At 48.7% G+C, this 121,896-nt stretch overlaps 1 protein-coding gene and 1 long non-coding RNA gene across 3 annotated transcripts; one reads left to right on the plus strand and one right to left on the minus strand.

Annotated features, from left to right (window-relative positions):
- Positions 1-63,931: 63,931 nt before the first annotated feature.
- LOC121144297 lies at positions 63,932-73,020 on the minus strand. 2 transcript variants are annotated; one of them, XR_005881622.1, is made up of 4 exons: positions 72,787-73,020; positions 72,121-72,449; positions 64,933-65,079; positions 63,932-64,324 (listed from the first exon to the last, which is right to left on the minus strand). It is a non-coding gene; the product is annotated as an uncharacterized LOC121144297 (long non-coding RNA). The 2 variants fall into 2 exon arrangements; XR_005881621.1 differs by lacking the exon at positions 63,932-64,324 and having other exon boundaries at positions 64,811-65,079; positions 72,787-73,019.
- Positions 73,021-73,077: 57 nt separating this feature from the next.
- On the plus strand, positions 73,078-121,428 carry Lpcat1 (lysophosphatidylcholine acyltransferase 1). The gene is made up of 14 exons (XM_040757734.1): positions 73,078-73,322; positions 91,492-91,634; positions 96,637-96,851; positions 103,436-103,548; positions 104,598-104,658; positions 107,215-107,273; positions 109,279-109,313; positions 110,526-110,580; positions 112,704-112,786; positions 116,945-117,070; positions 117,463-117,616; positions 117,913-118,011; positions 120,339-120,480; positions 120,993-121,428. Exons 1-14 carry the CDS (start codon positions 73,188-73,190, stop codon positions 121,175-121,177), a joined length of 1,605 nt encoding a protein of 534 aa, XP_040613668.1. The 5' UTR covers positions 73,078-73,187; the 3' UTR covers positions 121,178-121,428.
- The last annotated feature ends 468 nt before the right edge of the window (positions 121,429-121,896 follow it).

Below are 121,896 nucleotides of genomic sequence, written 5' to 3' on the forward strand. Positions count from 1 at the left end.
GAGGGAGTGAGCCAGTCTCGCTGAGAGGCTCACAAGCAATAAAGACATCAGATAGTGTAAGGCAAACTGGGAAAACAGGTTCCACTCCCCCTACAAAGGGATACATCTGGAACAGGATGATGCTCAGGGAATGAACCCACCTAGCCTTGCACACAAACTGAACTTCCAGCCACACTGAAACTGGGCCGGCACTTGAAAACCAGATCTCAGGCTCTTTCTGACCTCCTTTGACATCCAGAATGCTTGTGTGGAAATTGAAGGATTCCCCACATTTTCCCAGCTGCTACTAGGCTTAACTAGGCCCTCTGTCTCCCCACACTTTCATTATACAGCCCCTCTCCAAAGGTACTGACAGGATGTTAGATCAAAGAAGTCTGGAGTCAGGGGGCTCATGGTCCAGCCTCTGACAGGGACTCAGCACCAGGTGCCTCGGGCAGAGCATCCTTGGGCTCTGCAGCTGGGCTAGTCACCCACCTTCTACCACTGTCACATAGATGGAGCTGCCACTGCAGGGGTTCTGGAATGACTCCAGACTGCTTTCGGCTGCTTCAGGACTCAGGAAGCTTCCTGGATGTCCAGCATCGCCCGTAGCAGATGCTGTTCCTCAAGTCCATTTCAAATTAATAAGATTGTCCCTTCTGCTTTTCGTCCACAGAGTGGCTTCCTTTACATATTCATTGAATGTTAAATTGATGGATTAAATTATACCAGGCTCAAAGTCAATCCTGCACATATTCATTAAAATTGACGAAATCTGCCCCCTCCCCATGGGAACAGAGCACAGAAAATGCATTTAGGGACACTGATAAGTCCGGGCCCATTATATGTCATTTTAAACAAAGAGCAAAACCAGCCTTTTGGAGACGCTCTATCAGCTATTAAGCAGAGATGCTACATGCCCAGGGAGATTGATGGCTCTTCCTGGACAGATAACAAGGAAATGGCCCCTCTGCATTGCTGTCGAGTTCACAGGCAAACCAGCGCCTCCTTGGGAGCTTCTCCCTTTGTCTCTCCCAGGTGCCCCTGGGGTACCACCCTGGAGCAGACCGTCCACTCCACACCAGCTCAGCTGGAGATGACAGCATCAGCATCCATCTTCCCTTTCCCTGACTCATCTCAACGGTGGTGTGTGGGCCACACCTGAGCATAGGAGATGGGCTTCTAGCTAGAAACGGTAAAGCCAGTGCCACACTGCAGGTCATAGCCATAAGGCTGAGAGCCCATGCTGGTTCTCTTTGGAAACAAATTCTGAGTCAAGAACCCAGTAGGATGTTTCAGAGAGGCCTTCATAATGCCCCATTTCCCAGTCAATGAGCCTTCACAATACCCTGTTTCCAGCCAATGAGCCTTCACAATACCCCGTTTCCAGCCAATGAGTCTTCATAATGCCCTGTTTCCAGCCAATGAACTAGTCTTCCTGATTGGAGCCCACCCCCCACACACACTCCAAGGCAGCCTGCACTCACAACTGTAGGTGTTCAAAGAGAACCAGGAAATGTCCTAGGATGGGGTTGATTGGGGTGTTGTGGAGAGGCCATTCAATAGCCTACAGTTTCAGAGTACATTTCTAAAGTTTTCTATTAGGCAGAAGGAAGGGTAGGTGCCCTGAACTGTTTCTCTCTTAACACCATGTGCTTGCTGAGTGTCCCCCATTATGCTCCAATGCCAACTCTACTCAAGGGACATTTCTCATAATAAAGGTGCAGTCCTAACAATCAGTGGGACTTTTATTTCTAAGTAAGATGTTACAGATATTAACAAAGGATACCTCACTGTACAATCATGGGAAACAGTGTAACAGATTACAAAATCTATGCTTCCCACAACTATAGAGAGCAGCAAAAGCAATGCAAATAAGATGACCTAAAACCTCAGGGCTGAGTCAAAGCAGAAACAAAGCATCTCGTAATGACATGACACCTAAGGGGAGAGCCTGTGCAGCAATTATCAAGGAGAGGCCTGAAGAAATTTGGGTGGCATAGGCAGTCAACAGAAAGCTGAGAGGCAGTCAGAGGCATCCAGCACTCCTGTCAACTAAAACTGATTCCAGAGTCTAAGACTGCATGAATGGTTCTCATTAAAATCCCAGAGGGGTCGTGTCCAAGGAACAGTGATGACCCAACTGTAACAACCTGCTTAATTCCCAGCTGACATGGTGTGGAGAGAGGATGAGCTGATTAGCATCACCAGACTTGGAGGCTCTGACTCACATCCAGCACATGCTATGATTTTGCAAGAAATGTAAAGAAAGAAAGATTTTTAAAAATTAACAGTAAAATTAGATAATAGAAATAAAGTAGAAACAGATCCACATATCATATGGATTAAATGAGAACTTTAAAAATAACCCCCTTAAATATAATAAAGAAATTACAAAAAAGTTATAATAAAGATAATTTCAATAGAGAATGAGAAACTATAGGAAAGATCCCAGGAGACATGACACAAATAAGAACCTACTTGAATTTAATAATCCACTGGGTGAGTCCACCAATGAAGTAAATATATGTGAAAATAAGATTAGCTAAAAGGTTAATAAAAAATGCCCTAACAGGGTCTCAGAAGAAACAGAGATGAAGAAATTCAGATAGAGTATAAGTAGGGAGAATCCTCAAAAAGGCCAAATCCTGTACAACCCATCCCACAGGAGACAGGGTCAGAGAAGAGTGATGCTTGGGGGAAGAATGGCTAGGGTTCTTTTCCAAGACCTTCATGGTATCAACACACAGATTCAAGAAAACCAATAAACAGGGCATGGTGGCACACACCTTTAATCCCAGCCTCTAGAAGATGCAGAGGCAGGCAGATCTTTGTGAGTTCCAGGCCAGACTTGTCTACAGAAATGAGTGAGCTCCGGGACAGCTAGAGCTATGCAGAAAGATCCTATAAGAAAGGTAGAGAGAAAGAAAGAAAGAAAGAAAGAAAGAAAGAAAGAAAGAAAGAAAGAAAGAAAGAAAGAAAGAAAGGGAGAGGGGGGAAGGGTAGAATGAAGGAAGGAAAGAAGGGTGGATGGGAGGGAAGGAGGGGTGAGGGAAGGAAGGAGAGAGGGAGGACATCAATAAACACAAGTAGGATAAGACAAAGAGAATCTTGACATTAGTCAGAGAAAAATCACAGGTGGCCTTCAAAGGATACGAGGACAAAAAAAAATGATGAATGACTTTCAACAAAAACTATGGGGGTCATAGGACAACAGAAGGCTGCCCTTAAATAATGAAGAAGAAAAAGAAAGCCTCTAGCCTGGAACCCATAGCTGACAAGATGTTACGTCCATGGAGGCACCATGAAAATAGACAAAGACCTGAGCAAATTCATCTCAGCACTATGAAGCACATACATACATTTCAGTGTATGAAGACGCTATGGTAGGCACGTTGGCTATGGAAAACTAGTGGGAAGGAGGAAGCTATACAGGTCGGTGGGGACCTGTGGGAAAGGGGACCTCCAGGGCTGGCTTGGGATATTGGCTGCTTAGAATGATCTTGAGATAGCTCTACAGTGGTAGAAGTAAGAAAAATATCAGGAAGATGTTAGAAAGCAAAAAGGGGCTATATACGGCAAAACCTCTTATGGGATTTTTCAATCACTACGAAAGTGGTAAAAGTCCTAAATTAAGGTCCATGTTTTATAATTTTTTTAGTTGCCTGCTCCAAACCATAGAGAAAACAAAAACAGAACCTATAAAGATGGACATAATGATACTGAAGGACTCTCTAACAGGCCAAGGCATCGCAGAGAGGATTTGCCTTTTCCTCTTCCCTCTCCCTCGAAAAATGTTAGATTGCATTCCTAAAGTTAGCTCTCAGGTTCTGTTCATTTGTTTGGCCATTGACTCATTCCTGTGACGGAACACCAAGGTCCAACTACCGTAATACCAAAACACCAACAGCAATCAAAATTCATTTGACTACACTGACTAACCCGTTCAGTCAGGTTTTACCAGCTCACCTTAGCACAGATTTCCCCCCTTTTCGGCTTAAGAACCCACTCCTGCAGAAAACACATGCTGCTTGATGTGTACCTTTGCATGATCTAAAGGCATTTCCACTTACAATGACATCAAAAATATTAAATACCAAGTGTTAGTATCCAGGCATTTGTCCTGTCCTGTCCTTGGGGTCTTAACAGGATACACCCTCAGCTGCAGCCACTAAGAGCACCACCTGTGCACATTCACTAGGTTCCCTTTTAAAAGGGTTCTGCCCACCTCCCATTCCCACCCCTGCCTGCCCCTCTTTCCCACTGCTCCTGTCCCTGGAGGCCTATCTTCCCCCTCCTCTTTTCCCATCCTATGATTCCTTTCCCTAATAAAAAACCCTCTGCCTGTTACATGGCGTCTTTCTCTTGCGCACTGCGTTTCTTAAACTACAACAGCAGGAGTACATTTTCTGCAGGTAAGATTTCTACATTTAAAACTCTAAAACATTTTGAGACATTAAGGGCTTGAATAGATAAGGAGACACAACCCACTCAGTATTGGAAAATTCAACATAAATAAGATGTCAGTTCTCCCTAAATGTGCCAATGTTGTTGATACCTCCTCTAAACTCCTTTGGCTTTCTGATGTGAAAACTAATAGTTTTTGTTTATAAAGCAAAGGGTCAAAGCAGCCAAAGCCACCCTGGAATGAACACTGCTGAATGCCAGCACTGAGTTAAGACACAGCCAGCATCCATGGGCTAGGGAGGTTGGAGCTGTGTAGACCCCAGCAACTCAACCAGAATAAAAGAGGGTGCAGCAGTGAATCCACCCATGTGCACACATTTGATTTTCGGCAAAGAGCTGAAACAATGCACCAGCCCAATAACCCAACCCCAACCTCAAAATACATACAAAAGTGTGTCTGAGACAGACCTTAGACATAAATGAAAAAACTAAAACTACAGTACTTCTAGAGCAAAGGGCAGGAAAAGAACACAATTTCCTGAGACAGCACAGGAAGCAATAATCATTCTAAACTGACTGCTAGGCAGCATCCAAATGAAAACCTCGTGCATTTTCTTTTTGGTGCAAGGGATTGAACCCAGGGTCTCATTTAGATGAATGCTAAATAAACACTCTCCTATCTAGCTATAATAAGTTTAACTGAATACTCAAATCATATTGAGGGAGACAATAATTTTTGAAAGTTATTTGGCAAAGAATTAATATTCAAAACATATAAAAGGTAAATTTCTGTGACTTAATAATAGCAAAGTAAAGACCTCAAAATGGGTTGGAGTTTAGCTCATTGGCACAGTGACTGAGTTTGATTCTTAGTACTAAAACAAGGAAGGTCCTGATATCTCACAGTTGAGTGTATATTTTAGTAAAGAACGTGGCAGTGGATGCCAAGCATATGAAACTCTTCTACTGTTATTCTCCATGGAAATTTAAACCAGAATTGTAGCATCACACTACAGGATAGCTAAACGAATATGGCCGTCAACACAGACTGTTCCTGATAAAGAACAGTGATGAAAATGGGTGGTTTAGATGATCCCATGTCAGAATTCTCATATTTATCTTATGGAAACGAGCACACAACTCCCTTAATATAGGCATTCCCATCTACACAGTTCGCTGAGCAAAGGCAGTGAATTTTCAAAGGAAGGTGTGACCAAGAAACTCATTCTTAATAAAAAGAAAGAAAAGAAAAAGAAACTCATTTTTTAAAGAATATAATTATTGATAACAAGAATTTAAGGATCCTTGATGAATCGATAAGGAAATTAGCAGCTCAGATAATGAAAACTCACCTTAAACAGAAAGGAATAAATTACCGATAAACTAAAGGAGAGCTCCCAAAACCACTCCACAGAGTGGGTGCAGCCACGCCCAGGAGGCTGTGAGATGCTACAACACTACTTAGCTGAGAGTTAGAGAAAGCTGTGGAGGAAACAAAGCAGGGCATTTGCCACCTAGAACCGGAACCTTGCAATCAATCCCCTGACTGTTGATGGTGTTCTCATTACACAGATAATATGTTCACCAAAATGTTACAAATGGTGCACATAAGATTTGTACATTTAAGGGCTGGAGAATAGCTCAGTTGGTAAAGGGTTTAATCAGCAAGCACAAAGACCTGAGTTCAATCCCCAGAATCCACATTAAAAAGCCAGGCATGGTGCTCTGGCTTCCCAGCAATGGGAAGACAAAAACAGGAGGACCCCCGGGGTTTGTTGGCCAGCCATCCTAGTCCAGTTGGTGAGCAACCCTGTCTCAAGAAAAAAAAAAAGGTGGATTGTACCTGAGGAACAACATCCAAGGTTGCCCTCCAGTCTCCACACACCTGTGCACACATATGCATACTCAGCTGCACACACATGCACACACAGAGAAAGGTTTATGTGTTTTTATTAAAACTGAGATAGACGCACATCAACTCTCAACTTGCTAGTGGTACATAAACTTAAGTGGTTAAAGGTCAGGTAAACTGGTGTCGACTCGCTTTGAATGAGGTGTGGATATACCCAGGACAGGTTGGGTGTAAAGATTCACCTTGACGTACAGTCTTCCTGTGATTGAATATTTTCACTATGGACACTATGGAATGCTGGGAGTATAAACCAAATGTTCTCGTGTGGACAAACCTCAGATAGAAAGCCATAATCTTCTCAACAGATGAACAGAGGTAAAACCCAATAACAGCTCACGTTTGAAACGTCAGGAAACTAGGAATAGACAGAATGGTGGCTAGAGTCAGAATTAATAGTGAAATACCAAATTTCTTTCCCCAGGTCAGAACAAGACAAAGTTGTTTGCTTTCTCCGTGTCCACTAAAACTTATTCTGCAGGGCCTGTCCAGGATAAAATACAAATTTAAATAAATCGATATGTAAATAATGTAAAGCTGGAAAGTAAGCAAAACTGCCATTATTTTCGTGTAACTTATTAACAAAAAGTCTAAAAGTCTTTAAAATTTTTTAATTTAACAAATTTACAAAGCCAGTGTACTTTGTTAAATTGATATTTCTCTTTGCAAGCAATGAAATAATTGGAAAGTGAAATTAAAACAATACCAATAACATCAAGGCATACGGCACACGTGCAAAGCCCACACATTTCAAATAACAAGCACTGCTGAGGGATATTAAAGACCTATCGGATGAAGCCATGTAACACATTTGTGGATTGGAAATGCAGAGAAGTTAAGATGTTGATTTTCCTCTAAATCTCTGTATAGATTTAATGACATTTCAATCACTCGGCAGAGACTGACATCCTGGCTCTGTAATCTAGGTGGCAAAGCAGAGCAACTGGAAACCGCAATGGCCGAAGTGCTGGGTGTTTGAACTGCACAGTCTAGAGGGTTGGTATGCACCCCTGGGGACTAATTCATCATGGGGCTTTCACAAACATGTGTGAGGGCCCCAACAAAGCATGGAGAATTCTAAAGCAGTTGTCTGTAGTGGCCCCTCACTGCCCTGACAATCTCTGTAATGCCTGTTGTGGTGTCACTTGGCTAGGTGTGTCTTATTGCCTCACTTGGTTTGCCCAAATGTGGAGAGCCAGAGTAGACTTTATTGGTCATGGGGTTAATGAGCATGGTTCCTGAAGTCACCACACAAACAAACAAACATCACAGCTCCTAATGCAATGGCACTTGGGATCCCAAGCCAGGTCAGAGTTTCATTTTGCTTTCTCTGACTAGCAAATATAGAAGAAGAAGGAGGAGGAGGAGGAGGAGGAGGAGGAGGAGGAGGAGGAGGAGGAGGAGGAGGAGGAGGAGGAGGAGAAGAAGAGACCTTGAGGCTCCTTTCCAAAAAGCTAACAATGAGGCGAATTCCAAGAGGCCTTCCAGGATACTGGCAAACAGATTAGCTGCTGCGGCTCTTCTGAAGAGGGTGAGAAGTGAGTTCAGTGTGACAGAGAAGCTGACTGCATTTCAGCACAGCGCTGGGCTGTGGATGTGGCCAGCCACAGCACCACCTGGAGACCCTGAAAGGGTGTGGGTCCCAGGTTGCCCAGCCATGGTATCCAGGACCTGGACCAGGGAAGGCTTCCTGCTGCTGTCGAAGTGTCAGTGTCCCCTGCTTTCCCTTCCCAGCTGGGCTGGGGTGCTGAAGCAGAAGCAAAGGCTGTGGATTATTTATAAGATGCTGCTTCGTGTCAGAATGGTGGGAGAATGCCATCCTCAGTGAAGGGCTCCCCCGAGGAAAGTGCAGACTGGAGATGCTCACTCCATTGTGGCATCCCACATATGCTACACGGCTCTCAGACATGGCAAATGCCCTCCCTGTGTATTGACCATTTAGAGTGCTCTGAGGCCAGGGGAGGCCTAGAAGTGAGTTCAGGGGGTTGACAGAGTATGGGCTCACCCCTCCATGGCCTTGACAGCACGATCAGCTGAACCTCGCCATTACCCCACCTTAACTCAAACGGTAGTCACCAGCCCTGTAGTGCTCCATCTTAACCAGGCAAAGTAGCCCTAAGACTCCCTTCCCAGTGGGAACATCTTTGGGCATGATGTGAGGCTCACAGTCCTTGTCCCAGGACAGCTTCCCTGAAGAGGATGTCGACTCCGTCCTCACACACCTTCCACCTGAGTGGACACACCCCAAGGCTCTCTCCAGCCCAGGGATCCCACATGGTTCTTGCTGAGTTCTACCTGTCCCCCAGCAGATGGACAGGGTGGCTGTCACAGCCCCTGGCAGCTTTCCTAGGGCTTGGCTGCTTATATTTGCCAGTGCTATACAAGTATCCCTCAGCAGAGCAGGGAAAGACCCAGGCTTCTGCTGGTCAGTGAGTTTTGTTCTCAGAGCACAGCCATTGTTTGCTCTTCTTCATGGCATGAAACAGCAGAAGGGATTAGTCATCCATGCATGCCATAGGCCAGTGAGACGGCACCTTCCAAAACTGGGCAAGCCCCAAGATGTTACAAAAAGAGACATCATGTGCATTCATATGCCTTTCCACAGAGCGTACCTCAACGTCATTGAAAAGTTTCTATACCCTGATAAGCCTCTCTGCCGATGCAGTAATCCAAATCAGACCAAAATTTAAAAGCCCACATTTAACAGATACAGTGTTCCTAGATGGCCTTTCAGTACCCCAGAGAGGAGACATGAAAGGGAGACCAGAAAAACCACCAGTCTGTTTTCTAGGGGGGGGGTAGTTTAAATACCCTATGGAAGTGGTCTTGAGTATCTCTAGGGGAGGGAGGCCACCATTTGGTGGGCTTTCTGAGACACAGCAGGGGATTAGAGGGAGATGGGGGAAGGGGGCTTGGGTGGAACTTCCTCCATAACATCCCAGACTCCTTGGGTGTATGGATGCCAGGGGCTGGGTGAAGCTTCCACCTTAACAGTCACCAGCAAAGTTTGGAAACTGGGCTGCTTGGGTGGTGAGAGGACTGAAGCATGATGATTGTGACATTCCATAATGAGCCTTCCACCAATGTGGTGTATTTGATGTTTATCATGATTTTTCCCCTGATGGAGAAAATTTACTTTAAATGCCTATTCTTATTTGTGCACTGAAACTTAGCTATATGTGTATATCACACCCATAGGTGTGTGCACGCACACATGATGGCTCACACAGATACTCTGAGACTGCTAGAGCTGAGCATATCCTGAGAAAATATTCTATTAGTTGCAGCACATCTTACTTCCGGTTGGAAATTTCCTTAGTTGCTTTTGTACAGTACTTCAAGAAAGCAGAACTTTTGGGGACCTGAAGGGCTGTGGCACAGGGCTGGCCCCAGAAAAGCTTGTCAGGGAAGCTCCCCTCCCTCCCCCCAACTCAGGTTCAAGGGAGGCAAATCTAATTAAGACTGACAGGTCTACCTTCCTGTGGATGGCCCAGGCAGTCCCCTAAGAGGGTGCTGTGCAAACACACTGTCCCCAAGTGAGCTGCCACTGCAGCGCTACCCCTCTTAGTGCTCACAAAAACAAGAGAAAACACCTTTGCAAGAAGAAGAAAGGAAGAAAGTGTAAAGTGAAACCCGAGGACAAGGCGCCTGTCCCAAGGCCCTCACCTGCAGTTGTGAAAGGAATGGTCTCTGCCAGGGGCACTGGGGAACTCTTTATTGCATTTGCTTCCACAGGATGGCTGTTACCTGCAAAGGTGGACTGTATCATCTGCTTTCAACGGTCTCGTCAAGGCCGGGGGGGGGGGGGGCTTTCAATGGTCTCATCAAGGGCGGGGGGGGGGCGCTATCACTCTTGCTCGTCCCCCCTACTCACCCCACCCCATCTTTCAGACTGTAAGAAGAACTATGGCAGGTGAATCACCAGGAGAACAGGGCTCCTCGGCCATTGTCCTAGCTGTCCCAAGCAGCCTGGTGCTCTCTGCTGGAGAGCCCCCAGGAGTCTGGCTGTTAGGACCGCATGCTGGTTATTTTGGCTCACCCAGACCTTGTTCAAAGTTAACTTTTGAGATTACTGATATCGGGAACTTGGAAAAGAGGGAGAACTTTTATTAAATCTTGTGGGAGAGCCTCCAGCTGACAGGTTCAAGTGAATTTAATTGAGGATTATATTGAGCAAACAGAGGATCTTAGCTATAAATCAAGGTTCAGACAAATGAGGAAAACTCGCATGAGACAGCTTGCATCTGATTTTAAATAAGAAAGTTACAAGAGGGTGCTAATTCCTGTAGCGGCATGCAGGAAGGGAGCAAAAATCATAGGTAGCAATAAAAAACCTTACAGAGCACACATGGGATAGGTTTCGCTTTTGCTTTTTAGTGCTGGGAAGGAGACCTGAGTCCTCACACACAGGGGGCCAGGGCTCGACCACTGAGCTACATCCCAGCCTCCCTTTTGTTCATCTTAAAAGCCATATGTGTGCTTGAAGTTTCTGGTTGTCCCTTTGACAGCTTTGGTAATTAGTGATTTGGGAATGAATTTGTTTGTCTTATGTAAGTCATAGAATTTACTGCCATAGTTTTTCAACCTATTATCATCACATAAATGCTGTAATTTCCATAATGATGTCCTCTCTCTCTGTCCTGGGATCCGTAATGATTTTTTCCCCACCTTTTCCTTGATCAGTTTAACTGTATTGACTTATTTCCAGTGATTATTTGTTCTTTGTTGTTGTATTTAAAATGTTTACTTTTTTTATCCCTGGCATACAAGTGAACTTTGAGTGCCCATCCCACATGGAGGGATGCTCTCTCAGCCTGGACACGTGGAGGAGGGCCTAGGCCCTGCCCTGGATGAAATGACAGACTCTGGAGATCCCCCATGGAGGGCCTCACCCTCCCTAGGGAGCAGAATAGGGATTGAGTGGGGAGCTGGGGGGTTGGTGGAGGGCCAGGGGAGGAGGGGAGGGAGAAGGATCTGGGATTGACATGTGAAGCAAGCTTGTTTCTAATTTAAATTAAAACATGTTTATCTTTTGTTATGGTTTGGACAGGAAATGTCTTCCCAAAGAGCATATGTGTAAAGCCTTGACCCCAAGTCAATAGAGTGGGGGGTCTTTGGAAAGTGACCTGATCATAAGGGCTGTGACATCATCAGTAGACTATCCAACCCAATTTAAAATATTTCCCAGTGTCCCTTGTTATTTCTCCATGAAAACAATTACTTAGAAATGTGGTGTTTGAATTTCAAATAATTTTGGATTTCCCCATGTCTACTTGTGGACAAATTCTAGTTTAATTCTTTTGCAGTCAGACATGTACAGGACAATCCCAACCCATTCAAATGCATGTGTCTTAGTTAAAGTTTCTGTTGCTGTGGTAAATCACCAAGGCCAAAGACAACTCAGGGAGGAAAGTGTACTTACTACTTGTAGTTTATCAACTAGGAAAGTCAAGACAGGAAATCAAGGCAGGAACCTGGGGGAAGGAACTGATGCAGAGGCCGTCGAGGAGTACTGCCTCTGGCTCGCTCCCCCATGGCTTACTCAGCCTGCTTTCTTCTACACCTAGAACCACCTGCCCAGAGGTGGCACCACACGTAATGTGCTGGGCCCTCCCACATCAATCACTGACTAAATATTAAGCGGTAGACATGTTGAGGTGACAGCATCACAGGAATTAAACACCCTCACAACGGCCAGACTCAGGAAGCTTTTCTTTCCCTACCTCCATGTTCTCCTATGTGAGAACAATGCTCATCTCAAGCTCACAGAGCCACATAGAAGGCAGAGAACAACCTTCCCTGGGCATTGACTCTTTCATATCCTTGATCTTGGACTCAACCCCTTGAACTGTGAGAAGTGAGTTTCTGCTCTTTGTCTGACTCTGGGTTTTTATTACTTCCACCAATCAAGAACTCCATTTACAATCAACCGTGTTCTCACCCTGCTATTTTATACTATGTGTTTAAGCGCTCTTGCTTCTGTTCCTGTGAGTGTTTTCTATCAAAGTGTGCCTGTACAGACTTGAATAGTCTCACCTAACAGAGAATCATGACAGTGAACACAAGAGTCACTTCTGTCTCTGGCTCCAAAGTACTGCAGAGGAATTAAATTTCTAAACAGTTTTTTGTAGTCTAAAATGACAAAGACCCACCCCTAGTTAAGCAGTTACTAGCAATTGGGAGGTACTGAAAGAGAAAGAACCAGTTTTCTTAAAAAAGTGAAGTCCTTTGGGGGCTGGAGAGATGGCTCAGCAGTTTAAAACATTGGCTATTCCTCCAGAAGCCCTGGGTTCAATTCCCAGAAACCACGTGGCAGCTCTCAATTGCCTGTAACTCCAGTTCCAGGGTACCTGACATCCTCATACAGATATATAAAGGCAAACGCCAATGCACGTAATAAAAATTTTTTAAAGTGCAGTCCCTGGTAGATTAAAGCACACACAGCCAAGAGCACATGGGCAGCACCAACTATATTTAATGTGTATATAAATAAATAAAGAGCAAAATGTTTGGTGGGTAGGGAAAAGAGGCTTGATTTGGGGAACATAGGGGAGTGAATATAATAAAAATGCATCATGCAAATTTCTCAAAGAACTAATACAAATGAGAAAAAAATCAAAATATTAATTAGCATCTATATTGCAGGTTTTACATCTATATAATCATTTTAAAACTTTCAATTCCCATAAAGCACCACACAAGTTAAAGAGTGCTCACTCCTAGATGAGGGAACAGATTTGAACTTGGCACTAAATTCTTACAATAGGAAGAAGCAAGGACACCCAACAGCAGCTTTTTCACTAACTTTGCTTTGTGTGATGTCTAGAAGCATTACTGAAAGTCAGGTAAGAGAGGCATCCAGAGAGATGGAGAAAAGAAGTTGGAGTAGCCATGAGGAGAGAACTCACAGCTACTTGTCCCCTCCTAACCATGCACTGGGGAAACTCTGGGTAATGCAATAAAAGTAACTTTGGTTCATCACACCAAAGCCAGAACTCTCCTGGACCATTGCAAGCTAGGATGTGAACCAAAGATAGTCATTTTCCCAGTTCCCTCCATCTCTTGGGAATCAGTCTACCGACCAAGAAAACACTGTCACCACAAGGCCTCATGGGACACACTCAACAGTCCTCTACAGACATGGCAGGAACCCCTACAGAACGCTGCTGTCTTTTCTAAATAGACCAGGTGAAGCTGCTCATCCCTCAGTTAACAATCTCCTTATTAATTAACTATGCAATTACAGCAATGGATATGGAAACATAGAGATGACTGTCATGAATGTTCCAACCACTGCACTGTTTGAGCTTCATCAGCTCTCAGAGGATCCGTCGTCACCTGTGTCTATTGTTCTGACAAAAGGAACTTGGTTGGAGACTGAACTCTGAGTGTTCACCTTGCCCTGGTTGGCATCCGAATTCCTCTGTTTAGAGGCAGCTGTAGCAGCTAAGGCCAGCTGCCTTCACCCTCTCCTGCTTCTCTTTCTCCTGTGCTTGGACCCTGCTGCAAGCTCTCCCGTGTCTGTTCAGACAGGGTTGTGCTAATAGAATTCCCAAGCAGACCTCCACCCTTTTCCTTTTCTGACTGTTGTTTGTTCCTTTTGAGACAAGGTCATACTATGTAGTCCTGGCCAGCATGCAACTCACTTATGTAGACCAGGCTATTGAGCCTGTAGCCATCTTCCTGACTCTGTCTCTGGAGCGGTGGGATTATAGATACATGCCACCACACTTAGTTGTCCTTTGGGTTTTCCACATGACTCTAGTCCAGAGGGAAGGTCGCCCTTGTTTTCAATGACTAGAAACCAGATGGAGATTTCTCCAGTCTCTTTCCACGCAGGTCTTCTTCTGGTCTGGTTAATCACAGGTCCCTCAGCCTCTGCCCCAGGCCATGCAACATCACACAGAGGGATGGTCCTATTCCAGTGCCAACTTTGATGATCAGGTCAGGGAGGACGCCTGTAAGACCTCAGTACGCAAGGCAAAAGAAGTCCAGGACCAGGGCACAGTCAAGCCCTTAGTTAGAGCCACCTCTGCCAGCTCACCAGCCCTCGGTGGCAGGGTCCCAGTGAACCTACTGTGGCCTGGGTTTCAGCTGTGCTGCTGAGTGGGAGGGCCTTGCCTGCAGGGCCCAGGTGTATACAGATGCAAAAATGCAAGGCAGGTGGTCATTCTTGGACCCAGGTTAGAGCCTGGGCATCTTTACCGCAAAGTTTGTAGGTAAGTGGCTCTCAGCCTTCTCAATACTGAGACCCTTTAATGTAGTTCCTCATGTTGTGATGACCCTCACCCATAAAATTACTTTTATTGCTACTTCATAAATGTAACTGTGCTACTATTATGAATCGTAATGTGTGTGTGTGTGTGTGTGGCCCCCAGGGGGGTCGCGACCCACAGGTTGAGAACTGCTGCTGTAGGTCCGAATGGCTGAGAGTGGAGGAGAGGCTTTCATAATGGTCTGCCTACTGGAAGCCCCCAGTTACTTGCACACTCCAGTAAGAAGCTGTCCTGGGATATGGGTTGGATTCTGTTTTACCCATTTCCAGGTCTTCAGTGAGGCTGAGAAAGGGAAGGAATAGCAAAATTTAGCCTGTGGGAAGTGACCAGGTTCCCTTTGACAGGTACCCTGACCAGCCTCTGAGAAGCGGCTCTTCATGCCACTGAAAAACTCCCTATATCCTTGGCTGCAGACCTCCAGATTCCTGCTGCCTAACACCTAGGGTCGTCCCAGGACTGGAGCCAGAGCCACAGGGTTCCGTGTTCCCAGCGCAATGGCGCCACCACTGGGCAGGCGAGGGAAGGGCAGCCGGTAGGCAGCTAGAGGGGAAGCAGCATGTGTAGTGAGCATGCTGGCGAACAGAGGAGGAGACTGTCTCGGAATCCCTTGCAGGGGTGAGTACATCAAGTCGCGACCACAGAGAACAGGCGGAAGTCCTGCCACTGTCTGCCAGGAAGGAGAGGAGCACTGTGGGCGGGATGTGGGCCAGAGGTTTCAGAACCTGCATGGAGCAGAGCGAGGTCTCCGCTAACTTCCAATCCTTGGCTCCATCGCTTGAGGACATCAGCCAGGTGGACGTGGTCCCTCAGTTCCCTATCTGGGCTGCTAAAAGACTATGGAACAGAAAGGCTTCCCTGCCTGAACTTCAGAGAGTCCGCAAGTCTCCCAAGGTTTCTGTTGTCCCACGCCTCATGCCTCCTGGTTCTCCACTCCACCTGTTTGGGTCCCAGCCTGCCCTGGGCACAAGCCTCTGGCCTGCAGTGCGTGTCCTGTGACTGCTCATGGTTTGGACCCTCAGGACCCAGCTGCTGTGACCCATCGTCCTCGCACCTCCCTCTCTCTGGGCATCCTGGGGCTCCCCTGTCCCCCTTCTGCCTGGGGTCACCACCTCTTCTCTCCTGTCTTCCTCTCGGAACCCTAAGAGGCCCCCATTTGCTGGCTGTTGGTAGATGTTGCTTTCCTCCCAGGTCTAACCAGAATGCTAAACCGCTCTCAGCTTTCCACTTCCTCCTAAAACTACTGCTGACCCTTTCTTATGCCCCAGACCTCTCAGGCTCTGAGCTCTGTCCCTACAGCAGCCAGGTAGCCACAAGCATACCAGCAGAAGTTTTGCTTTAGAACCAGCAGGCTCCCAGGCCTTTCTATGGACACTGTCTCAGGACTGACTGACTGAATGAATGAATGAATGAATGAGCTAAGGAATAAATAAGCATCTTTTCTCCCTGGCTCTGTCACTGAGCTTTCAGTCAGTCCAGTTTGGGGGAGGACTGGACTGAGCTTATCTGAGTTTGATCACAATTGTCTATTAGACTCAGGCACACCCCCTGCTGGTCTATAACATCCAGAAATGAAGCAGAGTTTAAGAACCTGTTGTATCTGAAAGTGAGAAAACTCTTACAGAGTCCTTTGTATCCCTTTCTGAAATCCCCGGATGGGTATTTGGCTCCACACCAAGCTCCTTGCCTTCCAGCAAGGCAGAAGTCCCTCAGGAAAGGTTAGTCGGCAGCTGGCCACTGTAGGTGACCACTGGTCTTCACCCTGGCCCTGCAATGCTGCAGACACCAGGCATCCGTGTACTCAGTGACAGCAAGGACTGCCCAGAGCTGCAGGGCCAGCAGGGTTAGGGTAATGAGAGTGCATAAACGCCCATGGTTGTCCTCCACCTCAGAAGACACTGGTCTGAGCACATCCCCCAAAAGTCCATCGGGCACCATGGCACACACATATAAGCCCAGGATTCAAGAGGCTGAAGCAGAATACTTGAGAATTCAAGGCCAGGCCAGGCTATACACATTATCAAAATTTAAATTCCGTCAACAAAAGGCAGAGGATCTGATAGTGAAGCCGAAGATCCTTCATCAATCGTTGACATACTTCCCCTCCCTGGCTCCCCACACTCTCTCCTTTGTCCCTCAGACCTCGCAGCTCACCCCAGTCAAAGCTGGGCTAGACAAAATGCCAGTCTGGAGGGAGCATGCAAAACTACATCCATTCATCTGCTCCCCGTCAAATGTCTCAGCATCCCTCACCTAATGGGAATTAGGCAAACCTCTGTAGGCAGTACAACACCAGTAAGCTAAGAAAAAGAAGCCCCTGACTTGGGGACTTTTAGCATAACTACTGCCAAGGACCTGTGGTAAGGCAGCATGGTGTGGTGGCCCTGGGGTCATTCTCTTAGGTCAGTCTGACAGATGATACTCCTTTAGTCATCACAATGGCTAATTAAGGCCAAATGAGGCATGTTCTCCAGCCTCTGTCTCTCTTGTGTAGGGGTGACCTCACTACTTACTGGTTGAGTACAAAGTTCAGAAAATACATATCTTTTGAGGATGGTGAAAATAACACCACTCTATTACATGACTCTGTCTTGGAAAATGTCTGTTATAGATTCAGTTGTCTCTCAGAATAGTGACCATGTCCTTTGAACCCAGCTGTGGAACAGAGGGGCTTATTGTCACATTGAAGTCATCCTCTTTAGTCTATATAGTAAGATATCAGTGTAGGCCTGGGCCCCACAAATAGGAGGGGTATTCGGGGGGGATCTGTGGAAGAGGAAATGACCCCAGATCTTCTGGGAGATAGTGAGAGCCCAGTGTCAGAGTCAGGGTCTCTATCAATAGTTACATATCTGCTTTCCTTGGAGAAATAAGACCCTGCAAGTCAGCTTGAAATGATGCTTCAAGATCGGTCACAAAAGCTCATAATTTTTCAAGTCTTACCATCTTGGAGGCTATCTCAGTGTAACTTTGTATCCCAGCCTATCAGCAGAGCAAGGGGACATAACAGTAGATAGGACTGATGGAAAAGAAGATGGAACTTAGCCTAGTAAAATGCGGGGGGGGGGGGGGGGGCACAGAACAGCTGACTAGCACACTATAGCAAAGGTGTTACAGCTTGGGCGGTTCTGAGCAACAAAACAATTTCTTGAGAGTGAAGGTGGCTATATCTGCTTCCCAGAAGTTCTGAGGACTGCTGTCTCCTGATAACAGACTGAGGGGACCTGTCTGTACACATGTAGAATGTAGATTTAGACTGGGTGAGGACAGGTCAGCAAACTATATCCAGGGTAGAATTTTTCTCTCCCCCAACCTGTCTATTACATCTTCATTTTTTCTCCAGGATCCTGGGCACTGCTGAGGTAGAGCCAAACTGTCTCCTTTATGGGGATACTGGTCTCCAACAGAGCCTGGAACATTCTCTTATACTCCTCTCCTGGACCAGAAATACTGACTGTGAACTTCTGGCCTCAAAAACTATGGACATGTCTTTCCAGATGTTTGGATAACTTGCCGCTTCTTTTATTTACAATGTTTCATGTCTCCATTTTGTCAAAAAACTGAAGAAAGGGAATAGGCAATGATTATGGGACCATAGGAGCCTCTGGAATACATGGACAAACCCAGGTCCTACTGTACTTCCTTTGGTAGGAAAGAGGTTTGTTTCCCAGAAAGTCGAGCCACAGCTATTCAAGAGGGGTTGAAGGAGGCAATACAGAGAGCCTCTTGCTGAGTAAAGAGTAAGTGTTCAGGGGGTCTATGGACAGGAGTGTATATGAATTACTTAGATGGGAGCTGGCACAGGGAGAGGTGGGAGGCAGCATTGTGACGTCTCTGTGTTGAATGTAGAGGAGGACCTGGGGGCCTATAAAACAAGAGCCATCCAAAGTCTGCTAGAAGGCACTCAGTAAGAAGGGAGTCCATGAAGGGACTTAGGAACAATGCAATCAGCATTAAGTTAAGATGGGGCTCTGTGGGCCTGGAGCGTCCTTAGACCTCACAGGGCTGTAGCATCATTCTGGATCACCAGAAACTAGGGCAGACAAATGTCAGTGTGTCCCCACCTGCCTCTGTCCCTTCTGTCTCAACTAATGCAAGCAACTTGGGTATGGGGATATGGAAGAGAACGTTCCAAGAGAGAAAAGAACCCCATGAAAACCCTCCCTGCGGCCTCAGCTCTACAGTGGTAATATCCATCCAATGTGAGACAAACTTCTTCACTGCTGGGCATTTTGATTACTGATGACAGGGGAGAGACCAGCCAAATGGCAGGCCTTCCCAAGATGCCAGCAACAGTCAAGAGAGACTGTCCTTTGTGCCAGAAAACTGTGAGGGTTGGAGAGGAACCAGAGACTCCTTCTGGGCCTAGAAGCCATGCAGAACTGCTCTCCCTAACCTGGTATTTTGTCATAGGAATGAGAAAAGCACTCAACACTTTAAATAAACCTCCTTGGTGGTGTTATGAAAAGTAAAGTGTGGACAGAAGTTTCTTTCCTGCAGTCATTTAGCCCCAAATAAACACACAGAGGCGTATATTAATTATAAACTGTTTGGCCTATTGCTCGGGCTTCTTGTTGGCTATATCTCCCTTTATTGTTAACAATGTCTTTTAATCTGTGTATCTTCACATGGTGTTGGTTTACCAGAGAACACCTAGGCATCCTACCCTCCTGGCAGCTACATGGAATCTCCTTGACTCTGCCTACTGCCTTTTTCTATCCCTGTTAGGATTTCCTGCCTGGCTAAACCCTGCCTGTCCATTGGCTGAAACAGCTAAATTCATCAACCAATAAGAGAAATAAATATTAACAGCATTCAGAAGTACATCCCCCATCAGTAAAGGAAATAAAAGCTGAAGTATGTAGTGTGGGGTTATAAGAACTAAAAAATCTCTGATATTCCCACAAGGTCATTGTGTCAGTAACGATATATATGTATGTGGTGTACAGACAGAGGCAGACAGAAAGAGAGGAGGGGCAGATACAGAGAGAAGGGGACAAACAGAGAGAATGCAGACAGACACAGAGAAAGGGACAAGGAGAGACAGAGTGAAGAGAGACACAGATGAGCTGAGAGGACCAAGGTCATCTCCGGACAATCAGGTTGCAGGTGATTTTCATTTCCTCGACTATTTTCTAACTCTCTACAGAGACCAGACACAAGTGACCAGAAAAAGTAAATCAGATGACAGGCAAATTGCAAGCAAGCAACTGAATAAGCAAGCCGGAGAAGAATCTCTCAATACATTATAGCCAAAATGACGAAACTATGAAACAAAGAAACAATATTAAAAGCTGAAGGAAAAATTAAAAATCCACTCATAAAGTGTTTCCATCACAGTAACATCTGACCTCTAATAATAAACCCTAAAAGCCAGGATCTATGAGATGATAAGTGTGAGGATCTGAAGGTAAATAAATGCCCATTAAGATTGCTAAATCCAGCAAAGATATCTTCTGAAATTGATAGGTAAGACGGACATATCAAGACAAACACAAACCAAAGCAATCCATGACACACAAGAATCCTACACAGAGAGAAGAAAGTCCCAATCATGACAGCACAGGAATGAATGAATTTCATGAGATGAATAAATCCACGTAGGAACCCTGGGAACATATAAATCATCTCCAACTCTATAAAGCAGCAAACCCTTATATGAATATTGCAGAAAGAGACAAAATTACAGACAACCCGCTCTCACAAACTACATGGAGTGTATAATAAATAGTCTTGACTCTGCAACTTATAAAAGAGGGGAGGGGTGGGAGAGACAGCTCAGCAGTTAAGAGGACAGTCCTTGTAGGGGACTGGAGGTCAGTCCCCAACATCTACATCAAAAAGTTCATATCTGTGTGTAACCCTAGCTCCAGGGGATCTGCCTTCCTGCTCTTTGTGGGCACCTACACACAATTCAAGACACAGACATGCCCATTCATGAAAACAAAATAGATCTATAAATAAATAAATAAACAGGAGTAGTCGACTGGACTAAAAGCAAGATCTAACCATCCATTGTCTATAAGAAATGCACCTCATTGGCTAAAACAGAGATTGAAAGTTAATATACCACGCAAGTAGAAGCTAAAAAAAAAACGAGCAGAAGTAGCTATGCTTACATTTTATAAAATATATCAAAACAAGCTAATTAGAAGAGATAAAGAATGTGGCCCCAGACATGAGACATGAACAGTACTCAGCTCACTAATATGCATGCCTATGGCCTGAGTGTCCAGGTGTTGAAGGGCCTAGAACACTCTTGACTGGCCCCTATGGCCTGAGGTTCAGGTGTTGAAAGACCTAGAACACTCCTGACTTGGCCCCTAAGCCCATAGTATCTACAGTTCTCTTGACATGAATTTATTACCTACTGTAAATTCACACATGTGAGTAGATACATTAAAAACACAGCAGCTTTGTTTGTAAGCCAACTTCTATAAAACACACAGCACCTTCCATGTGCTTCTATCCTGTTTCCCACATTGTTTTGTCATTTCAACTGAGAACAGGTACCCATTTGGGCTGAGAGTCCTGCACAGAGGACATGGAGTTTGTTGACATCTTTGGGATGGCTTGTGATTATTAGTCTTCCATGATTATTAGCCTTCCATAATTGGTTGGCTCTTTTTCAAAGTAAGTATTACCCCTATATTTTTTGAAAAGATGTTTTAACTATCCCTGAAAAGCAGTGTTGAGCCTGTGGAAACAGAACCACAGGGAAGATAGATGAATGGCTCTTGTTCTGGGGTTCTTCATCCACTGTTGACGCAGGACTGACCCAAATACAAGTCCCATTGCTGACAGCCTCCCTGGGACTTTCCATCCAGGGCCTGCCACCCTGAGCTTCCTGGAGTCCCTGGATAATGGCAGGTGAGCTGGTCACTGCTATGTCTCATTTGCCAACTTATGTGCATCTGGGCCCTGTCATTAATCTATATTGCAGAGAGCACTTGGGGAAATTTCACACCTTAAAAGTTCTAGCAGGGTGAGCCAACTTTTTGGAGCCCATTCCCTATGATGGTATGCCTTGCAGGTGTGAGGGGCTTGGTTGTGCCTCAGCCTAATGTGTTAGTCTTTATTGACTCTCCATGGGAGGCCTTACCCAACTGAAAAGTGGATGGAGGTGTGTTGAAAAGAAGTGGGGGAGAGAAAGGAGGAGAAACCGTGGTTGGTATATAAATGAATAAAAAATTTAAAAGAAAAAAAGAAGCTCTTGCAGGACTATGGTCCATGAAGACAGAGAACAACCTTAATGTAAGAGTTTTTAAGAACAACACTGGAAGCTGGGCATTGGTGGCTCACAGCTTTAATCCCAACACTCAGGAGGCAGAGGCATGTGGATCTCTGTGAGTTTGAGGCCTGTCTGGTCTACAGAGTGAGTTCCAGGACAGGCTCCAAAGCTACAGAGAAATCCTGTCTCAGAAAAAAGGGAAGGAAGAAAGGAAGGCAGGCAGAAAGAAAGAGAGAAAGAAAGAAAGAAAGAAAGAAAGAAAGAAAGAAAGAAAGAAAGAAAGAAAGAAGGAAAAAAACAAAACCAGCACCAGAAGCCTTGATGAAGTCTCACCCTGTCCACAGCTTTCCTCATGGTGGGTCCTTGGAAGCAAGGAGCTCAGAGGAGCAAGGTCTGAAAATGCAGGTACCACAGAGCCCAGAAAGGGCCCAGTCCTTTGCTTCTGTCACTCCCCTGCCTTCTCTTCAGGGTGCCACCCTCAATGCCAGCCTGCTTTATCTGTGCCTTCTGGAGGGTGGGTCCAGGGAGGGAGACGTCCAGCAGACCAGTGTTCTCAGACCCAGCTCTGCCACAGCAGAGAGAGGGCCACTATGAACGGATCTCTAGTTTCAAGGGCCATTTTCAGTGCTGAGCAGTCTAAACAGCACCTGCTGCACCACAGCACAGGGACCTTACTGTCAAATCTCAGCTCTCAGGCTGGCAGTCAGACTGTTCTTCCTAAACTCCTTTGTCAACATGAGGACAGTAAGAGCAGGTCACCTCGATACCACCCAGGTCTGCCTCTTTCTCTAGGAGATGGGGATGATGACTTGTATGTAGTAAGTGCTACATAGCAAAGCAAATTCTTACTCTGTATGGCCCTGGCCCCAACCTAAAATATGCCAGTTGCTACAGGAAGGTACTGAGCCCACACTTCCACCAGAGGCAAAGAATGTGCTGGCTATCCTCTCTGAAGTGGGTGGAGACTGCTCTGGGCTGCGACAGTGCCCCCTCAGAAGGCCTATGCTGAGACGCTAGTGGGATGGGGACTTAGGAGATACCCATGTTAGCTCAAGTCAAGAGAGAGACCCTCAGGAAAGACTTCAAGCTTTCTTCCTGCCTCTTCCCTCTACAGACACTGGGAGAAAGCACCATCTACAAGTGAGGACTTGACCATACCAGGGCCAGTCAGAGGGAGATGGTCCTCCGTAGGATGCTATGATCCGCCTCACCTCTTTGCTGGAACAGGAACATTTCATTGGCCCAGGCGGTTTGTGGGCCCCAAAGGAGAAACTAAGCAGAACTGAGGAAGAAATGGGAGAAGAGCCACGGCGAGCTATCCACAGACTCTCACATGCTCTGCAGTCACTGGCAGTCACGCAAGAAGGGCCTGCCCGGAGCCCAGAGGCCTCATGGTGCCGGCTACTGCCCCATACAGGGAAATGTCCTTCCCACAGACCTCAGTAAAATGTGGCTGTTTGTGACCTTCTGTAGCTCTGATGGGGGCTCAGCTATACTTCCTTCCACCAAGAGAGAAGCCAAAACCTTCTATTGCTGGACAGTTCTCCAATGACCAAGTCAGCGCCTCCTGCCCAGAAACAATCGAACATATCTTTCGATTAAAATAAACTTCAAAGACAAAAGTCACCTGCAATTCCAAACAAAACAGCAAGCTGAGATTCCTGAGGAAAAAGCGTGGTTCGTGCTTTCCTGAGAATCTCTAAAGTTAAAGATAATTCTCTTTGTTCCTACGATTCCAGGATGTCAGAGAGATTTCGTTTTTTAAGTGTGTTGCCTTTGTGATGATCACTACAGATCCATTGTTAAAATGCACTGCCCTTGAGCAATAGAGAAAATTAGACACCCTCCTTTACGTGGACGACGGAAGGAAGAGAGCAGGTGGCTGGCTTTGTGTTGGTAAATTGCATTTCTCTTCTTAAAAAATTCCACTGTTGTGATGTGCCCTGATTAGATGGGGCTTGCCATTAACCTGCCGCCCTGGGGCCTGAGCCTTCCGTGCCCGCGTGCCTCCCCACCTGCCGGTCTGGCCGGCTGCAAGCCCCACACAGTTATCTCCGTCTAAATTAAAATTGTAAGTCTCCCGCTCCCAGTTACACAAAGCCTCAGCTTTGACACATGCAATTACTATGGACATTGGGCAACAGGATTGCTAAGGGCCCAGAAAAAGGCTTTAATCAGAAAACATGGTCCTGTTCCGGCCCATTTATAATTTCACTACTTGCTATTCCTTTATGTTCTTATGTGTTCCGATAATTAGATACACTAGTTCTTGTTTCCCAAGAGGCCAGAAAGGGCAAAATTCCTATTCTTTTTACATTAAAAAGATTAAATTATAATATAGAAAATCTGTAACGTGGGGTAGAAATGACAAATTCACACTACATTAATTTCAGTGCTTACAAAATGTTACAAATAATTTGTCCATTTTTCCCCCTCTCTTGTAGGCTTGTGTGAATTAATTACCTATCCAATTTCAACATCTTTCAAGTCAGCTTGCCACAGACAACTCTGAAATTAAAAGAAAATAAGGTCTGATTTCCATTCACAGAGTATATTTGCTTTGGATGTTTAACCATTTAAGCCTTCGTCCATGTACATAAGTCCACGGACATTAATGGACATGTTCACTATGCAAACATCATGTGAGACAACACAGTCCGCAGGACGGTAATTATGGAGCAAAGGGGGTAAATCTCAGTGTAGGGACATCACATAGAGGACAAGCTGCCACTGTGTACAAGCTAGCTTTGCATCCCAGGTCAGGGATTTGGATTCATTTATGGCAGGGCTCAAACAGCAGTGGACAGAGGCCCCGCCACAACAAGGCAAGCAGAGTGGACAGGAAGGTCTGGGCCGCCATGTGGCACAGAGAGAGCCCCCTTGGACAAAGCCGCTGACTCAGCGGCCTTCAGGTAGGACAGGCGCTATGCTGAGAAAACAAGCAAGACAATGATGGTGAGCAGTGGCACTGGGGTGAAGAGCGCCAGGGAGCCTCACACTGTATCTCTTCTTGGAATGGCCTTTGAAGGTGAGATCGAGTCATAGTGACGTCACCTGGGGCAGTAGAGCTGACACCTAGTCCGGGAACTCAACTGGACACCGGAAGCCTGAGGAAGCAAGGGATCCCCACCCAGAGCCTGCAGCAGGGGCCAGTCAGTTGTCTAGCCCATGGGCTCCGACTACGGTTTCCAGGACTGCAAACAGGTAAATTCCTGCTGCTCTGTGGAAATGGCCAATCGGTGCTCTGTGACAGGAAGCTGCCACAGCCGATGCCTGATGAGAAGAAGTAGAGGCAGACAGACAGATGAGTATGGGGAAGATGGCGTAGGAGATGCAGGGAAAATGCCTCAACGAAACCCATTACTCCACAGACAAATGTAAAAATAGTTAAGAAAATTAAAGTTAAAAAAAAGTGCGGGATTGTGGAAGCACAGGGAAGTGGAAAGGGCAGCCCTGAGGAGGAGCAGAGATAGGAGGATGCCCAACCACAGGACTAGGAGCCACACAGGTCAACAGCACCACATCCTGGAGGACGGCAGAGCATCAGCAAGGGGGGGGGCATATGTTCCTGTCACTGAGGAGAATGACCTCCACTCTTCCACTCTCTGCACCTTCAAGGGAAGATCCTGGTATTGTCCTGGGAGACTGGACCACACTTGCCTGCGTTTAGATATATGACTAGTCATATAATATGTCTTCAGCAAGGGCACACCTGCTTTTACCCCAGGTGCATGCCAGAAAATCCTATTCAGAAACATCGGCACTCTGATCACCAAGGTGGAGGCCACCCAAGGGCTGTCAGGTAGATTGTTTTCTCCTGCCTCGGCTCTGCCTGCCCAGGTTTACATGGCCAAGTGGAACCAGAATCAGGTGGCCCTCGGCTTGTGCTTCCCAGGTAGGGATCATGGCTCCTTATTTATCCTGTCGGGAAAGGGGGGCTAGTGGATATTTACAGAGACCCTGGGAAAATAGCTCCATGCTAACCCTGTGGGTGAAGGGCACCTCTTCAGTTATTTACAGGGGCTCTAAAGATATCACTGATTCCCTGCTGTGATTCTCTGAGGGATGTAGATCACTAGGGAGCTGCCTGGGCCCATGAATGATATCTTCTGGGGGCACGTGGTCCAGAAGCTGAACCCGTGGCACCTTCCAGATAGGTTGTACATGGATGCCTTGCTAGCATTTGGGGATAACCATGGAGGTCCAGGAAAGGGAGAAGAGTGGGCCTACTACTGGCCTTCCCTTCCTCCCCTTCCTCCATTCTTTCATCCATCCTTCCCCTCCATCCTTCCCTCCCTCCTTCCATCCCTCCATCCATCCCTCCCTCCCTTCCATCCATCCCTGTCTCCATCCATTCCTCCCTCCCTCCATCCCTCCCTTCTATCCATCCAGCCATCCCTTCCATCAATCCCCTCCTCCTTCCCTCCCTCCATTCCTCCATCTATCCCTCCCTTCATCCCCCCTTCTTCCATCCCTCCCTCCCTCCATCCATCCATCCCTCTTTGTCTCTTCTGTGTTCTACCCTCTGTGTTGAGATGTGTTGAAACCAGTCTTGTGCTGGGTGGCAGTGTTCCGTAATCGCTCCTGTCCTTAGATGGGAACCTGAAGAAACCCACAGGGAGCCTGACCTCCATCCTGAGTTGCTTCTTCCCACCTGAAAAGGCTGAAGGGGCAGGAGGAGGCTGTGGTAAGCACAGCCCATGGTCCCTGCACTGAGCGAGAGCACCCATCACTGAAGGTATGGTGAGGCATAACTAACAGCCCTGTGGTCAGGGTGGATGCCTATCCCAGCCATCAGCTAACTGACAGTGAATGGTCCAGGAACAGCCTCCAGCCTCTCCATGGTGTTGCTGAACACCTTCAAGCCACAAAGGAATTTCTTCACTAAAAAAACCATCTGTGGGTTATCCACTGACATATGGAATAATCTGCTTTCTGTCAGGTGCTTGCTCAGTGAGACATAACCTCTGCCCTCCACGGGCCACCATGGAAAGAAGACAAAATGGAGAGAGAACAGGAGGGAAGTACACTCTGCCTGGGGCACAAGAACGTATAGGAGCTGCAAGCCATACATCACCCTCCAACACCAACATGTAATATGAACACATTTACACACACACACACACACACACACACACGTGAGCACAGATGAACACACACATTTGCACACATACACAAACAAATGCGCAGGTTATTGCACCTAAGTGGGAAGATTTTTAAATACCAGGACCAGGTGCATATTTGTCACGAAAGAAAGATCTGGAAAGGAGAAAAGCTCTCCAGTATTAATGCCCATCGCAAAGAATTGCTTCCATTGCATTTTTGCAAATTGAACAAGTGGCATAGACACATCACAGCCCACCAGCCCATTCCAGAGCAGTACACAAGGACAACGTTTCCTTCCCATGCGAGGGGTCCAGGTTAATGACCCACAGGTATCTGCAACCTGTGTCTCCAGATCGTTGCAATACACACAAGAACATGTAAGGGGCAGCATCCTCAAATCTGGCCTCCCTTCTTCCCCATGCCACATCCAGGGGAACACAGACTCCAGCTTCTCACGGGGGTGTGTCTAAGGCAGAGAGAACAGAGTCTAGCCCAGAAGCCAGTGGAGTTGAGCAGAGCCCAGACTGGCCACCAGGCTTTGTGCAGCCTGGCATAACTAATTGAGTGGAATTCTTTAAACACGTGTCTGAATTTGATCTTCTATAATTTTGTTAAGGTTTATTGGATCAATATTCAGATCCATATTCATATTGACCCAGGGTCATGTTCAAATAAATGTCTCACTTGACATCGGACACTTTATAAGACCTGAAGCCCCAGATCACACCTGTACATGAAAGAGAACAGGCGAGACACTTTGTCTTTGCCTAATGCTCTCTACCACCCCACCAAGTCCTCTTAGGAAGAGTTAACAAAAGCAAATGCATTGGACTGATGCTAATTTGGAAAAAAGAAAAAGCAGCAATGCACAGTCCTGCATGTGTCACCCTAGTCCCAGTGTCACCTGCCCGCCTGTATTTACAGGTGGTGAAATAATCCATTTTTTACTTCATTCATTCTTTCGTCTTTTACATCATGTATCTTAATCTCATTCATTTCCCTGACCCTTCACATCTGTCTTCTGGCCCTGCAAACATCCCCCCAAAAAAAACAAAATTTAAGTGAAAAGGGGGAAATTTTTAAGTCTCATCATAGAAGCAGTAGTGTGGCACAGTGAGCCACACAGAGTAAACCCCTTTGTCCGTATATCTTTACTTGCCAGTGTTCTCTGAAGAGTCTTTGATCTGGTTCGAGACCTCTGGTTTCTACCACACTATTGATTCTGGGCCCTCACTCGGACTCTTTTTTGTTATCCTGTTGTTGCCTGTGTTGCTTTGCGTCTGCAGGTTCCTTCACGAACTCCAGCAGATTGTAGATGGGGTGGACGTTGGGGTAGGTCATCATAACCCTGGCTCTGGGCCTGGGAAGCTATAGGGTTGGTCAGTCAATCAGTTCTTACCTGTCCTCACCACCAGGCTGAGCTCCCCAGCATTGCCCAGGTTAATTCACCTATTGCAGCAATGAGCTAGCAAGAGTCATGGCTTGTTCTCCTGTTTTCACCCCTCAGAGTCAGCTCTTCCACTCCTACATCAGGGACAACTCCAAAGTGTTGCCCAGGAGAGGCACAGAGGCCACTCTTCTGAGTGCTGCAGCCGGGGATGGATAGGGACAGCCCGCCTGCTCTTATGACTCTAGGGCCAACTCCTCCACCTGTCTCAGGCATGGCATTGATGGGTGGGAGGTGGGGTCGGGGAGGGCATCTCTCCTCTGTCCTTGCTATGGTAGTAGAATTTTTATTTTCTTCTATCCACCTTGACCAAGTGCTGATTCCCATGGAGCTCATTTCTTAATTTTATGGCTAGGACAGGAAAATAAAGTAGTATAACTTAATTTCAAGGTCTTAGAAGAAAGTCATCTGGCCCCCGAGTCATTTGCTCCCAAGTCATCTGGCCCTCAAGCCATTTGAACCCCAAGTTATCTGGACCCCCAGGTATCTGAACCCCAAGCCATCTGGACCCCCAAGTCATCTGAACCCCAAGTCATCTGGCCTGGGCCAAATAGAGTCTGGAGCCCTTGGGGGTCTCAAGGACCAGGGTGAGACCAGGCTCTGAGCAGTGACACAGTCAAGGTTAGCTTCACCCTAACTGCCTTCTCTTCATTCCTTAGACATGAGCAATCCCATCTGTACACTCAGGGTCTAAACTGCCCACTCCCAATGTCCTGGTATGGGCCACCTACCAGACCCAGGACAACCCAATCCTCCCAGTTCTACCAGACCCAGCCCCACCCACCCTCCTTAGCCCCTGGCACCCTTCAGCTCTTCATTAAGCCAAAGACCTTAGAACCACTCTTCTCCCTCCACACCCGAATTTCCCCAGCACTCTCCATGTGGCATCAAAGCTGCTAGAGTCTCGGAGGCCACGTAGATTTTCCTGCAGGTACTGTGGGAAATGCCACATAATTCATACCTTAAGGTATTTTCCTAATCTCTAAGAGAAAATTAGAACAAATCTGTGTATAAGCTGATTTTTCTTGCTTGGCAATAGGGGCCTCACAGCCTTTTCTAAGTTCAACTGAAAGACTGTATTTGTTTTTTTTTAATTATTTATTTATTGTGCATACAGTCTTCTGCCTGCAGGCCAGCGGAGGGCACCCGATCTCATTCAAGGTGGTTGTGAGCCACCATGTGGTTGCCAGGAATTGAACTCAGGACCTCTGGAAGAACAGTCAGCGCTCTTAACCTTTGAGCCATCTCTCCAGCCCCCGAAATACTGTATTCTTATGCCATCAGTTGTTTCAGGACTTGGATTTGCCAGTTTGCTAAACTACCCGATGTCCAAAAGGCAGACATTCCTTGCTTTTATTTTGACCAGTGTAGAATGTGCTACCAGAAGCTTGTCTGGGATGCTGCTGCTACTGCTGAGCTTGCTTTTCCTTGTAGGCTGTTGATCGGCAGGCTGTGTGTAGAGAGCCCAATAGAGCCATCATGCTGTGAGGCCACACATGGACCCATTAAACTCTCCTTTGTCTGTATTTTTAGAACTTTAAAAAGTCCAACCACTGAGGCTGAAGAAATGACTTGGTGACTAAGAACATTTCCTGGTCTTCTAGATGATCCAGATTCAGTATCCTACATGGGATATCTCACAACCTCCTGTAATTACAGTTGCAGGGGTCCCAACACCTCTTCTGGCTCCCAAAGTCACCCACATACATGTATCCGTAAATTTAAAAAGAATAGCAAAGTATTTTTAATGTTCAGCCTCCTGATCTTGGGTTCCGTCAGCCTCTTTGGTGATCCCATGTATACTGTTGTTGTTGAGGAGGAGGAGGAGGAGGAGGAGGAGCTTGACACGAGTAGGGTCATCTGGGAAGAAGGAATCTGAGTTGATAGGTAAGGAACTGCTACTTTTGATCATGGTGGTTCATCACAGCAATAGAATGCAAATTACGGCAAGTACATGCAGGTGGATTTTTCTACACAAAAGTTATACAAATCTGTGCTGTCCCTCGCCGTCTCAGAAATATTTACTGACATGAATGACTATTTTTAAATGGGTCGAGTCCAACTTGTGCCTCGTGTCTCCATCGTCTGGAAGACCTTTGCATACTGACATGTATGCATGCCCCTCTATCTGTCTTCACCGTGGATGCTGCAACAGTGAACTGTAGTATCCTTAACGATTCGTCTTTGTAATCAAACATTAGTTTCCTCCTTATTTTCCTTCAAGCAGGGGTGTCAGTCATGCCTCAAAAACCCCCAGTTCTGTCCCTTGGGTGTACTCTAGGCATGTGGCTGAAGGATCTGAGCTGCTGCAGAATTCTGAAGAGAACAGAAGCTCTCCTGGCTCTGCAGTGCACAGGGTCCATGGTAAAGACAAACCCGGAGATCTGCCTGTTTCACTACGGACTTTGTTACTAGCCTGCCGGTCTGCTTGGCAGTTGTTTCGCCAGGCAGGCTGTAGCTAGACTATTGAGGAGTGGACCTCACAAGGCTATGGGATAGCAAGGAGGGGTTTGAACACCCACCCCTTGGGCCACTCAAGCTAGCATAGCAGATGCTAGGAAATGTAACCATCTATCTCAGAGATTGTCTTATCTTCATCCAAAGAGAATGGGACACAGCGAAATGAACTCAGGTGTACTTCTGACCCCCACTTTCATTGTGGTTGAGTTTGGCCAAGGACTGGTTGCTAACCCGTTGATAAGTTCTTCTTGCAGGCCATTTCTTACTATTTCTTTAGCTTTCTAGGATTTTTCTCACACTTCTAGACCCCTTCCTTCTACATGTGCTAGCTCTCACAGCTGAAGGCCTGAACTGGCTGGCGGAACTATCGAAAGACACGGCCAGGGAGGCTACAGGCCACAGGACAGGTTGTCAGAGCTTGCTTGCAAGGGCCGAGCTCTTCGCAACTAAGCATGAAAAAGAAGCCTCAGATCTGCCACAGTGAGGAAGTGAACTCCTGTTAGGAAGGGGCCTGGCTCAGTTGCGGTGAGAGGCAGTGACTGCTAAAAAGCTAGTCCCCTCTGCTCTGGCTGTGAACCTTGCCTGCTTTCCATCTTGACCTCATGGCCACACGGTGGCGCTGTGAGCAGGGTTTTCCCTGATGTTGCGTGAAAGTTAATTCATGAGCTTTATTTATTCCCCCGGAGATTTCAAACTGCAGTCAGTTAGCACACACCAAACCCAGCCAAGAAGACATGGGAGATAAAAGAGCGAGGGTCAGTAAATCACCTGTTTAAATCCCAAACTTCTTCCTAACTCCACATATACACAGGGAAACGGTTTGCCGTGTGTATATGGAGCAGCACAGAAAGGTTCTGTGATACCTCAGCAGGGCAAAATGGATAATGATTAAACAGCAAAATGACCAGGAAACACACACACAGTACCTACTAGTGCTCCTGAGTGGGAGAATATGAATTTACTGATTTTTGCATATATACATATATAGTCAGTGTATACATACATATTTGAGTGTATATGTATATGTATGTATATATATATATTCAATTTTAACAAAACCAATATCCCCTGACCATCATGTAGGCAGATAGGACTCCAAAGAGAAGCTGATCTTTGGCAAAGAGGTCTGTGTGGGCATGAGGATGTGGGGAGGTAGGGAGACCTCTCCAGAAGCTCATATTAGAGACTTTAAAGGAAAGTGTTTTATCACAACTCTGGACCCTCTGCCTGAGATAGCCAGATAACCTGGCCTCTTGTTCCCGAGGAGTGTTTCTGCATTCTTGAACTTGGAGCAGGCAGGCTTCCCCAGCGGGCCCCCTGTACCTACTGAGTTAGAATCCCCACTCCAGGTCTAACTGAAGCCTGATGGTGACCCACGTGGAGTCTGAGAAGGGAGCACCTCCAGGGGTGTCCAAGGGATACCTCCTGTCACTGTGAGCTGAAGATAGTGCTGTCTTGGCTACAGGGCCTGTGCAGACGGACCTAACCCCCCACCCGTCATCTGCAGCACCAAAAGGAGCTGTTAATTATCTATTTTTTGTAACAGAGCAAACCTATTCACAACCACCTGATCATTCTTTCTACTAGGTAAATATTCTTGTTTCTTCAAAGATCCTGTTATGTCCCAGGCCTTCAGGCCACTGAGGAGAACCTGTCTGTTGGGTTGTCCCTCTAAGCATGGTGGACCTGCCCTCAGAAGGCGTGGACTCAGGCCTATGGGAAGGACAAGGAAGGCAGTTCCTAGGGATTTGAGAAGAATTCACTGTGGGCTTCAGAAGACAATGTCCTCTAGCATCTGTAACAGCAGCCTCTGTTGGAGACAGTCCTGACCTCTGCAAAGGAAACTGTGTGGAACTCTACCTACCTAGAATGATGGCTTCCCAAGCCCTCCATCCCTCCACACAGACCTCCATGATCTCCCAGAGGCCCTGTTTCATCAAGACCTGGATTATGGTGAGTGACAGCCTCCAGAGTCCTTACCGCGTGTGTCTGTGAAGGGATGGAGTCTTAGAAAAGAAACCATTTAAAATGAAAATTTTGGGGGTAACCCTGATCCAATGTTGCTGTCCTTTTAGCAAGGGGAGTTTTGGGAGCAGACATACAGACGGAGAAAAAAGAGAGTAAACACGGAGCCTACTCACATTGAGTCATCATCCCAGGAGGGCAGGCAGACCCTCCCTCATCCTCAAAAGGAGTGATGTCCATCCTGACCTCAGACTCCAGTAGAGTTCTAGAGAAAGTGGAGTCTTCCTGTGTCAGTCGCCAAGGTGGTGGACACAGGAAACCCTGCTGGGCAGAGCAATGCAGGCTGACTCCAGAAAGATCATCATGGGTGGAAAAACGCACTTTGCCTTAGCTATTTCAGACCAACTGACCCCTGCTGATCATCCCATAAAAGGATTTATTTATATAAACCCTTGAGAGTCCTAAAATTAGTAAAAGCATCTAGATTAGAAGAATAGTGACTACAGAAGTCAACGCCTTTAAACTAAAATATGCTGTGCAAATGGGAAAGGACACTCACGAGACCAATGCCTGAGGTAGGCCATCTTCAGATGAGTTGCTGGCCAGGGAGAACCTCCAGGCTCCACAAAGCATAAAGCTATTGTCACTGCTGTTGGTTGCATGCCAGAACTAGACTGTAAGACCTCATTGCCGAAGACACTACAAGCTTTGACTGTAGGACTTGTTGAAATCCATCTAGGACTGAGCTGGAAACCCCATCTCTACTGGCTTGCCTGCACAATGATAGAATGTTGCTATTGTGGAATATTACTTTAACTACTGGAAGGTGTGTTACATTTGCTTATGCTACCTTTGTTTAATTATGTAAAAAATGTGCAGCATTTGTTTCACCTTGCCTGATGAAAGGCACCTAATTGGTCTAATAAAAAGCTGAACCACCAGTAGCTAGGTAGCAGAGGGACAGTCAGGACTGGCAGGCAGAGACAATAAGTAGGAGGAGAAATCTAGGCTCAAGAGAGAAGAGAACAAGGGAAAATGCCAGGCTGGGGAGAACAAGGTGTGTACGGGCAGCACTAGCCTTTGTAGGAGCCTCCTGGTTGGCATCCTCCTGATAGAAGGAAAAGAAGGCAATAGACCTGAATGCATTGGCACAGGAGACAACTTCCTGAACAGAACACTAATAGCACCAGCACTGAGATCAAAAATTAATGCATGGGACCTCCTGAAACTGAAAAGCTTCTGTAAGGCAAAGGACACCGTCAACAGAACAAAACAGTAGTCCCACAGATGGGGAAAGATCTTCGCCAACCCCGTGTTTGACAGAGGGCTAATTTCCAAAATATATAGAGAACTCAAGAAACTAGACATCAAAAAACCCCAAATAACCCAATTTAAAAATGGGGTACAGATCCAAACAGAGAATTCTCAACAAAAGGAATCTCAAATGACCAAGAAACATTTAAAGAAATGTTCAACATCCTTAGCCGCCAGGGAAATGCAAATCAAACAACTCTGAAATTCCATCTTTCACCTGTCAGAATGACTAAGATCAAAACCACAAATGATAGCTCATTCTGGCAAGGATGTGGAGAAAGGGGAACACTCCTCCATTGCTGATAGAAGTGCATTCTTGTACAGCCACTTTGGAAATTAATATGACTGTTTCTCAGAAAACTTGGAATTGATCTACCTCAAGACTCAGTTATACCACTCCTGGGGATACCCCCAACGGATGTTCCATCATACCACAAGGACACTTGCTCGACTATGCTCATGGCAGCTTTATTCATAATAACCAAAAATTGCAAACAGCGTGGAGGTCCCTAAACCAAATGGCAGATAAAGAAAATGAGGTCCATTTACACAATGGAGTATTACTCAGCTGTTAAAAACATCAAGAAATTTGAAGGCAAATAGCTGGAACTATAAAAAATCATCTTGAGTGAGGTAACCCAGACCCAGAAAGACAAACATGGTCTGTACTCGCTCATAAGTATGTATTAGCCAAAAAGCAGAAGATAGTCACGCTACAATCCACAGATCCAGAGAAGCTAAGAAACAAGGTTTATGTGGGGGAATGCATGAATCTCCCTGGGAAGGAGAAATACAATAGATTTCACCAGTGACTTTTAAAAAATAACAGGTTTTATAAAGTGAGAAAGAAAAATAATCTGACTCCATGTGAATAATTGTAAAACAGCATGGCAAGAAGGAACAAAAATCAAAATTAAAGACGGGCAAAAGTCCCAGAGATGGCGCTTATACCGCGGTGGAAGGGATGGTGCTAACACTGTCTATTTTTAAATCTCCTACAAATCCATAAAACATGACAAGCCCAGGCAGGGTGTGAATAAATAATTCAAGGAACAGAGATATGAGTGACTAATAACAATGCTTATTAATCCAAGGAAAAGCCCAGAATGCTGCAGTAGTCAGGTGGGCAGGTAGGACTGACAGCTCCTGAGTGCATCGTGGCTACTGCAGGCACGGCGTGCACCTCTCTCCTGGGCTCCTTGGAGAATGGAGTCCACACACCAAATTTGTCACGGCGGGCACCACCCATCATGAGATATACCAGGATGGAAAGGCTGAGGAAGCCACAGAACCTCCACTCAGGCCTGAACAGGAGTCAGGTTTCCCTATTCCCCAACTAAGTCACTGGCCATGCGGGCTCCATGTGCCCTGGGAGAAGTGAGTCACAGACCACTCTGCACATGGCAGTTCTTGGGAAGAAACCTCGGGCTAGCTCCCAATCACACCCCCACCCCAGGCTTCCCTCCCCTACCCCAATCAGGAGTCCCTCCTGAGACATCAGTTCTGCCAGCATCTTGGCCCCGGACCACAAGCCTCCAGGACTACAAAGTGGATGCTGTTCACAAGCTAGCCAGTCCTGTGGGGCTGAGCAGGCTGGGGCAGGTTTCCACACACAGATTCCTTCATACGGAAGGGACACGACTCAGCCCACAGGCTGCCTCCCCAGCGTTACCCCTCTATACTCTTCTGTGATTCACTCAGGACATTTCCTTATGACTTCTGTTCTGACTAATTCTTTTTCCAGTCACATCTAAACTACTGTGAAATCCATGCGCTGAGTTTTAAGTATTTGCTTATTGAGCCTTTTAACCAGGACAACCTCTGTGCTGTATTTACAAAGACACAGGCACATGAGAAGATGCACCATCTGAGCCATGGAATCTTCACACAAGTATCGCATTCTTTGTCGTTTTCGCCATTTTTATTCATGCGGTTTCTCTCTATGGAACCTTACTATTGTGTATTTTATGGCCCATATTCTCTCTCTCTCTCTCTCTCTCTCTCTCTCTCTCTCTCTCTCTCTCTCTCTCTCTCTCTCTCTCTCTCTCTCTCTCTCTCTCTCTCTCTCTCTCTCTCTTTCTCTGTCTCTCTCTCTCTCTCTCTCCCCCTCCCTCCCTCCCTCTTTCTTTCTCTCTTTCTTTCTTGTGTATGTGTGTGTGTGTGTGTGTCACGTGTACCTGTGGATGTATGCATGTGCATGTAGGTATTCATGCGTTTGTGTGCATGCATACATACCTGTGGAAACGAGAGATCAACATCAGGTGTCATTCCTCAACCCCCTCCATCTCTCTCTTTTTTTTTTTTGAGACAGAGTCCCTCACTAATGAGGAATTCATCATTTAGCAGTCTAGCCAGTTAGCTTCGAGTGTCCACCTGTCTCTGCCCTATACCGAGCACTGGGTTTACAGATGCTCACCACCACACCCAGCCTTTTACATGAGTCTGGAGGCCCGAGCTCAGGTCCTCATGCTTGCACAACAAATGCTTGACCAACTGAACCATTTCTCCACCTTATGCCCCACAGTCTAGTTTCAATATTTTTAAAGAGAAATCTAAGGTCATAGTGATGTCTCACTCCTCCAGACAGGAGATGCCGGTAGCTGTAAAGCACAGAGCAGGTGATGGCATGTGTTCATTGCTGATGCAACCTTTCCATGCTGAAGCCGTTGTAGTTATACTGCTCTGCTGGCCTCAGAAGACAGTGCTGCAACCATGTCTGTGTTTAAAGGCCACCTGTGGACCTCAGATCGCAGAGTAGGAGGTGCAAATAGAATCCACAGTTGCAGATGGCCTGTTCTCCCTAGTTCTTACATCCTAAGGAGATTCTTCAAGACACCTTCCAAAGACAGAGGTTCCGGAATCTCCAGCATCTTGTCCATTCACTCTTCTGAAGAACACTCCTCAACAAGCACTCATGGGCCCTCATGGCACCTTGGAACTCTCACAGGCATCCTGGGGCTCTCACAAACACCCTAAGACCTTCATAGGCACCCTGGGGCTCTCACAGGCACCCTGGACTGAAAACCTCAGAATCCACAACTCTGCTGAGACACAAAAGACTTTCAGATGAGATTTTACTGTGCAAAATGTTTCAGGATACGAGAGCCTCCCTTACTCAATACAGACTGTAATTCATAAGAAGTGCTTCCAAAGTCCCCTGATACGTCATCCTCTTCAGTTTTATCTTAGGAATCAATGTGAAATGCCTCAGTGATTCACATGGCACAATGCTCACTGCATAGCTCACTGTACCACAGAAAGCTAAATCACTCCCACAGTTGGCATGCCAAGTACCAACTGCAGCACTGCAGTCAGAGGCACACAGTGAAATATCACAGTTCAGTGCTTACTAAACTTCACGGGCCCCTTAAAAAGCACCATAAACAATTTATGAAGAAGTTGCTTTGTTTTATGCAGTTGGTCATAATTAAAGAGTGTGAGTAATTGAAACAGTCAGCAGTTGAGAATCTTCTTGAGGGCTGGAGAGATGGCTCAAAGTTTAAGAGCACTGGTTGATCTTCCAGAGGTACTGAGTTCAATTCCCAGCAACCACATGGTGGCTCACAACCATCTGTAATGAGATCTGGCCTGCGGGCATACATGTGGACAGAACACTGTATACTAAATAAATAAATCTTATTTAACAAGGAAAAAAAAGAATCTTCTTGACTGTCACACAGATCACCACCAGCAGGCCAGGCTTCCTAGCTTCTGAGACAGGTCTGTCCTCATGCCACCCATTAATGGGAATGTTGTGTATTGCTCTCAGCCACTTCCAGAAACAAGTAAAACCAAGATCTAAGTCTCTTGTTCTCAACAGGGTCACCACATGTTTTCTTAGCTGCCATGGCATTCCCAATCCATGGGAAGAGGGTTGGGGTTGTCAGAGCCATCTTATGACTACACCTTGAGGGCCTCATGGAGACTGAACCCTGTCACACCCATACTATCCTTCTTTAGCACTTGCAGAGTTTCCAAAGCTACAGGTGAACTCTGCGTCACCTCCGTGTCCTTGTAGGATGGTTGGCCTGAAGATCCTAGAGCCTCCATGCATAAAATTCCATGCTTTACTTTAGTCTTCCTAATGCTAGCAGTTCATCAACCCAGCAGTCCATTGTCCCTACAGCATCTCTCTCAGGAACTCACATCTGGAAGCCCACAGGATCACTTTCAGACTTAAGTGCAGCAAGAGCCCTGTCTTAGGGTTTCTATTGCTGTGAAGAGACGAGACACCATGACCACAGCAACTCTTATAAAGGAAGCCATTTAGTTGGGGTGGCAGCTTACAGTTCAGAGGTTCAGTCCATTATCATCATGGGGGGACATGGTCCTGGAGAAGTAGCTGAGAGTCCTACATGTTGCAGGCAACAGGAAATGGTCTGAGATAGTGACTTAAGCCTATATGAGACCTCAAAGCCCACCTCCACAGTGACAGACTTCCTCCAATAAGGCCATACCTATTCCAACAAAGTCACACTTCCTAACAGTGCCACTCCCTTTGGGAGCCATGTTCTTTCAAACCACTACAAGTCCTTTCTCAGAGCATCTGTGGCCAGAGAGGTCAACACCCAACAGCATCAGCAGCCTCCAACGTCCTCCCCAGGGCAGCCCTGCCCTCACACACCTGCCCTGCAGAGGGAGCAGCAGGAGTGAATACACTATAAACCTGCACAGGAGAGGAAACAGCCATGCCCCCGTGCCTTTGTTCAAAGGACCTTAGTGGACTTCCCTCCACACCAAAGGGAGTTAGAACAAAGATGCCCCCACTCTGCCGCCACTGTCCTCCCAAGTTCCTGTGCTCAGGGGAGTCACAGATCTCCAAGAAAACAGTCTCTGGATCTCTGGAGGCTTCTGACAGTATCCACTTTGGAAAAAAGATTTTGGGAGCTTCTTGCAGAACTACATGGATGATCTCTGACTCAGCAAGTCTACTCAGGTTTTGTCCCAAGAGGACAGAAAACTGGGTCTTACATAGACCTGGAGAGCAAATGTTAGTGACACCATGACACCCAATGCTGAAAAGGATCCACTAGAGAGGCAGAGGCTGGAGAAAGACATGTGCTTACACTACAAAAGTGCACAGCCATTCTGTGCAGAGCTGTCGACACTCCCAGACAGGTCTTGGGAGTTTTCACTGTTACTCAGCCAATTGCCCCAAGGCTTAGACTTAAAACAATAGCACATACCTGTGGTCAGCACAGTATCTGGGGCCTGGGAATTCGGGATAGGCTTAAAGGGTGGACTCCAGTTTGCTGTGCTCAGGAGGTTGTAAATGGGGCTAGAGGTGTGGTGCCCACCATGCCCTAGGCAGGAGGTCTGGGCTCCTGTTCTCAGGGCTGCTGGATTATGCTCAGGAAGGGTCAGTGACTCATGGTGATTCAATAAAAAGCAAAGAGAAAGCCACATCCCTTTTAGGAACGGATATCTACCTGTATCTCATGACAAAGCTGTGTGTAGCTGGGGCTCTGATCCTTCCAGGCTGCTTAGGACACTCACAGCCCTTTCCACCTTTCCCAGCAGCCCTGGGGTATCTGCTTGTGTAAGCCTGCACAAAATTGTTGGTATTCTTTCCAGCAGACACGCAATTCTGATTGGGGTCACAGTGACCCAGGGCTACAACCCCAAACTGCCTGTCAACTGAAATTTACCTCACAGCTGAGGCTGCATAGTACATCCGGTGGGGGAAGGAGAAGAGAAGGGCTTCGACTGTTTTTCTTTTTGAGGAACTCTAATTGCCTTTGTGTTCTGTATAAAATGAGTGCAAAAATGAAAAGGGTTGAAGAATGTTACTGCAGACAGCATACTAACTGGTGGTCGCTGCTTGGGCTAGCCTTACCTCGACCTTCCCTGCTCACACGGTGAGTTGAGAGGACACCTGTGAGGAACACGCACCGTCGGCCTTTGTGCATTGGCAGTACTGTAACAGCATATGTCTGAAGGTTCTCACCAGTCTTCCCCAGACATACAGGAAGCTCCTCTAGACAAAGGCGAACCATGATTCAGAGCCTACTGAACATGCCAGTCACCAGCCTTACAATCATTGAGGAGTCTTCAAAGGGCAGGGATTTAAAAATGCTGGCTGGTTTTAGCTGTCATGAGTGAATTTAGGTGGGTCTGTTTTTATAGCATTACTATGTTTTAAGAAAATTGTTTCTTCCAGAGGTCTCGGGCTCAATTCCCAGCACCCACAAGGCAGCTCACAACTGTGTGTTATCCAGCTCCAAGTGATTTGACAACCTCACACAGTAAGTGATACATGCAGGCAAAACACCAAAATAAGAAATAAAAATAAATAAATCACTATAAATCATTTTAAAATTGTTTTTAATGAAGAAAACTGTTTATACCCGCAGCACACACTCCTGTTTTATGGACACAGATGTAGAACCAGCACTGAAACACGAACAAGGCGCTATGAGATCCTATGGATGAGTCTCCATCTAAGCAACTCAGTGTGCCAAGTGCCTCAGCTCAGCCTTGGCGGAATGCGGCTCCATCAAGCCCCACCACCTCCTCCAGCTGCTGTTGCAGAGATCCTGGGCACTTGGAATTGCCTTTTGTCAAGCTCAGCTGGCCTGAGCTGATTGTAACTATGGGTTTTTCACCTGCGCTAATGGAGGCACAGAGACCTGGCAGAGTTGATGACTGTTTATAATGCTGCCCAGAAAGTGGTTTCAACTTTTAAAGTACCTGTTTGGAGTGAATACTTTAAGACAGACGATCAACTTCTATTCAGGAGAAGCCACGTTGTGGGACTTTTTGGAAACTCTTGGTCACCATCTGCCCTTTACTGTAATGAAACTGGCCTTTGTCTCTTCAGAGGGACTCTCCAACCCAGACTCTTTGGTGGTTCCCAGAAATCCTCAGAGAAGGAATCTCAGAGTGACCTGGAGCGACCCCACAAGCAGTGGGTGACCCGCATCTATCCCTGTCTCTCTCTCTCTGCTTGTCCAGCATGTGCCCTGTCCTCCGCCTAGCGCCACATCCTACACCAGCAAGTGGTCTGTGTCTCCGTGACAAGGCAGCCAGCAAGGGAGTAAAGTACTCAGAGCAAACGGGATGAGTACGCAGGGGCTGCAGAGTCGTGAGCAAGAGAGCAGGGAGGGCAGTTGGGGGTGTGCTAACACCACAGAACGGTGACTGCATTTGCTCCGGCACCCGTGTGTTAGCCACAGACTGACCAGGACCGCACACACGTGCTGCCTCATCCAGGACTGTGTGTGCTGGGAAAAAGTGTGCCCGTAGTCCACCTTCAGAATCTTCTCTCCCTGTCACAGAAGAAAGGGAGCCAGAGAGAGAGAGGCAGCGTGACTCCCTGAAAGGAACTCTTGGCCTCTTGATGGGCAGCGCCTTCTGGGTGGGGTGCTTGGTGTGCCCACACCAGTGTGAGTGACTGGGTGACACTGGGACTGTTGTCTGGCTTCTTGTCTCCACCCCACTAGCGGCAAGACACAAGAAGCCGCGGGCTGTGGCCGTGTTTGGTTCGCCCCCGCCTCTGATTTCTCACCCATCTAACGTGCGAACCGCTACAGCGGCTGTGATCCACGGGTCCAAAGTCATCTGCCCTCTGTTTTGAGTGCAAGTTCTTTCGAGTGAGCTGAGGAAGCCAGTGCTGGGCGAATGCTGGCCACAGGCTGGGAGGCCAGTGTGACACACAGAGGACACGAAGCGAGGGGAGGGGCTCTGGCAGATAAGCCAGCAGCTCTGAGGGTGTCTAGAAATAAGGAGTATGGCTTCCTGCCTGAAGTTCTCTAGTGTTGGGGCACTCAGGGTCTTCCCCCAGCATCTAAAGACTGCGTGCAGGCCTGACCTGTGATTCCCACAGACCCCTTGCAGCTGGGTCCAGTCCATGGTTGCTCTGCCCAGGCAGAGTGATAACCACAGTGAGGGCCTGATCACCCAGTGCTAACCAAAGTGGAGATCAGAGAGGCTCTGCTGACAGAGCACTTGGGTGAATTCTGCTTCCTCACTTGTGACTATACTGACCAGGATCATCTACTGGGCCATGGGTGACCTCTTCCTGGTACAAACAGGGATCCTCCCATCTATGCTCTGTTTGCTGAGGACTTGTAGCATTGACAAACTTCTTAGTGTGTCCATCCTGCCGTGTGACTCTGAAGGACATAGCACTCTGTGTGTCCCCTGGACTCTGGACAGACAAACTCCTGGTGGCATTGCCATCTATCTGAACTCCTTTGCAGGTGGGCCTTCAGAGTGGCATACAGTAGTGTAGGAGTGAACCCCACAAAGCTATCCGCCCATTAGGGCGGGGGCAAGGTAGAGATAAAAGGAAGTGAAAGGAAAAGGGGCTTCCCTTTTCTCCTGGAAGCCAGCCACGCTTTTAAGTCCTGGTCTGTGCGACTCTCTCTCTCTCTCTCTCTCTCTCTCTCTCTCTCTCTCTCTCTCTCTCTCTCTCTCTCTCTCTCTCTCTCTCTCTCTCTGGTAAATAAATATATTGTTTTCCCTATATAGCATTGAATATCGTTATACAGTAGGAGCAAAGGCAGTTTCAATGCTCCCTCGTGGAGATCCCTCCAAGGATTATGTATGAGGGTGCTTGAAAGATAAAGCAGACAGCGCCAGAGTCCCCCGGCACAATATCACAACTGTTTTCCTTCTGCTCCGTGGCCTCTACCCTGATGGCCTGCGAGTCTTTGTGGGCAGCGCTCATCTACTTGGGGAACAAATGCCCACCTGCATACACTGTAATGCTCAGACCCTAGGCCAGGCCCAGTTATTAGGGACCAATGGCCACTATCTCTTTTGGGACAAGGCTTTGCCCAAAAGTGCGATAAGTAAAGAAAGAATCCTAGGACAAGCCCTCATGGACAGGAGATGTGAAAAAGCCACCACGAGTGAGCAGCTAGAAACCAGAGACTAAAGTGATGACCCAGAAGGAACCAAAATGTGTTGACATGCTTCCGTGATATCTCTGTAGAACACCCACCTCCTCTCCCTGAGAGGAGGGAGCAAGCCAAGCAGCCAGTAGGAAAGCCCATAGCACTGAGAAACCACCACCCTGGCTCCTCTTCCCTTAAAGGCTCCCAGGGAAGGACCCGCTTTCCGGCAGATGACGGGTACAGTTTCCTTGGAGGCAACTGAGACGGTGCACAGGAATGTCATGAGGTTGACTCTAAGTCCTGTGCATGTTCCCTGCCAGGATTTCACAAGGCCCCTATGTCAGGGAGGATGTGGAGCAATCTGCAGGTCACTGTGGTCTCCTAGTGAGGGGACATGCTCTACTGAGGCATGTAGCCCGAATCATGAAGAAGTATGGAAGTTGGCTCTGCCTACAAAGTGAAAAGGTGATTCAGAACAGATAAAGAGACCAAGCAGAATGTTCTGGCAACCAGTGTACCCAGAGGATAGAAAGACCTGTTGAGGACAGAACCCCCTGCTGCAGAAGTTCTAGGCATGGGATGGAGGGGTCAGAATTCCTGCCAGACCTCTACTACCTTCACCAGAGGGCCTGGAAAGGTCTCCCCTATCCCATTCTTTGCTGGAACAGGCCACACAGCTTTACCCATAGGGGCCCCAACTATAGCTCTGAGTCTCTTCAACCCACAGCAGAACAACCCAAGACCATCATCCTATGTGGATAGACCCTGGTCTCAAGCCTCATCATCCTATGTGAATGGACCCCATTCTCATCACAACCCCGAGAAGATAATTCTTATCAGTCAGATGGTATCTGCTATGGACCTGAGTCAGAAACTGTCCAAGGGAGCCAAGCGTGATCAGTGCATCTGACTGAGCCCAGGACAGACAGGGAAGAAGCTGGACGTTAATGTCTGATTCCTGGACGTTGGATCAAATACCATGCTCACTGCAGAAGCACATCTACACAACTCCTCCTGACTCAGGTGACCCTGGAGGGCTGACAGTAGTACCCTTGTTTCCACATTGACGTAGAGAGGAGGAGCCATGCTCTGCATCCTCTCCAGGAGCATCTGATGTCTGAGGATGTCCCAGAGATGGTCACTTCCTGGCAGAAACACTAAGCAAGGTCTGGAGGATGTATATGGCAGCCCATCACCAGTGTTTCCTGTGTCTTTCTGCAAAACTTCAAGGAAGGAGTTCCCGGTCCATCCCTGAACTGAGTCCTGGGCCTTTTCTTACTGCCCATCAGATTCCCAGGAACAGAACCTCCATCCTGGTGACCCTGGGACAAGTGCTCTCCCCGTCCTGTAAGGAGTTTCAACCCCTTTACAGCAGCTACTGGACTTCTGTGTGTCTCCCTGGCCTACCCACAGGACCCCACATGCCCAAGGGATGTGTGGTGCCCCCCAATTAGCATTAGAGAAAATAGGCGTCTTCTGTGTGTGCAGCTGGCGCCTGGCCCAGCGACGTGCCTCCTGTTGTCTGGGAAGCTGCTGCTGCAGTAACTGGTGAATTCTCAGGGTCTGAAAGACAAAGGCAAATTCTTCTTCAGGAGAAGGGGCTGCTGTGGAGAGGATGGGCCCCTTCTCGAGGTTGCCATGGCCTCCTCTCTATCTCCCTGTAGGTAGCCCTGGGCTGATGGCACGGAGGCCAAAAAGAGGCAGGGGCTCTGCCTCCCCTGGCCTAGGACTGAGCAAGGCAGTCTCTCCCATCAGGTCCACATGGAGTGCCTCCCCTTGCAGATGCCCTCCCACATCCCGCCATGTGGCTTTGGAGCTTTCCCTTCATCCCCCCTGTACACAGCATCCAAGAGAGACACAGACGAAATGACCTCTCTCTCTCTCTCTCTCTCTCTCTCTCTCTCTCTCTCTCTCTCTCTCTCTCTCTCTCTCGTGAAGGTCAGAGGTGAACCTCAGGAGTCATTCTCAGGAGTCATCTACCTTGGTTTCTTGAGACAGCATCTCTCCCTGGCCTACAGAATGCTGATTAGACTAGGCAGGCTGATCAGCAAGCGCCAGGATCCTCCTGCCTCCGTGTCAACACTGGGATCACAAGAGCGTGCTACCTTACTCAGCTTTTTATGGATTCTGGGGGTCAAACTCAAGTCCTTGAGCTTGTGAGGCCAAGCACTTTACCTAATACTGAGCCATCTCACCAGTCCCAGAATGCACTCTCTGCACATAACAAACAAATGTTGGTCATTTCCTTTTTTTTTTTTTCTGAAATGTCAAATATAGTACAGAAAAACCCTGAACTTGTTGCCATAGTAACCCCTATGACAGTGAGAGCTGGGGTGGGTGTGAAGGTCAGGAAGGATGCTCAGAAAGGGAACTCTTCTGTAGGGTTCTGAAGGACGAGGAGGAGCTTCCAGGAAGGAAGGAAAGGCATAAGGGCATTCCAGGAGGCGCAAAGGCATGTCAGGAGGTGTGGGACACTGTGACCCTGAGGAGTAAAAGCACACAGTGGCATGGGAGGCACAAACTGGAGTGACATCTCCTGAGTCCACGGCATGGGAGTTGGGGCTAGCGGGAGGTGAGGAAAGAGGCAGAAAGGGAGGGGGAGAGGGAGAAAGGGAGGGGGAGAGGGAGAAAGGGAGGGGGAGAGGCAGAAAGAGAAGGAGGGAAGGGGAGGGAAGGGAGAAAGGGAAGGGAGCAGGAGAGAATCAGGGAAAGGAGAAATTAGAGGCTGAGATCAGAGTGATGGGTCTGAAATCCAAAGAACACTGAGGACTGTTACAATTGCCAGGCTCTGGGACGGGGCCTGGAACTGATTCTGCATCATTATTTGTAATAGCCAGATCTTGGAAATAGCCTAGATGCCCCTCAACTGAAGAATAGATAAAGAAAATGTGGTATATTTACACAATGGAGTACTACTCAGTGGTAAGAAATAATGACATTGTAAAATTCGCAGGCAAATGGACAGAACTAGAAAAAAATCCTAAGGGAAGTAACCCAGACCCAGAAAGACAAATATAGTACGTGCTCACTCATTAGTGGATACCAGACATAAAGCAAAAGATACCCAGCCTATAGCCCCAGAGAAGCTTGAACCCTCTTCTAGATACAGATGGAAGCAGATGCAAAAATCCACAACTAAACAATGAACCAAGCTCCTGGAGTACAATCGAAGTGAGAGAGGAGCGATAATATGAACAAAGGAGTCAAGACCATGATGGGGAAACCTACAGAGTCAGCGGACCTGAACTAGTAAGAAATCACTGACTCAGGTCTGACAAATGAAGAACCTGCATAAGACCAAACTAGACTCCCTGAATATAGGTGACAGTGGTGTGACTAAGACAATATGTATGTATGTATGTATGTATGTATGTATATATGTATATATGTATATATTCACCATTTTTATTATATTTTCAGTTCTGGGGAAGCACTCTGCCACTGAGTTACAAACCTGGTGTCAAGTACATACATTTCCTTGGGACCATCTCCATGTTGGTCAGTGTCATCGAAGGACACAAAACACAGCAAATCTGAGATGGGAAACAAGATAAGGAGGTCCATTTTTAGCCTCATTGACCAACTTCCTTTATATGTTATTCAGATCTTCTCGGTGCTTCCAGAGGCAATAATCTCCTACCTACTAGGCTACCAGAAATGTGTGTGCATATACATGAGTTGGTATGTACATTCTAGGATTATATTGGTATATATGCATGTGTATATATGTTTCTGAGTTTCTGTGTAAATGAGTGTATGAGTGTGAACAGCACATACATATGACTATGTATGAGTCATTATCCATATGAAAAGGAAGAAATTTTACAAACCAGCCATGCCTTTGGTGGCATAGCCACTGCTCTGAGAAGATGGACACTATTTAGCTAAAAAAAAAAAAAAAGCTTCAGGCTTGCCTTGAAACCACAGAACAGTGCCCCTGCAGCTCACCCAAGGCCCTGGGTTTCTTGGTCTTCTGTCCACTCAACCTTTAGGTCCCAACAACGATAGCCAGACACAGGAGACAGGTGCACACACTGGGTTGGGTCAACCCAGGTTAAACCACAGAGAGTTAACCATGACCCACAGGCCCATGCTCACAAGGAAGGCTGGCTTCTCGGGAGTAGCAGCCATCCACACAACAAGGAAATACTAGTCCAGAAAGTGTGCAGTTGTCTTATGACTACTCAGAGGATCCGAGCATCTCTAGGACTGGCAAGTTCTAGGTTAGTGCTGCCCAGGCACAGACTTTCCAGAAACACTAGAGAGCTCAGAGCCAAGCAGGCATCTGGAATGCCACGATTTAGAGTTGAACCGGGTTTTCAGCAAAGATGAACTCCTTAGCATATGAGGTGCACACTAACTATAGCAGGCTGGAAGAGGAGGAACGCAAGGACATCAGCTTCTCTACTCTTCTCTCCAGGGACATCAGCTTCCCTACTCTTCTCTCCAGGGACATCAACTTCCCTACTCTTCTCTCCACGACATCAGCTTCCCTACTCTTCTCTCCAGGGACATCAGCTTCCCTACTCTTCTCTCCACGACATCAGCTTCCCTACTCTTCTCTCCAGGGACATCAGCTTCCCTACTCTTCTCTCCACGACATCAGCTTCCCTACTCTTCTCTCCAGGGACATCAGCTTCCCTACTCTTATCTCCACGACATCAGCTTCCCTACTCTTCTCTCCAGGGACATCAGCTTCCCTACTCTTCTCTCCACGACATCAGCTTCCCTACTCTTCTCTCCACGACATCTGCTTCCCTACTCTTCTCTCCACGACATCAGCTTCCCTACTCTTCTCTCCAGGGACATCAGCTTCTCTACTCTTCTCTCCAGGGACATCAACTTCCCTACTCTTCTCTCCACGACATCAGCTTCCCTACTCTTATCTCCAGGGACATCAGCTTCCCTACTCTTCTCTCCACGACATCAGCTTCCCTACTCTTCTCTCCACGACATCAGCTTCCCTACTCTTCTCTCCACGACATCAGCTTCCCTACTCTTCTCTCCACGTGTCCCACGTGTTCCAGGCTGAGGCTGCATAATTTCTCCTGCTAGTTCCAAACAGTATTTGCTGAAGATTCCTCTACCACAAACATTCTACAAAAGCACAAATTTAACAACGTTCTGGCATATTGTTTCTTTTTTTCTCAGCTTCACCCCTACCTGTTTCACCTTCAGTGTAGGGTTCTGCTGCTCAGTCTCCCATTACTATCCCTGTTGCTTCCTCATTATCCTTCAGACTCAGCACCAGACTGTCCTAACGAAGCCTCCTCCAGAAGGGCTAGAGTCTAAGTCTAAGTCTTCTTGAAAAGAGAACACCGGGGAAAGTCAAGGGATGAGGGCAGGGGAAGGAGCAGAGCACCAGCCTTGGTTCCTGGTGGTGGGGGCAGGTTGGAGTGTGAACTGTACCAGCTGTAACCAGCTGATCGACCCAGCAGCAGCAGCAATTCCTGGCTTGGGGGTTGTGACTCCCATTCTGCCGACAGAGATCTCTTAGGGAAACTTCTTTCCAAGCAGCTAGCTAGCTGCAGAGATGTGGGTCTGGGCCTGGGGGTCATCAACTTCCTCCAGATGCCCTCAGCATAGACAGGAACCCACCCAGCATTTCCTGGCCACAGCCGTCCATGGATGGAGATTGTCTGACTCACCAGGTGTGGGGTACATGAAGGGGCTGTCACAGGCATGTTTTTAGAGCCTCAGAGTCAGTGTGGACAGTGGCTGAGGACGAACGTTCCTGTGGGCCCCAGACTCAGCCTTGTCCCATCCCATGGCAGCCAGTTATGGCAGCAAGTGGAGACATCCTGCTGGAGATTTCTGGCCAGGAACACTGTTTCCTTCCCAAAGCCTGTCCTGGAAATGGATGGCTCCAAGGCCTGGTAAGGGCAGGAAGTTGAGGCTGAGGCAGGAAGAGGGACACAGAGGTCAGGGATTTTGTCAACTTCCAGCCACTGCCCCTCGGGGCAGTGAAGTTCCTTCCATCTTGAACTTCTTCTCTATAAAAGGGAGAGGATGGTCCTATGCATCCTGGGGAACATGGGCCTGTAAGGCTATAACTCACCCAGACCTCAGTCAGGTCTTCCAGCCATGACATAGGCTTGTATTTTACTTTATTCCCTGAAAAAAAAATAGATAAAGTGGCTGGTTTGCTGAGGAGCAGACTGTACTGCACACACACACACACACACTCACACATACACACACACATACACACACACAAATACACACATACACACACACTCACACTTACATTTGTGTACCTATGCAGGCACACTCATACTCTGTCTCTGTCTCTCTCTCTCTTGCTCTCTTGCTCGCACGCACGCACGCACGCACGCAAGTACACACACCTGGAAAGCTTTGAACAGCCCCTTTGAAAAGGCAACTCCTACATTGGGCAACTGTGAGGAAGTGAGTAAGAATTAGAGAAGTGTACTTAGCATGATAAGATCTGAGGAAAGCCCAAAGTGTTTCTGGAAGCTTCTGGTGTTTACAAAGGATAAAGAGGAGAGGGTTACCTTTTGTCCACAGCACTCAAGAGACTACCAGAAGAAATCTGAATCTCAGTGACTTCCCAGATCTCAGTCTAACATACAGCCCTGGAGCACTCACCCAGTGTAGATGCATGCTGTAAGAAATATGGTGCCCTGGACAGACCAAATCAAGTGCTGTTCCCAGGCAGCCATCCCCCATGGGCACAGCCTGCCTTGCTCCCAGAACACATCAACCTCACATCCTCTGGGGACAGGCCTGACCGTCACTGCACAGCTCAGAGCCTCCCCTTGAGCCACTCAGGATGTACTGAGCATTATAATGGGACTGCCCTTCGAGGTAGGGAGCCCAGGATGTTTCCCACCAGAGGAAATGCAGTTGTAGACCAGGTTCCCTACAGCCTCCCCAAACACATCAGGGAAGGCAGACCAGGTCCCCTACAGCCTCCCCAAACACATCAGGGAAGGCAGACCAGGTTCCATTCAGCCTCCCCAAACACATTGGCACCTAGCATGATCAAATTCTGAAGGGTTGCACACAGCTGAAAGAAAAATGTGAATGAGCTGTTGCTCGGGGTAGAATATCAACCTTGTGTGCTTGAGGCTCTGGGTTCCCAAAACAAGAAAACAAAAACAGCAGAGCTTTACAATTAAGGCATTATCAGTATAAGAGTAAATAATCCTCACTTCAATAAAGAAGTCTGTTTTCATATTGTATTCTGGTTGGGCCATCTTATACATAGGAGCATTTTAGACTAAAGACACCTCATTGTCACTTGGGGGGAGGGGGGAGGAGTCGGCAGACATCAGCTTTCCAGATCCTCCTCTTCCCTCCCTCACAGCCCTTCGGTCATGTCTCTGGCCTGCAGCTTAATGAACAGTAACTGAAACTCACCCACATTGGGTCAGGATACAGAGAAGTAACGGAGATGCTGCGAGCCGGAGATGTTTACCAAGGACCTGACGTGATGACCCAGACCAAAACAAGTTCCCATGCATCTGTGTATGCAGTGTGCAAAGTTGGACCTGGAGAAACTTCTATTTGGCATGTACACCGTGTGCTGTTGACTTGATTCAGATGCACCCCATCCTACTTAAATGACCTTACTGAGACATGCCCCTCCAGCAGATCACCAATGTCTACTTAAAACCCATCCATATTAGCTGGAGACATGGCTCTCATTAAAGTCCCTAAATCTGGATTCCCAGCACCCACATAAAAGCTGAGTGTGGCCCTTTTCCTCCTACCGGGTTGCCTTATCCAGTCTTAATATGAGGGGAGGTGCCTGCTCTTATTGCAATTTGATGTGCCTTGTTGGTTGATAACCCTGGGAAGCCTGTCCCTTTTGAAGGGAAAAGAGGAAGAGTGGATTGGAGGTGGAGGGGTGGGGGAAAGTGACTGGGGGGGGGGGGACAGAAAACTGTGGTCAGGAGAAATTTTTTAAAAAAAAGTCTGAGTGTGAGCTTGGGGTGTAAGTGTGAAGGCAGGTCCATCCTAGGCTTGCTGACCAGCCCATCCAGATTAACCAGTGAGTTCTAGGTTCAGTGAGACATCGGATTTCAAAACATAAGCAGCTGAAGATGTCTAAGGTCAATGTACACACACCTGCATGCACACATTTACACACACTCAGCATACATGTCTTAGTAGTCAGGGTTTTGTTGCTGTGAAGAGACACCATGATCACAGCAACTCTTATAAAGGAAAACATTTAACTGTGGATGGATTACAGTTCAGAAGTTTAATCCAGTATCATCTGTGGTGATATCTTTCTTGCACAAATAAAGCCTGTCTGGGGATCAGAGAATGGAGCTTGCCACTAGCTAACCATAGAGTTGTGGAGGTCTGTACAGACAGATAGGAAGTGACATAGCTGAGCAGAAACAGAATATAAGTGGGGAGAAACAGGACATCGCTCTCTTCTCTGCTGAGACACTTAGGAGACAAGGTGTGGCAGCAGCTTGCTCCTTCTCTCTGATCTCTCAGCATTTTCCTCTATATCTGACTCTTACCTTTTATTATCTAGACCAATTAATAACTCCATTTACAATCATCATGGTGGGAGGCATGACTGTATGTAAGCAGACATGGTGCTAGAGAGGTAGCTGAGAGTTCCACATCTGAGTCTGCAGGCATCAGGAGGAGAGTGAGCCATTAAGCCTGGCCTCAACTCCTGAGACCTCAAAGCCTACCCTCAGTGACACACTTCCTCCAACAAGACCTCATCTTCTAATAGTGCCATTCCCTATGGGCTATGGTGGGCCATTTTTATTCAAATCATCACAACGCACATATACGACACCCACAAATCTGTCTACCTGTAAGACATCTGAAACCATAAGGGATTCTACAGCACCTGGCACATGGTTTTGGATGTGCACACGTGTCCTTCAATGCCCCTTGGCCCCAGGGTTGTATCTCACAAGGCCCAGAGCTGTGCCAGTCCCCTTTCCTCAGGACTAGTCAGTCACCTGTTCTTCCACAGGGGTCCTGGCCTTCAGTCCTTTCTCCTCTGCTGGCAAAAGAATCATTCCCAAGAGAACAATCGCCCTTGACAAGGAGATGAGAGCAAGGGTCAATATGACAAAAGGTGTGAGGGCCCTGGGCCACCACACTTTACCTTCTATAGTACACATTGAAGACTATCTGAACTATCCTCAAAGCTGTGGTTCAAGACAAAGACTCTACAGGGTAAGAGGCCCTATAGGGTAAGAGGTCCCCAAATGACCTGCTAACTGCACCTCCACCCTGACCTCTGTTCTGTGGCCTGGGACAAGATTACTTGGTGTTTATGTCCCAGAAGGAAGTGAGGGAAATGCCCACCACCTCCTTTCCCATAACTGATTTCCAAATATGAAGCCAGCTGAAGTCTAGCATGCTAACATGAAGGCTTAGCACCACTTGAAGTATGCTCAAGTACAGCAATCCAACAACGGGCCACATGAGGCAGGTCACTCCAGCCCAGAAAACCCTGTGCTCCATCAGGTCACTGAACTTCACTGGATGGTGAGGACTCCTGTTCACTACCCACAGCTAGCCAGGAGATTTGGCTCATCCCTAACCAGGAGCTTCCTGTTCTTTATAGGTCAGAGGTCCCAGGGGAAAAAAAAGGGAGTCCCACCCTGTGTGGTCCTATCAGTGGGCTAGCAGATATCTCCGCCCAGTCTCCAACACCCACAAGCCCATAGGATTATCTAAACAAGCCTATCACGGAGTCCAAGGCTCACCTACTCCAGTCATCTGAAGCCTCCTGCCCTGCTCTACTTCACGTGCAGATCTATGTGGCCCTGCATGGAGAGCATCTGTGTCATCTATCCTGCATTGCACACTCGGCTGTCTTACACTATGAGGGCAACACTGACGTAAAGAAGTGGCCAACACATAGCCTTCTGGGTCCAACGGACCCAGCCTTCAGGTCAGCCAGAGCCTTGCTGCACCCTTCCCCCACCCCACTGCTGTGGGCTTCGGGGAGGCTCATTGCAATTCTCACCGGTTTTCCTGCCAGGGAACCGTCCAGACAGCCCAGGTTCATAGCCAAATAAAACATGGTCTGGAAGAGCAAAGGACAACCTCACAGATGCAGCATTCATGTCAGACTTGGGAGTGGTGGGGGCCCCTCTAGCCTCAATGGCAGGGAGGTGTGACTTGAGCCAATGTTTGCCTGAGAAAGAGAGCTGGCTGGGCACACACACTTCAGGGAGTAAAGGAAAAGGGCATCCCGAAGAGCCAGGGAGGACTGTTGGGGTCCAGCAAACTTCAGACCCTCAGATTCAGGGGTGTCCTCTTGACCTGCTGAGCTAAAAGTAGGGTTCATACTGCCCAGCAGACTGACCTAATGAAGGCACTTTCTCCCCCAGGCACCCGTCTGTGAATCCATCGCCCACAGGCCATGGAGGGGGGACAGGAATCTCCCTGTCCGAAGCTGGGAAGGCCAGGGACAGAGGGCTTTTTGTTGTGCTGAGATTTCCAGAGCAAAGCTGGCTCCCAGTCTGAGTGATTTTGCTCCATAGGCGAGAGGTTTGGCCGGTGCCCAGCTGGGGACAGAAGGATCTGTGTGTTCAGTTGGGGCCACATCACTGCCCAGCTGTGGTGGGAAAGCAGGGCGGCTGTTCACGAAGCTCTGACTTGTTGAATGAAGTCTGGTTTTCCAGAGTAACTGACATCAGGCTGTGCCAACTGCCTGCCCAGAGATGATGCTCAGTTTATAAATGAAAATATGAGAACCTATGGTTTGCTCCCACCCCCCCGCAAAGCTCACACACACAAAGCTGAATGGAGTAATTAAGACAAAATCCTACTCTTCTAAAAAGCTTTCAGCTACGGAATTCAGTGCCAAGCCGTAGTTAGAAATGAGCCTCTGCTGACGTTATCAGCCCCACGAAAAGCCACCTATCATGAAGGTGCTGACACCACCAGACACCAAGGCCACATTGAGATGCCAAATCCCATCAGCTTTGTTCTGAAAGGAGAAAGCTTGGCCATGAGCTATCATCCCCCGACAGAATGTGAAAACGCTGTTGCTGTAGAGGGTCTCGTTAGGACAGCGAACTGACGGCCAAGTATAAAGTAGAGTTGAAAAGGTTGACAATGTTAAAATATGAAACCATCACCTATTAAATACTTGTAAACCACTCCCTTTTGTTTTTTGAGAATTCCATTCATAAACACAGATATCTAATATGTATCCATCCCTCTCTAACAAGTAAGCAAACAGGGACGTGAACCCTGGCCCTCCAAGTCTGATGCTCTACCAACTGGGCTATCCAATCTCTTAAACATTTGTGAATTTTCTTGGCATCTCACAGCTGCCACATACCCCAACCCAGCCCCCAGGTCCCATTGTCCTTGACCAGGTGATTTCTCACTGATAAGAGGTGCCAACCACTGAGAACCAGCCCAAGGCCTCTGGAAAGGAAAAATCAGACTATGGCAGAGGAGAGGAGGAACAGAAACACAGAGTGGGACCACAGGGACAGGGGAGATTGAAAACAACCCATGCTTCTGATTACAGCTCAGGCATGGACTTTGTAACTACACAGAATGAGGAAACAACCAGTCTCATGAGGCAGAAATAACACCCACCATCACCATTACCACAACCACCATCCACCACCACCATCATCACCACCATCACCACCATCATCACCACCACCACAACCACTATCACCATTACCACCACCACCACCACCACCACCATCACCACCACCACCACCATCACCACCACCATCACCACTATCACCACCACCACCACCATCATCACCACCACCACCACCATCACCATCATCACCGCCACCACCACCACCACCACCACCATCACCACCACCACCACCATCACCATCACCACCACCACCACCACCATCACTGCCACCACCACCACCACCACCACCATCACTGCCACCACCATCACCATCATCACCATCACCATCACCATCACCACCACCACCACCACCACCATCACTGCCACCACCATCACCATCATCACCATCACCACCACCATCACCACCACCACCATCATCACCATCACCACCACCACCACCACCATCACCACCATCATCACCATCACCACCACCACCACCATCACCATCACCACCATCATCACTGCCACCACCACCACCACTACCACCATCACACTGCTTCTCTGACCTCATGTGGTTTATACTTGATGGCACCAGAACCCTTGCCTGGGCTAACCTATGGGGTCCCCACAGCTGGGATGGAAGAAACCCAGAACACAGCCTGTTTCCACAGGCTCGCACAATAAGGGTTCACTGGTGTTGGTGGCTTAGGGAAGCGCTTGGAGCAACACTGTACCCACATTGTCTTGGGAGGTGTGTTGCCCTGGGGATTGGCACCTGACATGACTTCTATGCCCCCTGCCTCAGCCTCTGAGTCCTGCAAGCAGGACCTGGTTTCCCACTGCAGCAGGAGACAGCTCAGTATGGTCTCTTCTCCTTGAGGTGTGCAGGGTTCATGAGGTGGGTGAGCACAGGCTCTAGAGCTGTCTGAGGTGGGGAGAACTACCATAGGCTGGAGTAGCACCAGATCTCCTGCGTCCTGGGGAAGGAGCTGTAGGTCTTGAGGGAAGGGAAACCTGCTTTATGAAGGCCCAAGCCTCAGGAGACTAATGGAATCTTGGGTGAGGAACGTCCTTCAGCACCACACTGCCAACAAAATTAAAAGAGGATGTTCCAAATAGGAAGGCCCTTCCAGAGCATTCGATAAGTCAAGTCAGTGGTTAAAGTCTGGAAGGTGAAGTGAGCCACCTCTATACTGACTGTGAACTGTAGTAAAAAGTCAAGAGCGCTTCAAATACCCCCCCAACAAGCAGAGTCTCTTAGGAGACCTCGGCCGAAGGAAGGACAGACCCTCTCCCAGCTAGCCAAGAGGCAGCATGAGGATTTGAGTCTCAGGAATCAGTTTTGACTGCCATCTGTAATATTCTCATGGCATATATAGTTCAGGAACCTGGGCTTCTGGGACCTCATGCCTGGTGCTGGTGACCTCTGACCCCAGGCTGCTCTGGTCACTTTGTGAGACTTCTGGGACTTGTTCGGTGTGTGGCCTCAGCAGGCCCACAGGGCCACCAGGTGGACACACCCTCTCTCTGAGTTTTCACTTGAAAGTGACTCCCTAGGAGGATGGCCACTTTGCCCCGCCAGCACCCTGCAGTGGGGTCCTAACCTCACCTCCAGCCTTCTCTCTGCCCTTGCTCTCTGGGCTACCTCAGCCGTGTTTTACCCACACTCCGGGGCCGAGCAGCACCCAGCATTCCTCTTGCACGCTTCCTCCTCACGCATGTGAAATCCATCTGCATGTGAGGGTCTGATAGGACACTTGTAAATGGAGACACTTTTTCACTTGGGTTAGAGAGATGTTTCAGGGGCTAAGAGCACTGGCTGTTCGTCAGAGGACCCCGGTTTTGTTTCTAGCACCCACGTGGTGGCTCAAAACCATCTGTAGAGTTCCAGGAGATCCAACACACTTTTCCGGCCTCTACAAGCACTACACATGCTACATGGTGTACATACAAGCATGCAGGCAAACACACACACATAAATATAAATAATCTCTAGAAACTCTATAACTGAATCAAAGAAAAACAATAGGGAAGAGAAATCAGAGAAGACAGTTAAGTCAGCACCTTAGAAACGGCTTGAATGACAAAACAAAAAGGTTTGCAAGGATATTACAATGTAAAGATGCTGGCTGGCTTTGCTTGTAGCTTTTGCTAGAGTTCAACATTCTGAAGTGTTAGTTCCTAGATGTAGCTTCCATGGAACATTTTTATGTTTCGGCTTCCTCAGCGTGTCTTTACCTGCAGACCCATGCTGCTTAACAAACCTGCACCAGCTTTCTCTGACTCAGAGAAACACCAGAGATAAACCTATAAAGAGAAGTGAGTTACTTTGTATCTCGTTTGGGTCCATGTTTGTCTGTGCCTGTTGCTTTGGGGGCTATATTGAGGCGGCACACCATAGTGGGAACCCAGGACACAGGTCAGAGCAAGAGTTTTGAGATCTGGCTCTGCTCTGCTCTAAGTATCTCCATGTTGCATGAAACTATGAATTTTTCTGCCTGTGCCTTTCCTTGAGAGACTTCACAAGGAGCCTTTGAGTCTGTTTTGAGGTTGGGGGATAATTGCTCTCCCAATGTAAACAGCACCATCCATGCAGCACAGTCTAATAAAGAATTTATTCCTGATAGTGAAAAGGATACCAGCCTATGAATTTATCAAGGGGAACTGAGACAGTATGATCACATGGGCATATCAGAATCCTATCTGGGAAACCAGACCCACAAAGGGCTATAACTTCCTCACACCTGGACCTCATAAAGTGATATACATTCAACATTGCAGTGGCCATCCACCAACCTAGCTAGCATCCGCCAATACCTCATGTGTGCATGAAGGGCCCACAGGACTGTCCCTGGGGCTTCAGCTCAACTCTGTCCCCCAATGTTAGTGTGCCCTATTGGACTGTAGCCTATCCACCAGCGCTTCTTGCCCATTTGGACCTGAACCCACAGCTTCATGCTCCAGCATGGCTCTGCCCACTCATCTCTCCAGCTGACCACACCTTTGATCTCAACCCTGACTCTCCTTCAGACTGATTTCTAACAGCAACAGCTTCTGCTCTGTGGCTGCTTCTGTGTTCTGTCTCTTAGCAGTAGATTCTACCTCTTACATTCTTCCATAGCCTCTTTAACCAATAATCATTCTGCAAGCCACATATGTACACATAGCTATATAGATATATTTACTTTGTGCTGTGTGATATCAGAGTCAATATCAGTAATTAAAATTGAAATAAAAGAATCTAAGGGGGATGGATGCTCACGCTATGAATCCCAGCTCTCAGGAGGCAGAGGTAGGTAAGTCTCCCGAGTTCAAGACCAACCAGGTCTATACACTGACTTCCAAACCAGCCAGGCAGCCAAGGCTACAAAGTAAGGCCCTGTCTCAAAAGGCCAAAGGGGGGTGGGGGAGAAGAAGAAGAACCTACATTTGCCCCTTAAGATTTTCATGGAAAGTGGGATTATCTGGGAAATGGCTGCTCTTGAAATTGCTGCACTCTGTGAATTTGTTGTTCCTCAATAAATTCTAACATGGTGACAAGCCACAGACATGTTAGTCTCTGTTTCTGTCAATGACGCACTCACCATGAAAATCATTCATTTTGAGGCCAGGAGACAAAACGGGGAAGAGGAACCAGCTGAGGCCCTGCTGTCCCCTCGAGGGGACGGCCCAACAACTTAGAGTCCCAGTGGGCCCTATGCCTCAATGAGTGCGCTGCCTCCCCCAGCACTGCCCCCAGGACCTGTGGAGGGTACTTAGGCCAGGCCTGAGGCCTCACTCTAACAGGTGGCAGTACTGGGGGTTCCAAGAACACACAGACCTTCAGCAAAGAAGGCCTCTCCTCACTCCCAATGTCCTCTGTCCCAAAACTGACCCCCAGTGCATTTGTGAAAATTCTTTCCCAGGGAAGATAGAATTGATGTCCATCCCTCCTCCTTAGGTCCCAATGACAAACTTCATTCTGGGGATCCAATGAGTTTGTTGGGCTTCCTTATAGAGTAGAGGTGAGGATTTACTTACAAGGGTGTGGTCCCCCCCCAACAGAACATACCCAAAAAGCCTTTACCCAGCAGGAATGAGAGGTTCTCTAGTAATAGCATAGACAAGCCCCCCCCTAGTCTGGCCTGTCTAGGCCACCTGCAATTAAGGCGGAGTTGTATTAGAAAAAGTCAAACCTAGAGTCTGATGAAGGCACACTAAGTGTACAGTGCTTGCCTCTCTTTAGGTGACAGCTGGTGAGGCCCAGCTTTTCCTAAAGTCACAGCCGCAGTTCACCATGTGACACTGAAGAAAGTATGGCTGGTTCCACAGCCTCATAATCCCTGCCTAAATTGGCTTTCAAGCACAAGTCTCATTCATGAAGAACGCAGTGGTTGTTTTTGCCACTCCTAAACTTCCCACTTGTTCTTGAGAAGACTAGCAACTCTAGGAGACAGACAGGAAGCATAGGGTAGGATGCCCAGTTCTGTTCCGGGCACAAGTACTCAGTCTTGCTTTAAGAAAGCCCTCGAAGGCAGTTCCGCCTGCCCTATAACAGAGAAGGGTGGGGAGGCAGAGAAGGATGACCACCGAAAGATCCAGGGGCTGAGACCAGAAGGGCAATGGTTATGCTGTGACCTGACCCTAGTGTTGAGCGGCACTCAGGTGATGACAGGTGAGCTGTGACTGTACCTAGTACCCGAGCTTTGGAAACAACAGTGGATTCCCAAAGTGTGTCAGAGCCAACCCATCCACTCTAAATACAGCAAAGAGACCAGGAACAACGTGTTGCCTTGGGGAATGTTTGTCTAAAGCATAACTGAGCACTACAGTGCGCTCAGGGACACTTGGTTACAGCTCAGAGTCTGCAAGCAAACACTCAGTTCAACTGGAGAAGCACCTGCCAAAACACACACCCACTCTGGGTCACCAGTACATTTTAAAATACAGATATTAAGAAAAAATTCACCAGTGACATGAAACATGTGTCCTTCAGCTCTGATTGCACGAGAGTTCTAAGAAGGGAGGGCACATCCCACCTTGTCACAGAATGGGGTTCAAGCATCCTTCCCTTGCTCAGTGTCTGATGGCTATGCCGCCATGCCGTCCCCTTAAAGCCAAGTGGCTTGAGAAGCCTGTGATCTTCAGAGACTCTTGGCCCGGTCCACTCATGCTGGAACTATGTACAAGGGTTCTATTCAGACAAATACCATCACAGTGAAGAGCCAGATAGGAGCCCCTGGTGTGTTATCAGACCATGTGCATCTGCTCAAGACCTCTGCTTGCAGGAGCATGAGTGTGTATGTAGTACAAACTTACCTGTGGGCCAGCAGGCATGCATACCAGCGTGTATGTAAGATATAAATGTGTGGATACAGGTGTGTCTAGTTGGCTCAGGAGTGGTTACAGTTTCCTGATCATCTTCATGTGGTTCCTAGGAGTCACAGGGAGCTGTCACACACACACACACACACACACACACACACACACACACACACACACACACACCCCTAGGATGGTATCCACTATCCAGTCCTACTTGGGACAGAAGGAAGGAGCAGGAGGGAGAGGGGTGCACCCCATACATTCCACCCTTTACCTAGTGATATGGCAGTGTGATACAGACCTGGCAGGCCTGCCCTGGAATGTCACAGGGCCAGTTGCTACAGCTTTGATAACCCATCACCCTGAGGTCCCCTAGATCCTCTTCCAGCCCTTCCCAGACTGCTCTGTGGGGACTCTCCCTGACTGCTGGGGGTAATTCCCTCTCTCTCCCCAAGGCTCTGGGCTCATGCGGATGATAGGGCATTAGTTTGCAGAGGGGACCTTTTGAGTCTTAAGAGTCTGCTCAGCCTGAGCTGATGCAAAAATAGTAAAGTATTAATGAAAATGAAGACATGTGTAGGTAAATCCTTCTAAAGTTTTTTTCTTCTCCAAAGGAATCTTTCCATTTTGTTCTCAGACAATGACTACTACATGACCTAAATGTCTTGGTGGTTTTGAGCCAAAAACCACATCATCATTAAGAATCATCTGCTAATCCATACATCATTTCAGACAAGTCTAACCTGCACCCTGCAAGCCACCTGTGGCAAGAAATAGCCAGGAATGTAGCCAAAAGTTTTTTAAAAAAAAATGAAAACGTAAAAACATTATGCGGTTTCCTTTGTCATTTGTTGTAACCTGATGCCGTGGTTCTCCCAGTGAACCCTGTGGGTGATCATTTCACATGTCAAACAGAGAAAGGTGTGCACCCCGGTTAATGAACTCTGCCCCAGACTTTAGACCATGAACAGCTGAGAAGTTGGAGCTTCCGAGATGGTGTACCACCAAGGTAACAAAGGCTGCCTGAAGGAGGAGCATAAAGCAGCTCTAGAGGCCAGAAAAAGCAGGGCACAGGGAAAAATCAAAAGGGACAGACCTACAGGGTTAGACCCAGGAGACTGGAGCACCAGAGCCTGCAGGGATCCCTGTGGTGGAGGCAGTACAGGGAAAGGGACCAAGGGGTCAGGCAGAGAGGTCTTTTCAGTGAAGGCAGTGGGGCTGGGAGGCGCTGCAAATCGAGTCTCCAGGGGAGTTAAAAGGTTTCCTAAGTCTATTTGGCCTGCAAACACAAGTCCCAGGGCCATGGGCTTTGCTTTCTTACCCCCAGCATCCCAGTAACCTCAAGGCTAGCAGCAGAGAAACCAAAACAATGGCAATCCCTGTTAAAGCTTTACTTCTTTACATTTACCAAGGGTAGAGGCATCCAGCCTACCTGGGATGGCAGGCCCTCCCTCAGGCCCAATCCTCTCTCTGTTGTTGCTCTGTTGGCAAGGAGAGCTGTGTAAGTAAATCATTATGTTCTGTTTTACAACGAGGTGTGTTTAGAGCTCACCAGAGTCACAGATAAGCAGGAGGCACTGGGCCCCTGCATTCCCTAGTCAGTGGCCGGCGCTGGCTTACCTGAACACTTTTTTTTTTCTTATAATTAAAACATCACAGACAGTCTGCTAGGTGACTGAATACACGTGTCTTGAGTCCCAGGAAGATGGGTAATTTGGGATGGGGACTGAACCAACTGTCAGTTTGTACTTCCCTGAAGACTTCAACCAATGAGGAATTCGGGAGCAGGGAAATGCAATTAGGAGCATGAAAACCATTGTTTTGTGCCAGATTAGTGTACCAACCCTTTCTGCTTTTTCTCAAGCTGATGCCTGGAATTTCAAGATTGAAAAATAAACTGCCTGGCTTTTGCTACTCCGAGTCTTTAGCGCTTTCATTATGAAGGGAGGATCATTGTTTCTCACCGGTTGTCATTTCCACTGTTGTTTCATAACCAGACACAAGTGTTGTGGCTTCAGCCATATCTTCTACTTTCTAGCCTGCATGGAGATATTCTCCTCTTAAAGGTACTTTCCAAAATGCAATGAATCTTGGGCTTATGTCTCATTTGCTACCAGAACCTAATCTCATGACCATACTCCCAAGTCAGGTAAATGTATTCTACCCTGGGTGCGCTGAGTAGTTTTATGTCGACTTGACCCAAATTAAAGCCATCTGAGAGGAAGGAACCTCAATTAAGAAAGTGCCTCCATAAGATTGTAGGCAGGGTGTAGGCAAGCCTGTAGGGCATTTTCTGAGTTAGTGATTGATGGGGAGAGCCCAGCCCATTGTGGGTGGTGCCAATCCTGGGCTGAGCAATCGATGAGGAGTAAACCAGTAAGCAGCACTCCTCCATGGCCTCTGCATCAGCTCCTGCCTACAGGTTCCTGCTCTGTTTGAGTTCCTGTCTTGACTTTCTTCAGTGATGAACAGTGATAGTGCAGTGTAAGCCAAATACATTCGTTCTTCCTCCTTTGCCTGCCCTGGTGTGGGCCCGTGCACTGGTGATGAGTTCAAAGAGGACTCAGAAATTCAGAATTCGGTGGGTGTGCAATGCCTGTTGGGCCTTTCTCCAAACAGAGCTGTTTCCCCAAATGCATGGGCTAAAACTGTACCCCTAGGGGACAGGAAAAGACTGAGGAACTAGACAGTGGGGAAGATATTCAGAGGATGGATCCTAAAGACAGGTTCAGAGAGCTGCCTCACTCCTGGAGAAGGTGTCCTCTCTAAACCAGAAAGCAGGCCTTCACCAGACACTATAATCCACTGGCACCTTAACTTCCAGGAGAGTGAGAAGCAAATGCCTGGCCTTCAAACTGCATGATCTGTGGTGTTCTGTGACTAAGACAGACCACAGACCAGTATGTGAGATCAACACTGAGTATGTGGTTTTGGTTGGCTCCAGAAGGTCATACACTGGACAATATCTGATGCTTGGTGAGAGAACAGCATGTGAGACTCAAGTCCAGCCAGAACAGTGGGCAGAAGAGTGTGGGGGAGGGGGCTCAGAGGGTGCCCCAAGAACACTATGTTCACAGGATGAGGCAAGAGCAACACAGAGGGAGGCAGGCTTTCAGGACAGCTAGCTGTGAGGTCCTAGAGATCTAGATAATAAAGTAGGCAAGGGCCTGGGGCCCAGCAGTGGCTAAGGAGATTAGAGCCAGATTCTGGAGGCAAGAGGGGCATCAGAAGCAACTCCATCTACAGTTTCCAGACTGACACAAACATAAGTCAGCAATTCCTCTCACTGCCTTTACTTGGCCATCTGCTGCTGTGGACATAAGCGGGGCCAGCAGACAAGTGTGAGACTAAGCAGACGCTTGTAGCCAAGACACTTTAACCTCGATATTCTTCCCTCTGCAGAACTCAAAACTCCATGAACCAGCTCTGCGGTGTCTTCCTGGTGGAGGAACATTGGCTCCTTAGACAAAAAGTGTCTGACACAGTCTGCTTCCATACACTGACACACTCAGAGACATAGAAATGTGGCTTCCCCCAGGCAGTGAAGAATGCTGAGACATCAGATTACATTTACTTTAAGGAATGGTGTTGTCTTTGGATTTCTTTATTTGGCTATGTACCTTAAAACTAAAGCGAGTAGACAGAAATGGCTAGAATGTGCTAGAGAAAATCTGCTGAATGCCGTTTTTGTGTCTTATAACTCTTACCTGGTTAACATTTATTGACCTCAAGCTCTGACAGGTTGAAGTCATCCAGCCGGTTGTTACTTTCTTACTTTTCTCTGGAATTCCACTACTGTAGTCCCAAGACGCCTTGAACATAACTATGCAACCAGAACCTGCTTTGAATTCACAGTGTAGACCAGGCTGTCTTAGAACTCAAGGCAATCCTCTTGAATCAGTCTTCCAGCTGTAGGGGTTATAGATGTGAGCCACCATGCCCAGTTTGGGCTTAAATCTCAGGTGGAAGAGAACATAAAATGAAGAGTGTTACTATGTTGCTTTTCCCTTAGAAACACAATGTTGCCAGGCAATGGTGGCCCACGTCTTTAACCCCAGCACTCATGAGGTAGAGGCAGGCAGATTTCTATGAGTTTGAGGCTCAGAGTGGGGGAGGGGGACACTACATGACGTTTTGCTTACCTTGTCCTAACTCTGCTTGCCAGGGCTCTGCTGCTGTGGTATGAATGGCTGAATATCCGGAGGGACAGCCCAGGGCATCATCACCTCAAAGTCTCCAGAGCCATCAGTGTAGAGCAGAGCCAGAAACCCAAAGAATTCACAGCAAGCTGGGATCTTGGGCACTGAAAGACCAGATTTAAACGGAGTATCTTCAGAGAGAGGATTTTAAAACACATGCGGTAAGGACACTGGAGGGCTCACATAAAATGCTGTCTTGAAGGGAAGGAGCTGTTTTGGAGGTCACATGAGATTGCAGTTATCCTCCAAATCATCAGCCACAGAGCTAGAGGTCAGCCAAGCTGCTTGCGTAGCCTCATGAGCAGAACCACACAGTCATTTCTCCTGTGGGGAAAGCACCATTATGTCTAAGAGCACTGTAAACCCAGCATGGTCTCACTGCTGAAGGGCACCCCAGCCCAACCTCAGTGTGCTGAAGTGTAGGCAGCAAAGGGCCACACAGAGATGCAAGGACTATGCTTTATCCTTGGGATCTGTCGAAGGCTTTAGATTTGCCTGGATTAGATGACTACCTTGATCTGGAATGTGCTGCTCCCCAAAGATGCCCGAACCTGGACTCTGAATGAGACTACTGGGAAAGGATCTTTGCAGGTGTGATGGAGGGAGGATCTCAGGATGAGACCGTGCTGAGTTTATGCTGACCTCACGTCTAGTGCCTGATGCTCTCCAGGAGAAAGGAGGTGAGACGGGGAAGCACAGACTAACAAAGAAGGCTATGGGGCAGGGAGGCAGAGGGTGGTATGATGTATCTGCAACTTGACGAGCACGGCAGACAGAGGCAGGAGCCCAGCTTACACAAACAAAGTCCCAATGGAAAACTCTGGATTTTATTAGCCACTTGATGTTTAGAGCTCCCACACCTAAGTGTAGTGCACACACCCTGCTCAACTTCCTGAAGGACATTTGCAAACACAGAACATGTGCTGGTTCACCTTCATTGTCAACTTGATTGGATTGAGATCAGCTAGCAGATGCACGCCCCTCTGGGTATGAGTGAAGGTGTTTGCAGAGAGATCTAACTGAGGAGGAAACACCGTCCTGAATGTGGCTGGCACTGTCCCATGAGATGTGACCCTGGACTGAATGAAAGGGAACAAAGAAGAAAGTGAGTTAAGCATTCATCTCATTCCCCCGTGTGACCAGACACATCGTACCTTCCCTGCCAGGATGGACTGATTCTCCTCAAACCAGTAGCCAAAATAAACCCTGATTTCTTTAAGTTGTTTCTGTTAAGTATTTTATCACAGCGAGAAGAGTAATTAAACAAGTGTCCATAAATTTGAAGATTTAGGTCACACTTAAATATGTTGTTCTCTGACTACTATGGAGTAAAATTAGCAGTCAGTAACAGGTCTGGAATATTCCTGAATAGAAACCAAAGCCCACTCTTACATGTTTGGGAAGTTTTATATGAGCATGTGTGATGACACTTGCTCATGCATGCACCTATGCTGGCCAGAGGTCAATGTTGAGTGTCTTTCTCAACCAATCTCTGCCTTATCTTTTGAGTGACCCAATTCTTCCCTGTAGGCCAGTGGTTCTCAACCTGTGGGTCAAGACTCCTGGGGGGGGTCAAATGACCCTTTTACAGGGGTCACATATTAGATACCCTGCATAACAGATATTTATATTATGATTCATATGGTCACAAAATTACAATTATTAATTAGCAACAAAATAATTTTATAGTTGGGGTTACCACAACACAAGGAACTGTATTAAAGGGTCCCAGTATTAGGAAGGTTGAGAGCCACTGCTTTAGGCCGAAGCGGCTGACCAGTGAGTCCTTCTCCACCTCGCCAGCAGTAGGGTTCCAGGCGTATGATATCATGATCAGCTTCTACATGGGTACTAGAGATCTGAACTCAGGTCCTCATACTTACAAGGCAAGCACATAACCCACTAAACCACCTCCTCTGTCCCCTAAAATCCTGGCTTCTAAACCACCCATAGGCGGAACAACATGCCAAAGCATAATCTAGAAAGTATATTAAACTAAGTAAGCAATGACACAGCACGTAGCACTTCACTGCCTGGGCTTCAGCTAAAACTGTTCCCAGGAGAATGTGTGCATTGTTGCATATCTGTGTCACAAAATAAAGGAGAATGTCAAATAAGTGCCTTGGCTTTCACTTTAAGGAACCAGAGGAGGAAGGAGAACAAATTAAAGATAGAGAAACTCCCAGAACCCAGAGAAAGGGCTGGTGAGAAATAAGTGAGAGGAAGACGGCTCCATTGGTATGATGTCAGTCCTGCAAGCCCGAGGACCTGAGTTAGGTTCTCAGAATCACGAGAAAAAAATCTGAGCATAGTGGGCCAGGTGTGGTGGCGCACACCTTTAATCCCAGCACTCAAGAGGCAGAAGCAGGCGGATCTCTGAGTTTGAGGCCAGCCTGGTCTACAAAGAGAGTTCCAGGACAGCCAGGGCTGTTAAACAGAGAAACCCTGCCTCATAAAACAAAAAAGAAAGGAGGTGAGGGAAAGAGGGAGGGAGGGAGGGAGGGAGGGAGGGAAGGAGGGAGGGAGGGAGGGAAGGAGGGAGGGAGGGAGGGAAAGAGGGAGGGAGGGAGGGAAGGAGGGAGGGAGGGAGGGAAAGAGGGAGGGAGGGAGGGATGAGAAAGACAAATTTGGGTATAGTGATACAGATTTGTAATCTCAGCACTGGGAACACAGAGACAGGAACAACCCTGGAAATTAATGACCAGCCTGCCCAGCCTGGTTGGTAATCTTCAGGTCCCAGTGAAAGACCCTCACTCAAAAAAAAGGCAAGGGGTTGGGGAGAGAGCTGGTTGAATCAAGTGCTTGCTGTGCACGTGTGGAAGCTGGAGTTTGGACCCTCAGCATCCATGTAAACGGCAGGTGAGTATAGCAGCCTGCATGTAGTCCCAGCACTTGGGAAGCAGAGACAGGGGAGTCCAGAAGCAAGATGTCTGCATCAGCTAGACTAGCTGGATCAGCAAGTTCTTGGGTCAAGTGGGGGACCCTGCTTCAATATATAAAGTGGAGAGCAACATAGAAGGCATCTTGATCAACCTCTTGCTTCCTTGTGCAACTACGCACACACACACACACACACACACACACCCCAAAATCAAACAACAGAAGCAATGTAGGCAGATTCTGTTGATCTTAAGCCTCTACACACACACACACACACACACACACACACACACACACACACGAGCACAGACATGTGAGATACTCCCTCACAAGCGCATACATACAAACATGTACACGCACATTAAATGAAATAATACAAGATGTCAGAGAGACCAGAGACTTCTCTAAGATCAACAAAGTTGGGGAATATATGACCTGACCATTCAGGGACCAAATATCACAGGAACAAGCAAGAGTAACTAATCATGGTGAGAGGACATGGGAGCCATCAAGAATGAGCATTGTAAGAACACAGGGGCCACCATTAAGGGCAGGCATGGTGAGAGATCATGGAAACCACAGGCAGGAATGAGCACAGTGACATCCATCGTGCTCTACAGGTATTCTTTAAGTTAATATTGTAAATGTGTCAGTTGGGTAGTGGCGGCATATGCCTTTAATCCCAACACTTGGGAGGCAGAGGCAGGAAGATCTCTGTAAGTTCAAGGTCAGCCTGGTCTACAGATTGAATTTTAGGACAGCCAGTAGTACACAAAGAAACCCTGTCTTGAAGACAAAAAATCAAAACTAAAACAAGAGTGTATCAATATGATAGTGCGTCTCTCAACTTAGATGAGATGAACAGATTCCTAGAAAGATACACACATCAAAGCTTACTTGGGGATAGGCAGAATGACCATACTTCTATAGAGTTATTTGGATCTTAGATGAACGATAACCTCACTGAGAACGTCTAACAACATTTATAGAAAAACTAATAGCATTCTGCACAAGCTGTTCAAGAAATCCAGAGGGGACAGAACAGGCATAAACTTGTCCATGAGGCCAACATTGTTTTGCTAACAAGCAAGGCATAGACAATATGAGAAAAGCCTCCACTGGACAGACTCTTCATGGGTATAGATGCAAATATCCTTGAGCTTGTTTGCAACCCACATTGAAAGGAAAGGCAAGGGCGAACACTCCTCAAGTCCATCAGGTTGACCAGGTGGTCTAACCTGTAAAACCCAGCAAGTGAAAGACAGCAAGATGAGAAGAGAGGGAGCAAGATTGTCTTCATTGGCAGAAAGCCTGATTCTGTGCCTAGGAAATCCAGAAACAATGAAAAAGCTACCAGAACTCACAAGAAACTGATAAGACTCAAAGACATGGAATTAAGATGCGAGACAAATGTATTTTTGTATGTTGGCAATAAACAGTCAAAAAGTGAAAGGATCCTTTATGGTAACTCAAACCTACCACATGTAGCAGGGGTGTACTGACTATGCATGGCACATGTTCAGCCATATTTCCGGATCAGGCCATGTCGGTTAGAGCAGACGCGGCAAAAGCAAGAGCCCTGACCAAATTCCCGCGGGTGACTCCAGTAGAGCTGCTGGTGACCCATCTTGCCTTCAGCCAGCCAAAGAGGAAAAAGGAGAGAGCCAGCACACATACGAGCTCTTCAAATTTTCTCTCTGACGTTATTTTTAAAAACCCTGCTCAAAGAGTGAGAAGACAGCCAGAGGATAATAGAGTGTATTTTCAAGTCACATTAGCTAGAAAGAAACGAATTCAGAATATACTAAACCTCACAGGGTGTCTGTCTATAGTCCTAGCACACAGTAGGCTGAGGTAGAAGAAAAATTGGGTTTCAGAGTATATACTCAGGGTATATGCCCAGACTCTCTCTCAGAAACAAAGCACCTCAACAGATGCACTACAAAAAAAAAATGTAAAATATCTGGACAGACAGCTCACTGAAGGTGAGTTAGAGATGTCAAATGAGCACATGCAAAGATGCACTTCTACTGCAAATCCAGCCAGTCAGGAACCATGACATGGATGCTGGTCTAGGGACTGAGGACTGGCAAAGACATGGAAGCACACAGAGTCATTAAACAAAGACTAGCGGCCGCAGAGTTTTACAGTCATCAGAAGGAAACCCCAGAAACAAAGGTAAACTAAAAACACCTCAGACAGCCTCAATGAGAGAACTATGAGCAAACAGCTCTACACTTCAAAACATTTAGTATAATTTCCACAGAAGGAAGGAAAACAACACGAGAAGAAAAATTCAGAAATGTACAGGGCAATGAGTGAGCTTAAAAGGCAACCATTGGCACAGATACAAAAGTCTTTTTAAAATTCCTTACAATCACTTGAAAAGATAATTGACTGTTCAAAGCAACAATAATAATAGTGTGCTGTGGAGGTTTAGCATATATAAAATTAAAATATACAAGAGCAGTGGCAGGAAGGGCGGGAAGGAAACGAGAGTGGATACTGTGAAGCCTCCCAAGTGAACTGGCATCACGATTTGAAATGCCTTCAGAGAACACACGTTAGTAAAGGTGTATGGCTGATGAGCCAATGGCAGAGATAAGATGGAAAACCAGCTAAATTGATCCAGAAGCAAAAAGCACAAAGCAAGGCCAGAGAAGAGAATCAGAAAGCAAACAGCAGGACTGAATGTTTAAACCTTAGTCTGCTGGCATCTCAGATACAGGAGATCTAAACATTGCTCTTTTGGTTTGTTTGGGGTGGCGTTTTGTTTTGGTTTTGAAATAAGAGTCTAGTCATGTACATTATGTTGGCTTTGAACTCACAGAGATCGTCCTGTCTCAGCCTCTCAAGTTGCTAAAATTGTTGGATGAATCTCCAAGCCCATTTGCCTAAACTCTGCTGCAAAAAGGCTAGACTTAGAGGTTGGCTAAACAGCAAAAATATGTAACAAGATGGGGAAAGATACCAATAAACAGCGGACAGCAATAAGGATGGGTCAGAGACTCTATCCCAATAAACAGGTTGGTTAGTGGAGGAACACACCTTCTGAGTATGTGTATACCTAAAGACGCTGTGGCAAAACACAGAAGACAAGAGCTAAAAGCATCGAAAAGTAAAATAGAAAAGTGTCCAAATAAAGTTGGCCCCAGTAAAGAACAGAACAAGTAACACACGTGTAGGACGATGTGGAACTTACAAAACTATGTACCATTGCAACCCACCAGCATTCACAGAACACTGCACCCCAAATGCATAATTACAGGCCATAAATGCAATGAGCTCACAGAGCCTCTGTGTTGTGACCACAAAGGAGTTATTAAAATTAATGACAGAAATTTGTCTGGCACCTTTCCAAATGTTTGGACATAACTATGCAGCTAACTAAACAACACATAGGTCAAAGAGACCAGGGAAAATAGAAAGTAAATTGAAAATCAAAGGAAAGTGGAAAACCAGCAGGCCAGTGTTTGTGGGATGCTGACAAAGCTGTGCTTATAAGAAAATGGACAGTGTTGAACATGAGAGCCTGCAACTAGCAATCTGTACTCCTACCTTACAAAGGCAGTGAAAGAAAAGCAAATTAAACATGAGAGGACAGGAAATGATTTCTGCCACTATAGCTACAGAAGGACTTAGAGTTTCTACTCTACCACCCTCCTGCTACGAAAGGACTTGGAGTCCCCTCTGTGGGACACCATCATGCTCAAGTGGCATTTGGAAGCAGAGATTGGTTCCTCGTCAGATTCCAAGCCTGCCGGCTCCTATTTTGAGATTGGAAGTGTAAGAGAATAATTTTCTGTGTCTTATAAACCACCTACACCTGGGTGTTTCGTTACAGCAGGACAGACTAAGACAGAGGACTTCCCACCTAGCCTCTGCTGTGCGTTGGTCTGTGAACAGGACTGTCTTCCCTTTGACAGACACTTTCCTGCCTTTGTGTCTCAAAACATGATCTAAACAAATCACTTCCTTCCCCCGCCTCCTCCAAACATGCCTCATGACCCAAGGATCCTTAGTGGGTTTCCACCCGGCCACGCTTCTCACAGGGCTTCCACAAAGGCAGAGCTAAGGCAAGTCCACTCCTGGGACTCGCACACTGATCCTGCCTGGCCTAGTCACTCTGCTTAGACTGTGGGGCTGGGACAGGGTGTCCCTCTCACACCATTCCTTTCGGGCATTCATACTGCAATGTGAACTTCCTGAGGGTGTGAACGAATGACTATGAACTGGGATGAAGAAATAGCTGTATCTCCTCACTGCCCAGAAAGATAGACGTTCAAGATCCAGGTGGAGGCCAATTCTCCCTGATATGCCTGGTGGAGGTCCCTCCCAGATCTCTCTAGCTTCTGGTGCCTGAGTAGCCTATATCAGCAAAACTCTGGTATCACACACATCCCCTCCCGCACTTGTCTCCTTGTTCAAAACCCCCATTTATAAAGGCAGTCAGTAATACTGGATAGGTCACACCAACCTATTAGATTCATCTTGATCATCTGCATGAGACCTTCTTTCCACATAAGGTCACCTCCACAGGTACTGCATAGTAGGACTTAGGGGAACCCAGCTCAGTCCACAGCATGCTCTAACAGTTCCCCAAGCCAAGAGCTTCAATTGGATGTCTGCTCACCTCAGTAGGTATTTCTCTTACACACTGCCAAGAACAAATGTGTGTGTGTGTGTGTGTGTGTGTGTGTGTGTGTGTGTGTGTGTTGGTATTTTGCTTTTGGAGACAGGTTCTCCTTACCTAATCCAGGATGGCCTCTTGCCTCAAATTCCTCGATTGCGCAACATTGATGTACCAGCACACTGGGCTTATATCAAGTATATGTGACTCTATCCTGTCCTCTGTGACTGGAAAACCTGGGCTAACACACCTACACAAGATGTCCAAAACTCTCTGAGACCCAGCTTTGAGGCTACAGAAATCCTGGCCCAGGACCCCCTCAGGTCTCTGTAGACTTCAGGTAGCACCGGGACAGCCTGTCTTCCTTGGGGTAATGGTCTGTATGCAAACAGGCCTTTGTGTCCTGGGGTTTTCCTGACAAGTTGCTGCAGATCCTTGGATACTGCACTCTTGTGTCTAAGACTGGAGAAAATGGGAATTAAAAGCTAGAGTCAGTGGAAGGCTCATGGGTAGGCCACAGGGCAACACGAGTATTAAGGCTGCTCACAGTCCTTCTTAAGGGCCTCCACAGGCTAGGAAGAGCCACGTGTGCTACCGCTGCAAGGCTCACCTTGTGGAGTAGACAAAGAGGGTCTCAAGGTGAAGTCGGGTGTGGAATACAAGATGAAGCTTTGAAGTGACAGGGCCTGCGACTTCTCAAAACACAGAACAGGGCTCGGCATGGTCCCACTTGTCAGCAGTTATCACAGGCTCTGGTCACCCCATGAACAGGCTTCTACGAAAGGTCTTGGAGCTCTGGTGTCCACAGGAACACGGGGCTTTGGGGGAGGTGAGACAGGAAGCTAAGGGGGCCTGGAATTCTGCAGAACCTGGCTCCTTCTTCCAGTCTGGTGATTGAGGCTGGATCCTCTGTCTCCCACCACCTGCCTGTTGATGGTTCTACGATACACAAATAAATACACCTAGTATTGTTACAAAAGACATTTGTGAGTTTTTCAAATGTGTACATTTTGACTGGAAAGCTATTTTTGTGTCCTAGTTAAAAACAGTGATACAAACTATAAAAGGCATTCAGTAAGTCAAATGTATACATTTTAACAGAAAGGCTATTTCGAGCCCTAGTTAACAGCGTAACACAAATTAGGGTCCTCTAAAGCATCCCTTTCATCCAGGATGGCCACAGATGGATTACAATGTTTAGGGGAAGGAAGCTGCCTGCGAGGACAGTGCTGCGCGGAGAAGAGGGCCTGGCATAGTCCCGAGTCGCCTTAAGAACCTCTTTCCAGGGTCGCAGGCCGGCTCAGCTGCGTCAGTGGAGTCCTCAGAGGCCGCTGCGCCCACAAGCCTCGTTTCTGCGGCCTAAATCTCAGGGTCTCCCCACTCATGGGAAATAATACATTCCCTCCGGGTTCTAGGAAGGGCCAAGAGCCTCGAGTTGCGCAGGCGCAATCATAGTCCAGAGAGGTCGGGGCGGGGCGTCCCGTTGGTCCCACCCACGTCACGCCGCCCCTCCCGCGCCTGCGCCTCCGGGCGGCCGCGCATCCTCGGCCCTCTCCCGCGCGCTCTGCTACCTCCGCCGCTTCTGCTCCTCTGCGCTCGGCTCGGCTCGGCTCCGCTCCGTTGAGCTCCGTCGGCTGTGCTCCATCTGCACCGTTCGGTGCTCAGGCGCGGGCCGCCATGAGGCTGCGGGGTCGCGGCCCGCGGGCCGCCCCCTCCTCCAGCTCAGGGGCAGGCGACGCGCGGCGGCTAGCGCCCCCGGGGCGGAACCCCTTCGTGCACGAACTGCGGCTGAGCGCCCTGCAGAAGGCCCAGGTGGGTTCTCCGCAGCGTTGCTGTACTCTGCCCGGGATGCGTCCGGGATGCGGTGGGGAGGGGCTGGGCGCCGCCCGGTCCTTGGAGAGCCGCGCCCCTCCCCTGCAGCACTCTCCCAGCCCGCGCCAGGGTCCCGCTTCCCGCCGCCTGCGCACATGCCGACTTATACTGTGTTTGGTTTCGGCACGGGACCCTGCACTCCATCCCTCGGGCTCCACAACCTCATCCCGGGCCTGGAGCGGGTTCCCGCCAGCAGGAGGCCTGGTGGTGGGCGGGGTGGGGGTGTCCCTCGCACCTGGCAGCACCTTTCGAGCGTCTTGGCTCAGCTAGGAGGCCGACTGTATTTTGGTGGCCTAGTGCCTGAAACTGGATGGTCATCTGGAGCAGGAGCGGACGTGCGAACCCCCTGGCATAACCCGGCGGGAGGATTTCCACATCCATGTTTGCAGATTGTTTCCTGTGTCGAGTACACTATTTCGGCTGTTAGCGACGCTCCCTGGGGTGGTTGTGCTCTGAATCAACTTTATACAACCTAGTTCCCACGTGAGAGGAAACCGGTGTGCTGCGGTTGATTGGTGGGAACCTGGATCCAGGCACAGTTACCATCTGTTTCTGTGGCTCTCATTGTGAGACCTGGCACTCAGAACCTCTCCTACTCTGGGCAGGTCTGTGGTGCTGTGGTCACTGCGGGGGGCCTTTCTTTGAGTAGAGTTCACGGTTTCAGACTTCTGTGGCCTGCGGTTTATGGGCAGAGTAGTATTTCCAGCTATGAGGAACCAACTCTGAGAGGAGGTGGTGTTTTTAGATGTGTAATTTATCAGACATGGTATTAAGGTGAAGTTTGTGAAGTCCGTTGAAGTTGTCACTTTGCCAGGCACCGGCTTCTTCTCAAAGCCTCTAATGGGGTTGGCTATCACCTGTGGAAACATGATGGTCGACATTTGAACCTGGAGAAGGGGAAGGCCAAGTTGCTTCATATCGGGGCCCCAGGTTTTATCCCCTTCCCTGCTTGTATCTGGAGCCAGGCAGATAGGAGACAAGGCAACTGCCTGTGGGACTCTGCCTGGAGCCTCTGCTGCTGTCCCTACAGCTTGGGGTTGTGCCCAGTAGGAGGGCTTAGGGTGCGGCCATCCCTGAGCATAATCATCCCCCTGTTTCATTCCACAACCTCCTACCCTACAACTCTCTCCAGGGTCTTCCTTCCTCCTCCTGGATCTGCTGCTTGAAAACCTTCCTAAGATATTCCTCCAAGGGAGCCCTGACCCCTTCCTGTGGATTTGGGGGCTCCTCCCTAACCAAGTCCATGCTGGTTCATCCCACCCCATTCCAGCCTGGTTACCCGCTGCTTCCCCACTCTGGTCACCTTAGACAAACCCATCCCTAATAATTCTTTCCACTCCTGGCTTTACTCGCCTGCCTCTACCCTGTCTTGTGGGTTCCCACAGCCACCCCAATCTGACCTGTCTCACTCGTGCTGCCTCTGCCTCATCCCTCATGTTCCTGCCCCTCCCCTCTCTACTCGGTCTTCCTCTCAGAAAGCTCACATCCATCCTTGCCACAACCCTAGCCCACTTAGTCTGCTTCTAGGGCCAGGTTTTTGTTACCCAAAAACATGTGCCCTCGAGGCCCTGCCCAGAACATTGGTGTGTGTAACTGCTTGGGTGTCTATAGCCTGTGGCTAAAGAATGTGCTGGTAAATGGCCTCAGATTTCTCTGTTATACATCCCCTAAGCTGTGCTTTGCAGAGCCTTTGCCTTTATGGAAGACTTTATTGAGAAGTTTTCTGTCAAGCAAAAGAAGCCTGCTTCCCCTTAAGGACGAGGTTCCTTTAAGTCTGAAGCACAGAAACTTCCTACTCCAAGTGATTCTAAACTGCCCTGGGAGGGGTTACTGTGTAGCTTTGGATTAAGGACACACAGGCCACCTCAGCCCCTAGCAGCCCATCTGTCACTTAACTACAGATTTAGCAAGCAGCTTAAGCATTTAGTGGACAGAAAATAACAGGCTAAGATCTGCACACTGGGGTCTGAAGTACTCGCCGCTTTCTGTCACGGCAAGATGAAGGGCAGGCCTCAGAAGGTCTTGTTCTGTCAGCCAAAGTTCTTCACAGTTTGTTATTTTTGAAACCATGAAGTGGTTTTCTGTCACAGGGTTTTTGGGGGTAACTTCCCATGGACTCTGTGGTACAACCATTTCCCGTCCCAGCTCTGATGGGTTTTCCCGGTTTTGAAATTTAACTAGATCTGAGTTTACTTCCTGGACAGCAGAGCCAGCTTCTACGGGAGCCAGTCCTAGTTTAGTGCAGGTTCAGAGGCAGCTGCAGCCCCATCATCCAAGCCCATCCCAGAGAAGGTGATGACAAGTTCTACCCTAACTTCGGATCCCTGAATGGAATTTGCCTAAACGCTGGACGTCTTTTCTGGCAGGCTTTTCTTCGGGTATCTGAGTTAAGGAAAGCACAGCTGGGCTGTCACTGTGGCCCGGCTCCAATAGGCATGGTGATGCCAGAGCAAAGTTCTGACAGCACACATCCTGCCACTCCTGCAGATGGCTGGCGTTTTGTATTTAGTCTCCAGGCCCTAGGCATATGGGCACAGGGAGGTGCCACCCACTGGACACCGCAGGAGACTTAATGAGGGTACTCCCATTTAAGAGATCCTGTTGCACCCCACCATGCTGTGTGGAGGTGCAGGTGTCCTGCAGACTTATGGACAACTAACACTGGGAAAGCAATGGGCAGGGAAGGTTTATACGAGGGGAAGAGAGAAATTAGAGTAGCTGGCTTGGCTGCTCCATGTTTAGTCCCTCCAAGAATGCCTGGAGCTGATGTTAGGCTTGGGACGCATACTGTCTGCAACACTGCATCTGATGGCCCACCTTTGTTGCTGCCTGGGTGTCTCTGGAAGACCCAAGGTTGTTTCCCTGTGTCTGGCTTTTGGTCGCTGTGAGCTACAGCCCCTAGACTCTAAGGCCTAGAGGCAGGTAGAAGACCAGCCTGAGTTCCTGTGTCACAGATGAATACCGAAGTGTCCCTGTCTCACAATAGTGTGGTACCTTAGTGTAGATGTCTGCCTGCCCTTATAGGGAGCCTTTATCTGTAGTCTTTCTAATGTTCTAGAAGGTGATAACTGAACAGTAGGAAGGCATAGAACAGGGAAAGACCTAACTTTCACTTTTATTGCCTTTTAGAATTTGGACTTTTAGCAGCATGAGTGTTTTATTTGTATGTACAGACTTTACATGTAAATGTACACTTTTGTTTCTTAGCCGACTGGAAAGCAAGGTCTGTGCAGTAGTTAAGGCATGGAGCCTGTTTTAACCCAGTGTCATTAGACAACTCATTTGAATGCCCTTGTGCTAATGTCAGATTATAAGGGACGGCAGGTATCTTTGCTGTTGTCCTCGCTGATTTGGTGCTGGTGTGGGTGTTGGGGGGGTGTGTGTGCACACATACACGAGGTCGGAGGTTGACATTTGAGTGTTTTCATCAGCCCTCACTGTATGTTTTGAGACCTGGTCCCTTACTGGAGTTGGTATTCATCAGTTCACACGATTGATTGGATAGATTTTCTTTTCCATCTCCCCAGCACTGGGGTAACCCACTGCCCCCGCTGGTTTTTATGTGGGCGCTGGGATTGAATGCAGGTCTTCATGCTTGTGTGGCAAGCACATTACCAGTTGGGCCATCTGCCCAACCCCAATCCTGCTTTTTGTTTTACTTTTTAACTCTGCACTTCACTTCTGCAGCCCTTGGTGTTAGCTGCGAGTGGCAGCTGGCTTTTGTTCTGCTGTTGACTGCTCTGCACTTTTCTGTACGTACACATACACACAGCCTGGTGCCCAATTAGGGCCTAGGTAGAGTGTCACCTTCCACAGCACAGGTGGGAGCCGACACTGGAGAGTCTCCTCTCACCGTGGCCCTGGTCACAACTCCCAACAGAGTTCAGCAGAGCACGTACCTTTGAAAGTATAAATATAATTCTGGCCTTTTGCCTGGGGCTGGTCTCGAGAGAGTGATGTCAAGACCTCTCCTCTGCACAGTGTCCGGGACCTGGTTCCCTGCTGGATGCAGCTGGTGTCACAGTTTCCTCCACTGTTGCTTGGAGGCTCGTGTGCCAGGAGGAGCCACTGGCTGGTGTCTTACATTGTGTTCTTTTTCAGCTGTAACTCCAGCACTTTCCTATGTAAGCCGTTTTCTTTTTCTCTTTTCTTTCATAGAAGTAGCAATGACCTATACCTCGTCTGTGAAATGCACTTGAGAGTATTGAGCTTAAGGGAAGCTGTGGTTCCTGGGAACCCCAGGTCAGCCACCAGCCCTCTAGGTGCTGGTTTCATGCCATCAGGCACCATTGGCGATCTCCTTAGGCTGGTGCACATGGCAGCTGAAACTTGCTGGATGGACATGGAGCCTGAGGCTGTTTGCAGGCTGCTCCTGGAGGCAGCTCTCCTGTGCTTATCCCCTTGTGGCAACCTCAGTCTTTATTGCCACTGTGTTTCTTGTGCAGTTGAATTGCCTGTTTCTCAACTTTTTCTTTTTTTGTTTTTCACATGTGCATGCATGTTTACTTGTGTCGGGGGGTAAGCATGTGGGGACTCATGGATGAAGATCCAAGGATGATCTTGGGAATCATTTTCAGTAGCCCTTCCACCTCATTCAGAGAAGCAGGCTTTCTTAACCACACCCTGAGCTCAGCAATTATATGGTCAGTTTGACTAGTCAGCTTGCTCTAGCAATCCCATCTCTGCCTTGTGAAGTTAGAGTTACGAGTGAGCTGCTACCCTCCACTGGGGATTTTCTTGGATTCAGGGAGTCCCAAACTCTGTTCCTCACACTTGAGTGGCATGCGACTTAATCAGTGAGCCATCTCCCTAGCCAGTGTTTCTTGTTTGTAAAGAATGGCAACTGCGTGCCTTAAATAGTGGCCGGCTGGACTCAGCCGCAGTCCCCAGGCTTGGAGCCCACCTGCTGGCCTTATCAGGCGCTTGTGTTCTGTGCTTCCATAGCAGAATACCCACGAGCCCATTTATCTGCTCCCCTACAGAGTTTGAGAAGGCTCCTGATCTTCCTTCCCCGGGCCTGTGGTGTTTGAATGTTGAGGCAAATCTTTCATCAACTTGTGTCTCTCGAAGCTGCATTCCAGTGTGCCTGAGTCAAGGATCCAGGATGACCTACCTAACACAGGCCCGCTCCATAATCTAGTTTCATTGGACATAACCTAGGGAAAGTGCAGTCAGCCCAGAAGACCAGGGCTGCAGTTGCTCAACACTCAGTCCTTGTGGGTCGTCTGCTGCAGTGTGTTAGAGTATCCTTACCACTCCTGGCTGGAATTCCTGATGTCTCTTTTGTTCCTCAAGCCTGTAGTCTAGAAGAGAATGATTGTGGAAATAAATTCAGAGGGAAGCGCCCAGTGTTGGGAAGGCGGGTGTGTATGTATGGGCGCCAATAATATGATGCTTTATTGCATCACCATGGCAGTTTTCTTGTGAGTTAAAGCTATCCCGTGTGTTCCTGAGCTTTTTCCATGTGGTAGTGACATGCTGCACGGACCATGGGTGGAGGTACTAGCTGTGGCTTTACCTGGGACGTGCCACTGGGGTAAGCCATTCGTGTTGGGGACAGCCCCTTCTCTGAATCAGCGAGTTACTGTTCAGTTGTGTCTGCTGTACAGTCAGAAGAATGACTTACTTTCCCTAAGAACTTATTTGTCATCTACAGGCGTTTTTTTTTTTCCTACAGGCTTTTTAAAAACACAGTTTAACTATCCAAGTAGACATAGAGCTGGACTGACCTAAAGTCTGAGTGGGTAAGGACTTGCTCTTGACTGTGGTGGAGAGGACAGCTTGTGCCTGTGGGCTTGTGTCAGGTAGCAAGTGCGACACTTTCGGAGTCCCTTAGGGACTTTTTGCCAATTAGTTATTCTGTAAGGGGACCATTGCTATGTATAGATCAAACTCCAGGTCCGTCTGTCCAACAGGAAGTCTCTGGCCTACAGGAAGGAGTCCTTGGTCACTTTGTCATATGTCCCGCCACTTGTTCTTTGACTTTCTCATACGGCCTCTAAATTCCCAAAAGCTCAGCCCACTCCCAAACCAACTTCATCCTCCCCTACTCTTCATAGGCCTCTTATTCTGGCATCACCCTGAGATGCGTAGCCCCAGTAGTCAGGGAGGTGGGAACATTCCCTCTAGAGGTGTGGGATCAAGTCAACTCCCATCCTTCAGAGGAACAGCCAGTCTGGGGGGATACAGTCCCTGTGGTGGTTTGACTAGGAATGGCCCCTAGAGACCCATGTGTTTGAATGCCTGGCACTGTTAGGAGATGTGACTGCAGCTGGGGAACTGCCAGGGTGGCCTGCCACCCAAGAGCTCTGCCAAAACAGAAAGTCCTGAAGACACACATTTGGGGTCTGTATGCAGTGTCTTCTGAGAAGGAGAGTCAATCCTAAATCCCTCTTCAGAGCTGCAGGGACTCGGTGGCATTTGAACTACCTTAGGGAGCACCAGGGCCAGGACTTCCCACTATGGAGGTGGACTTTGAGGTCTTAGATGCTGAAGCCATGCCCAGTGTGATACACAGTCTCCCTCTGTTGCCTGTGGATCAAGATGTAGAACTCTGAGCTCCTTCTCCAGTATCATGCCTGCCTGCATGCTGCCATGCTTCTTGCCATGACAATAATGGACTAAACCAACCTCTGAAACTGTAAATCAGCCCCAATTAAATGTTTTCTTTTGTAAGAGTTTCCATGGTCATGGTGTCTCTTCACAGCAATTGAAACCCAAAGACAATCCCAATACACCTTCCCTCACAAGTTAAAACAAATAAGATGTGCATGTGATACAGAGTGCATGTGGTATTTGTGGTCTTCTCCATCAGGGAGCTCAGGGTGTGCTAGGGGCAGGGGTTCCCACCTACAGAGGTTGTATAAGCCACAGAGCGTGTGAGCTGCCTCCTTTCCAAATAACCTTCCTGCTGAACAGTGAAAGCAGCTGGAATGCTCTGGGGCTTGAATCTCGTGATTCCATTATCTAGCCCAAACTGCGGGTCTTGCAGAGAGCCGTAGATTGGGGTGGATTTTTCTCCTGACCTCTGCTGAGTCCTGGCTCCCTAAGGAAGATGGGACCAGAGGGAGGCCTTTCACAGCTCTCAGGCCTGTCTGTCCCACTGCATGGTGGACCTCTGAGGTTGACGCTCTCTCAGGGGTCCCCTCCCCCTGTGTTGTCTGATATTCATGGGTTCCAGCCCCCATGACCACTGGCCTAGAGGACACGTTGCTGCAGAGTTCCCCTTGTATCTCAGTATTAGAGTTAGAGTGTGAACATAGTGCTTGGGTTGGGGAGAGCAGGGTTTATCCTGCCCCCTACCTGGCTGGTATCCCTATGTCCTGGACACTTCCAGGAGAGACTTGATAAAGGAACAGTGTATTGATATGCAGGCACTTCTCTGCCAACTGACACTTGAAGTACCTCTTCTTCTTGGAGCCACCACCCTCAGCGAACAGGGGCAGGGTTAGGATCTGCGGGGGGCAGTAGAAGCAGATTGCTTAACTCTAGTTCTCTCTGGTCTCCTGAGACTAGACTCTTCCTATAGGAAGCCGGAGCCTCCTGCAGAGTCATGGGCCCCAGGAAGCTGTTGGCAGGACTCCCATCTCAGTCCCACCTGTCCCTGGTAGCCTTGGGCTTTTTGTACACGTGGTGCTGAGATGAGTGCCTGGAAAACTCCCTTCTGGAGGGCTGTAATTATGGGGAGTCCTGCCCCCTGGTGCTTGCTAAAGTAGGTCAGCCGCCACTGAGTCCCTGCAGCTCTGGAGAGGGATTTAGGACCAGTTTCTGGTTTTGAGACTCATTCTTAGGAGGTAGTGCATACAGCCCCCAAATGTATGTCTTCAGAGCTTTTTGTTTTGGCAGAGCCCTCGGGTGGTAGACTACTCTGGCAGAACCCCAGCTGCAGTCTGTGACGTTGCAGTGCTACAAGACTGTCAGAGCTAGAAGACTAGGGGGACCAGAGGGACAGAGCCACCCCCTGCCACCACCACCCCACGCACAAGGAGAGGACTTATGTTGACAGTTGCATGTGTAGTAGGGAGAATGAGAAAAGCAGCCCCGTGAGACCTCTGAAGCCCGACCGAGTCCAGAGGAGAGGCTCCCACCATGCCTGCCATGATGTTCCTGAGTCAGAGAGTAAACAGTGACCTGGCTACCCATGTATGCTGCGCATCCTGGGCCTTCCCACCAAAGAACTTTGCACTTAACTGCCCTGATGGAGGATGGTCTTCTGTATATATGTTTCTCTTATTGGTTGATGAATAAAACACTGTTTGGCCAATAGAGGCAGGAAGATAGGTAGGACTTGGCAACTAGGAGAATTCTGGGAAAGGTAGGCAGAGAGACCTCCAAGGGGCGCCATGTAGAGACTGGGAAGATAGGACATGGCAGGTGTTCTCTGGTAAGATAAGGCCATGTTGAAATACATAGATTCGTAGTTATGGGTTAATAAATAAGACAGAGCTAGCCAGTAAGAGCCCTAGCCATCAGCCAACAGTCTTATAATTAGTATAGTGTCTGTGTGCTCATTTAGGGCTGAGAAGGGTGGCAGGACCTGGGGCTCCTCCAAAACTGCCTCCTGTATGGGACACTGCTCTCTGCCCGTTTTCTCCAGTCCTTCTGTCCTGAGGTCCCAAAGTCACTGCAGAGGCCTTTTAGAGCATATGCTCCCTGCACACACACCCTTGTGCCACACCCTCCAGCACATGCCCAGCAGTGCAGACAGGATCTTGGTGTGTGCAGTTCTGCTGCTGCATCAAGTAGACTTCGACAACACAGGTGTTGAGATGCGTCCGCTGAGTGACGAGTCAACCTTCTATCCTATGCCTGTCTATTTAGGCACATCACCCACACATTAGTACAGAGATCTGCCAGCAATGGGGTTCTGTGCCGGCCTTTTAGGAAGCCTACTATCCAGACAGCATGTGGGTAAGAGGCTGGTTAAGTGGCTTCTCCCGGCTAAGAGAAGACAGTACAGTAGGGCCGTAGGGAGGATTGCCTAGGAGTCTGTATCTACAAGCCAAGGGGCTGATGGAAGCTGGGCCTTTCTAAGGACTGGGCATGTTCTTCTCCTTGAGCACAGGGCTATAGGGCTCTCAAAGCCCAGAGGTCTATGTAATAAGGCTAAAGAGTAGAGTTAGAAAGATCTTGACTAGCTATGGCCTGTCCAGAACCCTCTCTTGGCATTGTCTATTTTACTCTGGCCTCAGGGGAATCATCCCTTAACCCCCTGCTGTAAGGGAGGGTAACTGCTTCCAGTGTGGTAATCTCTTAATCTTAGAGTGAGATGGCCTCAGCCTGGGTATGCTTAGGGTGTTACTTCTGAATTTACCTGGAACTCATGTATTTTCTGACACTGCGTGTCTCCCATTGAGCATGCTCTTGGGGATTTCCAGGCCTGCAGTTACCCCCGCCCCACCCCATGTGTCAGTGCCTTGCTTCTTTTCTGCCAAAGGCTGCACTGTGTGGTTGTGTAGCTTTTCCTCTGACTGCACTGATGTTAGGACCAGGCCTTGGCCCTCCCTGGCTGAGATAGACAGTTACACAGCCTACACTGCTGTGTATGGGGCTTGCACAGGGTGCAAGTTACCCAGCACCCCACCTATCACATAAGGAGACATAGCCACATGTGTCAGGACCTGTGCTGTGGGACGTGCTGAACTAGAGGGATGAACAGGTACTCAGTGGACACCAAGTCCCAACACCCGCCTGTAGGAGCACAGCTGTGAGTGGGGAATGGCCAGGTTGTAGTACTACATACGAAATGGCCTGTGGAGACCTGAGCGGGTAACCAGGGTGACTTCCCAGGTCCTTAGTTGTTAAGTTAGGGGGTTCCAGAGGCATCTCGGGGCCTAGGTTTTCTAGCTTATAGGGTATCTCCAGCAGGAGGTGTGTTCCCAACCTGTGTTGTAGTTTGCAAAGACATCAACCATGTGTGGTTAGTGACGGAAAAACAGGACTGTACCCGAGACAGTCCCTCTAGAATCCACATGTGCCTTCTGTAGTCTTACCTGCAGCCTTCCGTGGTCACACACCAGTGTCACCAGGATCTAGGGCAAATGCCAGGGTGTTCTGGTACCCCCCCCACCCAAGGATGCCCTCCCCAACAGTGCCATGTGTGTCAGTGAGGCACTGTACACAGGCCTGAACTGGGGGGCAGGTCGAGGATCCAGCTGACAAAACAGCTTCTGGGATCTTCCCACCAGACCCACAAAGGTTGCTGAGAGCTGTCTGCCCCAGGTTAGTCATAAGCGTTCCTCATTTGCACACCGTGCGTGCGCTGAGACTGATGGTTCTGTAAGATCAAAGTGTCCCTGAAGACTGTACCACCATGGTGTGTGGCAGGGACAGCCCCCTAGGAAAATCACTCCTAATTGCCCATGTGGTTCTTAAGGTGAGTCTGTAAGTTTTGAGTGTTTTCCCCCAAAGACAGGCTCACATCAGTCTGCACCAAGAATGGTCTGGATTGGTCTGATAGACTGAGACTTCACTAGATAAGCCTTGGGTAGACCTGGCGTAGACCTGGGGAGTTGGGACTGAAGGTTTGGAAGGAAAAATAGCTCTGTCTTAGAAAAGCTATATTTAATTTTAGATTTGAGTGGGAGAACTAAGAAGCATTTATAAATAGCCATAAGCACAGCGTCTCTGAGGAGAGTTGTGGTGGAGACGTGGACACCAGCTGTGCATGGGCATCTGAGATCTCCAGCCCCATACACAGTTGGGATCTACGGCCATCACGACAGGGGCGCGAGCATGTCAGTGAGGACTGGACGGATGAATGCAGGGTACCCATGGGCAAAATCACAAGGGAGCAGACAGTACCGCCCCGCTGAAGCTGTTGTTCATTGCCCCCCTGCGCCCCGTGTCAAGCCTCATCTTGAGCCCCTGGGGTGTGTAGGATACTGAACTGATGCCGTGGGATTGGTCAGACGAGCCTGTTTGATAGAGCTGTTTGTGAACAGATAAAACTGCCTGCAGCAGCTTATTTGTTCTCGTCCTCCTCTACTCTCTGTGTGGGCATGAACCTTGGTTCTGAGCATGGCTGTTGAAAGTTCCCTGCCTCAGAGCCACGTTCTGCCGGAACAGAGTCACTCTGGACCTCATTAAAGTATGCCTGTTGGGGTGCCTGTTGGCTAGTGTGCTTCTTGGCTTGGTCTGGATGTAGTTGAAGTCACCTGGGACTCTGGGTGGCCTTGTGGTACTGAGCTTCAGCTGTGGGCTTCAGCACACGAGCCTTGGGGTTCCAGCGGAGGGATGTGTGTGGGACTTATAGTGCTTTTTAAAGCCTGCGTGTACTCTGAAAGGAAAGTACAAGCTAAACTGCGTGTGTCTTTCTTGTCTGGCTTGGGGCAGTGCTCTTGTAGGTAGGCTTCAGTGGTCACACTGCTCTACACTTTGGTCATTAGTTCCCGGTTTGGGGTGTTAGCTCACAGTTGACCCCAGGACTAATTTTCCCAGATGTCTCAGTGCCCTGGAGGCATCCCTGTAGTTTTTGCCTCTCATCTCTAAGCCATTTGGGAAGTCCATTGCCATACCTTCAGATTCTTGTTGCCTATCAGAATAGCTTTTTGGAACGTACAGGAACCATACCTGCCTTCCTGTCTAGACTCAAGTCCTTTTAGGGATGACTTTGCTTACATCAGGGCTCTGGCCTAGGCTCCTGCTTCTGGCTCCCGTCACTTGGTACTGAATGTTTCACCCATTACTTCTCATCCTGTGGTCATACAGACCAGGGACATGTGGCATTTGTAGTTTTATTTCCACCCTTCCTGTCCCAAACCCAAGAGCCAGGGGTCCCTCATGGGCTGCATTTTGAGTATGTTTTTATAGGCAAGATCAGAAGGGGCTGGTGAGAGAGAAAGACAGCCATGGCTGTTTGTCCCAGCAGGGCAGCTGTACCCTAGAGAGAGGAAGCTGGGAGGAGTGCACACTCAGCCACCATGATGGTGACCACGGGTGTCAGGAGGTCCAGGGTGATGTCTTTGTGGTAGTACTGTCCCTGTGTGAGAGCCACCGTATATCAGAGATCATGTGCATCCTGAGAAGGGCAGGGGTTCCAGGCCCTGATGTCTGTTGTGTCCCGAGGAGGTTTCTCCTATTGCTAACGGAACCTTGGCCTTGGGCTCTGATCAGCTGCCACCTTGCTCCAGTGTCTGGCCATTTTCCTCTCATTTTCCCCCCTTTGGTTTGAAGTACAACACTGCCTCCCTGGTAAGATTTTCTCAGTCCTCTGCAGGCGGGCAAGCTGGTCCTGTGGCGTGAGGATACGTGGTCAGCTGCCCCATCTCTGTTTCCCTCTGGGTTGGTTAAGGGTTTAGGACAGTTCTTTGTGTATTGCGCTCAGGCTGCTCTCTGTGGCCCCAGCAGCCCTTCATTTTGTATACCATTCCATCCAATCCCCTAGCTCCTACCCTGAATTTCTGAATGAGGAAGTGACGTGTGGACTGATGGCTTTTGATCCGTCCCCTCAGGAGCTGGTAGCGGGTCTGTAGCATCAGGTGCTCTGGTGGCTGCTTTGAGTGTGATGGTTACACCCCTGTTGGTTAATTTTACAGTTCCACATGCCCTGACGTAGACTGAGCGTGTGTGGATGTTGGGTTTGTTGGTGTGGTTGGTTCATTGTTGTGGTCCCAGCTAAGTTGCTGGCTGTGTTGTATCAAGCACCCCATCCAGTTTCTGTGTCCTCCAGACAGCCGCACCTGTCAGGGACTCCTCCAGGTGGCCATCTCTGCCACCCTTGAGCTATGCTTGCCCCAAATGCTGAAGTCATCCAGGCAGCTGCAGAGCCATCTCTGTTTGTTTCCCCGTCCCTATGCTTGTTGCCTCGGATCTGCCCTTGGTGCTTTGTGCGACTTGAAGCTCCACCCTCAGCCGTCCCACAGAGAATCCAGACTCACCTGTCCCCCAGTGGTGCTCCTGGGGTGGCATCCAGCTCTGCTGCCACCAGCAACAATAAAGTTGGCAGCCTCAGACTGTCTCCATGATGGATGGAGGAGTACGTCTCCCCAGGGTACAGAACTTACCCGTATCCCACTGAGCATACAAGGCCCGCATCACCTTCCGCATGGACCCGTGTAGCATAAAGTACTGGGTGCTCACTTGCCCTAGGACCTTCAGGCTTTGGGGTCACAGAAGTTGCCCTCTCAGGTGGATAGTGACCCCTTAATAGACCTGGCACATCCCTGGTAGGGAGAGAGAGAGAGAGAGAGAGAGAGAGAGAGAGAGAGAGAGAGACAGAGAGACAGAGAGACAGAGAGACAGAGAGACAGAGACAGAGAGACAGAGAGACAGAGAGAGAGAGAGAGGAGAGAGAGAGACAGAGAGAGAGGGAGACTGAGAGACTGACTCTCAAGTCTGGAGATGGTCAAAGCTCTGGGACTTTGGAGACTGAGTGTGTGGAAGGGGCTTTGCCCAAAGACTGGACAGTGAGGCAGAGAGAATGACCACCACCGGAGTGCAGGGACACCCTCTGCCAGTAGTTCTGGGTCATTGTGGTACCAGCCTAGGGCAGGGACAGAATGGGACCTTGGCCAGCAACCTGGATTGGCCTATATCTAAGTCCTAGACAAAGGTGGGAGTTTTCAAACAACCTTCCAGGAACGACTGCTCATGAGAGTGTCTTACTGTGACCATTGGTTGATTTTTCTAAGGAGCCAGAATGAGACCTCCTAATGGGTCCCTCAAAATCTAATTCAGACTGTGTCCTGTGATGGAAGGACTGTGTGTGTATACCAGTGCCTATCCGTCTAGACTATATGTCTCTTAATTGGTTGGTTTGTTGTAATCAACCTTCAGGGGGCAATTGAAGTTAACACAGCCCCAAGCCAGTGTAATTCCTTACTGAACTGTGGTGCAAATACCCACTTCTGTTTCACGGGCAAGATAACCACATAGTTTGCTTGGCCTGGCACCTTTGAGAGTGGTGTGTGGCTTCTTATAGTGACGTAGTCTTCACTCCCCACAGCTGGACTCAGGGAGGTGGGGCTGTGGGTCCCAGCGTCGGTGGTCTACACCTTCTGTGTTCATGGAATTTTCTTGGAGTTTGCAACCTTGAGCCAGCCCCGTTGTCACCGTCTGCATAGATGAGTCCTTTACTGTCACCTCTCTCCTCTTTTGTCTGTCCTGTAGCCTGTACCAGTCTGTCCCTTCATTCATACTCTTGACCAGCTCTTCCCTGGCCAGGTCCTGCAGGGTATCCAGTCTGCCACGTGCTACCTCACTTCCTGTGGTGGACAGATATTCTGCATGTGGTTTTGGTAAAATGGACTCCGCAGGCCTTTCCACGCGCATTACATGACATCCAGCATGGCACTGGGGCCTCGTGGCTGTGGAGAGTGGACTCCTGTCTCACTCCCAGCATCTCTAGCACACTCTGTTCACGATAGAGACAGAGCTCTCTATCTTATAAGCTGCAGCAACAAAGGGTACCGTGTGGCTTTGGTAGAGAGACAAGCCCTGTCCTGGCAGTGGCCGCCCACACCTGGAAGGCAAGGTGTCTGGAAAGTTGTCGGATGCTCTGTTGCTCTTCAGTGTAGCCTGCTTTTCTAAGAATGTTTCTTGTAGCTGCCTAGAGCTTTGCTTCTCCTTCCTACATTCCATACAGTCACCTCCAGATTCAGCTACTCTGGTGCCATAGCCTCCTGGCTAGCTGTTTCCTTTGTTGGGACTCAGAAACCTTGGCCTCTCTTATGTCTGTGGTCCCCTGGTCTGTTCAGATCAGTTTGAACGAGGGTGGCCACTGATGAAGTAGAGACCAGTGGATAGGCTGAGTCTGCATGAATTTGGTAGCCTGTGGAGATGTCAGGAGATGTGGGCAGAAGGTACAGTAGTAAGTTCTAGAAGGTTCTAGGACTGTGGCAGGCCCCTTCTGTTACGAACACTCTTTCCCGCCAGCCGGGTCCCACAGCCTCGTCAGCCCCAAATGAACACTCAGATGCTATATTAGTTATAAAGCTGTTGGCCGATGACCAGGGCTTCTCATTGACTAGCTCTGTCTTAATTATTAACCCATTTCTATCAATCTATGTATCACCATGAGGCTGTGGCTTACCTGGTAATGCCCAGCATGGTGTTACTCCTCCAGCAGCATGGTAACTGTCTGGCCACACTTCCCAGAATTCTCCTCATCTCTTAGACCCGCCTATCTTGCTGCCCTATTGGCCACTAGCCAAATAGTGTTTTACTCATCAGCCAGTAAGAGAACATATATACAGTAGGACTTCCCCCATCACCCATCACTCCTGCCTTGCTTACCTGGGGAAGGGTTCCCTGCTCCCTGGGATACAGACAAAAGCAGGAAAACTAGCGCTGAGTGAAGGTGGAGGCAGAGTACACAGGAAGCTGATCCTGACACTCGAGGCCTCTCGACCCTCCCCAGTGTGCTGTACAGCCACAGCAAGCTGCCTTCCTACTACATGCACCCCCCCACACACTGCACTGCAGCGCTGCAGAGGGCTGTCTGCTCCCCTCCTGTGCAGCACCCCGGTGCAGAGGGCTGTCTGCTCCCCTCCTGTGCAGCACCCCGGTGCAGAGGGCTGTCTGCTCCCCTCCTGTGCAGTACCCCGGTGCAGAGGGCTTCCTCCCCAGCTCACACAGCCACCCCGCATGTTGAAACAGTGCCGCAGAGACTACCTCTTCAACTCTCAAGTTTGGCATTGTTGCGAAGCCTGCTAAGGGCTTCTAGGAAAACTCCTCATGGAGAACAAACAAGATTAACCCAGGGAGAAATGTAGCACGGATTCTAATTGTTCTTCATGATAAAAACTCAGAGTCAACTGTCTGGGTGAAAGCTGAAGGATCAGAGACGCAGAGCATCGAGTCACTAGAGTTCTTACCTCTACCAACGCTCAGACCAAAGGGGCGATCCTGTCCTCAGACTGCATCCTCACACTGACTGCTGTCTCTATGAAACCTGACTGCGTCTACTCTCCTGTCTCTTCCCTCCTTATATTCCTCTCTCCGCACAGCCATATCACCCGTCTCCACCTCCCTAGTGCTGGGATTAAAGGAGTGTGATCCCGAGTGTTGGCATCACTTTTGTGTGAACTCTGTTTCTCTTTTAGACAGATTCAGTCTCGTGTAGCCCAGGGTGGCCTTGAACTCACAGAGTTCCATCTGCCTCTGTCTCCTGAGCATTGGGATTAAAGGTGTGCACCACTACTCCCTGGTCTCTATTGCTAACTAGTGTGGTTAACTCTACTCTCTGATCTTTAGGCAAGCTTTGTTATAGCAGAACAAAATTATCACCACAGAGAAAAACAGAGTTTGCAAAGCTGGGACCCTCGAGACTTGGAAGCTGCAGCCAGGTAGCCAGAGATGTCAGTGGGAAGTGGGCAGTTGGAACAGCACAGGGTTTGTGGGGCGGGGATAACAGGTGTCTCCCCTGGAAACCAGTCAAGAGTTGATCCAGGCCAGCTACCAGCAAGCCCCGCACCCCTAACACGAGCCCTGACAGGTGGCTTCCCGGCACCCCTAAGGCAAGTCCCAGCGTGTTATTTCCTAGTATTGTGAGCAGGAATCTGACATTGGAGGAATCACGGATCTTTAGCTTGTTGCAAAGAACCAGTATCATGTCCCAACAGAGGTAGGCAGGGTGGTTGATGATATTCTTACAGGCTTCTGTGGGACAGGGGAGGTCATCACTACGAGATGTCCTATGTAATTATTGTCCCAGGGAAGGAACTCTGTGTTAGAGTAGACGTTGGTACCTGGATCTTGCCCTGCCCTTGGGCCACAAGTGACTGTTGGGCCTTTAAAAGGTGTGAGTGTGGATTCATCCTCAGTGTCAAGCCCACACTGATTGCCGGGGCTGTGAAAAATGTCTTCCATTAATGCAGCATTTGGCTCTGCCCCACAGAGCTGAACTGCCCACCACATGTCTTCCAAATGCAGAGCAACAGGCAGCCGCCTGGTCCTGTAGCCTCCTGCTGCTCCGAGGTGAGCACTGCTTAGTGAGCCGTACCTCCCTTGGGCTCTGGCTCTCCTGCCAACCTGGAGAGCTGTCCTTATTCCTCTGCTCTCTTGTCTTGCGACTCCTCTCAGCTCCCTCACCAATATTTAAGACTGCAAGTGCTATCTCTGTGCACATCAACAATTTGTGTATGTGCACATGTGCGTGTCGAACACAGAGGTGAGTCTCAGATGGGGATTCCCTAGGCACCATCTGCCTTGCTTTGAGACAGGGTTTCTTACTGGTCTGGAACTCACCGAGTAGGCTAGGCTGGCCGGCCAGTGAGCCAGCCCCAGGGTCCCAGCAATCCCAAGTGCTAGGATCTTACAATTGTGCTACCACACCTGGCTTTCTTACTTGTGTTCTGGGGTTGAATTCAGGTCCTCAGCTTCTTACAGAAAGCACTCTATAGACTGACATATCTCCCCAGCCCCACCTAAATGATTTCAGGGAGAGGTGGGAAGGTATGATGATTATTTGTTGAGCAAGGCCTGGAAGTCTGGCTCCAGCTTTGGGTGCCAGTTCCTCTGTGGGATATAGTGTCAGAGTAGAGATGAGGGTGATGATGGAGGTTTCTGCCCCACAGCTCTTAATCTCGGGGTCATGGGTACATGCCCCACGTTGACTGCCATTTGATGATGGAAGTTTCCGTCCCGTCTGTTCCCACAGCCGCTTAGCCCCAAATAAACACGTGGACGCTATATTAATTATAAAACTGTTGGCCAGTGCCTCAGTCTTCTTATTGGCTAGCTCTGTCTTAATTATTAACCCATTTCTATTAATCTGTGTATTGCCACAGGCTGTGGCTCACCCCTAATCCGGCATGTTAGTTCTTCGGCAGCATGGCATCTCCCAGCCTCTCTGCCTCTCTCTCCCCAGCATCCTCCTTGTCTCCTAGCCCTGCCTGTCTTCCTGCCACTACTGGCCAATCAGTGTTTTGTCAACCAATAAGAGAAACATGTATACAGAAGACCATCCCCCATCATGAGTGTGCCAATCAAGCTGTGCCTTGTTGTTCCCAAGATATCCCAAGTGCCTTTAGTCGGGAGCGGGAGGATGGGGCCACAGTGATGGCAGTGTACTTGCTAGCTGGGACCCGGCTCTGCAGGACCCCAAGCTGCAGACAGCTCCAACACGTTCTCAAACAGGAGTGCTTAAAAAGTAACACCTGTCTTCCAGGTGGCTTTTATGACGTTAACGCTGTTCCCCATCCGGCTCCTGTTTGCTGCTTTCATGATGCTGCTGGCCTGGCCCCTTGCACTCGTGGCCTCCCTGGGACCGCCTGATAAGGAGCCAGAGCAGCCCATGGCCTTGTGGAGGAAGTAAGTAGCTCTTTTGACTGACATGTGTCTGTGTGCGTGCGTGCGTGCGTGCGTGCGTGCGTGCGTGCGTGCGTGCGTGCGTGTGTGTGTGTGTGTGTGTGTGTGTGTGTGCATGAGATATTCGATGTCACAGTGTTACTGCTCAGTCAGTGTGGACCTGTCTCTCTCTTTCTAAGCCTGACTTTATTACTGGGACCTGTTCACCAGGGACCAGTGCTGTCTTCTCGCTGCTTTGTTTGAAACTAGCTTGTCCCCTGCCTGTCTCTTCCTCTGGTATTTTTAGGCTTCATCTTTGGGGCTCTATGGGTCATGGAGCTGCTGTACCCATGTCCCAGAGCGCAGAGATGCCCCCACCACCATGGCCTCCTGTATTCTAAAATCTCTTCCGTCTCTTGATGGCCTGAAGACTAAAACCAGAGCTCCCAGGCCACCTTCACCCAATTCTAGATCTGCTGGTGGGAGTTGGGGAATGTATTCTGCGTGGATAGCTCTTGGGCTAAGTTGGCCCAGCACCACAGTGACATGGGTCCCTGCCTCAACCCCCACAGAATGGGTGCTGTGGTCAGGGGAGGGAGCATATCTTCCACCTTTTGAGTGGCAGGTCACAGTTGACACACCTTGTCCACCTGGGTCACTGAAAGTAGACAAGCCTGCACTCTTTTAAGTCCAGTGATCTGATAACCACTTTCTGACCAAACTTGACAAAGCTGAAGCTCTGACTAGCTGGATCCAGACAGTCCTGCCCTAGTGAGGACCTTGATCCAGTCCAGGCTTCCTGAGTGTTGGACACTGTCACTGTAGGCTGAGTCTTTCTTAGACCCAAACTGGCTCTTGCCTTTAAGTATTAGATATGAATGAACCTCAGCTGTCTGGAGATGCACATATTTTGAACACAGCCAATGCTGTAGACACTTTACGTGTTTCTTGTGTCTTTCTACCTGTCACAGGTGCCTTAGCCAGCACTCTGAGAGTGCTCTGCTGTTATCTCTAGAGCTCCCTTCACTAGCTCAGAAAGACAAATTCTTGCTGGAGATACTGGCAGAAAGGCCTACAGGCCAGCTTGGCTGCTGTGCAAGTAACCTTTTCCCGGAACATGGCCACCCCCGGGGCTACTTTTTCAGGGAGCTGAATTGTGTGGGTGCAAGGGACTCTGTGGCCCCAAAGCCTAAAATGTCACTATCTGGTGCTCTGCGGGCTGTATGCACCTGGACCCTCCAGCCTTTCTTTTCTTTGATGCACAGGATGTTTGTTCAGGAGAGAGGCAAGAGAGAACCTCGTCTAAACTTCGTCTCTCTGGGTGTCAGATCATCAGGTGCTGATCCTCATCCAGTGTGGGCGTTGAGTGAGGCCAGTCCTCTGTGAAGTTGTTGCTTGCTCTCCGTTCTTCATTTGTCTGAGATTTCATAATCCTCTTAGAACAGCATGCTTTATCGTGACATCCTTTAAAAGCGTAAAAAAAAAAACCCATAACATATGAAACTGGCATGAAATAAAACCAAGCACTGCAAATCTAGACCAAACCAGATCATCCTGCCTTTGAACTTCCTGAGTGCAGTAGTTCCACTGGGAAGCAGGCTTGGGTGGATTTAAAGTTCTGCTGTTGTTTTACATGCCTCCTGATTCTTCCCCACACCAGTTCGGAGTCTCTGAGCAGCAGGACCATCTTCACAGTGACTGACCCGGGCTGTGTTCCTGGCCTCCATGCTCCTCTGAGACTCTCCTATGTGCCCACACACTCCATGGGCTTCAGCAAGCTACAAAGGGCCATAACCACAACAGACTGTTTGCAACAGCTCTGTCCCTGTGTCCAAGTCACTCAGTCTGTTCACAACAGCTTCCTTCACTGCACAAACGTGATGCAAGTACTGTTTCATGTGAGTGAGTGGGCGAGTGAGTGAGTGAGTGAGGGAGTGAGTGAGAGAGAGGCTGAGATTTCTTACACAGCCACGGTTTCCTTCGAGTTTGGTATGTCTTTGTCAGCTCAGGGTACATGTCATTCTGTGTGCGAGAGAGCAATGTGTGTATGCCTGAGCATATATGTGTATAGTGGTACGTGTGCATGCATGTATATGAGTGTGTGTATGTGAAGCATGCACATAGATGAATGTACACACATGCATGTGTGTGTGTCTTTTGGAGTGTGCATTTAGATGAGAGAATGGATATGTGTGGAGGTACTGGAGTACGTGTATTTGTATTTGTTGACATGTGTATGTATGAGCATACACAGGTAAAAGTGTGTGTGTGTGTGTGCACACCTGTTGGAGTGTACATTTTTGAATGAAGATGAGAGTGTGCATGTAGATGAGCATGTGCGCATATGCTGAAAGTGTCATGTGCCTTGCTGTGCCTCTTGAAGCCCTGGACACCTTCATTCAGTGCCTGTGGGAACTGAGTGGATTTGTGGCCTGGTCTCTCGAGGATGCTTCTGACCCCTGAAAGGAGATGTAGTAATAAGGAGCCTTAGAGTGGCGCAGGATTAAGAAGAAGCCGGGTTTAAAATAACTGGCTACAGAGCCGTCGAGGCTCTGCTGAGTTACAACAGCAGATTCATTCAGACCCAGACTGTTACGTTCGCACAGCAGAGCTGTTGTGAACAGATTGATGTTAAAGACGACTTTTTTTTTCTGGATGAAGTTGGTGGCATTCAGACATCCTTAAAAATCTCAGGCTTTCGGTGAATGACACAGTTTTACAAAGGATGCTTATTTTAAGTCACTTTCGAAGTACAGTGTCGTGAAAATCATGCTGCTGCCTTTTGGTAGTACTGGCCCCTACAAGTCCAGGGGTGGGCCAGGCAGGTAACCGTCAAGGTCCTCCAGCTGCTGGTCCTGAGGGCTCCTCGAGACTCCGTTCCTGGGTTAGGAGGTTAATACGTGAGATTGAAGGACTGAGTATCTAACCCCCTACCCTCAGAGAGGAGTCCACATCCTGGGTATAAATATGACTTCCTCTGTCTGCAGAAGCACAACCTCACCCCATGATTTAAAGTCTTTATGCACGCATTCTCTGCTTTGCATTTGGACTGTAGCCTTTGTTCTTCCTCTTGCCGTTTGACTGTCCCTGTTTCTTTCTTGTGGCAGAAATTCAGCCTCAGTGCTCCATGCCCCAGAGTCAGGCCACACTGTGGAGTAGTACTTACCTCCTGGGGCATCCAGATCCTGGGGTGTCTGCTCTTTTGTTTTGCTGCTGTTGTTGAAGCCTTTCTGGAATGTCAGGTTCTCTTCCCAGAAGGAATTTGCAAGAGGAACTCAGACTTGATGAGCTACTGACAACCAGCTTGTTCCCCCTTGGCTGGCTGAATATATAGTGTGCATGCCCTCCTGGAGGGTGCAGGTCTACTGTCCTGAGGCTCGTGCTCCTGTGTGTGGAAGCAAACTGCTTCCCTTTGGAATCCTCCCCTCAGCCTGCGCCCAGAGCCCCAGGTCTTCTTCAGCACCGAGCAGCTGCTGAGCTCATGGTCCATCCCTCTTCTCCTTGATGTCTCTGTAGCTTTCTTTCCAGACTTTTACTTGACCTCCGACCTTGCTCTGAGCTCACTGTCCTCCTTGCCCCTGTGACAATACCAGCCCCATGAGGGTCTTCACCTACACTGAGCCCACAAGGTCTGTCTCCACTCACACCATCAGCCTGGGGCACCCAGCCCTTACGGGTAAGCTGGCGGGGGCCATCTGTTCGGCTCAGCTCTTTTCCCACCCCCTCCCCGTACTCGCCCCGCCTCCAGCTGTCTCCATCTTTCCCTGTGAGGGCAGAAGGGTATTGTTGTCAACAAGACGGGGTTGATGGTGCTCACTTTGCATCTCCCCTCTTCCTCTTGCCCTCCCGAGACCAGCGCCTGTTCCAGTACAGCCTCCTCACAGCTTCAGTTTCCTGTCCTCTGCGACCTCCTCCTCCTCCTCCTCCTCCTCCTCCTCCTCGGGAGCTGTGCGTTTTACTTTCGTACATTTTTCTTGTGAGTCCGTCTAGAAGTACCCAGCTGGCATTGAGAAGTACATACCCCTGGGTCACACCATCCTTAGAAATAGAACCTTGAACCTGCCCCCTCCCCTGTCTCACTGTAACTACAAGGGCTGCCGATCCTCCAGGTAAGCAGAGGTCTTTCCAAGGTGACTCCTCCAGGGGCTCTGTGCCCAACAGCGATTGGCCACTACTTAGATCTGCTGGGGCTCCTCTCACAGAACCTCCAGGGGAAGTTAGCGCTTTGGGAAAAATCATGGAACAGGGCTCTGAGCTCTTTTTTTTTTTTTTTTTCTGTGTCTTTTGGTCACCTGGTGCATTCTGCAGTGAGCCTCCTCTGGAAACCAAGCGCCACCCAGGGCTGCCCATACTACATGTCATTGCAGGGGTGGCCTGGGAGTTGTCTGAGTAGTGACTGGGGTTTGTTGAGGGAGAGTAGGAAGGAGAATACCAGGTTTGAGTGCCTGAGTTCTCATGTGTGTAAAAAGGACATCATGGGAAACCAAGATGCATGGCCTAGGCCAGTTTTCTTTCCCTACATCCGTGTCCATCTAGGTCCTTCCAGAAACTGTACTGACTCACGTGGTCAGCCTCCAAAGCAGGGTGGCCTATGGGAAGGAGGTCTGGAAGGATCACCAGGCAGGGCACTGCCCTTGCTCTCAGCTGATTAGCCTGCAGCTTCTAATGGTGTCCTACGTGCTTTGGTAGTTTGTCTGCTCGTACACGACTGAGTGCTAGCATGAACTGCTGACATCTGAAGCGTGGGTGTCTTTGACCTTGGCGTGTGAGCTGCTGTCAGTGCTGAGTAGCTGTGCTCACTTGCAGGATGCTGTGTGGTGGGGCAAGTCCTCTGGTTGTGTGTCAGATGAGGTGGGAGAACACTGGCCACCGGTGTCCCAGAGTCAAGCACACCCGCTCTCCTCTCAGGGCGGTTGCTGCAGTAGCCTTCAACGCCCTGCGCTACTGCCAAGGCCTCAGCATCGTTCCTCCAGGCCCCCGCATGCCTGTGTAGAGGCGGGAGCCTGATGCTGCCTATCTCTTACAGGGTCGTGGACTTCCTGCTCAAGGCCATCATGCGCACCATGTGGTTTGCTGGCGGCTTCCACCGAGTGGCTGTGAAGGGGCGGCAGGCCCTGCCTGCTGAGGCTGCCATCCTCACCCTGGCACCACATTCCTCCTACTTCGATGCCATCCCTGTCACCATGACCATGTCCTCCATTGTGATGAAGGCGGAGAGCAGAGACATCCCAATCTGGGGAAGTGAGTGAGCACGCGAGTGGATGAGCCCCTGGGAATGGGTGAGCCCCTGGGAGTGAGAAAGACGCCTCCCCAGTGACAGGCCCCTTCGAGCTATATGCTGACACAAAACCTGCCCTGGCTGGGCTCTGTTTGTCCTTGTGACCCCCCTGTAGCATGAGCTTTTGTGGGTTTTATTTATCAGCACCTACACATGTATCCTCCAGTACTGTCAAGCACAGAGATGCCTGTCCGACCATGGTCTGTCTTGTAAGCACACATTTCTTGTATCACAGAGCAGCTCGGGGCTCCTGAGCTTCTGGGCAGCCTACTCCTGAGGACCAGTGACTCCCACAGACCAGGAGCAGCAGAGGCTTGGGGCTGCTGATAGGATCTCAAATCCTGGGTATCCTGATGCATCACAAGGCCTTTCTATCTCATTCTAGGAACCAGAAGTCCAAGGTCATAGTGTGAGCAAGGGGAGGGATCGTAGTGTATGTGAGGGGGGAGTCATAGCGTGTGCAAGGGGGGTTCATAGTGTGCGTGAGGGGGATCCCTCCAGAGGCTCCATGGGAGATTGTCCTACCTGACTGGTCACATGACCAGCTTTCCTCTGTCCCTCATCTGTGTATGTCTTTTTTTTTTTTTTTTTTTTTGGTTTTTCGAGACAGGGTTTCTCTGTAGCTTTGGAGGCTGTCCTGGAACTCGTAGACCAGGCTGGCCTCGAACTCACAGAGATCCGCCTGCCTCTGCCTCCCGAGTGCTGGGATTAAAGGCGTGAGCCACCAACGCCCGGCTCTGTGTATGTCTTAGTTAAGAGCAATGCCAGTGGATAACCCATGATGTCCTCATTTTAAGATCCACAATTTCATCTACATAGACCTTTTGTCTGAAAGGCCATGTTTACAGGGTGTAGGGTTGAGACATGGAGAGAACACAGTGTTGATATCCAATTGCTTTTCACACCCTGGCTGACTTCCTTCATGGTTCCCAGGCGTCTCAGTGGATGACGTGGGTTTAGGGGGTGGTTACTGGGTACTGTGGTGATTGTGGTGGCTGTGGTGTCCCTGAAGAGTAATGGGAGGGAGGAGATTTCTGCCTGATACCTGTGGCAGAAGAACCACAGCTTTGAACCCACATCATGGTGAATGCATATCCCCAAGTAAGAAGAGACACGGAATTGGCCGAAAGGCTATGTTCTATGTTCTGAAGCCTCGCCCTGGTGCCTGGGCACTCTGCCTGTGAGCGAATTTTCTAGGGTGGCTCCGTGGGTCTCGTGAATATGGCCCCTCAGCAGTCTCATTTACACTACGAAGCATACTTTTGTGTCTCCCAGACTGTGTGGGCCCTGGCAGTGTCATCTGAGAGCAGAGGGGCCTCCTGGTGTCTTAGTTAAGGTTGTCGTTGCTGTGATGAAACCCTGTAACCAGAAGCAGTTGGAGGAGAGAGGCTTTATTTCAGCTTACAGTTAAACATCACAGCATATCTCTAAGGGAAGTCAGGACAGAAACTCAAGCAGAGAACTGAAGCAGAGACCATTGTAACTCCCGGCTAGATCCCACTGCCCTTCTCTGCCCCAGAGAAACACACAGACACTATATTAGTTATAAGCTGTTGGCTGGCAACTTGGGCTACTTATTGGCTTGCTCAGGCTTAATTATTCACGCACTTTCTAATAATCCATGTGTTTCCACCTGGCTTTATCTTACCAGAGAAAAGGTCTGGGCCTCTTATCCTTTGGGGTCTATATCACGTCTGCTCAGTGTCTCTGCAGAGAAGAGAGAGTGATTTCCTGTTTGTTCTTACTTATATACTGTTACTGCCTGCTATGTCACTTCCTGTCTGGATCACATGGCGACTTCTCTTTACTACATTTCCCAGAATTCTCCTTGCCTTCTAGTCCCGCCTATCTTGCTCCCCTATTGGCCAACAGTGTTTTACTCATCAACCAATAAGAGAAACATGTACAGAAGTCTTTCCCCATCTGACCATGAAGGGGTACTGCTTACTGGCAAGATTTTCATGCATTGCTCAGCTTGATTTGTTTTTTATACACCCCAGAAGCACCTGTCCAAGGGTAGCCCCACTCAAAAGTGGATTGGGCCCTCCCACATCAATCTTTAATTAAAAAATACATCATAGACTGATCCAGAGGCCAGTTTAGTGGTGGCATTTGTCATTGAGGTACCCTCTCCACAAATGGCTTGAGCTTGTGTCAGGTTGTCATAAAACTAGCTGTTCAGTGTATGTGGCAGCCCAATCTCTATACATACAAGACTTCTGCTCTGTGAGAGACCTCTGAAATCTTGAGGTCTATTTGCCTGGGAGATGGCTAGAAGAAAGGATTGGGCCATCACTCTGGACTGTCCAGCACTGACCCTTCTGACCCAGCTGTCTACCCTAAGCTAAAGCATAGAAGCAGCCTGCTGACACTTAGCCAGATTATGAAGAAATGCTTGTCACAGCTACCTAAGGGCACTAGAGCTTTTGGGTATGTTTGCATTAAGGGTATGTCCTCACCTTCCTCTCCTCCTTTTGCTGGTGAGCAGGCATTCTCCCCATTGCATATGGAAACATTGAAGAAATGGCTCATGGCCAAGGGGAAGCAGGTGACCACGGAGGCTAGAACCTCAGCAGATGGCAGCAAAAGCCCCAGCCCCAGATCAACAGCCCCCTTCCTCAACACCTGTGACTTTTCAGAGGCACCTGGCTGTGGCTAAGTCCACTGCCAACATGGCCGCCACAGCCCACGTGCTTCCCACCTGAGAGGTGTGGTCATTCCTTTCCATGGGAAATGTGATTTTTCACTGTGGGTTCAGGCAACACAGTGGTCAGTATCCTGAGCTAAGTGTTCTCTAAGGCTTGTGGACTCTGGATGAATTCCCTCCATCCACAGGTGCTGGTACAAAGTTGGCTTATATGGAGGTGAAGAGACTAGATTAGGGCTAGGCTAAGGGTTTGCTGTTTGTACAGAGTACTAGATGACAGTGTCTCATCTCTGTCAAACATCTGTCTCAGTCCCCTGATCGAGATAGCGGGGACCTTGCAGAGGCGCCAATCAGGAAGGCAGAAGGAGGGGCTGTATGTAGCCCTGTGCCCATGAGTGGTATGACCAATCCTGCAGACAGAAATGAGCTGGCCAGTGTAGGGACGTTGGTTACGAAACACCTCTGAGAGAGTGTGGTCACTCCCCTTCTTGACGAGGGCTCCTGGAGGGAAACTGAGCTATTTGGGTCATAGGCTGCAGATTTATCAGTCAGATCGTCAAATAAAGGATAATACTCTACATGCCTGCAAAGTTGGGTTGAATTCCAAGAATTTTTTGGAAGGTAGATGTGCAGTTTACCTTGATGACCCTGAAAGTGTCACAAGCCCTCACCATCAGTGCATGTGGCCCCTGGCAAGGCACCAGGAGGTGGTTGGGCTTTATAGAGATATTGTCACTGTGTACAGAGGTTCCTTCTGTAGCTTGTGCATTTCCTGGTCATTTATAGATAGTCCACAGAGTGAATGGTGGCCGAAGGTTTACCAGAATTGTTCATTATTCAGTATAGCCATGTGTGCCTGTAGTACCAGCACTGGAGAAGCTGAGGCAGGAGGATCATTTGAGCCCTGGCTAGAGCATCAAGACCCATTCAGGCATCTGTTCTGTACAGGGGTTCTGACAGGATGCACCCTCAGCTCCAGCCGATAAGAGCAGCACCTGTGCATATTCACTATGTTCCCTTTTAAAGGAGCCCTGCCCACCTCCCATCCTCCCTCCTTCTCTCTGTCTCTGTCTCTGTCTCTCTCTCTGCTCTCTCCTACTACTCCTGCCTTCCCCCTCTCCTTTCCCCTTTTTATGATCCCTTTCCCTAACTTTAAAAAAAAATCCTCTGCTTGAACCCTGTTGCATGGCATCTTTCTCTCACGTACTGCCTTTGTTAAATTACAACACCTGTCTCTAGAGGGAGAGGAATATTGATTAGGTTCCAAATGTAGCTCATCCCAGTTGCTTCTTTACCCAGAGTTCCTTTGAAGGCAATGTGCCAGGTTAGGTACTTTCCTGGCATGCAGCTACGGGTCCTCTTCACCCCTGGATAACCCAGGGTGTGCTCAGGTTCTTATCTCAGGCTTAGGTAGGCAACGACTTGTCCCAACTTGCAGTCCCTCTTTTTGACCTCTTGACAGACAGCTCCTAACTCTGCAGGGTTTTCCTCTTTAGGTCTGTCAGTGCCAGGAGTGTGACCAACCTCATATCTTTTTCTGTCTCTGCATTATCAGCCTTCTGTGTGTGAGTCAACTTTATGTGTCTATCTTAATTAGGGTTAGGGCTTTTCTTGCTGTGATTTTAAAAAAACACCCATGATCAAAAGTAACCTGGGAAGGAAAGGGTTTATTTCAGCTTGCACTTCAGGTAATAGTCTCTCACTGAGGGAAGTTAGCAGGACAGGAATCTGGAGGCAGAAGCCATGGAGGAATGCTGCTTACCAGCTTGCTCCCCATGGTTTTCTCAGCTTGCTCTTATACAACCCAGGGGTTCTATATTACCCCAACAGTGTGCTAGGCCCTCCCACATAATCATTAATCAAGAAAACTCCCACATGCCCTACAGACGTCCCTTCAAAGAATTTTTTTCTCTCCAAGACAGGGTTTCTCTGTGTAGTCCTGGCTGTCCTGGAACTCGTTCTATAGACCAGGCTGGCCTCAAACTCAGAAATCTGCCTGCCTCTGATTCCTGAGTGCTGGCAGTAAAGATGTGTGCCATCCATCACCACCTGCCTTATGGCAAGTTGACAAAAACCAATGAGTCAGTACTCATTCATTCATTCATTGAACCAGTCAAGTGATGTTTGGAAGTGAGTTGCTAAGACAGTGTCATCACAGGCCTGTTGGAACTTCTGCCAGGGTTGTGTCAGACATTTGCGCAGCGTGGCCTGGGGTCAGGGTGCTGTGGGCTTGCCCTTCCTGCCTTTGGGAGTACCTTGTCCATCAAGGTCCAGAATCATTTTGTCTGATGGTAGAAGGTTTACCCAGGAACCCTCAAAGATAACATCCCAGGTTCCCAGATGATCACTTGTCCCTTCTTGCCTCCCTGTGTCCATCCTCTGCTAAAGGACCGGAAGGCATCTTCCACTATTCAAGTCAGTTTTCTTATTTTACCATCATAGACACAAAACTTGCGTGAAACACACTAAATAGCAACAAGACCAGGTGAGCCCCAGCACCTCTGGGAAGATGATGGAGTTTTATGGGAAAGCAGACAAGGTCGGGATTGTGATGTCACCCTCACAGCATCCTGGGCAGATTCTATCATTTTTCTTCCTTATTACTCTCTACGTCACTTCAGCAGCATCAGGAAGTCAACAGGAAAAGATGAAACAGCTGCTAAAATGACAAAACAGCAAAATAATTCAAGCCTGGAAAGGACATGGTCATTGTCCCCTGTGTGTTTGGCTCTTCCGAAGAGTTATGGAGGCACAGTGGGTTATTACAAAATTGAAAGGATTGTCTGTGTCTGTCTTCCTTCCTTCCTTTCTTCCTTTTTTTTTTTTTTGGTTTTTTTCAAGGCAGGGTTTCTCTGTATTGTTTTGGAGGCTGTCCTGGAACTCGCTTGGTAGACCAGGCTGGTCTCGAACTCACAGAGATCCACCTGCCTCTGCCAACACCCGGCCCTTCCTTCCTTTTTAAAAAATCGTTTTCTATGCTTTTTGGAAAACCTCCTAGGAAGAACCACAAAGTAGTTTTTTCAAGTCTCAAAAATGATTTACAAGAAGAACCTATAGCTAAAACCTGGGCCCTGCTCCTTTTTTCCCTCCAAACATAGTTACCTGAGGGTAGTTCATATTAAAACCCCTTCAGAGTTTTTTGAGCACTACCCTACTTTAACGTGGTCTTACTTTGGGGGGTCCCAACATTTTGGTCACTTGCCTGAACCTAGACCAAATGTAGAGACCCAGTGATGTGGTGATTACTCTGGGGCTGTGCGTGATCTCTAGGGCTCTTATAGCAACAAGAACTTGTTTTTACCACCCTGGAAGCTAGAAGTCCACGAGGAGGGCTTTGGCAACCAAGTACAGGTGGCAGCTGGCAGTCCTTGGTACTCTCTGACTTGAAGGCACACCACACCCTCCCCTGCCCTGCAGCCTTCTCTCCCCTTACCTCTGTTCTCTTACAAGGACATGAGTCATTGATTAGGGCCGCCCAGTTAGGGTGATATCATCTGAACTTGATTGTCTGCAAGCATCTCCAATTAGGATCACATTCCCAGGTACCAGGAGCTAGAGCTTCATCCCTGAATTCCAAGAATGCAAGCTCAACCCACAGTGGGGTCCAGGAGTACTTATTGAATCTCCTTGTTCTGCTAATGGAGTGACAGCAGATCGTCTGTGTTTTGGTAGTGTCAGGTTCCCATTGTGTCCTGTGTGTCCTGGCTGAAGGTCCTATGGACTGTTGCTCCTCCAGGGCACACAGGTTGTGGGAGTTCACTGCAAGGTTCCTCACCCTCCAGGCATCAGCATGGCCCAGGGAGGTAGGTGTTTGGGGTTTTCAGCTGACTATGGCCCTTCTCTGTTCCAACCCTGCGGTTGGAAGCTATGAATGCTGATATGCTATCTCAACTCCTACAGCCCTGATAAGGTACATTCGACCTGTGTTCGTGTCCCGGTCTGACCAAGACTCTCGAAGGAAAACAGTGGAGGAGATCAAGCGACGAGCACAGTCGGATGGAAAGTGGCCTCAGGTGAACAGTCTTGCTTGCTTTTGGGGCTCTGCCAAAAGATGTCCACTTTGAGAATGGGAGAAAGAGAGGAAACCACAGAACCTGCCCTGTCCATCTCTGGTGCTGAAGTTCTCTTTGTCTTTGGGGAATGTGTGCATCTGAGAGTGTGCTCGATGTTGGGCTCTTTGGGCTCCTACCTCTCCATTCATAAGGCCTGCCTTTGCCCAGCCACCCCCCCCTCCCTTTAAGTCTGAGATATTTTTCCCCCACTTGAGCCAACAGACAGAAGCTGGAGGCTTTGTAGGATGCCCCGTCTGTGGTTCTGAAAAGCACGATAGATCTGGTACTTAGGTACCTGCGCCCACAGGCAGCCTCTGGAGGCCTTTGGCTTGCAAGGTGTGACAGATGCCTCCCACCACACACACACACACACACACACACACACACACGGACGGACGGACGGACGGACGGACGGACGGACGGACGGACGGACGGACGGACGTTGCTCCCTCCTCTCCAAGGAGCTTACCTGTGCTCTTCGGACACGCCCACTGACCCCACCCAGCCCACCTCAATGGATCACCTTCCCATCAAGGCTCAGATTTGAAAGCTATATGAGCTGTGCTTTTCATCATGGGGAGTTTTAGTTTGTTATATGCTGCCTTGGCCAGTGAGTCAGCCGTTGACGTGTCTTGTGGGGACAGGAGTGTCTTCACTCTAGTTGTGCCCGGTGGCTGCACGGTTTCCCGGTTGCTCCAGCGTCCCTGCTCCTTGTGTGGCCTCTCATCAGTGCTTCCCTCTTGGCGTCCATTCTCTGCTGGGATGTATGTGTGCCCGAGAGCCATGGTGTCCTTCGCTGCTGCTGTTACTTTGTGCGTGTGTCTCATTTCACTCCTCCCGCCCCAGCCCCGAGGGGAGCTTCATGAAGACCCACCCTCCCCTCTCTAGGAACCATAGTCTAAAATTATGTCAGTAGTGGGGAAAAGGAAAAGACCCACACTGATAGGTGGGCTCCTGTGGACTCTGGATTTAAGTATTATGGTTTAATGTTATCTTTTTCCTATTTTAAGATAATGATTTTTCCAGAAGGAACATGTACAAATAGGACCTGCCTCATTACCTTCAAACCTGGTACGTAGTGTTTTGTTTGTTTGTCTGTTGGTTTTGTTTTTACTCTTTGTCAAAAAGAGGAAACCAGTCATGAGTTTTAAAGTAATATCATCTGTCGATGATAGAAAACTTCCTTGTCTTTTATGACAAGGTCTTAGGAGCATTTCTGGAAGTCACAGGAAAGTCTCGGTGTTTGAGCCAAGAACTGGAGCGTTAGCAGGAGGTGAGGAGACTAGGAAGGCGATGGCTATCATGAGGTGGTAGCATTTGCCTGAGCTCTGAGGTCCTGATCAGTGAGGCCCTGATGTGCTGAGATATCCTCACCCTCTGAGATACAAGGTGCCCTGGGCCCTGGCAACTCCCTCTGACTGTAGAGGTCTTGAAGCCTTTAGCTTGCACTTCTGTTGCAAAGCCTTGAAGGATGGTTTCAGAGCCACAGGAGAACAGCCCTCTCTCTCCATGTGCATGAGCACTGACCCATCGTCCTGGACACCCCCTCATGGCACATCCCAAGCCCAGCATTGGGATTGAGCCCCTGGCTTTAGCAGCAGAATTGTGATGACAGGGCACAAAGTCCACCCCTGACTCTTCCTGGTTAAAGTTCTGTATACCCTGGGAGGATTAACAGGCTTACCCCTTGATCCTGCCATAGCTCTTAGTGCTTTTTAAGAGGTGGGTGGGACTCATAAACTCTTTGCAATGGGTATGCACACCATCTCCCACAGACCAGGTCAGACTGGGTACAACTGCCAGTATTCTGCTCTGGGCTGCATCACACTGCCCTGTCTTTGAGGTTTTCCAGCTCCGTGGTCTTTTAAGTGTGGATGATAAATCCAGAGTCTTCATCTCACCAGGCCATCCTTTTTTCTGCTTATGTGCACATGGCTGAACCCTCCCTTCTTGTCACAGGTAGTGGTAGACACTTTGGTGGGTGGAGATATAGTACAAGGAAGGGAACTCCTATTCTCTTTCAGTATGTCCTGGGTTGCTCTTTCTAAAATAGGCTTAGCAGCTAAGGCAGTATGTGGTAGCCAAGACAGGCCTAGCTGTAGGAGAAAGTCCATGGCCCACCCCACCCTGGGTATGGCCTATAAAGGCCCCTAACCGTTTTATTTGGAACCTCATAATGATACCTGGCCATGTCACCAAGACCATGGGAAGAGAATAAACGAGCTATGAGGGAGCTGGGGAGTCTCAAGCCTTGACAGGGAACCGGTCCTCTTCAATAGTGGTGGGATTACCTGTCCTTGAAAAGAACACCAGGAGACTGTCTGACAGCCTTACTTCACAGAGCCAGCAGGCCTTCCTCTGAAGAAGAAGGAATGTAGACACAAAGAGGGCACATGGAGAGCTTCCCCAAAGACTACACATATCATGGGGAGTAAGGGAGTTGTATGCCACAGTTACCCATCAAGACTAACTGTGGTACCCAGATATGGTTCACACCCCAGATACCAGCATCCAGTCAGCTGCCATGCTCGGTGACACACGTGAAGCCTCTGTGTGGTCTTAATGCCTCCGTTCTGGAGTCTTGGAAGAGCCATCACCTCCCCTGGGTGTCCCTGCTGCTACTGCTGCTTAGGCGCCGGGTGCCAGCCCATCCTGGCATCTCTTTCTCCCACGCTGCACTTGCCGCCATGGCCATGCATATTCGGATGCACACGTCACACAGCTTCCGAGACTGAAACTTTCGTGTGCAGATTTTCCAGGGGTGTACAGAAATCCTGAATCCAGACCATCACCAAGGCCCTGAACTAAAGAATAGAGGGGTGTCTGAAACAGCTAGAGAACTTCCTTCTAGAACCTTCCTTTCATAATGGGTACACACTACTGGTGCACGCTGATTTCCATGAGACCTTGCATTAGTCCAGAAGAACACAGGGCCCCGGCCAGCAACAGTGGCTTCATCAGATGTCTGTCCCCCAGTGTCTGGATGCTCCTGACACCTTGGTTTTCAGAGGTGTGGGCCTTCAAACAGCCTTTTTTTTTTTTTTTTTTTTTTTTTTTGGTTTTTCGAGACAGGGTTTCTCTGTAGCTTTGGAGGCTGTCCTGGAACTCACTCTGTAGACCAGGCTGGCCTCGAACTCACAGAGATCCGCCTGCCTCTGCCTCCCGAGTGCTGGGATTAAAGGCGGGCGCCACCAATGCCCGGCTCAAACAGCCTTTTTAAATAGAATAGAACTTCATAAACCAGGCTTGTCAATTTATCGGGGAATACATAACCAGTATATACATAGTAGAGGAGACTGGCGGGCAGTCCTGGGGCCTCTCAGGTGATATTTCTGCAGTGCTCAGTCAGAGACTAGTCACACATGGGCACAGGGTTTGTAAGCACACTGGAGACCCTCACCTCCCATCTGTGTCTGTTCATGTTGGTGCTGACACACAGCAGCTCCTGTCTTTATGGGCAGTGCAGAGGTACAGGAAGTAATCCAGGAACCCAAGAATGTCTTCACTGACCTGGAAGGCTGGCACAGAAAAGCTCAGTTTACTGAGGCCAGCAAAAGTACCACAGCTAGGTTCCACCTTACCTCGATTCCTGTTGCCAGCAGTGAGACCATGCCCTTTCCTTGGCAGGTGCATTCATTCCTGGAGTTCCTGTCCAACCTGTGGTGCTACGCTACCCAAACAAACTGGTAAGTCATGCTCTTCTGGGACACGTGTCGAGGGGAGTTCCGGGGGATTGAGAGCTGGTTAGGTGTTTTGGATGTATCTGGATTGCCATGTCTCTGTGTCCTGTGTCTATGCACAGTAGTTAAGAGAGCAGTCGGCATCATCACACGGCCTCAGCCCAGAGAGGGAGGGGCAGGCTCAGCAGGTAGAGTCCCAAGGATCAGCTAGCTCCTCGGTGTTTTCATGACAGTTCTAGAATAGTTTCAGCATTGGCACACACAGCTCCACCTTTCACAGGTCCTGAAGCAGTGTCCTGCTCCATGACCCATCCCAGCATTTAGTGACACCCACACAGATGGTCCTCAGACTCCCCCAAAGCCTGGCCCACTCTGGGCAGTTTTAAAATTCAGGGACTGAGCAGTAGGTAAGGAACTGGGTAACTTTGTTGTACTTCCTCTGTTCCAATTGGAAATCTCAATGAGTTGTTTTAAAGAAACAAGCTAAGGCATGGCAGTTGGGCCCAGAGCTCCTGGGTGACCTCAGCTCAGATGGGGGAGGCATCAGAGAAGGTCCTGCTGGGTTTTGCCACCAGGCCTTTCTCCCAAGTGTCCTTAATACTCCCCCAGCCTCTGGGAGGCGTCGGGACCAGCCTGTTACACAGCCACAGCCTCCCGTGACTCATGGAGCAGGTATTTGCTGCCTTGATGCTTCCACAGTTAGAAATGGCCCAGTCCATCAACGTGAGCCCCAGGGCCCTGAGTTGGTACTAGGCACACGTGGCATCTCTTAGTGGCGTAAGCTTCTGGTGGGAATAGTAAGGTGGGGGGTGTTTACCACAATGAGATCTCCCTGTCTCTAGCAGTCACCTATGACAGCAGAGTATGGAAGGAAACCATTAAGCTTACAACCTAATGGCAGCGATATAGGCAACTCGTGGACATAGGGTCCAGCCTGCCTGTGAGAAAGTCAGGTCTGCCTGCTTAAGCATGGGGTCACCTGAGGCAAATGAATAAGCAGTGGAGGCCATCTGGACCATCAGTTGCTAACACTAACAGACTGGATAACTCTGTCATGCATTGCTGCTGAACCACGGAAGAGTCCATTTCCTGTCAGTTTCCTGAGGAAGGCCCTGCCCTCTTCTGAGAGTCAGCACACCCAGGAATAGAGCAGCTTGCCAGCCTATTTGTGGGAGTGAGGTTTTCATTCTGAGTTGATTTGTCAGCCTGGTGAGGCCATAGTCCTCACTGGTCCCCCTGGAGCCTTGGAAGGTTGGTTATCAGAGAAGCAGGAAGTTTGTCTGTGCTCGTATTTCTAAGGTTTGTGTGAGCTTCCTCAACCATGTAGCTGCAGAATGCACTCCCACTGCCAGAGTTCTGAGCATAGACCCTGCCCAGGGAGCTAAACCAGGGTAGGAAGAGTAGGTTGAGGATTGCAAAGGAAAGAAGCCATGTGAGGTAGCCAGTAAATGTATTGCTTAGCTCCTGTGAAAATGTTTGGTGCAATTGCTAAGGGTAGTTTCTGAAATCCTTCTGGGCATACAGTGAGGTAGTCAAGTCTCCAAGATGGCAGGGGCCACCTTCAAAGCCCAGGGTTGACCTGGGAGGAGTATGCCTGTGGTAGTCATGTTTGGACATTTGTGCACAGATGCAGCCTTGGAATGAGGCTGCAGTGACACCATGTGATCAGGTCGAGGCAGACCTTGCCTGAGGGCCTCTGGAAGCATCTTAGAGTGGATGGGTGCTACAGCAGGGTTGGGAAGACGGTAGTTACTAGAACACCTTGGGATAGAAGGGTAGTGGGTACCAACCCTATGTGGGCCACTGCTAGAACTGGCAGCCTCAGAGGTGTGATGAAAAAATGGCCATTTGAGAGGCTGGGTTAGTCAGGGTCCTGGAACCAGGGCCCAAGGCGCTTTTACTCTGCCTATGTTAATGCGGGAGGAAACTAGCTCTATATCTCTGGGCTGGACGAAGATGACCCTCATGTGGTCTGGCTATATTATTGATTCATCTGCTTTCTCACTCCCAGGACACCATCACATGGACGTGGCAAGGACCTGGAGCGTAAGTTGGACACCGTGTCATCCTGTCTGTCCTCTCATTCTGTGGATTCACAGGCCGCCTGTGCCCTCGTTACTTTTGCAAATGTGAAAACTACTCTTGACAGCAATTAGGGTCGACCCATTGTGAAAAAGCTAAGTGTTCCCGTGTGGCTATGTAACACTCCTGGATTCTGGGGACGTAAGTTCCTCGACGCCAGCACCCACGGGAAGGTAACTTACCCACCTAGTACACCTAGTACTGCCCACCTGGCATCACCAGGTGTTTGGGGATGGGGACTTGTGTACAGGCAGTGGGATTAAGGTGGTGATAGGTGAGGGGCACCCTGTAGAGTTGGTATCCCTATCCTCCCGGGACAGACACAGGGAGTCAGTTGTACTGTGGTTACCAACTCCATGGAATAAGAGAAACAGAAACTATAGCAGCCAAGCTTGGGGCTGTCAAGTCCATCCATGATACTGGAGCTGCCATTTGTGTGCAGGGAGGAGGAGCCAGCCAGGGTCAAAACAGCCTCAGGGGCTTCCGGGAGGATGTGAAATCAGATACCAGCCCCTCCCTCGCCTTTTTAGGTATTTGTAGTACTTGCTGGGGAAGTGCCCCTGCAGTGAAGGCAAACCCCCACTTCTGAAGAAGGAGGTGGACTGGAAGGATTACTTGGAACTGGGCTCCAGTGTCTTGTCCTGTGCTCAGATTGGCATGTAGGGCAGAAAAAAGATTGGCTCAGAATTAGGGGGTAACTGACTGTCAGGGAGAGAGAAGAGAATGCGGCTTCTAGGATAGGGACTCCAGGTAACTCTGTAATCCCATTCAGGCAAACAAGTAGTGGCAATAGCACTGAAGACCCAGGACCCTGGAAATTAAGAGAACAAGCCATGGCATGACTTAAAGCTGGACGTCTGCTCTGCCTACATAGGGAGCTGGGCATCCTGGAGACAAGACTGTAAAGCAGGAGGGCAAAGGAAACATTATGGCTCTCTAGAATAAGCAAAGACCAAAGAAAATAACCAGAAAAGTGAGATCTCTAGCTAAGAAAACCATCCTATTAGTTATACTGTCCTTTTTTTAGACCTTTCAACTTTGGAAGGTTCCCCTTCCAGGTTCACTGCCTAGCAGACCTCCTAGAGGCTCTGGGCAGAATTTGGAGTCATTCAGCTACAAGAATTAGGAGCCTTACTTTTTAACCATGTTGTAAAATTGTTCAACACTATTTTTAAGGTTGAAAATCCTATGGCTCACTCTGTGCCAGTTTCAAAACCAAGTGGAAATCGAGGTGAGTGGACATAGTGTTATGTAGCTTGGGCAGTATGCAGTATGGGTGGGGTGGCCATGGTATCTGGCCAGGGGCCAGTTCTGTTGTGGTTCTTGAGCTACAGGGTTCCATTGGGGTCTGAAATGATGCAGTGTTTGAACAGTATTAGACTTGGGGCTGTGTGATACAGTGTCACAATATTACATTGGGGTCTGTATGGATACAATGTGCTATATATACTAGGATCTGTATTACAACAATGTTAACCCTAGTTGTATGGATACAATGTTACATAGAGTTATACTGGGGGTCTGCAGGAATATAATAGTACAACATTACCCCAGAATGAATACAGTGTCACATAGTGTTCCACAGGGTTTCTTTTTATTGTTGTTGTTTGTTTGTTTTTCGAGACAGTTTTTCTCTGTACTGTTTTGGAGGCTTGCCTGGAACTCACTCTGTAGACCAGGCTGGCCTCGAACTCACAGAGATCCGCCTGCCACTGCCTCCTGAGTGCTGGGATTAAAGGCGCATGCCACCAACACGGGCCCACAGGGTTTCATACAATATTGCACTGAAAAACTGTAAACTAAGAGCTGTGTAGATAGTTACACAGTATCTAACCTGTACAGATGTTACATATCTGTCCTTGAGTATCTTTTCATTTGTCAGGGTCCTAGAAAAACTTTCTAGTCACTTTTCCTCTGTGGCTTTATGTCCTTTGTGTGATTTAAATACATTTGCATAGGGTTTTTTTATTAATTTGTTCATTACTTTTATTTTGTGTGTATGGATGTTTTGCCTGCATGTATTTTTGTGCACCAAGTGTATGTATTGTCTACAGAGGCCAGAGAGGTTGTCATCCTCTAGGACTAGAGTTACAGGTAGCCCTTAGCTACCATATGGATGTCAGGAACGGAACTCTGGATCCTCTGCAAGAGCAACAAGTGCTCTTAAGTGCTGGATCATATCTTCAGCCCCTGGACAGGATTTTTAAAAATTCAAAGAAAACTAAACCTATCATTCATTACTTGGGTGACTATTACTTTGTTTGTACTTTGTTTGTTTGTTTGGTTGGTTGGTTTAGGGTTTTGGGTTTGTTTGTTTTGTTTTGTTTTTTGGTTTGGTTGTTTTCTCAAAAAAAAAAGAATTCTGATGGGCCTTCATCTGAAATCAGAGATGAGTCATATTTGGTGAAACAGTCTGCTCACTTACCATCTGTACTGCAGAGCCATACAAAATGGACAAGTGCGCTAGTGTGACATCTACAAAGAACCTAGCCCAGAGAGTGTTGGTTCCGTTGCTCTGAATGTTTTGGTGGCTCTTCTGTAAGCTGCCAGGAGAGAACAGGACCAGGCCTGAGAGGGGATGTGGTCTTGTGCCTGGGACCCCTGTGGTTTTGAGCAGGCCTATTTCAGACCTGGCCTCTCTTTTAAAACATTGAGAAATCAAGTCCTGCAATGTGCTTTATGTGTCCTTCACATTGCTGGTGTGTGATACCAGTGTTAACGTGAGAGATCATTGTAACTTTAGGGATTTCTGAGATGTAACTGTGGAAGCTTATGTGGGAACTGACAGGCTTTCAGGGTGCTCCCGTATCCCTAAATACCTCTGTTTAGGAACAGGAGTCAGGGACAGCCTTTGCCATTTCATTCTGGTAGAGTTGGCACCTGTGTGGGCCACTAAGTCATTTTAAATGCTGTGTTTTTAGGCTGATTTATCAGGGATGTAGTAGATGTTAGCTGCCAGGAGGGCTTCAGGTGTAGAAACTGCACAAGTACTGTTCTGTGTAATCCTGAACACAGAACTGTAGTTGAGGGATAGAGATGCGCTTGTGACTAGGAACTGAACATCATGGCCTGGGACAGGGGGTACTCCAGGTTAGCTGTGTGTGTGTGTGTGTGTGTGTGTGCGCGCACGCGCACGCGCGTGCATGTGTATGATGCATACGTATGTGCGTGTGGGTCTAGATACATGTATGTGCAGTATGAACATTATGAGTGTGCAAGCATGGATGGGCATAGTTAGACTATTCCAGAGGAAGGGCTTTGCCAGTCTTTTTTTGTCACACGTATGCCATTCATGATGACTGGTGGGATCAGTGTCTTGTATTAATAGAGATAACACAGTTTTTCTGTCCTCAGTTCCTGCCCGTGTATTGCCCTTCTGAGGAGGAGAAGAGGAATCCTGCCTTGTATGCCAGCAATGTGAGGCGTGTCATGGCCAAGTGAGTGTGCAGCTGCCAGCGGTGCTGGGGAAATGGGTTTATACAAGAATGAACACGCAGGTCCTGCATACGCTAGCAGTGGAGTGTGCCCGACCTTGGGTTTGTGTGTCCCACTTTTATCTGATAATGTTTTGACTTGTTTAACATTTAAAAGATGGCTAATCTTTGCTTCATTTCGCAAGTTTCAAACCTGCCATAGTCATCAGTGATCATGGGTTTTTTCTGGGGCATGCACTGGCCTGGGCAGGTGTCAGCCTTAGGCCACAGTCACCTCAAGCCTGTGGACTGTCTGCCAGCACTCTCACTCCCCCTGCTGGAGGAAGTGTAGTGTCTGTATGCTTAACCCCCTAGGGTGAGCTGCTTTGCCATGTAACTCTTGTGCACAGTAGAGAATTTTAGCACTGTATTCACTTTCTGGTTCCTGCTGGTCAAGACAATAATCTTGTTACCCATGTGCCCCCCCTTCCACCTTCTGAGCCCTGTCTCCCATACATAGACTAAAAAACGAGGCCCCGAGTCCTCCTCATATATAGCGGTGATTGCTCCCCATTGCTCCCCCAAGTGGCCAGTCTTGTTGCTTCCCCTGAAGGGCCTGTGTACCGTGGAGCTGAACTCTAGCCTTTGCCAAGTTCCAGGAGTTCCAAGAACCTTTGGGGTCCCCCACCTGGGAGTGAGGGGCAGTTCTTGACACGGACTAGGAGAGTTTTCCAAGAGCAGCTCTAATGAGGCCCCAGCGGTTCTTAGCCTACGTCCCCCTCACCTGTCTTCACGGGCATATGCCCAGGACAGGGCTGGGCTGCTACCCTGCCGTGCCATGCACCTCCACCACAGACAGCTCTGAGCACATGCCAACTAAGGGAATGCTCAAACCAGACCGGCATCCCTGCAGTCCAATATTCCACTGCGATTTGATCTGCTTTGGGGTGGGAAGGAGAAGATTGGATTTTCTAGAACTCAGCAAGTGATCACCACCACACATCATTGCCAGATTATAACGCCTGCTTAGGACAGATTCAGAGGGATTTTAAGGAGTTAGTACAGAACACACACTATTCTCTTGAAGCCACATTTCGTCGCACCTGCATCTTGAGTGTTGTGTGTCCTGTCCCATGCACATCCCCGCCCCCGTTTCAGCCTCATCTGTGAAGCAGCCTGCAGCCTGACTCCAGGTGATCGCCTACTTCATGCTTGCTTGCTTGTACTTCATGCTTGATCATGCATCATTGCTGGGGCAGCACCAGACTTCTACTATCAGAAGCTCATTTTAAGTTTATGTTTCTCCTCCTCCTGTGAAGGAGAGAGAAAGAACACAGAGTTGGGTGGGTAGGGAGGATCTGGAAGGGGTAAAAACACGATTGAAATATATGAAAATTTTTTCAGTAAGATAATATTTTTGAGATTATAATATACCCACATCATTTCTCCCCTTTCCTCCATGCAAACCCTCCCATGTGCCCTCTGACCTTACTCTCTTTCAAATTTGTGGCCTCTTTTCCTTTAATTGGGGTGTGTGTGTGTGTGTGTGTGTGTGTTGCTAAATACATAGATACAACCTGCTTAGTCTTTTTTTTTTTTTTTTTTTTTTTTTTTTTTGGTTCTATGAGACAAGGTTTCTCTGTATTGTTTTGGAGGCTGTCGGTCCAGCCTGGCCTCGAACTCACAGAGTTCTGCCTGCCTCTGCCTCCCGAGTGCTGGGATTAAAGGCGTGCGCCACCACCGCCCGGCCTGCTTAGTCTTTATAATGTTACTAGTATGTATGTTTTCAGGGCACGCTGATTGGCGCCCGATAACCAGTCCGTGTGCTTTTTACTGGGAAAACTATTTCTCCCTCGCTCGGCATTCTTTGGTTGCCAGTAGTTCCTTGTGCAAAGTTGAAGCCTCCTGAGCTTACCCCCACCCATGTTGACATATCCATTGGTGACGTCCTTCCTCAGATCATATTTAGGTAGCTATTGTTGATGAGGTTCCACGGGTGTAGCTTCTCTAATATTTCTAAGAGACACAGTCTTAGAGCAAGCTCCCTCCCTGCTCCTGGCTTTTGCAGTCCTCCTGACGCCCCTCGTCCACGATGATCCCTGAGCCTTTGGTGCAGGAGTTGTGCTGTAGAAACATCAGTTGGTACTGGGCTCCACAATTCTGTGTTTTAATTGGTGTAGTGGCTTTCTATAGTAGTCTGAATTGCAAAGAGAAGTTTCTTTGATAAGGGTTGAGGACTACATTTACTTATCTGTGGGTATATAATTTAGGGATTACGTTGGTTTAGTAAAGGATCCATGACTACAGTATCCTGATACTGTACCAAACATGGTTTCCCTCTTGTTGAGCAGGTCTTAAGTACAATTAGGAAGCTTTTAGTTGCCACCAAGACCACTACTACACCCTTAGTTGCACGCTAGTCAGTATTGTGGTTCATAGACCTCATAGCTGAGTAGGACTAATGATTACGTCCCTCCTTTTGCAAGATACTTCCTGGTATCAAGAAAGCTAGTTTTCAGGAAGAAGGCTTAAAGTCAGAGCCTACACCTGGGCGTCTGGGCTCTGTGTGCAAAGTACCTGGTGTCTTTAGCAACAGGGACTTACTCTCTACCTTTGGGAACAACCAAAGGCAATAGCAGTAACATAAGGTGTTTAGAAAGTCTGTTGGACAACCTTGGCCAGTAATGAATTTTCCTCCATAAAGGTGTTTAATATGGGGAAAAGTTTTTTCATGAAATCTGACTTAGCCTTTGTAGGCAGTCAATTCTAAGGCAGGACCTGGGTCTCTTGCAGAGGGCCGTGGGATGACTCTGTATGGCTCCTCTGGACCCATTAGCTCTGAGGGCCTGTGCTACACTGATAGAATGCAGAGAATGCACACATTGCAGTTATGCAGACCACCGACATGCATGATATTAGTGGGAGCATGTACACATTGCAGTTATGCAGACCACAGACATGCATGATATTAGTGGGATGGGTAGCGGGAACAAGCAGCTGCAGGTCTGGACAGCCTATGTGCTGAGGAAGGGAAGTTTGAGACAGCTGTCAAGCACACGTGCTCAGTGCAAATTGTGGAGTGTAACTACAGGGCTCCCGTGGGATGGGGCATTCTGCATAGCCACCCCTGGGGACTCAACATTCAGCACTGCTTCCCTTGGGGACCCAGGGCTCCTGTGAAATTCTCATCCTGGATGGCTCTGGGGATCATTCCAACTGCAGGGATGTCAGTTCCTATTTGGGGATTTGTTGGGGCTCCCTCACCCATTCCCTCCAAGTTCCCTTTGACAGACCATAGGAGGGACCTGCTTCCTAGAGAGAAAAGTGGCTTTTCCTGCTTCTTGATATCCAGCTCAATGACACAGCAGCAGAGCTGTCCATACCCTTAGACCTAGAGGAGTAGGCTTTCCCTTCCAGCTCACCCCGGTTCCCTGAGACGCCATGGGAAAACATGCTGTGTCACGACAGCCTGGAGCATCTGCTGGATGCCAGACCTCGCCAGTGGCGTCCACCTAGAGAGAAGTCTGATGGGCTCACAGCACATGATGGACCTTGGGACCAGAGCTGAGAGGGTTTCCCTGCTAACCTGAGTGCTCGGTGTGTGTACTGCAGTGGTTTTGCAGGTGTCCCATTGGTTGTCTGAGCATCGCCAGCCAGTGTGCTCACTGCATGTGTGATACAGCGGAACTCCCTTGTTTTCAGATGTCCTGGGCAGGGCATGTTCTTGGCATCTGAAAGTCACTCTTATTTTGACTTCTGTCTGTGCTCATAGGAATTTTCTCTCTAAATGTATATGTTAAAAATATTGCTTTATGTGACTAAAATAGTAGCACACTGAGACATCAGTGAAGTCCTGGTCTACACACGGGTGAAAGAGCTCCTGTCAGGATCCCAGGAGTGGGGATACACCCTACATAGTCTCAGACTGGCACAAGGGGAGGCCCACGTTAACCTGGTACCTGAGAACTGGGTGCCCGTACCCTCCAGTGCCTCTGGTGACCTCTGGGCTTTCCTCTTGGTGTGGGCCTGTCTGTTTGAGTGATTGCTTCCCTGAAGGCCGTTGGGAAGTATCCACCCTGGTTGCCCTCTGACACACATTCCCTTGCAGCCATGTGGTTACTGCTCCTGCCAGGTGAGGACCAGCAGCACGGGCAGGCTGGGTGAAAGGATCCTCTCTTGCAGGGCCCTGGGTGTCTCGGTAACCGACTACACATTTGAGGATTGCCAGCTGGCTTTGGCAGAAGGACAGCTCCGTTTGCCTGCTGACACCTGTCTGCTGGAGTTTGCCAGGCTCGTGAGGGGCCTCGGGTGAGTTTCCTGTGGCTCTCAAGCGTTCGTTAGGACCAAGTGCTGCTAAGGTTGCAAGGAACCTATACCGGAATTTTTCCTCTGCTTACATTGGGTTTCAGATGTCTTCCACAGTCCACATAGAAGGACCTTAAGAATCTTGCTGGATACCAGCTGTGTGTATGCATGCTGCCTCTATCCACCATTCTGGGAGCACACCCAAGGGGCAGAGAGTTAGACACAGAGACAAAACCTGGGACCTTGTAAAATGAGGATGTGCCAGACTCAGAAACTAACTTGCTGCTTCTTAAGAAATTTTATTTTAATGAGTCTCCAAGCTTCATAGTTAAGTTTCCTGTTTTAGTTTCTGTGCTATGATTTTATCAATAAATCTTTCCCTCTTTTTTTTTTAGACTGAAACCAGAAAATCTGGAAAAAGATCTAGACAGATATTCAGAGAGTGCAAGGATGAAGAGGGGAGAGAAGATTGGGCTCGCAGAGTTCGCAGCCTACTTGGAGGTTCCTGTCTCAGATGCACTGGAGGACATGTTCTCACTGTTTGATGAGGTGGGTCCACTGGGGAACTTGGGGCAAAACCTCTGACTTGTCACTGTGGAGCGAGTCCTTGAAGATACTGACTGGCCAGTTCTGTAAGTGCAGGCAAGCCTTGGTTTGCCTTCTGACAAAGCTTCACGTTTGAAAGTTGACTGGGGTGGCAAGTGTGTCTGGGAGTCATCTTCTAAAGGACACTTTCCTCACATGTACATATTGCCAAGTCAGACTGGGATGGGCCAGTTAGCTGGAAGATCCCTTGTGACGTCCAGGCAACCAAGCCATCGCCTGAATGTGTTTCTTTTTTGCAGAGCGGTGACAGTGAGATAGACCTTCGTGAATATGTGGTCGCCTTGTCCGTGGTGTGCAGGCCATCCCAGACCCTGGCCACCATCCAGCTGGCATTCAAGGCAAGTGTATTCCTTGAGTGGGATTTGTGCATCTGTTAGTTATTCCTCTTATTGTTGTGACAAATTCCTGGCAGGAAGCATGTTCTGGGAGGAAAGGTTCATCTGGGGCCGTGGTTTGAGGAGCCATAGTCGTAGGAGGGAAGTCATGAAGGAGGCTTGGCTGTGACCCGGTTGGTCATGTTGCATTTGGAGTTACAGGCAGGAGATGGGTGTTGATGTTCAGCTGAACTCTTGGTTTCCCCCTTTTATCCCGTCTGAGCCCCCAGCCTATGGGATGCTACCATATCATCCAAGGTGTATCTCCCCCTCATTTAACACTGTTACAGGCATGCCCAGAAATATCTCCTAGCGGGCATCTCCACATTGAAAACCTCCCCCTTTAAAGCTACAGAGGCCTAAGCACTCCTGTTACCCGTTTTCTGTATCCACTGCTTTTGCCGTCGCCGTAACGAAATACCTAACAAGAAGCCACTTGAGGGACCGGCAAGGTGGATAGAGCACTTGCTCCTTTCGCACAGGACCCGAGTTCAGTTCCCGACACCCACGTCAGGGGGCTCACAACCACACCACAATTCCTTCGTCTGGCCTCTGTGGGTACCTGCATGTTCATGGTGCATATGCGTACATTCAGGTACACACACGCAAATAATAAAACAAATCTTAGGCCGCTTAAGGGAGGAAGCATTTGTTTTGGTCTATCGTTTGGGGGACTGCTGTCCAGCGTGGCAACAGGAGTGTGAGGCAGCCGGCTGCATTGCAGTTGCAGCCAGAAAACCGAGCCAGAGGTATGCCGAGGCTCCCCACAGCTGATGCAATGGTGCCACCCACACTCTGAGTGGCTCTTTCCCTTAATCAAGACTCTCTGAGGGCACCCTCGCAGATATGCTTAGAGGCATCAGGGACCCCTTGTCTTTCCCATTCTCCAAAAGCTCTTTGCTTACTATCTGGTGTGCCGTGCCAGAGCAGTGCTGGGAACTGTCCCCAGTTGCCAAGGTCGCTTATGTGGGTCACTCCAGGAAAGTTAACTGTATGGCGTCAACACTCGCTTGCTGCTTGGAAAAGCCTGGCCCTCCTGTTCAGATGGCTCAGACCCACTTGGACCCTAAAGTCATCAAGTATAATTTGTCGTAGGTGATAGTGGCAAGCGGCAGTCAGGTCAAGCCTCTCACGGCTGCCTAGGCAGAGCGAGTGTGGCAGGGAAGCCAAGCATCCTGGCCGTCATGCTGGGGCCACATCGCCACTGCGATAGGATAGCAGGCACCTGTTCACTGCCCCCCCAGAGAGCTGTGTCCAATTGCACTCACTCGGGCCAGCGGCTACCTCTCAGACTTCCCCAGTACCCACCTGCACCATCCGTGTCTGCTGTCCCCAAGACATAATGACCCTGGGAACATTCGACAATATTGACAGTGACAGGGTGTCAGTGGAGTGTTCTGTCATAAGGCTCGGTGACTTTCTGGGAAGATAGAAGAACATGGGAAGACCAATGAAGGATTCTAGCAAGTCCAGCTTTGCAAAGGAAATGAGTTCATTAGGCTCCTTGGGCAGCTCTGCAGCACTCTGGGATGGGGGTGTAAGGAAACAGACGCCTTCCTCACACCACAGGTAGGCTCAAATAGCAAGGTGTAAAACAGCTTTGTGACCATGAGTAAGACCCAAGAACATGTATATACTCCTAGATGCTCCGGGAGGTGAAACCAAATACATGTTCCCGCCCTTTTGGGATCCCTTCTTGTTTTCCATGTTAGTGTCACTCCTGTAGAAAAACTTGCACATAGGGTTTTTGGGGGACACCTAGTAGTCTATTTTCCCATACCGTGTGGTTTTCTGAATAGAAATGTGTGTCGACTTTCAGTCCTGGTGTTCTTCAAAACCACAGCTTCACAACCTCTGTACATTGTGCCCTTGGTCACCCGAAGATGCTACAGTTTATCCTTTGGCCACTAGGTGGCACAGGAGGCACACTCTTCTGCTTGCCTGGTTCTTGCTGCAAGAGCCCTGCAGCCCCAGCTTTACCCTGGCGCACTTAGCCTTTCTGCTACTCCCTGCCGGAGCTGAGTCTCTGCTCCATCTCCCTCTGCTTGTTGCTTTCTCCCAGAGTTGTTACAGCATCCAGGTCTCAACCAAGACGTGTTTGTGCAGTGTCCATAAGGGACCTGCAGAGGCCAGTGGAGACAGGGGCATGGCTGCCGGGGACCTAACCATGTACTTGTAGGCACCACCTGTTGTTTTGACAAGGTGGCATCAGAACCAACGGGGAAAATGAACCAGGCCTGGCCAACACCAGAATGAGGGTCACCAGAGTAACTCTCTACTGTCCCTTGCAGATGTATGGATCACCTGAGGACAGCAGCATAGACGAGACCAGCCTGTCCTGCATCCTCAAGACTGCGCTGGGTGTGTCAGAATTAACAGTGACTGACTTGTTCCAGGCTATTGACCAACAGGAGAAGGGAAGAATCACGTTTGGTAAGTAGAGCAGAGTAGGGTCACCCTCAAGCAGGGGTAGGGTGTGGCGGGTGCTCCAGCCCAGGTATGCAAGGAACCATAGCGTCAGGAGTTCTGAGATTACGAACGGAGCCCCTGCCCTGTCTCCACACACCAAGCTACCCCCTTTCCTCACGTAGCATCGGATCCCCTAAAGAAGGTTCTTCTGAAACCAGAATGTTCCTGGGTCCAGTTTCTCCCCATGATTTAGAAGCAAGCTTAAAGTCCACACCAGGCAGCAGCTGCAGGAGCTTCTGACCTGGGCACCCTTGGTGGGGGGCACCCACCCCAGCCCTGTTGGAGATGCTCTCCTGGAGGCTTCAGCTGTGATGTTAGCACCCACAGCCTTTGTCTCCAGTCATGCCCTATCCTCAGTCCCTGGCCTGAGGAATTCCCAGTGATCGCACCCGTGTTGGGGTGATGGCGTCTCTTACAAAAGTCACCTTTCTGGGGGGCTCTCTCTGTCCCAATAATTGACTTCCTTGTCTTTGCAGATGATTTCTGTAGGTTTGCAGAAATGTACCCTGACTTCGCGGAGGACTATTTGTACCCTGACCAGACACATTTCGACAACTGTGCACAGACACCCCCAGCAGCAACTCCCAATGGCTTCTGCATTGACTTCAGCCCTGAAAACTCAGACTTTGGGAGAAAGAATTTTTGTAAGAAAGTGGACTAGAATGGAAGACCCTGGCGGGATGAGGCCCCTCCCACATCACCACCTGCCTCCAGCCGTCTGGAGCCTGTTTGTGGAACACATCATCTGCGTTTCCCTGTCTTCTCACGCCGTGTCTGTATGCCCGCAGACCCGAGGCCCAAAAGACCTGTGATACGTTTCTTTTCTGTCTCAGGGCGCAGCTGGGCATTTGCAGGGAAGCTGTGTACACATCCCACCTGCCGATCGCAGGCAGGCAGGCAGGCAGGCGGGCGGGCGGGTGGGTGGGCGGGTGGGCGGGGCCTCCCTGTGGGGCAGGACTCCACAGGCTGAGTGGGCACAGGTATGGGTGGCCGTGTGCTCACCTAGGATTTGCTGGTCTCGAGTTTGTGTGTCTTTTCTCTCGTCGTCTGTACGGTGTGCACATGCGGGGACCCTGTACACATGGCTGTCCACACCTGTCCTGGAGCAGTCACGCTGTCCTCATCCAGTGCCTCCGCCGTCTCCAGCTCACAGCGTGATGGGGCATTATCCGATTATAAGTGTTTCTGTGTCCATGCAGGACCTCATGACTATTTTATAAACCTCACTTGGGTACTTTGGAAAACATTCAACATTTTTTTAAAGAAAAAAAAGAAAGCTGGTTTTCTACTTCATTTTCCGTGTTAACATACAGATATTTATTTCCAGGCTTGTTTTTGATAGACCTGGAGGCTGTCTCCGGTGGCCACAGTTTAAAGCTC

The sequence above is a fragment of the Mesocricetus auratus genome, unplaced genomic scaffold, assembly GCF_017639785.1.
Source record: "Mesocricetus auratus isolate SY011 unplaced genomic scaffold, BCM_Maur_2.0 Super-Scaffold_100015, whole genome shotgun sequence".
NCBI classification, from domain to species: Eukaryota; Metazoa; Chordata; class Mammalia; order Rodentia; family Cricetidae; genus Mesocricetus; species Mesocricetus auratus.

What these genes read in the sequence shown, in the direction of transcription:
- Lpcat1 (XM_040757734.1), top strand. Translation starts at nt 73,188, where the DNA reads ATGAGGCTGCGGGGTCGCGGCCCGCGGGCCGCCCCCTCCTCCAGCTCA. An exon ending in ACGTGGCAAGGACCTGGAGC is followed by an intron (nt 109,314 to 110,525) that starts GTAAGTTGGACA and finishes ACTATTTTTAAG; the next exon opens with GTTGAAAATCCTATGGCTCA. An exon ending in CCATCCAGCTGGCATTCAAG is followed by an intron (nt 118,012 to 120,338) that starts GCAAGTGTATTC and finishes TGTCCCTTGCAG; the next exon opens with ATGTATGGATCACCTGAGGA.